We start from the raw sequence: 121,896 nt of genomic DNA, 5'->3' as shown, positions 1-121,896 counted from the left end.
AGTTTGAAACGACATGCGGGTATGTGGACTTGTCCTTGAGTCCGTCCTAAGATCCCGCAACTTTTCTCGTAGCACTTGCACCTGGTATGCTGTAACATAGGAGGTGCAAATGCTACAGGAAAAGTTACGAGATCTTTGGCGTACGCGAGTTTTGTGAAGCGGGCTCCCAGCACTACAAAATGGGGGTCCCAGACACTGAAATATTCTTTATACCATGTTGTAGTATTGTTGCCTTCCTAATTCAGTTACTGTTATTGTATTTTGTGGCAAGATCATCACATTGTTACAGTAATTCAATTGCAAATGATATATAGTACCCCAGTTAGCAGCAAACTCAGTGATATCTTATTGTTACTTGATTGAAATTTTCCAAAAAGTATTCGGACTTTGTCGGCGTTCTGTGGACGCACTATTGAATTTCATCGCGTCTATTGTCAGTTGTTATGTGTATAGGACTCAGGGATTCGCACCTGTAAATCCCAGGGGTATATTTTGTTCACTCGCAAAATGATGACCCATTTACCGATGTATGGATGAGCACAAGGCCATGCACAAAACACGCCTTGTCCATGCAGCATGTCATAATATGGCGACTCTGCTCCAACCTTCCTTGGCGCTTATCAAAGTACGCATAACTAGTCTGGGATACCATATTCATTCCAAGGTGCTATGGATGTAAGCCACTTCTGTATAATTACACATGTAGAACCTATGAATTCTATTATCATAAATGAATATCTCCAGTTATGGGTCACATGCACGCCATGTTGGAAGTCCATCAGCGGCCCGCTCCATTGTGTCCGAACACTACAACTGTTTCACCAGCTATCCCCGAGCAGTTCATCTGTAAATCTATGAAAAAGAGAATTATACTCTTAGGTACTAGACCTTTATGTTTTACGCGCTATGTCAGCAGATATACTTGTAGGTTTATGTGAAAATAATATATACGTTTCGGTAGCCACCATTCTTCATTTGTTTTGCACCAAGTCAACAAAACGGGAGGGGGCAGTTTAGTAGCCCAGAGGTTCAAGCGTTTATTCGTCGCGCCGAAGCCCGGTGCTGATTCCATTCTAAGTCTACGTCTAATGTGTGAAGCCCTTTTCTGGTGTCCCCTCGCCGTGATGTTGCTGGAATATGCCAAAGGTGGCTTAAAACCATACTCACTCACTCACACACTCACTCACTCACTCACTCAGCACAAGGGGTATATAGACGCGGTAGGTCTTTGTTATCGTATGACATTACGAGAGCCGTAGAACTTCATGTTTCGCCATGCAATGCTTTTAGTCGATGTTCATGCCGCAAATCTATATAGTCACAGTTACACACGTGGCATCCCCAGGTAATATATTTGTGTTGAAATCTACACAACGTGTTAAGCATGTTAAATGCACTCTGTGGTTTTGCCGTTTCACGGCAACATCACCTGACATACATTTTTGTGTAGACTGTGTTGTGCTGGATCCTATCGGCGGTGCTGTAGGTGTTTACCTGTATCGGGAACACCTGGTGTTACCGCTGATTACAGTCATTCCTTCATATAACCTTCACTGCTACATTTGGACCCACTGGAATCATCTCAGGTCCAATGTTTCATATTCGATTATCATCAACCAGCTCCCTGTTTCCACGCTTTACCTCGTTTAATTGGTCCTCAGTGTTTCATGTGATGTTCATCTTCACCCAATAGCTTGAACCCGCACCCGTATCACGAGCAGTTCATGTGTTAGCAGTGTCATGTATGAGAGAGCACCCGTATCACGAGCAGTTCATGTGTTAGCAGTGTCATGTATGAGAGAGCACCCGTATCACGAGCAGTTCATGTGTTAGCAGTGTCATGTATGAGAGAGCACCCGTATCACGAGCAGTTCATGTGTTAGCAGTGCCATGTATGAGAGAGCACCCGTATCAGGAGCAGTTCATGTGTTAGCAGTGTCATGTATGAGAGAGCATCCGTATCACGAGCAGTTCATGTGTTAGCAGTGTCATGTATGAGAGAGCACCCGTATCACGAGCAGTTCATGTGTTAGCAGTGTCATGTATGAGAGAGCACCCGTATCACGAGCAGTTCATGTGTTAGCAGTGTCATGTATGAGAGAGCACCCGTATCACGAGCAGTTCATGTGTTAGCAGTGTCATGTATGAGAGAGCACCCGTATCACGAGCAGTTCACGTGTTAGCAGTGTCATGTTTGAGAGAGCACCCGTATCATGAGCAGTTCATGTGTTAACAGTGTCATGTATGAGAGAGATGAAAATTCCAGGTATCACATCTATGTCTGAGCTAGAGCTCCGCTCACCGCGTGCATCTTACTAGAGCTCCGCTCATCTCGTGTATGCCTGTACCAGAGCTCTGCTCACCACCATCTCTGAACAAGAGCTTCGCTCACCTCATATATATCTGAACCAAAGCTCTGCTCACCTTGTATATGTCTGAACTAGAGCTCCGCTCACCTCATGTATGCCAGAGAACTAGAGCTCCGCGCACCCCGTGTATGTCTGAGTTGGAGTTCCGCTCACCTTTGTTCTTGGCACCTCAGTCCAGATATTCCACACATTACGTGCATTTGATTGTATTTTGTAGAATATCCCTTTCATACGATTGTTTCATAACGCGACGTCTGCGTAATCCAGTCGTGTAAATCATAGTCGTGTAAATGCATTATTGGGATTCTACTAAGTATTATTTCCACCCGTTACATCTTCTTTGAGCACACAAAAAAGTCCTTCCCATTTTGTGTTTAGGACAATCATTATTTTTTAAACAGGTATTTATTGGTACAAATATTCAGATATAATATATGAAGATTTGGGTCTGATACAAAAGACGAATGGACAACTATTCGGGTTTTAAACTTCAAAGACAACCATAATTTATTGCAACTGGCAAATCAGTGTTGTTTACAGCCCCAAAACACAAATGAAAATGATGTTCGACATTTCCGGCCTTATGACAAATGCATACAGGACTGGAGGTAAGTGCTATAGAGCTCCTCCGTAGTTTGGGCTGTTGACGGTGTTACAAATAAAAGTTATATTACAGGACTAATGAAAGAACATTCATAAATATGTAACAGGAGCTGGAAAAAGGACATATACATTATATTACTCATTGTTTCATTAATAATTACACTTGCAATGACCGCAACAGCTGGAGACGGACAAAGCTGAACGTTTCTCCCACTTTGAAAATGCATGACAGAACACAAACTTACGGTACATTACATTTCACATTACTGCAGTACAGGTAACATGTGTCCACGTGTATATAGGCGGTTGACGCTCATACGAATTGTTTTCTGCCCTCACGCAACTGCTGTACCATTAAAAAAGTACGTTGAATGTAAAATATGAACTGGGTGATATGGTCAATTATTGAACTGTGTATGATCTGAGTTTCTGTTTTAGCTGAGGTTTACAATAGAAGAAAGGCGTATTGTACTGTTCTCCTCAGCGGTCTTATTTGTCAAGTCCCGCAGACTGCCAGGAGCGTACAAGCCAAATTTTTCATGTAAGCCCGACAGCAAACCAAATTTGTCGTGAAAGCCTGATAGGCAGAAAAGCCCTATGTTTACGCCTTGTTTTAGCAACAATCACGTGTAAGCCCGGGGTTTTCTGTGGTGGTAGCCACTCCCTTGCCCGTGATATTCTGTCAGCAAGACCGTTCTTTTTCATGAAAGCGTAAAGGTTGTAAATCATATCATATTGTATTTGCACAATGAGGCTGATAACTTTTGTATCGTAGATTGTTGTCCCTGTATTGCAACGAACACATTTTTCTGTTTAACATTTGGTTTTGATAACATTTTGTTGAAACATGAATTGCAAAATTATGACAGGTGTATGTAAGTGGTAGCATCTGTGGAAATAATTACAGGCTGTTGAAATGTATTATAACAGTTTGGATTAATAATACGTGTTGACTTTTTGACTCTTTTACGTCGAATCTATATTTCAGATTGAACAAATGGGGATGAAAATACATCGCCGCAGCACTTCTTCAGGTGAAAGAATGCAGGTTGTCCTAAGATGTGACGAAATGGATCTCAGACTCGGTGATCTGGGTTGATGTCATGGCATTGGAACCTCGTGTCGTGAAACCATGGTCATGATGCCGAGGCTCGCCAGCATTGTCAATCGTCACTAGAGACGCGCGACTGAATGTGAACATCACACGACCATGCTCAGACACGTTGTGCACATGCAGCTGTCTGCCACATGAGAGCGCGACCAATAACATGGGTATCCTTTTGCTAGCGTACTTGAAAACATTGAACATTGTCGTGAGATTAATATTTTTCCGATACGACAATTTCCCAATGTTGACTAGTATGTTGACGATGAAGCAGGACGTAAAATAATATGGAACTGGATCCCGTTACTCAAAGCGATCTTTAAGTTTTTAAAGTATGGAAGTTGTTAGTTCAAAATACGAAAGTCGCAGGGGTTTTTATCGCAAAAAGTGATATCAAGGTATACACTATCACTGATACTAAATGGGTCTTTACCCAAAATAAAAGGATATTCGCTAAAATACCGAGCGAGTATTTTCAGTGGGAGGGATTTATTTCAAAACCTACTTGTTCTGAAAAAAGCAATACCTAAATGCTTCAGTGCTGACGCTATGCACCGATGTGCATGGTAGGGCGTGTCTTATATTCACCTGAGTCACATCTGAATATCGAAAACATTTTAAAATATTCATTTTGGCAGAATAGGAAAACATCTGAAGTTTATTCTAGTTTCCGATGGATTGAACTTTGTAACAGTTTCAGCAAGATCACAACTGGAAGCGATGTATAGCGATCGATCGAACTCTTGGTTACATTCAAATTATTGAAATAATGTTTGGCATATTTTATCTGTGAACATGTTTAGAAACGGCTTGAAGTCAACGAGTCAAACGTGAACTAGTTATTGAACACATCAGCATAGTTATATTGACCTGTAATTCCTGCATGGGCGTCCTTGAGATGGGCGCCGCGGAATGGTCTTTGACGTTTATTTGAAACTTCATACACCGTGATCTCATTACATTCTGGAATAACTGTACTCCTATGTAACAGCCGGCCCCAGGTTGCTGTGTTGGCTAGGGCGATGAAGGACATGGGCTTGGGGCGTAAGGGCACATCGATCATCAAGTACGGTACCTAGAAAGTAAGGTGCGTTGGCGACTTGAGATTGAAAAGTACGGGATGCGTGGTTGACGATGGGGTTTTAGAATACGTAGTGCTGATTGGAGAGTAAAGAGTACTTTGTTGTTGTTGGGATTGGAAAGTACGGAGTACGTAGCAGATGTTGGGTTAAAGAGCACGCAGTGCGTTGTTGTTGTTGGGGCTGGAGAGCACGCAGCGCATTGTCGTTGTTGGGACTGGAGAGCACGCAGCGCATTGTCGTTTTTGGGGCTGGAGAGAACGCAGCGCATTGTCGTTGTTGGGGCTGGAGAGCACGCAGCGCATTGTCGTCTTTGGGCGGAGAGTACTTTGTGCTTTGTCAATTTTGGGTGTTGGAGAGTACTTTATGCTTTGTCGATTTCAGGTGTTGGAGAGTGCTTTGTCGACTTTGGGTGTGAGAGATTATGTACTGCGTTGTCGACTTTGGGTGTGAGAGATTATGTACTGCTTTGTCGACTTTGGGTGTGAGAGATTATGTACTGCTTTGTCGACTTTGGGTGTGAGAGATTATGTACTGCTTTGTCGACTTTGGGTGTGAGAGATTATGTACTGCTTTGTCGACTTTGGGTGTGAGAGATTATGTACTGCTTTGTCGACTTTGGGTGTGAGAGATTATGTACTGCTTTGTCGTCTTTGGGGTTGGAGAGTACGGACTAGTCGTTGGGATTGGAATATACGGAGGACGTTGAAGATGTTGGGTTAAGAGCACTCAGTGCTCGATGTTGGGACTGCAGAGTACGTAGCGCATGATTGTCTTTTGGGTTGGAGAGTACAGGGTGCATTGTTGACGTTGAGATTAGAATGTATAGAAGTACTCTGCTGATGTTGCTAGGAGAGTGTTTGATGCTCCGTCGGTTCGGGGTGTTGGAGAGTACTTCGTGTTTTGTCGATGTGGTTGCAGTGTACGGGTATGTTGTCGATGTTGGGGGTGCTGGAGTGTACGGAATGTTTTGTCGATGTGGTGGTCGCAGTGTACGGGTACATGATAGGGTTGGGGTATGGAGAACGGGATACGTTATCCATATTGGATTTGACAGGAACTAAAGCGTTGACGGTGTTTAGGGTGGAAAATGCACACATACTTCAACAATCTTAAACTTAGAACGGAGGTTCATATTGAGTCATTTCGATAAATACACGACACAGTGTAAATATGATGGTATTGTGCCAGGGAATTATCTTAAGGGAGTGAGTTTACTTTTACGCCGTATTCAGCAGTGATCCAGCCATGTGGTGGCGGTCTGTAAATAATCGGTCTTGGTCCAGACAGTCTAGGGATCAACAGCATGAGACACGATCTACGTAACTGGAATGCTATGACATGTGTCAACCCAGTCAGTGAGCCTGACCACCTCATCCTGATAGACGCCTCTTACGACGAGCATGGGTTGATGAAGATCAATTCTAACCCGGATCTTCATGGGTCAGTTACCTTTAGGAATGACCTGCACTGCAAAGAAGCATGTGCCCATTTCCTAGCAGTATTCGAACAAGATCAGAGCAATAAAATTCGGAAATTCTTCTCTATCGTGAGACGCACAAATTCCGACGGACACATTTGTTTTCAGACATCAAATTCCACATAGGAATTCAGGCATTATGGCCTATTACTGATCGTGCTTCGTTCTCTTGCAGTCAGTCACAGGTGGTAATGAAATATTCATGTTTACATGCATCTGCCTTTTTCTAATTGAAAATGGTTTTAAAGGTTGTTCGCAGAATATGAGACTACTGTTTACTGGTATTTCTCTAACCCGTGCATCAGAGATATTTTATAGATTACTCACAATTGTACCCTCAGCCTCTCCAGTGGTGACACACATCATGGTGCACTGCCCTCAAACAATCGATTTAGTTAGGGAGTGAGTTAGTTAAGGTTTACTCCGATTTTAGCAATATTCCAGCAATATCGCAGCGGTGGAAATCAAGATCACACTTAACGAAGGGCTATTTAAATTTTCAGTCCTAAATATAAGCTTAAACATCCTGGCCTAACACACTCTGCTTACCAGCCCCACACCTGGTGTCCCCAAGGTACAGAGATGGAGCTCCAGGATCCTGCTTCAAAGTCGCTAGTAGGGAATCTTCACTGAACCTACATAGTGTGTAAATGTTCAGTCTTTGCCAGAGAGTCACTCTACTTCATATTGTTATTAATGTGAAGGATGATTTGAGCAATAGATCTCTCCCTGAAGAAAGGCAGGAGGGAAATCCGTGTTGTGTGTCATTGTTAGTAGTGCAATGCTGAACCTTGCTTCTCTATCGATTCACGCACAGTATTCTAATGGATGTGCAAAAGGTTTTGTTGCATTTATTTAACCAGTATGTATACATACTATACAATACACATGTCGCACCAATGATTATAGCCTCACGCCTTCCATACAGATATAAATACAAACTAAAGACATAGACACTTGATACACAGTAGCATCTTTGCAGCTGAAGCCGACTTTTATATTGTAACTAATATTGTTACACCCATGTTCTAAATTGTAAATATAAAATATTGTGATGTGAAAAAGTGTGTATAATAATTTCAGAGCGTAATTTTGTGTAATAACGGATTTGTGTATATGAGTAAAGTTGGTTTCATTGAATATCGCTGAAACAATGCTAAAATTTAACTCAGTCACTCATCTTTGCTGCAGGTCTTACACATTTATACTTGGACCGCATTTCCAGGGTAAGATACACTGACGACACTTGCTTACTTTTCAACCTGATTTGAAACATTTGATTCACAGAAATACTTCAAAAGTAAATACTATTCAGCTGATCAGTCTAGTAACTGGGAAAGTACAAACAATTGTGGTTTGGCTTGTATGTTTGTTGTCTAATGCTACACTCAGTAATATTCCAGCTACATTGTGATGGTTTGTAAACAATCAAGTCTGGACAAGACAATCCAGGGATCAACATCATGAACATTGATCTATGCAACTGGGATAAGATGACATGTGTTAACCAAGTCAGTGAGCCTGACCACCGATCCATTACTTGCCTCTTAGGACAAGCATGGGTTGCCTAAGACCGGCTCTACCCTGGATCTTCATGGATAAACAATGGTGAGCGAGTGACTGTGTTTAGCTTTCACCTCTACTCAGCAATATTCCAGCTATGTGGTGGCAGTGTTGTAAATAAATAATCTGGACCAGTACATCCAGTGATTAACAGCATGGGCATCAGTATGCACAATTGGGAACTGATGACATGGGTCAACTAAGTCAGCGAGCCTGACCACCCGATCCCACTAGTTGCCTCTTACGACAAGAATGGGTTATTGAAGGCCAATATTTGAAGTTGGAACATCACAGGTCTAAACAATGGAGAAGTTCCTATGGATCTGTGTATATGAGGTGTACCATTGTGGAATGTGTTTGCTACATATAGATCCGTACAACCATCATCCACCTTCTGATTCTTCCTACTCTGAAGTATGTCTTAAATTTCACAACAGGTGCAGATAGATCTCAACACCAGTTGCAACCAGACATATTTTTTTGAAAGAACATGTTCATGCACATGTTGTACACGAACTGCATGGATGATTTGGGATTCTTGAACGTTCATCCCCTCTCGCAGATGAGCTCTATCACCTGAAACAGTAGAAAGTCATGTTGTTAGGAAACGTTTCTTGTCCAAGGTGTTTAAAACAGGTTAAAGTACACACTCAATAGGCAGAGTGTGTGCAAATATCACAAGCCATGACAGATTAATATATTGGTATCTCCACATACAGATGTATCACATACACTTGTTTTCACACACACACACACACACACCTACAGGTGTATCACATACACGTTTCCACACACACATACAGGTGTATCACATACACGTTTCCACACACACATACAGGTGTATCACATACACGTTTCCACACACACATACAGGTGTATCACATACACGTTTCCACATACACATACAGGTGTATCACATACACGTTTCCACACACACATACAGGTGTATCACATACACGTTTCCACACACACATACAGGTGTATCACATACACGTTTCCACACACACATACAGGTGTATCACATACACGTTTCCACACACACATACAGGTGTATCACATACACGTTTCCACACACACATACAGGTGTATCACATACACATTTCCATATACACATACAGGTGTATCACATACACTTGTTTTCACATACACATACAGGTGTATCACATACACTTGTTTCCACACACACATACAGGTGTATCACATACACTTGTTTCCACATACACATACAGGTGTAGACCCGTGAAGGTTCCGGGGTAGAATAGGCCTTCAGCAACCCATGCTTGCTATTAAGGGCGACTCAGCTTGTCGTAAGAGGCGACTAACGGGATCGGGTGGTCAGGCTAGCTGACTTGGTTGACACATGTCATCGGTTCCCAAGTACGCAGATCGATGCTCATGTTGTTGATCACTGGATTGTCTGGTCCAGACTCGATTATTTACAGACCGCCGCCATATAGCTGTAATATTGCTGAGTGCGGCGTAAAACTAAAACTCACTCACTCACTCACATACAGGTGTATCACATACACTTGTTTCCACATACACATACAGGTGTATCACATACACGTTTCCACACACACATACAGGTGTATCACATACACTTGTTTCCACATACACATACAGGTGTATCACATACACGTTTCCACACACACATACAGGTGTATCACATACACTTGTTTCCACATACACATACAGGTGTATCACATACACGTTTCCACATACACATACAGGTGTATCACATACACTTGTTTCCACACACACATACAGGTGTATCACATACACTTGTTTTCACATACACATACAGGTGTATCACATACACTTGTTTCCACATACACATACAGGTGTATCACATACACTTGTTTCCACATACACATACAGGTGTATCACATACACTTGTTTCCACATACACATACAGGTGTATCACATACACGTTTCCACATACACATACAGGTGTATCACATACACTTGTTTTCACATACACATACAGATGTATCACATACACTTGTTTCCACATACATATACAGGTGTATCACATACGCCTGTTTTCACATACACATACAGGTGTATCACATACACGTTTCCACATACACATACAGGTGTATCACATACACTTGTTTCCACACACACATACAAAAGATATCACCAAGAGATGTCTATCAATACAAGGCTTGGTGTCCTCACATACAAGTATTTTAACATTTACATTTGAAATCACATACAGATATCTCAATATTCAGGTGTTTCTGCATATAGTTGATATCACACACTTGAGTCTCCGACACTGGCCACCTCACATACAGACAGGGGCTGAGGAGTAGCCTATTGGTGAAAGTGTTTGCTCGTCACACCAAGGCCTGGGTTTGATTATCAACATGGGTGAAATGTTTCAAGTCCATTTACAATATTGTTCTAATGTTGCAAAAAGCTGTGTAAAACCATTCTAACTCACTCCCTCTCATTCAGATGTCCCAAGAAATGGTTTACATCACATGCAGGTGGCCTCCCATCCTACCCAACCCATATGCACAGGTGAGTCAATGAGATGAATGATATCTGTCTCCGTCCAGTCTTCACAATGACGGAGACATAAATCACAGGGACATACACACTCAGTTCTCATGTTTCCATGTACAATTGCATGTGGTGGAAAAGATTAGTGTATGTAAGATGGATACTGATGAATATACAGCTGCATAACAGAGTGCATGCACTAATTATGCTTATGAAACATGCAACTTTATGTAAAACATCCTAGCTTGATAATGGTGTAAGAACATACACCCAAACATTGCTCCTGCAATAAACAATAAGTGATGCTATCTTTGGGGTGGAAATAACTTTTAAAATTGCTAGTGTACTACGGTACAATGGCACATAAAAAATCACTTGCCCTGATAACTTTTCCACTATACTGACAGATTATTGAATTTTTTAAAATAAACAACATAATTAACATTGGAAAACCAGCTGGACACTGGTCAAGCGTGACAAACAAATTTCCTTGTCTGACAGAATAAGACACAGGACTAAGACGTCGGGCAATGAGTTATTTCCACCCTGTATCAATAGAGTCTTACGCTACATTATCATAGGCCAACAGATTTCTAGAATCCAGATCAAATTCTAGAATGCTTATAAACAATAACACATGGATGCATAATGGTTGTGCACCTGGATGGAAGCTCAGTAACTGAGACGGTTTATTAGCACTACAACATGTGTCTATTGTTACTGGACTACCACAGCTGACTGCTTGAAGTGGATGAGCGGTGAACGGTGACTGGCAAAAACAACCTATTGGTATTCTTTCAACTGATCACATCATTGACGATTATTCTGTAACAACTGGTATATTGTAAATGTGAAACTGCTGTCAAAAACACAAATCCAATTTTCATATCAATTGAATATTTTCTGTAATATACATTTCTGAATAAATCAAGGTTTTTAAAAAACCACAGATGTGACCAGTCATCAGGCCAAGGTTTTGAGTGGAGCCTGTGTTGAGCTTGGTGTGTGTTGTGTGGAGCTTTGGATGAGCATTAGTTTGTGGTGTGGAGCTTGGGCTGAGCATCCATGTGTTGTAAGAAGTTTAGGTTACGCATTGGTGTGTTGTATGGAACTTGGGTTGAGCATGGGTGTGGGGCTTTTGTTGAGCACTGGTGTATAGTTTGGAGCTTAGGGTGTCAAGTGTAAGTTCTGAGTGTGTGTTCTTGTCATACATTTTTAACAACATACTGATTCTGATTGAAATAGCAAAATGATTCCACACAGCACCTGCAATTTGAGAACATTGTTCCCTCTAAAAACACATGAAAATTCATGTCTAAAAACTACCTCCATGTCAAGCTCCAAAGTTTTCTGTTTTACCTCAGCTAAAATTACCAACAATTAAGAATATCAAGGTATGATTTAATAACATAAATTGAAAAATAAATATTCAATACATTACAGTTAATACAATGTCATATATTTAAAAATAAAAGTCAATTCTGTTAACTATCCTCAGCTGCTACAAATGGCATATCACTTTATCTGTAGCGTCATACAATTACTGACTGTAATATTTCACAAAAAATGTATAATATAACCGACATATGTGACTTACATATTGCCCCAATTTTCTGCAGGCGCTATTTTAGGCTATCACTTTACCATCTGTTCCCCTATACCTATAGTGCAACAATGGAGGTTGTCACATCCCACCTCCTCCCCTATATCTACAGTGCAACAATGGAGATTGTAAACCAAAAGTCACTGTGTTCTGTAATTTGATTGGTTGAAAAACATGATCAAATGGTATTAGATTCCCGGCAACTGCAAGACTATTCACTGCGTATTGACCTCGCAAACAATTGTTTTGTTGAGTCTTCAACAGTGGTGACGTCATTCAAATCATATTGTGACGTAAAGTCAGAATGACGTCACAAACGATCAACTCCAGATGCTACCATGGGAACCAGCTGAAACGGCCTGCTAATGACACTTCACTGCTGTACCCGTACTCGATGTAAACGAGTGCAGACAGTAAAACCCTTTGGTTTACTTTTGTGTTTAAAAAATGTCGATAAACATCATGTGTTGGCCAGTTTCCGGGTGTTATTAATGCATTTGGAACCAACGGTGTTAGCAGGAGGCTTCAAATGAAACATTCCCGTGCTTCAAATACTCAATAACACCCGGAAATTGGCCAACACATGATGTTTATCTCCTAACTGTCACACCCTACCTCCTCCCGTATACCTACTGGAGCAACAATGGAGGCTGTCAAACCTGACCTTTTCCCCTATACCTACAAGGGCACCAGTGGAGGTTGTCACACCCCACCTCTTCCCCTATATCAACAGGGCAAAAAAGGAAACTGTCACAGCCCACCTTTTTCCCTATACCTACAGGTGCAACAATGGAGGCTGTCACATCCCACCCTCTCCGCAATACCTACAGGTGCAACAATGGAGGCTGTCACACCCCACCTCCTCCCCTATACCTACAGGTGCAACAATGGAGGCTGTCACACCCCACCTTCTCCCCTATACCTACAGGTGCAACAATGGAGGCTGTCACACCCCACCACCTCCTCATACAATCATTAATACAACAGCTTTAACAACACAGTGAACACCAACTATTTTCTTGAATGACATGTAGTAGTGTGTATTGACAGATTCAGTGCATGTGGAACCAGATAATGATATAAAGCTTATAACAATGTTACAGTCACCTGACGGCAGGTGGGATCGCGGGGTATTGCAACAGATGACAAACAAACCCCTATGCAAAATAGGCTAACCTAAACAACAGACACCAAACTGTGTACAATGCCGATTTACTGAATGAATATGGCAAGTTCAAAGCAATATGATGGTGTGGGACATCAGACAAGACCAGAACATTTCAAAGGCCGCATCCAAACCTCTCAAACACCCATGGGTTTCCAATTAGTCTCCCATTGGCTAATCCTCAGCAGTGTAGATATTATTTGGCCATGAGTGACAGAGCTTAACTGTTATGGCTGCCTGGCAATTGCCTGGCGATGTCAAAGGTTGACCTTGGAATTCTCTACTAGAATAAACATGTGCCTAAAAGTAAATGTCCAACAACCCTTTCACTGCATATTTTGATGACTAAAGGGATTAATTTGTTTAGCATGTATGAACCATCAAATTTTACTTATTTTCTGAACATAAAATCTTCAGCAAAGAGATGTAATCATCAGATAAGTGTACTCTGCTTGCCCTGTACAGCACGGGTCAGGACAGCTGTTTGACCAAACGCAGCAGAGAAAACAGTGCAGCAAAACGCACCCAAAGACAGCCTCTATGGACAAAAAAACTTTGATTTTCACGTGCACAATGGATGGCACACGTCAGTTTGTGTATGTTTAGTTGTGTTTTATCACAATTAGGGGAGTGTGGGGAGAGGGCATTTTTCCAGCCTGATTAAAACCCTGAATGAAACATTTCCCCAGTCACAGGCTTGTTTCTATGGAAATGTACCTCCTCTTTCCACCTGACTGACACAGGGGGAAATTGAAATCTGATTTGAAAATGAGAAATACATTTTCAAAATGTATGTGTTGTAGACTCTCTGCATGCATACTTTTAGCTGTGAGTCTTCATAACATACGATTTTATAATATAACTTAATATCAGCCTAAATTGGTAAAAAAGTTTTGTGATATTTCATGGAATGTACCTGTATGCTGCATTGCTTTGTATCAAAAGACAGTTGAGACAAGCAATGAGGCCACACCCTATCAGTGTATAGGTTTGGACCCCGGGCCTATCAGCGTGTATGGACTGATGTTCTGGGGTGTATGGACTGATATGCTGGGGAGTATGGAATGATGTCCTTGGGTGTAAGGGCGGATATGCTGGGGTGTATGGACAGATATGCCAGGTGTAAGGACTGATATGCTGGGGTGTATGGACTGATATGCCAGGTGTAAGGACTGATATGCCGGGGTGTATGGACAGATATGCCAGGTGTAAGGACTGATATGCTGGGGTGTATGGACAGATATGCCAGGTGTAAGGACTGATATGCTGGGGTGTATGGACAGATATGACAGGTGTAAGGACTGATATGCTGGTGTGTATGGACAGATATGCCAGGTGTAAGGACTGATATGCCGGGGTGTATGGACAGATATGCCAGGTGTAAGGACTTAACAACAAGTCACACTCACGCTAGGTTCCATGAGGACTGGGTCGAGGCACCGGTGCATGGTGCTGCACACAATCTCATCCAGTAGTACCTGCACCAGGCTGAAACGCACAACATTGATGATCTTCAGTCCTCACTCCATGTAAGGAGATGTACAACAGGATCCAAGGCACTGACTAGCACACATCTATTTACCAACATAACTGACACTGTATGCCGGTGCTATGGTATGAAGGCTTATTACCTGATACATACATACATAGCTGAGTAGCGTATCACACAGGGAGGTTTGTTTCAATATGTTTGTTGTTTAACATCACAGTACAAAACAATATGGCAGTACTCCAACTTAATCATGGTGTCTGTAAATAACACTTCTATTTGGGAGTCAAAGTTTCTTTGTTGAGAAGCAATTCTAGTACTCTAAGGGTTGAGCGCCACCTGGGATTTGAACCCACACCAGGGGTCTGGCAGTGCCCAGAATGTCAGCATTCTGAGTCACGTCTTTCACAGCAGTGAAAATCTAACAACCTTCACTCTACACCATGTAACTTGTGTAGGTCTCTTACAAGTGTAAATGGGCACTGCTCTCATGGGCGAAAGCTATGTTCACACACTTCCTTTCAGAAAGTGTAACCTGAAGTACCAGAAGTACCACAAATTATACTTCACTAAGAAAGAGTACTCCCAAATTTAACATGCTACATTTGACCAAACAGTGTGTATTCATGGTCTTTAAATAATCACGTTTGGGCCAGAAGATCCAGTGACTGAGATTCTGAGCAACAGACGCTGTTGGGATATGATTACACACAGTGAACCAAATCACAAACAGACCACCCAATTAATTTGCTAGTAACCAGCAAAGTCTGCTTGGGGGCCAATGCTAGATAAGGAAAGAGTTGCTGTGTACTGATTTCTCAGTAAAGCAAACCCAGGACTGTCACAAAGGTTTCACATTTCTTCTTCTCTTCCTCACTCAAAACACTATTACCACTTACTTCTCATCAGAGACAAATCTCCACAGGTACAGCTGCAGATAGTGTGTGTCCACCTGGATCTGTTGGAGGCCGTATCGGCCAAATGTTCTCAGTCGTACACACTCCAAGAAGGTCTAAAGAGGAAAATGAGGATCAGATAGGCGAATAATGGACCATGTTAGTAGGTCATGTATTTATAAAGTGACATATGTGTGAGAAAGTCTTTCAAATGTATCTATATTTTGCAAATTTTATTAGTCACAGTATTGATGTTGTCAAACTTGATAACTGATTGAATGTAAGAAACAGTTGCCATATAGCGTTGGACCCACACAACACAACCTCCAAAATAAGAAGAGAGCACCTTTTAACATTACAAGATGAGGGAAACGTTCAGCTTTTCATTAAAAATGACTCTGCTAGATGCATCATATTGTTAGATGCTGATACTTACCTTGAGGCTGATCTTGATGATACCTGTGAGGACCGATACTTTGGAGAACTCAACAGCACTGAATATTTCTATTTTCTCAGAAAACAGCTTCTGGATATTGCTAATGAGGCTGTTGTCCACACTGAAAGTTAGATTTATGGATATCACACTACTGGCCGTAAAGATTCTTGGTGAGGATAAATGTATACTGAACAGCAAGAGGAATTATTGAAAAAATGAAGTGTCATAAAAGTAAGTGTTCATGTTTATGTCTTCTATTCAAAAACTTGACAAAAAGCCAGAGCTGCATTTCTCTTGGTGATCATTATATGTTTGTAAGTGTGATCACATCACAGATGATGACCTGATACCAACCAAGTTAAGGTGCATGATGACCTGATACCAACCATGTTACTGTCCATGATGACCTGATATCAACCATGTTACTGTCCATGGTGACCTGATATCAACCAAGTTACTGTGCATGATGACCTGATATCAACCAAGTTAAGGTGCATGATGACCAGATATCAACCAACTCACTGTCCATGATGACCTGATATCAACCAAGTCAAAGTACATGATGACCTGATATCAACCAAGTTACTGTCCATGATGACCTGATATCAACCAAGTTACTGTCCATGATGACCAAGTCACTGTCACTGTGCATGATGATCTTTTTATCAACCAAGTTACTGTACATAATGACCTGATATCAACAAAGTGTGTGTGCATGACGTAGTTGTTACCATCTCACCTTGGGGAGTATGACCAGGGTGTACGCCTCTGCTGCTGAGACTGGCTGTATGTGTGTGTCCGTCGACTTGAGTCACTGCTACGCTCCTTGCGTACTCCTTCCTCATAGAACTGCCCAACTTGGTTGTCAATGGCTGAGATGTCTTCAACCACACGCTTCATGACAGCACGGACATTGCGAGGCTCAATTGTATTCAGCCAGTCACGAGTTTCAACACTCTTCCTCATCATCTGCAAGGTGAAGGTCAGACTGTCACCATGCCAGACATGTTATCATGATAATACCCTGGTAATGTCTTGAAACTATTTATCCTTCACAAAGAGGCTGAGACGGTGAGCCATGTGTAACCTTCACACAAAGTGAGAAAGGAATGGTCTTTGTCACAGATTTGAGTCCTACTGGTATCTAACTAAAGTGAGTGAGTTAGTGAGTATAGTTTCACGCTGCTTTTAGATTCCAGGAATATAACGGCAGCGACACCAGAAATGGGCTTAACACATTTTACCTATGTGGGGGATCAAACCAGGATCTGCAGTGCGAAGAGAGAGAGCTTTATCCACTAGACTACCTCATCACCCCCTTTGCAAGCCTCATGCATAGTGAGAAAGGTCCAACCTACCTGTGAAATTGTGAGGCCTTGTACTCGGACATAATGGTTCAACAACTTCTGTGCAGTGTCCTTGGCCATTGCCCACAGGTCAGCAACAGGGGTGACCTGACTCTTCTCAGCCAACAGAAACTGTTCTTCTGTGAGTGTTATCTGGAAACAGGCAGAAAGGAGTCAATGTTGCCCAGAACCATGCAGATCACGTGGAGATCAAGCTACAAAGGAACGCTGGACAATGATGTTCAGCGAATGGTAAATTTCACACACGATCATGGTGAACAGGGATCAGGTGAAGTCAGACTTTGAGATGTTTAGTGGAATAATGTCATGTCACGCAGCATGAAAGCATTGAGTGGGATGTCAAAATGTTGAGTGAAATAGTGTCAATTGAAAGAAATGGCATTATGTTGAGAGACATGGAGAGTCATGTTCAGTGGGATGTCAGAATGCTGAGTAGGATAACAACATAAAGTAGGATAACAACATAAAGTGGGATAACAAAATAAATAGGGTTGTGAGAATGTTGAGAGGACGTATGTAGAGTGAGATAACTGCATTGAATGGCATGTCAGAATTCTTGGGTGGGAGAGCAGCATTTGAGTGGGATAACAGTATTGTGTGGGATGTCAGAATGTTGAGTGGGATGTCAGAATGTTGAATGGGATGTCAGAATGTCAAAGGGTATGTCATCATCCCCTTGACATGACTTAATATGTACTGGGTTAAGTCATGTTCAAGGGACATCATGGTGTCCATTTCATGTTATGCTCCTCCCACATAAATATCAATGATTGGCTAAGCACTCTTCTATTATTTTCAATACATCCCACTTACAAGCGAGGTATATTTCAATGTACCCCACTGCCAATGGCAACTCGTTTGATACTTTGAGGTAGCACTTCTTTATCTCGAATAACATTATTTCACGCATGATGCACAGAAATTTATGATGTTTTGTGAATGCAAATTAATGTTCTGTTTTTCTTGTGATGTCTGCAAAATCTACCAATGGCTACGAAGAGATTTGCCTCACATTCCAAGAAATAAATTTTGACAAAACTTCAAATGTAGTCCCTGTGAAAATTAGGGAGAGCAATTACACCACAGCAACTTCACTAAAACAATAAAAACAGTTTGGGAAAATTAGCTAGAAGAAAGATTTCAATGGTTCGTTTCACACAGTTTGGCTGAAGTGTACAATCTAATACCCACACTTGAAACAGTTCATAATTGACAATGAGATGTTTGGCAAGATAAATACATTGTTCACTGGTCCCTTGGGGCCCATTGGTTGATGTACCCTCAATCTTTGTTATTAGTACGACCACAACATCATTTGTTAAACAATCAGTGAGAGTACATCAGCCCATACTCCCCATCGTGATCGGAGAACAATGTATAATTTTGTGACATTACATAGGGTTTTAACAGTGACACATTGTGTGTATGATGGTGATGGGAAACTGGAGCTCTCACCAGGTAGGAGATGGAGGCGTTCTCCAGGTCCAGACAGAATCGAGACAGAACCAGCAGCAAAGCAGGTGGCACGGAACCTCTGTCACTCATGCCCTCACAGAAGTCCTGAAAACCAGCACATCATTCACACAAAAATTCTCACAATCTCATGTAATACAACAAAAGTGTAGACATAAATACTGAATAAGGGAAGATGGGAAACAACATCGTACAATGGATAGTTGGAAGCTTCTTTCAGTATGCTGAGGCATCTGTTTGTCCACATTCAGCAAATATTCACCTGCATGACGATAGACTAAACATTTTGGTCTGCGCCAGACAATACAGTGAGGTACAATGTGAGTTATGATCCAAGAGGAATGAGGACATGTCATCAAACATGACCACCTGATTCTAACCAAAATCCCCTAAAGTGAGAATAAAATAGGCTGCTGGTAAACTGATTGACACAGGTGTCTCCACTAGATGACTAGTGTCAGTTGGTGGAGGTAACCTCTACCTCAAAATCCTTATACTGACAGAATCCATACAAAGAATGTGATCAAGGATGCCACGTTGCCAGTGAATACTTCCATTTCTTCAGAAGCAGCTGTGGTCGAGTGGCTCAGGTTGATGACTTCCCACACTGGAAATTATATGCTTCACTTGGAGAGTCTTGTTTGAAACATGGACGGACGCAACCCAGAAAATGTACAAGAATCTGGTAGAAAATATAACACATATTACAGAGTGCTGAAGTTACAGATGTATTTACTCACACAGCAGGTGCTAGAGATGTGCTTGAGAAAGGCCACAACCAGTCCTTCTCTCACGTCCTGAGTACAGAATGGGCCTCGGAAGTATGGCTTCATTGCGAACGTTATGTCTGTGGCTATGAAGGCCTGTAACAGAAGGGAGATGGATAAAAAGCATTCCTACATGAATGATATTTGCCTGCTGTAATCATGAACCACTGTTACTTCATAATTCGCCTCATACATTACCTACACATTTATACACATGGTGTTTTGAATACTTGCTTGGTTGAAGCATTGGTTGGTCTTCATACTCCAACCAAGTCAGCAAGCCTGACCACCCGATCATGAGTGATATGTGCCTGCTGTAATCATGAAACACTGTTACCTTGTGATTCACCAAATACAATTTTTTTATTTTGACAAACCTGAAGAAACATTGAAACATCTTGCTTAACCCTGAATCTGAATTTCTGAAAAAATATGTTATTTGTTATACAGCATACAACATGCACATAGCATGTCATAAAGTATGTATTGGTGAATGGATGAATAATTTATGGAAATGGCATTTAAAATTTGGCTCCCATGGGACTGGTGCTTAAAATCAGATCAGAATTATGGGATCTGTTCTAAAAGGCATCACAGTTCTGATCATTCCTATGAGGTTTCAGCTCTGTTGGCAGTGTTCGTTGTGATCAGATGTAAAAAAGGCAGTAACACATGAGAAAGATATAAGATTTAATTTTATAGAAATAATAACTTGTAGAGCATGTTATTTTAGCATACCATGTGCTTGCATATCAAAGTTTAGAATGATACCTTCAGAAATGGCTGATTTTTTTAACACAAATGACACTATTGCTGTGTTGTTTTATGCAATGTTTCAGCTTCACAGAGTTTGTAGTTTGGGAGGATATGTAGCCAAAGTGCACAAGAAAATGACATGAGATATTTTCTTTATGTCGACAAGATCTTCAGATGAAATGAAAGCTAACAGTAGGTGATGCACCCTGACATTATATGTAGCATCAAAATGTGTCTGATGTAACAGTTGCAACAGAGTGAGTAAACCTTTTATGCTGCTTTTAGCAATATTTCCATCAAAACCACAGTGGGAAAATGGCAGAGATGGGCTTCACAAAGTGCACCTATGTGGGAAATTGAACCTGGGACTTCAGTCTGATGAGCAAACACTTTAACCACTTGACTACCACTCCATTCCACTGACAATAGAGGGAGACAGAAAACAGAAAATTTAGATTAAGGACTGTTAATTATCTATGGGGGTATCATATCATATGGGGGTAATGATAATACTTATGGAGAGGCATAATTCATTAACATAATTTTTTAATATTCATGATCCTCATTGTGCATGTGTACAAAATTGATGATCTCCCCTACCACCCCAGAATAAAATGGATGACCCCACCCTTCAAAATCATCATCATGATTCTCTCTAGCCATGAATTATGAACAGTCCCTTAGGCAGTGATTGTGGTAGGGTTTGTATGACTGCGTGCAGAAATAAAATTATAAATATGTAGTCCAAATCTTTTGCATGTGATATTTTCAGTACAAACCTGAACAATTGTAAAATTTATTGTTTGTTTATAATGTTGCGGTTTTAAGGTACTTTTTGAAATTATGTAGATCAGAATCTAGGCATCCAAAACATGTGCACAAAATATTTTTTTGCGTGGTTTTCTAATTTTTTTGGCGTGTCCCTAGATAATAAATATACTATGAGAGGGACTTCCTGTGCCCATTACTCTACTTCACTCCTAACACAGTTGACCATAAATTATTTGTATGCGTCCTGCAACATGTCGGTTCAATGTTTACCCATCATCTTCATGATCAGCTGATCATGAGGATAAAGCTGAGTGTATTCTCTGACAACATGAACCAATTCCTCTGACAAAATACCGAGTGTGTAATTGGCTGAGAAGATGGTGAATATGAACTATCAGTACTATAGTAACAGGTGGCATGGCTATTGTGTTAAGGCAATCATGGTACATTGCTTACAAAAAACACATTTCACCTATCTATATATTTCATTATACCAACTTCCACATATGATTAAACCTTGACAGAATGTATAGTATATATAACACAGTGTGGAAACAGATGTAGGACTAGTCATGATCATCTGATTGTATTCTTCCATTACCTTCAACAATAGGTGGGACAGTTGGTGCTGGTATATCGGTAAACGCTGGTCAAAAGATGTTTGGCAATACTGTTTCTGCAGTCTGATATATCAGTTACCTGTGACATACTTGTCAAAAGATGTCTGGCAATACTGTTCTGTGTTCTGATGTATCGGTTAACTATGAAACACTTGTCAAATGATGTTTGGCAATACTGTTCTGTGTTCTGATATATCAGTGAACTGTGATACACTTGTCAAATGATGTTTGGCAATACTGTTTCTGTGTTGACATATCGGTTAGCTGTGATATACTTGTCAAATGATGTTTGGCAATGCTGTTTCTGTAGTCTGATATAATCATTAACAGTAATACATCTGTCAAATGATGTTTGGCAATACTGTTTCTATAGTCTGGTATATTTGTAAACTGCAATACACTTGTGATATGATGTTTGGCAATAACGCTTCCGTGGTCTGGTATATCGGAAAACTGTGATGCAATGGTGACTGCTGGGCAACGGTTGGGAATCAACAAAATAAATATGTAACTGACAAGGTGGTTTTATAGACAGTAGCTCAATGATCTGCCTGGCAAGGTTATATAGATTTTTGTTCAATGCTCTGTCTGGTAAGGTTTTTATACAGATTGTAGCTCACTGCTCCACCTGGCAAGGTTATATAGATTGTAGTTCAATGCTCTGTCTAACAACATTGTTGTATAGATTGTAGCTCAATGCAGGGCCTAGCAAGGTTGTTATACAGATTGTAGCTCAATGCTCCATCTGGCAAGGTTATTATGTAGATTGTAGCTCAATGCTGTGCCTGGCAAGGTGGTTATATAAATTGTAGCTCATTGCTCCATCTGGCAAGGTTGTTAAATACATTGTAGCTCAATGCTGGGCCTTGCAAGGTGATTATATAGATTGTAGCTCAATGCTCTGCAGGGCAATATCTTTATGAAGACTGTGTGGTAATTTCTATTAACACAATGGTTCTTCATCATCTTACCTAACACACTGCTGTGCTTCAGCTGCAGGACAAGGCAACATGACCACAATGACTCAGTCTAGTACAGATGTGACCAGGCAAATATAGATTGTCTGTCAGGCCGCCTTCCACACAGTGTAATTACATTGGTGGTATGGTTTATTGCACACAGTTCATTTCAACCAAATACCATTTAGATAGAATCAACAATCTAAATCCACCTAAATACTATTATAAACTGTTTAAACAATATTCAATTACCATGTTCAAATGAGAATGAGCTCTGAGGCAATTTTAAGACCGTTGTGGTGCTGAGAATCGAAATTCATAAACACCATTGCACATCACTGAAAAACATTAAACAAAATTAGGCCTATTTTTCTCTTTCTCTTCTTTATGGGTTTACAAATAATTTGGCCCTTAATTAAATGTGGTTGAAAAAGAATTTTCATATATTTCAGTCTTTTTGTCTGTCAATTTTGTGATATTAAACGAGGGACAATACATCACAATGGATTTCAAACCAGCAGACCCGACTGCTTGGGTATGGGCTATGTTGGGTATGTTACATGGCCATGAACTTGCTAGAGTGAGTGAGTGAGTTTAGTTTTACGCCGCACTCAGCAATATTCCAGCTATATGGCGGCGGTCTGTAAATAATCGAGTCTGGACCAGACAATCCAGTGATCAACAACATGAGCATCGATCTGCGCAATTGGGAACCGATGACATGTGTCAACCAAGTCAGTAAGCCTGACCACCCGATCCCGTTAGTCGCCTCTTACGACAAGCTGAGTCGCCTTTTATGGCAAGCATGGGTTGCTGAAGGCCTATTCTACCCCGGGACCTTCACGGGTGAACTTGCTAGAAGAGGATGGTATAGCATGAGGCTGCAGAAATACCGATTCAAATGTGTTAGTCATACCATCCAAAACTACCCGGTCAATACCTGTTTAACAAATTTATTACTCCCTATATTTCTTAAGTGCCAAATTTTAGTGTTTTCTGGATCAATTTTCACTTGTTTCTTTAAGTGAAATGGCAATTAAGCATTTTGCCATGACTGAGGTCATGGATGCTCATCATGAATTGATATTCAAAGGGACATAACACTTGCAGACTATGTTTTAAGGTACATGCTATCTCAAATAATATCTTTCAAACCCAACCTATTTCGCATTCACACATAAAAAAACCCACATTTTCTCAAAATGTTTTGATAATAAGAACTTTTCCTGAATTGTCTGACTGGTTGGATTTCAATGTCAAAAGCTTCAAACTGTCAAAGTCGTCTATTCAATGCATATAAGCATGGTTTAAGTGTTTTGACTAGTTAGAAGTTTTCTTGTTTATCCAAAGGGTAATAAAGTGCTGTGCTGCAGAGACAGATATACTGTGGTGTATGAAATGTTCTGCCAGGGCATAAATCACACACATACACCCATATAACATACTAACAGACTGGTGTAAACTATTTCCAGGAAATAACATTAATACTACCATTTCATACCAACAGACACACAAATACCCGTATCTGGTATGTACCAGTGTTAGTAATTAGTTGCAATCTCACAAATGATAACTGGTTCATTGCCAGCGAGCAATTACAAAACGTAATTGGTTAGCGTCAGTTTCAGCTCTTCTTATTCAGGTTGTTACTGCAGATAAGTATGCTTTTTCGTAATATTTAGAAAATGTGCAAACTGCATTTGCAAATTTCACAACCAATATCAAATGATACATCTTGTTGCTTTAAAGTGATGACTAATATATCATGAACATAAATTTTCTAGTCTTAAAGAAAAATTCAGTTATGGTATTTCAGTACGTGAAATGAGTAATCTATGAATTACACACATTTTCAGGCCCTGGCAACTTTTGGATATGTTCCTTTGTCAAGTTTCACACAAGAAAACAGTAGTTCCAAAATTGTTTGTGCTTGACTATGAGAAAATGTTATCGATTTCTTGGTTATTTGGTCACTGTGACCAGTCTTCGATTATTTCAATTCATTGGAACACCACCAGTGTATACATCTCTTATACAAGTACTATATATTACCACACATACATAAACCAAACTGACAAAATTGTAACCCAAAGACACCAAATGTAACTAAACTAAGCCAGGAAACTGATGCTGAAATGCCTGAAGCTGGTGCCACAGCTTTGACTGTATCTTGCTCTGTTTGTCACTCATCTGCCAATCACTGCCACTAGGCAATATTCTAGCTAGAGAATGATAATAATGAAATCAAGACCAAACAATCCAGTGACAGAGAGCATAACCAACAAACAATGCTTATGCGTATATTGACACACAAGACACGGACCACCCAAGCAATAAAACCAGCCTAAACTGTAAGTTTACATGGTAAACTGACAACAAACATCAATATTCCTGATCGCTTACCACACATCCATATATGGAGGTTGGAAAGTACATGTAGCAGCCAAGGATCGTCATCCATGCATAAAGAAATATAATCTCTCCTTGCACTAATACTGTGACTTAATATCCTTCTATATGCACAGAACACATGGCACCAACAGATATTAACTGTTAGCCTATCAATATATCACAAGTATTGATACAATACGAAATTCAGAATTTTTGATACAATTCCAGGTAAGCATTGTGATATCCAGTGCCAAAGTAGACCCATTGTCGGTTTTGTTATGCAACATCTGTATCCATAATGCAGTAACTGATTATGAGAGATTTCATAATACAGTAAACTGTGTCTACAATGTAACTGACAAATATTACAAACTGTTGTATTTTATCTGGTCCACTTTCTTTGAATATCAATTTGGTGAAGCACATCAAAATGTTGGCAGTACACAACCCTATGTGTAATGACAATCACAACGATTGTACTTATACTGCTGTAGCCTGCAAAAATGTTTCTGGAACAATCTATTTTTTCAGCGTCCAATAATCCATTTATTAACTTAGCTACACAAAAAATCTCTTCCATTTAACTAAATCACATATTTTTTATCAATTTATTATTTTCATAAATTTTACAATTAATTCTTTTTACCCTCGTAACAAATTACTCATTTTGGACACATTTCTTAACAAATGATTCATTTAACAAAATCTTCCGTAACCCCCTGCCCCAAGAAATGAAATAAATGTTCCCTGAGACAAAGAACAGGCCTTTTCAACCAGCACATTTCTTCACAGATGTCCTGTGACCTCGACATAGATATGTGGGTACTAGAACCAGTCATTTCAGCAGGGTAGTAAAGGGCCCTCTATCAAAGCCAATGTTACCTACATAAGACTATAAGACACACATTTCTGCTAACAGTATCAGAATGGAAGGCATAAGTGGAACAATGTATACTGATCATCACTCAAATGGAACATGGACAGCTGTACTGCAGGTATCAGCAGTATTTGCATCACCATGACGATGTGACAGGTGTAACTGACAAACCAGTCAGGTGACAGTGATGAAGCATGTTGCAATAACTTGTTGATTAAACATAAACTCAACCGGGCATTTTCAATAATATGTTCTGACAGTATATGTTTGTCTGGTTATTAATTTAGAAATATTTACTTTTACTGCTGAAACTGGAGACTGATGATTGGAATGGCTACAATGTTATACACACATGTTGTCATCAGGTAACACACAGTTAATACAAACTGTCAATATTCTGGTCTTCAGCAACACATGCCCATAATGCAAAATTGTTTTAGCTATTGTGTGACTGGAATATCTAGGTCCTGATGGAATATATTGTTCACTGGAAAACAATTAAAAAGTCAATGAAATATTATTGAATTCTTAAAATGCAAAATTGACGTGAAAAGTCATTAGAAAACTGATGAGCATAAACAAAGATGTGATTCTAATTCGTAATTATGCTGACATGTGGTAAAAACTTTACTCCATCTTTCAGTCTTCAGTGAAAGCGTGAATTAAACAATGGAATGATAGAAGAACCAGCTGTTCCCGTTCTTCCCTGCAAACAAGACTGATGATTCACTCTCATAAAGATAGTTTCACATTTCAGATTCAGCATGACAGCTTGTCTGCTATTCATGGGATCCTCAACTGAGATGGCAAAATAATGACTACTGACATGAGGATGACTTCACTTTCTGAAGTTGTATTAAAGGCGAAACAAACATAATTCAAAAGTGGGTATCTTTTTTCTGAACAGTCTTTCAAAATACGAGAAAAGGGAGTGAGGTGAAATAGGGCTTAATGTCGTACTTGAGAATATTTTGCTCATATAAGGATGTGCATGTGTGTGTATGTGTGACTGCTTGTACTAGCCTCAATATAAACTTGTTTTATTGTGCTAGCTCACTGAGATACCATGCCACAGTTAAGCATGTATACCCCATTCAGACACAGTATACTGACTCTGAGCCAGCCAGTCCTTGTTGAACCAACTAACACAGTAGAGTGAGAGACAGAGTGGCAAAGGAAGAATAAAACCACAAGTGAGTGAAAGAGGTATTCATGAGAATTCATCAATCCACGAAAACAAAATTCATGTGTCGAGTGAAAACAAAATTCATGTGTCGAGTGAAAACAAAATTCATGTGTCGAGTGAAAACAAAATTCATGTGTCGAGTGAAAACAAAATTCATGTGTCGAGTGAAAACAAAATTCATGTGTCGAGTGAAAACAAAATTCATGTGTCGAGTGGAGTATTACACACAGCTACATATTAAATACTTGATAAATGTCAGCCATACCTACTACCATGTCACCTATATGCAGATCAGTCATATAACCTGTGAATCAGGGGCACATCCTATCATGGTCTTCTTTAAACAAGCAATCATTTTCTGATGGAGAGAAACCACACACCATCACCAATACTTCATTTCACAATAACTGTATGGTGTTCCAGATACAAGCAACTGTGGAAGTGTAATGTTTGAGGTGTTTATGACACTGGTATGGAAGTGTGACAAGAAAGAAACAAGCAAGGAAGATCTGGATTCAACGAACAATCATATTTTACTGTTATGTCTAACAGTCAGGCTCAACTCAACTGGTTCTTTCAAGGGGTTGATTTCAAATTTTCTTGTGATGGAACTTTGTTAGCACATTTAGGAAACACCTTATGCCTGTCATTTGGGTCACGTTGGAAGGATATGAATAATCACATATTTAAATATTCACATAACGCAAGTCAAGCATAAAGAATATATGTCTGTAAGTTTCAAAAATAAAAAGAAATAATACAAAAAATTACAAGAAATACAAATAGGGTCAGACAAAAAATTGAGTGAAAACATTTCACTGACTACCAAGACTGATCATAAAGGGGTTGACAACGACAGATTTCGCTTCTGTTGACAGGTAATGTGTCAATCTTGTTGAGGGGTGGTGACCCTAAAACGACTGCCCTGGGGAAGGTCACCTGTGGTCTGTATAGCGTTGTATCGATGCTGAAGATGGTATTTCATGGTTATGTTTACGTAGAAATGATGGGCAACATTTTGACAGAAACCCCAGCCCCCAATCCAAACATCCGATATAAGGCTATAAAAGACGACCCATGCTTGTTGTAAGAGGCAACTAATGGGATCGGGTGGTCAGACTTGCTGACTTGGTTGACATATGTCATCGATTGATGCTCATGCTATTGATCACTGGTTTGTTTGGTTCAGCCTTGATTATTTACAGACCGCTGCCATATGGAATATTGCTAACTGTGGCGTAAAACTCACTCACTCACTCTTCAAACCTCTGACAGTCTGTCAGGCAGTCCAAAGCATACACATAATGTCACAGCACTTATGATGACTGAGGTGGGTGTAACTACTTCAGGACATTGTGTGATGGAATACTGAAGTGATGCAACTCTTCCTTGAAAGAATCAGGTACTGACAAACTCAACATTTGGATGAACTGGAATTGGACTCCATCAGAATCTGCCTGGCCACTCTTTGTGCCTCAGATCAATCTCAGGTGGAAATATTTCAAATGGTTTTATTTCCTGCCATTCAGTTTCAGTCTGCATATATTTGTGGTTAATTGGCTGGTTAACGCCAGACACAGAAACATTAGAGTGATATTGCAGTTGTCTGTAAATAATCTATCACCAGACAATACTGTGATCAACAGCATGAGATATGCAGTCTGTGCAAAGTACCACTACCCCGTATCATATTAAGGTATTTGAAGTCAAGATTCTTGCTGATTAGGTAGATAAATTCATAAGGTAAGCCTACCCATCAGATTTCAAGATGCATTTGAAGCAAGGGGTGGGCATTTGGGCACATAAATTTTATGTCTCATATTAGTCCTAATATGTTTTGAGCAGGAACACCAAATCAAAAGCAACATCACTCTCTGAGTACAATGATCATACAGGTGTGCCTGGCTTAGTACATGTACAGCAAAAAGAAGCCGACCTACCTGTAGATTAGCTAGCACAGACTTCATTTGGTCAACGATTGATGACTGCATGTTTCCAAGCAACTCAGACAGGTTGGTGCTGCCATCTTGCTTCCCCACCAGACGGGGTGCTGCCAGACTCTGGCGAATGTCAGTCAGACAATCTGGAAGGAGACATCACAGGATGACAAGGTGCAACTCTCTACCACTCTGGATCAGGGAATTATTTCAGTTGAGTTGTAGTGTTCCAAAATAGGATATCAACACTAACTCCCTGCAGCCACCATCACTGGTATTCACAGTTTCCCTAATGGATGCTGTAGCCAAATTACTGGTATTCCCAGCTATGCCCTAACACTGGTATTCTTTTTTTCAACAATAGGACTACTATTCCCAAATCAACATTTGGACAGTTTGCCCCAGTTTTAATGATTATTGGTATTGATATTAATGGTGTACCAAACATTAACAATAAGACATTGTATTCCTATCATGAAGGTCTGTACCTGAGAAGTGTTGTTTGAGAGCTTGCAGATAGTGTGCGACCCTGTCCTTGGCAGCCCGAGACACAATCTCCGTCCCTGCCCTGGAGATGACAATACAGAACAGTCATATAACATCGTCCACAGAAGTAATACATCAGAATATATCACCCAGTAACCGTAACATGGGGTCTTGTTGGCTTCTTATCAAGTAGATTATTCACACCATACTGAATTGTCACAATAGGGAGGGATGAACCGACTGTTTTTCAGAAGGTGGGGCATTATGGTATAAGATCTTGTGTAATTTTCTCTGTAATTGTTCTCTGCAACATCAACAGGTGCTAGTTCATGATCTTAAAGGAATAAATAGAAAGGTATTCTTGGAACAGCTTAGTATAATTTGTAAGAAAAAGAAGGGGTGGGGTATATTTAGTCCTTGATGCAAGGCATGTATAACTGTTCTTCAGTAAGAAGGGCTTGATAAGTTTTGCAGATAAAATGCAATGGTCTTAAAGCTATTTATGGTATAAATTAATATACAAATATTGCAAGTGCCTATATTATCAGGAAACATGCATGAAGTCATTGGAAAATAATCTATTGACTATGCCAAGTAGCATCCAGGGACATGGACAAAGGGAGGTAACTCTCACCTTGAGAAGTCAGTGTCTGGCAAAAGCTTGTTCATGGCTTGAAGTCTGCGGTGAAATCGGTCAAGGGCTCGGACGAGGATGGTGTTGTCTCCAGTCTCTTTCTGTATTGATGAAATATGAACATCTGTATAACAGTACATGCACTGTCTCTTCTTGCAGTGTAACATGAACAAGAACAAATAAGCTCACAATGTAACAAGTGGGCTCCAAGTGCAACATCTATATATATGTAAAGTTTGTTACTTAAAGTCACACTGTACAATATTACAGTAATGTGATTGCAAATTATAGACCATATATACAAACCAATATTATGAGCCATAATTCATTGGTGTGATGACACACAATCTATTTAGAACCTTTACTAACTAGCCCACATAAAAGATTTGGTTTGGTTTGATATTTTACAAATCAATCAGCAATATTTCAGCTATATGGTAGCTGTCTGTAAACAATCAAGTCGGAACCAGACAATCCAGTGGTCAACAGCATTAGCATCAATCTATGCAAATGAGATACAATGACATGTCAATTAAGTTAGTGAGCCTGACCCTCCGATTTGGTTAGTTGCCTCTCAAGACTAGCATGGGTTATTGAAGAACCCGGATGTTTGACATAAAGGCATATGTCTCATATTTATTGGCTTAGGCAACATCTATGTAATTGTTACAAAATGCTTAACTTAACGATATCTGAACTAATCACTCAACACATACCTCAAGCTGCACTCTGTTCTGAACATATGCAAAATACTGTTCCATCAGCTCATTGACAAAGTTCACCAGCTTCTTTAGGGCAATTGTGTCGAAGTTCTCACTGTTGGTGACGAAATGTGAACGTTATTAATAACTTCACTGAAGAGTCAACATCATCTGCTAATATTTTACAAACATATTCTTTCATTCTTTCGTACCAAACAGGCATTACAGAGTTCATGTTAATAAATATTTGGCAACAATCTGCATGAGACTACAGGCAGTAAAGCCATGACCCAGGACACCAACAGTGGGTACAAGTATTGACCCCAGGGGACTACTGGTGGGGACAGGTCTTGACCCAAGGGCACTATTGCTCTTGACCCCAGGGACTATTGGCAGAGACAAGTCTTATCCGCCGGCGACCATTGGTAGGGACATGTCTTGACCATTGGGACTATAGGCAGAGACAAGACTTGTCTGCCAGGGACTATTGTTAGGGACATGTCTTGACCCCATGGGACTATAAGCAAATACGGGTCCTGACCCCAGGGCCTTATTGGTAGGGACAAGCCTTGACCACCAGGGACTATTGGTGGGTACAGGTCTTGACCCTAGGGGAATATTGGTAGAGACAGGTCTTGACCTCTGGGGACTATTAGCGGGGACAAGTCTTGACCCCTGGGACTATTATCAGGGACATGTCTTGACCCCCGGGACTACTGGTAGGGACAGGTCTTGACCCTAGGGGACTATTGGTGGGTACAGGTCTTGACCCCAGGTGACTACTGGTGGAGACAGTTCTTGACCCCATGGGACTATTGGTGGGGACAGGACACAATTGGTGGGTACAGGGCTTTACATCAAGGGACTACAGGTGGTTGCAGGTCTGGACCCCAGTATACTTTTGGTATGGACAGGTCTTCACCACAGGAGAGTGAGAGAGTTAGTTCAGTTTTCCACTGCCTTAACCAATATTCCAGCAATATTGCAGCAATAACACGGTGAGGGAAAGAAGACATGGCATTCACACATTGTATTCAAGTGGAGAATCAAACCATGGTCTTCAGGGTTTTGAGTGAATGCTGTAACCATTAGCCTAATATACTGGCCCAGACCACAGTAGACTATAAAAAGGGACAGGTCTTGACTCCAATGCAATACTGGAAGCTAGCAATATAGGGCTTCACCCTTAAAGCATAGGTCTCAAAGGTCAGTCAAACTTAAAGACAACCTATTTCAACAAATGATCGTGTCTTAGTCTCTATAAAAACTTATCATCAACACTGTGCAGCTACCTACTTTTCACCCTGTCTGTTGAGGAACATATCATTGTAGGAAGCTATAACCAGACACATGTTGCTGAGGAAGCCGTTACAGCCTGAGTCCACGAACTCCAGAACATCCTGAATGAACATCAAAGAAAAACACAGTAAATATCACAGGAATCACAGTAAACATCACAGAAAAACAGTGAAGTTCTCAGTCATCCTGTGTTATGAATAACATGAAAACATTCCATCAGATGGGAAGGTAATCTGAACTACAACACATTAAAGCCTCAGTTTAACTTGCAAAGTTACAGCAGACTCTACACCTATGTTGCACAGAAGAGGAAGCGGATCAAGATGAAATGAGACACATTTGTATTCATGAAGCAAACCATTTCATAATATTTTCTAAAATGTCTTTAATCTCTTCCTAATTTTGTGTTAGTACACATTGGTGGATTCTTTTTGGCAATAAGCTAATAATTCAACTAATATCAAAGCTTATTTAAAATGTGATGGGGACATATAAGTTGGTAAGGAACCTGTGTGAACATTAACTGTTCATGTAAGTTATCCAAGTGAAGCATGAACACTCTGCAGGACTATGTAGATGTCACAATCTTTCAGTGAACAAAGGGCACACACAACAATTGTTCTCCAACTGTACCATTTTGAAATTATGAGAGTCTTTGGAAATAACCTTATTATACTTATTGATGACAGTGATGACAATGAACAAAAGCAATGAGACAGAACTAACCATGGGAGTGTTGAGATAAGCCTGGGCTGGTCGCTGATCATCGCTTGGAGTTGTCTCCCCTGCCTGAAGCTTGATTTGGCGATTCAGTTCATTCAAATCTTCATCTATTTTCTGCCTTGCGCTGGAAATTTGGTTACACAGAAACATAAAATGAATACCCTCTGAAATGCAACAAGTTCCATTTCTATACACACAGCTCAAAACTAAAGATAAGTCAGTTTGTAAATGAACTATGGTAAGTCTGTAGTCGGTACAAAACCTATTTTAATCTCTTATCAAATGTCTGGATCAAAAAGTACATGATGATGACATTATGTTGTGTACCAAAACTCTATATAGTCTTCAGGAGAACTTGATTCAGTATCAACAGTTTGGTTTGACTTCTTTTGCCCTTAGACCAAGATTAAAAGTGAGTAAGTTTAGTTTCACATCACAAAAATATTCCAGTTATATGGTGGTGGTCTGAAAACAATAGAGTTTGAACCAGACAATCCGATCAACAGCATGAGCAACAATCAATGACATGTGTCAACCAAGTCAGCGAATCTGACCACTTGATCCTGTCAGTTGCTCCTTATGACAAGCATAGTTGCCTTTAGTGGCAAGCATGGGTTACTGAAGACCTACTCTACCCTGGATCTTCACAGGTCCATGATTAATAGACTTAGCTTTGGGGAGGGTTGGTGACAGCTAAACAGTAGACTCACTGAGACAAGAACTCCTCACACAGCTGTTCAGCTGGCTCCTCCAGCTGCAACAAGAGGTCCACACACTCTGCAAGCTGCTTTGGCGTGGACTGCAACAGCGACAACAACCATGAGGATATACAGCTGTTGTTCAAGGTGAAACAAATATCAACTTGTCTGCCCTACAGGTGTTCAAGTCAACATAGACAAACAACGCTCAAGGTAATATGTTCTGAAAAGGAAACTCCAGCACCTGCTTCAAAGTATCAGCAGGGTCAAATGCAACAACCTTTTCAGTCTCATATCAAAAGAATGTGGTTGTAAATTTAAGCATTTTCAAGCTACTTATACAGATTAAAAACTTGTAAAAAATCAGTATTTCTCTACTTCAGCACTTACATCTTTGTCTTTAAACTGCTCGCGAAGCTTATTGCTGAGCTCCTCGATGATGGCGTTGCAGTCCCTGTTGATGCCCTGGAAGCTGGGCATGTGCTGGTATTGATGCAGCACACGCTTGGCCTTTGTGTAGTACCTGCAACATGGGGATGCCAGCCACTACTCAACTGGGCCTGTCTGTCTCTACTAAGCTAAAAATAAGGGGCATAAGCACTCTCTACCCGCTCCTGTCAGGTGCACAACTGTACTCAACAGGTGATGTCAAGTGCACACCTGTACTCAAAAGGTGATGTCAGGTGCATGCCTGTACTCCACAGGGGAAACGTCAAACTGTGCTCTCTTTTTAACACGGATTGCAATTCTTACCTAACAGCCTGACTGTATGCCTTGAGCTCAATGCACTTCTTCAGACGTGCTGGCAGTTCAAACAGGAACTGAAGCTGAAACCATAAGGACAATTGGAGGCACAAGAATGTATAACATAGTATGTTGTTATCCACGCCAGTCCTCAATCATCAAGTGGGAACTATTTCATATTCACACAAAGTCTTTGTAAATTATGCATGAAAGTCAAACGGTTCCTCAAGGATTTGATGTAAAATGCTATGATAATGACATGCGTATCAGATACACAATATCCTCTCTGTCTGCAATGTGCAAACATGACACTGCTATATAAAGGCAGTCTGTAAATAATCTTGTCCAGACCATATAATGTCATTATTGACAGTAAGAGCATTGATCTACACTGATGGGGAATGATGGCAGTGAGTGTCCATCTTATTAGATGATTTTTTTGACGAGCATGGGTTGCTTAAGACGGGTTTGAACCCAGATCTTCGCATAGCACTTTTGAGTAGGAAACATTACAACTGTACTCAGCTGATGGCACAGCCATCTTAATTACTAAATGGTATTGAAAGAAATGGAAAAGATTCCAAATCATATGCTATAAACTTACCAAGCAGTACAACAACTTACCTTCTTGAGCAGAGAGTGAACTCCTGCCAGTTTGGTGATCTGTTGGCGCCGGTCTTGGAGAGTGTTGCTGATGTTGGCACTGAACTCTGTGATAGCAGACATGTTGGTTGCTAGGTGATCCATCTCATCCTCCATCTTCTTGAAGTCATTTTTCATCTAGAACACCACAATTCACATGAAGCACGGAGTTGAACACACTTAATGTGCTTCTAAAAACACAGTAAGTGGTGTTAACAATGCTAATAACTTCTCTACTACATATATGTTCAGTTTTACTCAGAGAGATTCCACACTCAGAGAGATTCCAGTTATATGGCAGGGGTCTGTAAATAACTGACTCTGGACCAGACAATCCAGTGATCAACAGCATGAGCACTGATTTACGCAATCTGGATATGATGATGTATGTCAACTAAGTCAGCGAGCATGGGTTACTGAAAATCAGTCCTTCTTCTCGGGTTCCAGCAAGAGTCAAGAAATGCAGCACAGAAATGACATATAAACAGCAACATATAAAAGGGTTCTTTACCTATAGTCAGAAAAACAAAATGAATACTTAACTTTAGGCCTTGTATCACCTTGTACCATGTAACTTAGGTCTTTAGGCTACTCCCCAGTTGATTTGATCTACCTGTTCCATGACTGGATGAAACCCTATCCCTTAGATATTTCCAGATTGCAGATCAAAATGCATCTGGGAGATGAAACAGCTGAAGTATCAGCAAAGGCACATTTATGGTATTTCAGTTTTGCAAATGAAATCAATCCATTTTCCCTGATCAAAACCAAAGAACTACATGTATATTCATCTCTAGTTAACTACACTCAGTTAATTGTATCATCTTTCACTGCTGATGATTATGATACACCTTTTCCTATACTGTGCTGGGGAATTCAACTCCTCTTTCACATGCTTCAGATCATCACAACATTAGGTCACTTCTTACTTTGCGAATGGTGTCTGTAGCACTGATGAACTTGTTGTAGTTCTCATACACCAAAGTCTGCATGTCGCTGTCCAGAGCACGGATCTGACGCACCATTTCATTCTCCCTGTCCATCAACTCTGTTAGAGAGCTCTTCTTGATCAGCGTTGACAAGTATATATCAGGCTTGAAGTGGGCTCCATCGATGTCACATGGATCCACAGTTGTTGTTCCTGGCTTCTCCTCATCAATCCCATAATACATTTTAAGTACTCCATGTCTCCGTCGCTTGCTATCAGCCATTTCACCTTCATCATCTGGAAAACAACCACCACTTATCTAGTAATGACTTGTAAGAGATTGTGATATGGGGCAATAGGGTAGCTAATGGTTTAACTTAAAGCTTCTCTTGTGATGCCAAAGACACAGGTTCAATTCCCAACATGGGTACAATGTGTGAAACCTCATCGCTGGTGTCCCCCTGCCATGCTACTGCTGGAAATGAGTGAAATATTGCTAAAAGTGGGGTTAAACCTGTCACTCATTCACTCATCAAACGGTAAAATATTATTAACATCAACTTCTTTGTTATATGCACGACAAAGGTTCAAGGAAAAGCCCTTGAAGAAACATTGTGCATACAACAAAGAAGTTGACATCAATGATATTGTTCTATATTCATCCCAAGAATGTAGTAATGACTCCTTCTCATCACTCAAGCTTTTATCCTCTCAAAAACTTCAGGTGCTTACCTGCACATATCTCTCAGTGGCTTAAACAACATGACACATGCTTGGACATGTATTGTTGTGTTATGATGTGCTTGGACATGTATTGTTGTGTAATGATGTGCTTGGACATGTATTGTTGTGTTATGATGTGCTTGGACATGTATTGTTGTGTTATGATGTGCTTGGACATGTATTGTTGTGTTATGATGTGCTTGGACATGTATTGTTGTGTAATGATGTGCTTGGATATGTATTGTTGTGTTATGATGTGCTTGGACATGTATTGTTGTGTAATGATGTGCTTGGACATGTATTGTTGTGTAATGACGTGCTTGGACATGTATTGTTGTGTTATGATGTGCTTGGACATGTATTGTTGTGATATGATGTGCTTGGACATGTATTGTTGTGTTATGATGTGCTTGGACATGTATTGTTGTGTAATGATGTGCTTGGATATGTATAGTTGTTTTATGATGTGCTTGGACATGTATTGTTGTGTTATGATGTGCTTGGACATGTATTGTTGTTTTATGATGTGTTTGGACATGTATTGTTGTGTAATGATGTGCTTGGATATGTATAGTTGTGTTCTGATGTGCTTGGACTTGTACAGTTGTGGTATGATGTGTTTGGACATGTATGGTTGTGTTATGATGTATTGTACTGTATCGTTTTTCAAACCATTTTCTTACTCTTATTCCAACTGGATGCAAATGTAGCTTGCAGCATTGTATAGGTGTAAGTAATTCATAATGATTGCGCTTTACTCAACCATAATGTGGATGTTCAATAGGTACGAGTTCCTCCTGTTCCCCATCCCAAATATTTTAATATTTAACAAAACTTAACACAACACTTACTAGAAGACTCACAAAAACAACTAAAAGCCCAAAAGTTAAGTACAATAAGCGTTGAACCACTTAATGTTAGCTCTGTTATTCTATGGAAGAAAGAATAAGGAGGAACAGAAGGAACTCTTTCCATTCAATATGTGACATGTTTTTACAAACAAAAACGTCTACTTCTTTCGAGGTCAGACGAAAATATCAGTGAAGCATATGGTGAGGAAGGATGGCAACCCGACCACAGGGGGCAAAGCATGAACATACCTCGACCGCCCAAACTAGTTGATTGTACTGAATGGAAACAAGCATTGTCAGTAAAGTGACATAATCCCCCCATATTATCAAATCCAACATAAAAAGAAATAAAAGTGAAGGTCATACTTTAAGATGAAGTAAAATGTCAACAAAAACAATTACTCTCAAACTCTCTTGATATTTTGCACTTCAGTTGTTCTAACACAAAAATATTTTGAAGAGTCATTTACACCTTGACCAGTGTATGAAACTCCTAAAAAACAGAGTTCCCATGACCTTGAAAATTAATTGAAGGTCACCAAAATCAACTGGGCCGTGCACCTTCCCTAGATAAACTTGGTGTTGAATATGATGAAAATCCAGTGAACGGTTCTTGAGATATAAGGTAAAATGCTAAATATGAAAAGAATCTAGTCAATGGTTCTTAACAAAAGCATATTCCAGTCTGTACGTACAGATGTACGTTTGGACGGATGGACGGAGCCTAATACTATATCAACTGCTTCGTGCTAAATGTGCGGTGAGGGACAAAAATATGTTTAATGATAAGTGTGATGTGTGAAGTTCCACCCTAGGGTAAGATGTCGATGACTGATGATAACACCAGTGACACTTAAACTGTATTAAAAAATGTTCATAGACTACTTGATACAGTTGCCAGAATGTGGTGGCGAGTGGTGCTCAGGTCACAAATTCGTTGAAGTTTAGCACCGTTGAGCTTAGATGGGTGGCCATGTGTTTGGTAGTTTGACTCCTGAGAGTTTCCAGGATATCAGTCCTGCCCCACAACAAAGCACATGTGGTCTCACCCACAAAGTGAGTTTGTCAAAAAAATTGCCTCTGTTCACCCAGCAGAAAAAGGGTACCTGGTGAGATACAGTCATTTGACTATAACCTTCTAGCGCAGCTTGGTTATCTGGGGTAATAATGAAGATCAGTGTGTTAGCACTTTGAGCATGCTTTGTTGCATGGAGATTAGCGCATTATAAGACTTCACATTATTATTAATGTTATTCACTTGGGTGGACGTAATGAGGTATTTGTTTCCAAAATGAAAACGATGAAAACATTGGCCACGACTCTTGCTTAGCAGCCATCTTGTATACAATTATGTCATCTACACTAAACACAAATGTCATAAAAGCGCATTTGCAAAATTTTCTAAAATTTGCAATAAATACGGATTGCATTGGCTTGTATTTACTCCAACACATGTCTTAGTTAGTTGCAAATATGAGTTTAAATGAGTCTTGTTTTATAGATGCACTATGGTGCAGTGACGTCAGAGTAACTTCTGGTTGACAAAGATCAGGCCCGTCTAAGTAATGGTAGGAATTATGGCAAATTTGAAGGAATTGCATCTCAAATGTAAACAAACGCAGTCCACTCGCAAAACAATTGCAGCAATATTGATAGTTTAGCTGTAACAACATAAACACAACACCCCTATTGGAAACAATCGGTAATACATGAAACACACTCGTCCATCGTTGGAGATTTCTCGGCTCCTTTCTGTGATTTGTCAGTCGTGTCCTGAAACTCAAACATCAAAATATGGCATCACTGGAAAGTGCACCCGTCTCAGTGAGTTTTGTTTTTTAGTTTTATAATTATCCATCTTTGACCACCCGTGTTGCATGTGTTTAGGTATGAGGTGTTGTCGGAGCTATAGAATATTTTTTAAGGAATTGATCGTCACTACAAAAGAGTGTCATAAGTCATGTCCCTGGAGGTTGTTTATGTCTGAAGATCGGAAGCATCCGGGGGCATGACTTATGACGCTCTTTTGCAGTGATATCTTTTCCTAAAAAAAAAATAATCTGCGTACTGCTGTTTGCGAACATTAGAAAGTCATAAATGGGTTGAATAACTTTTGACAATCATTTAACATGCTTACATTTAGTGTATTGATAATCAATAACAAAAATACCATTGATGTTTTGGATGAGTTGAATTTCATTAGATTTATTTTCTGGGCCAAAATGCAGTTTACCGAGCACAGCACCCCTTACTGTTACGATTGGCTACAATGAATGATTCCATGTATCCCAGTATTCTTTCAGAACTTTGTGATGGCGGCTGGCACGAATAAACATGGATCTCCCATGCTTTTCTTTCTGTGAAGATGTCTCCACGTTTCTGACAGGAAACGTTACAGAACATGGTGTCAGAAGTGCCTAACTAGTCTTTAAGGTGGAATGACAGATTTTGTCAGAAATCATAATGCCAGAGGCACAAGATGAAAATATCGCTGAAGAATATGGTGAGGAAGGACGGCAACAGGACCGCTGGGGGTGACGCATGAATGTACCTCCACCACCCAAAGTAGAATTAGAACGTAACTTGGCAGCTAACTGGAGAAAATTTCAATGCACGTGGGATGATTATGAAATTGTCACTCAGTTGAAGGAGGAAGATGGCCTGTTTAGAACTGCTACACTCTTGAATTGCACAGGCCCCAATGCACTTGATCTCTACGATGGCTTGCTATTTGAGAATGCAGGAGACGAAACAGATATTGATATAGTGCTACAGAAATTCTCTGAATGAATGAAATTCTCTGAGTGAATGAAACGTATGAATCTTATGTGTTTCATAAACAGGGAAAGGCACCAAATGAGAGTATCGACATTTGCATATCTAACCTAAGAAAGCTGATTAAGACATGCAATTTTTTGTCAGATGGAGGAAGGGTTATTAAAGGATTAGATAATGGTGGGTGTGAAATATTAAAAATTAAGGACAAAATTGTTGGGAGCTAGAGAACTGACACTTAAAATGTGTGTGGATATATGTCGCGCATATGAAGCCAGTCAGTATCAGACTAAGGCAATGCACACTACACAACCTGGAGACATCTCAGGCAACTCAGGGAGTTGATGAGATGTGTGAGTTGATAGAATTAATCCAGTAGGGATGATGGCCAGATGGTCAGACAGCACTGCAACTGAACTTGAAAGTATATCAGACTTTCCGTGAGGAACTGTCTCTTCAGAATGGGCTGATTTACAAGACAGAACAGTTGGTAGTACCTGCCTCAGTCAGACATACGGTCCTTGAGACTGAGAGGCTACACACAGGCCACCCAGGAATACAAGGATGCTTAACCCCCTGGATGCCACAGGGACATATATGTCCTTCCTCTACATACCTCACTTGGAAGTCCAATAAAATTCTAAATATACCACGCATATATAAATACTACACAGTTTTGAATTCTGCGGAAAATTCCCAGTTTATTGATACCATCCACTATCATCTCAGACCAAGCTAAAGTGCTGAAAATCGCCTTTCAAAATAGGCTTCATCGTAAATGTCGCCATTTTTCAAACTGTACAAAATCGAGATTCACAGCGTTATTTTCAATATGTTTTGAAATGTGAAAATCGGATAATTACTGGGAGTAATGAATTTCAAAAATAGCATATTAATGATCACTGATATCAAGTTTTCATGTAACCAGGAATGATAATTCTGAAACGTCACCGATGTACCCAGAATCGGTTGGGATGTTTTCGAAAATACACTTACACGAACGCCGAAGTGCGCTTTCCGCCATATTGGATAGTGTTTACAAAATCACGTTTCGAGAAGGCCGGTATTGAGAAGCCCATTACATCATGTATACTTCATAGTTAGCTGCTACAAATGCATCATTGAATTCCCCATATATCTTAGAATCAAATTACAAATGGTCTTTGTCACCAATACCAACTGTCTAGACAAAACGAAACGAAATATATTTAGCATGAAAACGAACGCTGTGCTCGAAAGACAGCGCTTGACTGAAACGTAAACAAAGAAAAATTCCAATTTTACACTGCGTAGCATTTTCGGAAATTTCCCAACATCCAGCCCTCTAATCATTGCTTACAATGGCTCAATACGCTTAGTATATTCAGGGGAAGAGTATCGTGGCAAAAAATAGCAAATTGAAAATAGATACAATGAAATAATTTGGTAATTCATAAGAAACTGTCAAACTTTCAGTGCAGCGTGACGCCATGACTGACGCAAAATCACGCAGAACGACAACGGTACTTATCGGCATTTCTGGCTTGTTCCGTCATTTACAATGTAAACGATAAGAACATATCACAATACACAAATAGTCAGAATAATTCTGATTACTTACATCTCACATTTATATACAAAAGATCCCTGAATCAAGCAAAAAGTCGTCGCAAAATCCCGTGTACCCTTCTCAGCGAAGCCGCCATTTTGAGAGAAATCGGTCATCGGTAGTGATGTCATACGTCAACATTGTTGCACATATTAGGCAATTTCTTTGAGGTGAAGGTCGGTTGAACAAGAGTAAACACAATGCCCATACCATTCCGATTGCACTTATAGTATTGTGATGTATATTTTGCGCATCGTTCAGATATTTTTTAATGAAACTGATTTCAGTATCTACATATATCCATGTTCAACACCATATCATGTGTGGATATAAGGTATCCGTTTTTATTCTTTGAAAGCTTTTGATTGTTTGAATAATATCTACATGGGAAATTGACTCAGTAAGTGTACTATACCACATTTTAAGCCCCTACACAAGTGTTGGAAGATCACACGTAGCCATTACTGCAACATGTGCTTTAGTTCACGTGATGTGCAATATTCAATACGTTGGGACAAATATTGCAGTTACATATGAACAGGTTAATAAACAGCGATTTAATTCCAACTTAGAAGTAAAACGGATAATATTAATGAAAATGATTTGTACATTTTATCAAATGTAGGGGCACACATACTACTGTTTAAAGGAATTGTCTTGTTCATTGTATTGGTTTGTGTCGTTTTTATAGACAAAACTATTATGAATATTAATTGACCAGGTGCGACTTTGTCAAAACGTTTCATGATTCATTATCATTGTTTTTCGATAATAAAGTCAATTCAAATGCGATTAAAATATATCTGATGGCAGAATGTCTAACTCAAACAATATTTATACGGAAATTGTTAAAAATATATACATCAGGTCAAGTCTTAATTTCGACAAGCATTACGTCCATTTTCTAATACTTCTTTACTGAAAAAGCGATCTCTTTGTACCTTTCATTGCATACTTATGAAGGGAATTGATTTCATAATCATGAGAAGAAAAGTCTTTTTCCTAAATGAATACTCAATGAATATTCAGGTGTTGTGAAATTTTCATTTAAGCTAAATTGATGCTAGGCAGGTGCGCGTGTTGCTCACAATAAGATATGTAGTAAAACCGTGTAATTGTTGATATATTCAGGACACTATTTCAGTGATAAAACCATTCATTTTATATTTTGGCTAAAAAGTGTTGAATTCTGACACAGAAGCCGATATCTTTTACACATTGAATGGAAATTAGGTTAGATATATACTAATCAGCAACCAGAGTAGTCTTTTTCCGACGTCACAAAATGCACAAAACATGCTGTGACGTCAACTAAAATGTCGCATTATTTTCAGTTATTTCATTACGTTTGAAAATGTGGCTGTTACTCTGTTAATAATGATGGAAAATTAATAAAAATACATATACACAAACAGGAGAATATGGGAATCTAAGAACTAAAATATGTATCGGATAGGGACATCCAAATCGCTATTGCCTGATTTTTGATGTAGTACACTTGCATCTTTTCTTACAAATTGTGAAACTACCAAAAGGTATCCTCTCACATTGGGGAAATTTGTATTGGAATAGTTTGGTTCACTGTGAACAAAACATCACGAAAATATACTGTCCATATCCACAGCAAATTCTCTCCATGTGATCGGAGTTACATTGACCTAATGTAAACCATAACTGAGTTATGCCCCCTTATCTTTATACGTGCATGACCTCTCTGTCGACGTTTGACGTCATAGTAGAAAATCGATTTTTGACATTTATTGCAGGTCATTTTTGATTTTGTGAGTATGACGTTATGCATTAACACATACATCCATTTCATATACACTCATGTCGTTCAGATATCAAGCTGTATTTTCTTCGCTCACACTTTCCGTAAAGATGCCAAATTAAAAAAATCGTAGCAGAGTGCTTTTATTGGTGCACGATAAATTTACTGTTTTTGAACACACACAAAAGTTTTGAACAACTTTTAGCAGTGTCTATTTCTCAAACCCCTGAGGTAGCCGCAATTATATTTATACCAACGGATAGGAAATCAAATATTCTACATGTCTGTGCAATTTCATAGCCGTACGCAGAACCTGGGCCACGCGATCGCAAATCTCGCACAACGTTCACTTTTCAAACTTTATGAAAATGTGCGCCTGAAAAAAAACTCGGCATCCAGGGGGTTAAGAAGAGCACATGAAACAGTCTACAATCCAAACATGCATGAAGACATTCAGTCTTACATAGCCAAGTGTGGTGTGTGTAATACTTTCCAAAGAAACCATCCCAAAGAACATATGATCAGTCACGAGCTGCTACGGTTGTCATGGCAGATTATTACATGCAACAAAATGGTCTACCTTATTACAGTAGACTTCTATTCTGACTTTTTTGAGGTGGACAGACTTGAAAACAAGACACTGATGGAAGTAATAAAAAAGATCAAAGCTCACTGTGCAAGGTACGGACTGCCAGGGAAAATCAACGCAGACAGTGGTCCACCATTTAACTCATAAAACTTTAACGACTTCACAGAGGGCTATGGAATGGAACATGTACCAAGTTCCCCAAGATATGCTCAGTCTAAGGGCAAAAGCAGAGAGTGCTGTGAAAATAGCAAAAACTTTGCTCCTGAAGTCGAAGGAAGCCAATGGGAACCCGTATTTAGCTCTGGAATTGAGAAAGATTCTATCTGAAGACATGAATCCTCACCTGTCCAGAGACTCTTTTGGGTCAGAGCAAGGACCTAGATTCCAGTATCAAGAAAACTTCTGAAGCCTGAAATCATACCAGATTCGTACAGAAGATGGATGACAATTTCGACGTAATTGTAGACACTTGCGAGCATGCCCAAGACAATTTGACGCCTCTAACACCATGAGATGTCCCTAACCCTGGTACACACTAAGACAACATCATGCTGATAAGTCGTCGACACATCCACAAATGAAAGAGATCAGTCCAGGGAAACTACACATCAATGACAGAGCACCTCCTGAAACACCTAACTGAGTGAGTGACTTTAGTTTTACGCCGCACTCAGCAATATTCCAGCTATATGATGGCGGTTTGTAAATAATCGAGTCTGGACCAGACAATCCAGTGATTGACAACATGAACATCGGTCTGCACAATTGGGAATCGATGACATGTGTCAACCAAGTCAGTGAGCCTCACCACCCGATCCCGTTAGTCGTCTCTTACGACAAGCATAGTCACCTTTCATGGCAAGCCTGTGTTGCTGAAGGCCTATTCTACCCCAGGACCTTCACGGGTCTGAAACATCTACGAAAACACGGGTAACTGTTCCAGTGTTAGGCAAGTCTCCTGGACCTTAGTTAGTGGCTAATGCCACTCCCGAAAGGGACAATAACAAAGTGCAACCAATTGCAGAGATGCCTGAAAGGCAGACCTCAAGAAGGCGATTGGTGTAGAGACCAAATTATCTGAAAGACTTTGTTCCGTGACTACTCTGAATTACATTCTGAGCAGAGGAACTGCTAAGGTTACTAGCTACAGCTATAGCAGTTATGTCTTTTCTCAAGAAAAGAGGATTTCAGAATTATTCTATTCTATTAAGAACAGAACTAAGATAGTGTTTGGTTACATGACTTGTTCACAAATTTCCATTCGGTAAACAAAGGCAGATTTTACAATTGGCTACAGTAAATGATCCCATGTATCCTAGCATGCTTTGGGGACCTTGTGATGGTGGCTTGCACGAATGCACATTGACCTCCTAAGCTTGTCTTTTTGTGAAGAAGTCACCATGTTTCTGACAGGAAACATTATGAAACAATACCCTTCCCCTTAGGCAATATGTCTTCCTTCCACACTTGGTCTGGGGATGATGCAGCTAGATGAAATACTCAAGTATAAGTCCAGTATGGTGTTCAAGTCCATTTAATTTACAATAATAATTTTTCACACACAAAGGCCCTCAGGTATTGCCTAGTTTTCCTGGTCTACACACAACATTAGTTCACAATTTCCTGGAAGAACTTGTTGGTTTCTTGTACAACTTCACCTAATTGTGGTCAACTGATAATTATGTAGAATCACATCAAACATGACAATTTTCGGAAACTGTTATTCCCCAAGGGAAATGAATCAATTTCTTGGTCATTGCACTGTCTAAATACTTTGACCCTTCCCAATTTGGCTTAAAGTTTTTTAAACAATTGTCAAATGTACTTTAAGGATTTCAGTGTCTATAGTCATTTTAAGGACATCATGGGAGACCAGAAAAAAGTTCGAGCATAGCTTGCTGTCAAAGGTTTCTCTTCTACCTAGTATATTTTCTCTTGTTACAGTTAAGATCACGCCAAATGCCACTCAGATTAAAGTGATCATTTTTTGTGTGTAAAATTACATTTCTAGCATCTGTATTATTAATATGTTTATAATTTTCAAGATCTATACTTGGGGCAAGTATCACATTTTAATCACCATAGAGCACAATATAGATTCATTGTCAAAAGCATCAGTTTGGTCAAGTAACTCTCTGTAAAAGTTGGTTCATATTAATTTGGACCATAAAGATTAGTGGTTAGGATTAGTCTTACTCATTACAATGATAAAATTACCAATCTCATCTTCCTTACATTTATGAACATCAGTCTGCCTGTCATTGTTAAACAATACTGCAACACCTCTAGAGTTTGACCTAAATAGTGCTATGATACATTTTAACGATTTAAACAACATGACATATGAGTTTGGACATGTATCTGTGTATTGTTGTGTTGTGGTGTATTTCTTATTCCACAATTTGCTGTAAATATAGCTGCAGTGCAAAGCTGTACGTTATCACACATTCATATTGGATCGAACACTATTCAACAATGGCGTAAATGTTTCGTGTGTGACATGTATTTACAAACAAACATGTATTCTATTTTCTAGATTTCTGTAATCTAGTTGACTGTACTGAATGGAAAAAAATAATTGTAGGTGTGATGAGTGAAGTTACACCCTACGATGTTTATGACTGACGATAACAACAGAGACACTTAAATTGTACTAAAGAACTGTTGAGAGATTATTTGGCTTAACTGCCAGAATGCTATTCACTAGGATGGACGTAACGAGGCATTTGTTTCCAAAACGAAAACAACAAAAGCAGACGAAAATATTGGCCACGAACCTTGCTGAGCAGCCATCTTGGTTATAATTATGTCACCTACACCAAATTCAAATGTCAGAAAACGTACATTGGCAAGTTTTTCTAATGTTTGAAATGAATAAGGGACATTAGATTGGATATTGTTCAACATATGTCATAGTTAGTTGCAAATATGAGTTTTAATTAGTCCTGTTTTATACATGCACTATGGGGCAATGATGTCAGTGTAACTTCCGGTTGATGAATTCTGCATGAAAATGCAGAGAGAGGATTAGATGAACAAGTTTGTCTTGAGGTACATCATATCGTGTTACATATTGTCTGTACACAGCGACTGTATAACTAAGTGTTCATATATAATTCACAGTCTGTGCTTCTTGAGTTGTTTTGTTGCCAGATCTGTCCTTAGAGTTCTGACAGTGACACTTGCAGACGTACTGATGTAGTGACAATCCGTTTTATTCAACAAATGCTCATTGACATGCGATATTTAATTCCGGTTCCAAACAACATATAGAAACACAAACTCCATGCATATTGCCTACTGCTGTTTGCTTAGGTTAGAAAGTCATAGATGGGTTGAATAACTTTTGACAATCATTTAACATGTTTAGTAGCTAAGATACACAGCGTTCCCTACATGAATGCTATCACGCACCTCCACAGGCCGCAGTGGAGGAAATCCTTTGTCGCACTTTCACACCCTCGTTACGACTATTGCGCTCGAAAAACTTATATGCATGGCTTCTTTGTACTTACGCCTACATGTGCGCCCTAGTTTTGTTATCAAGATGTTCCAAAATAAATAGTTGCAAGCCATCAAACATCTCAGGCTATTTTAAATCATGTGACACGAAGGGATTGCCTCTCTAAAACAGAAACACACGTTCCACACCTTGGTGCTTGTTTATAACAAATTTGCATACATCTTTGGATAATTAAAAGGATTGTGGGGAGACTTTCGTTCCCAATCAAGACTGACCACCCAGCCCTTTCAACAGCTGTTTTGAAAGGAATTGCTCTGGAGTTTTCAATGCTTTCTACAATATTCATTATATTGGATCATTGCTGCCACTTTGACAGTGCATTGGTGTTTCTGTACTACTCCTATAAGTTTGACTACAAAACATAGTTTACTAATGAGACATATTGAATGTAGGAACTAAATAATTGATGAGTTCATGAATTATCTCTAAATTCCATATATGCATAAAAAATAAATAAAACATAAATAAAACTTTAAGATTCCTCAGTTCACATTTCTACTGCCTTGAATATCACTTATAATATTTCCATGTTGTGTTAGATTTCTCTCTCTCACGCACGCGTGCACATGCGCATGCGCGCGCACGAGGTGTGTTTTGTTTCCAGAGCTGAACTCAAAAACCGTTCAGTAATTTTCTGCAAAACTTGTTAGATATATCAATCAGAACCTTAAGTGGTGCCTTTTGCTAATGCTATGTACAGGTTCTTGTGATTTGTTATTTTCTCAGTTTCCATGGAAACGTTTCAGACTTAGTTTCAAAATGGAGGGATGGGCTTCGTTCTCAGAGCACAGCTAGAAAAACATTTCATATCTTTCAACAGATCTTGGCAGATATATGATGCAGATCTTGAAATTGTGACTTTGTTGATTACAGATATATGGCATTTATAATTTTCATGAATTCCATGGAAACAATTCAAACTTAGTCTAAAAAGACAATGAGTAACTGTGAAATGATTTGTCCTTTCAAACATGTGGGGGCCGGGGGGGGGGGATATGTCATCTTCTGATGACTCTTGTTCAATACTGTTTGTAACTGATGACAGTAAACCTTTGATTATGTAAATGGTAGTTTTTCAAAGAAATCTTCTTTGATGCAGATAGTATTAAAACAGAACATGATAAAATAGCATTGTTCTAAATCTCCATGAGGAGCAATGTCTAAATTGTGAGCTATCATTGGTTATCATGGTTATTTATATAATCATTTTGACCCATTCCTGCATTGATTTCACTTTTCCTTGTTTTTGTGGTCTGTTTGCATCAACAACAGATCCAGATTGAATATCCTTTTTCTGCAGTTCTGTCAGTTTGTCAGCCAATTTTGTGTACTTATTGTCCAGTCAACAATTTTTGTGTGAAACATGTATTTACTTGTAATGCATCTTGTACCGTCAGGTGGGACGGAATAATTAAAGATGTCTGAAAAGCCAATAAAGACTGGAACCAGGGTTGAAGTTGTGGGCAAAGGTGTTGTCGGAACAGTTGCATATATTGGAACAACACTGTTTTCAAGCGGTGAGTGCTGCTTCAGAAAATTCATTTTCTTGAACATTTTTTAGAAGAGTTTTTGGACTTATGATCTGTTACCCTGATTTATCCTTGTCTCATAGAAAGAAAACCATTTTGTTATGAACTTTGACATTTCAGGGAAATGGATCGGAGTTGTGCTTGATGAACCTAAGGGCAAGAACAATGGCACTGTGCAGGGCAAGACTTACTTCCAGTCTCCAGAGGGACATGGCATCTTTGTCCGGCAGTCCCAGGTATACACACATCTGGCCTCATGTCACCTTCTTGTCATTGAATGTCTTTGTGTTTCAACATGTTAAGACGACAGTGTATCAACACAATAATTATGTACTATGGAATCTGTCTATTATGGCCATGGACTGACTCATTTGTCTGGAATATGAAGCAGTTCCAATTAGCCAACTTTTGTCCGTTATTGTAGACACTGCCATGATGAGTTACCTTATATAACCGTAAATGTTTCTCATTGCAAGTTTATTGTCTGGACTGTTATTTTAGTCTGTAATCCGTACCTGAGAGAGTCCAAATTATACAGAAGACTTTGGTGATGAATTAAGAACCATTTTGCTGAGACTCAGAGATTAGTCTGCATCTGACAGATTCCTCTGTATGTAAATATTTTCTCATTTAGGATTAACATGACACAGCATACATGCAGTATCCATGCGATCAGGACAGTCAGTGTTTGAAGGGGATGAGTGATTGAGAAAACACACTGTTAGGGATAATAACTTCTAGTTTGTCACACTCAGCCTGATTTCCCAGATTCTGTTATCAAGCTTTAATGTTCAGTGCTCCAGGTCGATAAGGCAGGAAGAATGTATGCAAAGAGCCTATCAGCATGATCACACATATATGTCATCGTTATTTGTGTCAGTTGATTTATGTTACATAAAATATCGTGGAAGATTTGACGTTATTGCTGAGTAGATTATTGACCAGTTTATTGTATCAGATTGTGGCTGTTGATGACCCTGCCTCTGCTCCTGCCCCTGCCACACCCGCAGTGAAGACACGCCCATCCCCTGGTGATGGGAAGACGCCAGCCAGGAAGTCTGGTCTGCGGCCACCTAGCTATGTTGGGAAGAGTAAGTGGATACTTGCTTGGTAGTCCACAACAACAGTTTCTGTGTTGTTGTTTGTATTCAAAATCTGTGAATGGGAAGACACAGAATAACTAAACATGATAAAAGTGAATCTTGTTGCAAACAGAAAATGTGGTATTGTCATAGATTGTCAGGTCTGAACAGAACAAAAACAATTGTCCTTTGAAACTCAAGAAATTGATAACCAGTACAACTGCCTTGGTCGTGGTGGTGTTCTGAAAACAGGAACTCTTTTTGTTAAATATTTTGTGTGATTCTGTGTTTGTTTCCATAACTGTAAAGATATTAGACCATGAGACAGAGTACTGTTTCTATAGTGGCTTATGATAAGAGTCCTGGGTTTGTGTTGTGGGTCTGTGTTGTCACATTGCATGTGTTGACGTCACAGATTTTGTATTGTTGCAAACACTATTTTATGCTTAGTTTATCATGGTGTGCACCAACTATGTTGAAGTCACTCACTGACTCAGTGACTAGCTGTGTATTGCAGGTAGTGAGAGTATACCAGACTCCACAGCAGCAACTGCCTCCCCCAAGAAGGAGGGAAGCGTACCAAAGGACAGTGCCACCCCTGCACAGGGTCGACGAGAGAGTGGCATCCCAACCTCACGACTACCCCGGTCCAGCAAGGAGACAACGCCAGTTGATGACAAGCCAGCTACTGCTCTCCCCACCCCTGCTAGGCAGTCCCCACCTGGGGCCTCCACCCCTGCTCAGCAGTCCCCACCCGAGGAAGAGAAAGCGCCAGCTGTAGTTGAGAAGCCAGCTCCAGTTGAGAAGACAGCTGTAGTTGAGAAGACACCTGTTGTGGAGGCTCCCAGAAAGGTAATTAGTATCTAGTCTGAATTTGCTGTGCAGAGTTGCACCCCTTTGACTCACCTGGAGCCTGATTGTGAGCTTGAATCCTGATTCACCTCTGTCTGTCATGCTTCTTGGCTCATTGTACTCCTGATTTCACACAATAAATCCCTATTGGTTTCAGTATTGTGGTATATATCTAAGTTCTTCATAACATGGGGCTTTTTTTCCACATTAAACTAATGCACCAGATGTAACTGGTGTTGGTGGGTGTAGTTAGTTTATCGCTTCACAAAGACACAGATTTTCATATCCAGCATGAGTAAGCATGGAAAGTTATGAATGTTGCACATGAATTATGCAGTTATGTGATTGACAGAAGCCCTTTTTTCAGTAGGGTGTCTGACAGTGCAAGAAAAAATCTGAAGTAGTGATGTTTGTCCACAAATGCCTGCGGTGTGTTTGTTATTTGCCATGGGGGGAGGGGATATAGGTTTGAGCTCTGTTCATCCATTCCTCCATCTGTTTGAGACGATGGGGACAGATTTTCTCTGAAAACATTATAGACCCAAATTTGGTAGGTGTTTTCAGGACTTGAATGCCTTGATGGAGTTGAAAAAATGGAAACCGTCATGCAATTTGTTACCAAGTTATGGCCTATGGTATGAGTTGCTTGACTTAGTGCATGGCATCCCCAATGGAGACAGATTCTCCCAAAAGATGTTATAGATAGAGAAACCAAATTTGGTTAGTGTTTTCAGGACATGAATGCTTTGATGGAGTTCGAAAATGGAAACTATGTTACATTTTGTTATGTCATGCATTCCTGGACTCAGTGCACAGTATCCCCAATTTGGGGCAGGTTCCCCAGAAACTGTTATAAATAGGGAAACCAAATGTGGTATGTGTTTTCATGTCATGAATGCCATGGTGGAGTTCACATACAGGAACTAAAATAAGAACACAATACTGTGGTGGAAGATATTGATGACCATGTCTTCTCGTTTCCATTGTAATCCATCATGATGGACATATGTTGAAGTCATGTGCTGTGGCTATTCATTTGCACAGGAACTATTGTACAGTGTCATTTTTGTGTGTGTGCTGATGCCAAATGCTTTTCTAATGCAGTCTCCCTCCAAGCCTGATGTAAGTGCCATGACAACGTCAATAGATGACAAGATCTCCAATCTGCAGCAGCAACAGGAGATTGAGGGCCTACAAGCTGAGGTGAAGGACCTCAATGAGAAACTGGAAACACTGCGGATCAAGAGGACCGAGGACAAGGGCAAGCTGAAAGAGTATGAGAAGGCCAAGATACAACTGCAGCAGGTGAGTGAAAGTCCATGCTAGACAACTGTGTCAGATCGGTTATTCAGTCTCCACCATCCTATTGCTGAAATATGCTGAGTGTGGCTTTGAATAACTAACAAACTATGTTAACAAGCACTTCATCAATGCACAGCCAAATCTGTAAATCTGCAGTACAGTCAAGTCTTGTTAATCCGACCTCTGTTTATCCGATAATCAACTTTATCCTACGCTTTTGTCAGTAGCAACTTGAATAAACATGACTTGTCTCATTTATTTAATCCGACATCCTCGTTAATGCGACAATTTGCTGTGTAACGGACGATGTCGGATTAACGAGACTTGACTATATATGCAGCAGTGATAAGTTGTTTTTTTGTGATCTATTTGGAGTCATGCTTATGCAGTAGGTCTGACTGTAGTTAGGGATGATCAACATGGCTCCTGATCAAGTGATTACAGACATGTTTAATGTCCTTGTCAGCTTCAAGAGTACAAGATTAAGATGCAGGAAACATCTGCCGACCTTCAACGGCAACTTCAGGCGTCCAAGAAGGTAAGAGATTGATTTGTTAGGTGGATCATGTTTACGCAATACTTTGTGTGTTTGTTTAGATGTTGTTTTTGTCATTGTATTATCTGTACATCAGGGGAAAAGTTAGGCATAAGAATCTCCCCTTTCATTCAAGCCATGTTTACATTGTCTACAGGGGTGGTGAGGTAGCATAGTAGTCAGAGCATTCATTTGAAACGCTGAAGACCTGGGTCCCACTCCCCATATGGATACAATGTGTGTAGCCCATTCTTGGTGTCTCTCCTCATGAGATTGCGGGAATGTTACTAACAGTATTGTAAAACCAAAGTCACTTGCTCACCCATTGTCTACAGAAGTTGGGGGTCACAAGAAACATGTGGGTCCTGTAGAGTAATGAAATGGTTTCATCAGCTGTACTGGAAGAAGTGGTAATCACTTAGTCACAAGATCTTTATATTTGTTTACGAAGAATATCATTTTGCAAGATATTCTACTTCTTATACGTTCTGGAAGCATATTTCTTCTTGAGTGAAATCTGTTTGTTCTAACTTCTCCCAAAATACTATGTATAGGAAGTGAAGGACATCCAAGAGGCCTTTGAGCGATACAAGGATGAAATGGCAGATGTTTCTGAGACAATTGAGATTGCAACACTTGACAAGGAGATGGCAGAAGAGAAGGCAGAAACTCTGCAGGTAGAGATCGACACCATGAAGGAGAAGGTTGAGGAACTGACCCTTGACCTGGAACTTCTCAGAGGAGAGATCAGTGAGAAAGGTCAGTCAAGCTTGTTTTTCTGGTCTGTTGAAGTAGATTAGTAATTTGTTAAAATCATTAGCATCAAAGTCTTAAAAATTATGTGACACTGTGGCTTCTCTCTTGAAACATTGCATGATTGATGAGGATGAGCCCTCATCTGTTTGTATACATATCAGTTTTATTAGCAAGAGACATCTTGATTTCCAATCTGTATCAAGTAGTTAATATCCATGACAGATTATATGTGTCAGTGTCAACCTTCGCCTGTAGTCATTGTTTAAAATGTTGATGTTAGATGGACATGGGTATCGTGCGTAAAGACATTCCCTGATCGATATTTTAGGCACAGATGGCGTGGCAGCAAGCTATGAACTGAAACAGCTAGAGCAGCAGAATGAGAGGCTGAAAGAGGCACTTGTCAAGTGAGTTGCAGCTCATCACAGTTTGTGTTGATAAAGTAGCAAGATATGTGAAACTTTGAAATGTATGTAAATGTGTATTTGTGTGTGTCTGCATGAGAGAGAGAGAGAGAGGTGTGGAGAATACCTATGTGTATGAAACATGTACATTTGAAACCTCTGTGAGAATGAAGAACATGTTTGTATGTATATGGGGAATCTCAGTATGTGAGGTGTATCCGAGTGCAGATCTCATCTGTTTTCATGAAAGAACTTACTTGCTAAGGGACCGTTCATAATTTCTGGCTAGGGGGATGATGATGATTTTTATGGAGAAGCGTGTATGTATTTGTGTATGTGAATCACCTTTTTTGTTTCCCTGGTTTTGAAATGCATCCAAAACATTGCTGTATGTGAACTACCATTGAATTCAGGATGCGAGACTTGTCCAATCAGGAGAAGCATGATTCCCAGAAGATGGCTAAGCAGAATGAGAAACAAGCTGTAGATATTATCAACCTGAAGAAGGACAAGGAACGTCTCCAGTCTGAGGCCTCAGAGATGCAGGAACAACTCATTGAACTCAAGGAGCAGGTTGGTTGTAATTTTAAGCAGTACTAGACATATACACCAGTAATAACTATGTACCTTACATTGCTGTACAATCAGACTAGATCTGAAGGACAATTTTAACATTGAATAAACTTGTTGAATCCATTCAGAATTAGCTTGACATTTTTGTATTTACCTGGATTCACTTGCAGAATTGTTACAGTTGTATTTTACTGTAACTTCTGTTATCTTCTCATTCTGCTTTGGCTCTGATAACTCTCTGCATATATGTGTTATGTGGGCTAGCAGTCTCTTTTGAGTTGTATCAGTAGAACTGGTGTAGGATTGTAATTCATTTATTCAATTCATTGGTGGAATTCTCAGTGAAAGTGATGTCCAACAATCAAGATCTAAAAGCCTATCTGAGACACTGATCAGTAACTCTGGTTTCCATGGTTACAGGTAGATGCAGCACTTGGTGCTGAGGAGATGGTTGAGAAACTGACAGAGAGGAACCTGGAACAGGAGGAGAAGATTCAACAACTTCTCGAGGAGAATGCAGATCTGGTATGTCATGTGATGTTGGGTAGATATCAACCTTTGTTATGTCATGTGATGAAATATGGTTGATATCAACCTATAGTATGTCATGTGATGATAAATGATAGATATCAACCTGTGGTATGTCATGTGATGATAGATGGTAGGTATCAGCCTATGGTATGTCATGTGATGATAGATGGTAGATATCAACCTGTTGTATGTCATGTGATGATATGTGGTAGATATCAACCTGTGTTATCATGTCATGTGATGATACATGTTAGATATCAACTTGTGATATATCATGTGATGATATGTGGTAGATATCAACCTGTGGTATGTCATGTGATGAAATGTGGTGAAATCAACCTGTGTTATCATGTCATGCGATGATAGATGTCTGATATAAACCTGTGTTGTCATGTCATGCGATGATAGATGTCTGATATAAACCTGTGGTATGTCATGTGATGATATATGTTAGATATCAACCTGTGGTATGTCATGAGATGTATTTTAGGTATCAACCTGTGTATCTCATTATGTTTTGTTGGATATCATGGTATGTCATAAGCCGTATGTCTTTGACAACTGTGTCATGTCATGAGATGTGATATGTCATGCAGTATTTATTGTGGTCTGATGTCATGCCTTCAAATGGCTGTCTGGCGTTGCAGGAAGCACTGCATGAAATGAATGAGGAACTGCAGGAGAACACTAGAGAGACGGAACTGGAGTTGAGGGAGGAACTTGACCTGACACAGGCGAAGGTCACAGAGGTGAGGTCAAGGTCAACTTGTTTGAATGGAAGAAATGAGAAATGGGCAAGAAATAGCTCATTTGATTATGAAATTAACAAAACTGTTTGGACTCAATTTTACGTCTGCATTTCTTCAGGATGATTGAAAGTATCCAGTTACAGGAAAAAATATTGGGTAGCTTTATAACGTAAGTTATGAATGAGTAAAAGTGATCACATGGATTTGGGCTGTTTCAGACGCAAAGGAAATTGGATGCCACTCAGGAAACAATGGCTGACTACGAGGCCACCATCAGCAAGTTCCGTGACTTGGTGTCCCAGTTGCAGGTATGTTGTAAACTTCTCTATATAATGATTTATTTAACCAATACGGATGTCACTGAGTGTGTATGGTTTTATTCTGCCTCTAGCAATATTCCTGCTATGTCATATACTGGGAGACCAGAATTTGGCTTCTGACAATGTACACATGTTGGGAATCAAACCTGGGTACATGGTGTAATGAGCGATTGCTTTTACCACTAGGCTACCCTACTGCCCCAAAGATGTACCTGATTTATCTCTTATGTTTCCTTGTTTCGATGGTTACAGGATGCTAACCGAGAGTTACGCAGCAAACAGCAGGAATCAGAACACAAAGCAGAAACACCAGCCATTGAGATGTTTGACTTCAAGGCCAAGTTTGCTGAATCTAAGGCTTATGCTAAGGTAGACCGACTTGTTGATCCAACAACGCACACTGTATGGATGTCATGTAGTATGAACTTCACTGGCAGTGTAGTTACCCATGCATTGTTGACTGTTGTAGTGTAGGTTTCACCACACCAACCTTTGCTCCATCTCCGCATCTGTAGGTTTACCAAGACAAGGAAGTAAACCGCATCTTCCACTTCCTGTTCGTGTATTACCATGTGGCTTTAAGCTGTAACTCACTCAACACTCCATTCTCAAATAACTAATGCTCTATCTTTATTAGATCTTATATTTATGCCAACTTCACTTTGTACACACAGTTTAAATGTTTGTACCTGTACATACACAGAACGTTACATGGAAATAACTGTATGGAACAAATATCTTGTGTATACATCTTCTTGTTTCCCTTGATGTGATAGACATGAAACACTTACATATGTTTCTGATACACTTAATTTCCAGTGTCGTTGCATGTGTAACAGCTGAATGTTTGTTTTTGTTCAAATTTGATGATAGAAGTTTGTCCAAATCCGCAGCTTTGTTAGTATGTTGACATGTGAGCATGTACCTTGTATTCATGTGTACTAACTGGCATGCGCTGGATTAACAGGGGTGGAAAAATGTTTTTGATTGTTAAGCCCTGTGAGTTGTTTTGAATTTTTAACAAGCCGCCAAACCATATTGCTGGTAATGTTTATGGAAAGCATCCTTTGATCCATGTAGACACAGAATGATAAGGAAATAACGAAACGTTGTCAGAATTGTGGTTCTTAAAGTCTTCAAAAGAAATGTCTTAAGCAACTGAACCTGTTTCCTGTATATACTTATACATTGAAGAAAGATTTGGACTATATTTTAGCGGTATATATTGATGAACGAAAAGGTCTGACTTAAAATGGATAAACCGCATGATTTTACAGAGGAACTATAGCAGACTGAAGGACTTGGTTGACCCTTAACTTTTTGTGAGTAGTACATGTATGTGTCTGCATAAGCCAGACCTTAGTTTCAGAGTCAAGAATGTCGTTTTTCCACCCTTGGTTAAGCTTATATAAACTGCATGCATGTAACGAAGTGTATTAATGTGTCCATCTCACTGTACCATGACAATGTGCACACTGATGTCTGTTTGTATATGTATGGCTGTAGGATGACATGGCCAGGACGTGCCCCAAACGGGACCCATTGTCCTACCAGAAGGTAACAGCTTGTCACGGCAATGGTTGTTCACCTGTCTGCTGCTCTTTCTCTTGTTTGAGTTCAGTTCTTGATGTTACATGTATCGAAGTGAGAACAGTAATCTGACAGTCACACTTATCATGCATAATGGTAAGATTTAGACAGTAATACAGTGTTTCGGGAAAGTGGAAATAACACTTTGTTCTGACTTGACAGTATATAATGGATGAAGGTATTCAAAATCCCAATCAGATCTTGTTCTACTGTTTTTTTCTTATTGGAGTAATTCAAGGAAAAACATACTTTTAGTTCTTTAATTATGTAATGTAACATCATTTGTTTTTGTTACTTTGGCTCAGGGATCAGCTGTGTTTTGTTAATAAGCTTGGGGCTTCCCACTATTCTCTCTCTCTTGCAGAATGTTTTCTTTACAGATTGTCTCCCCTGCCAAATTGTCTTCCCTGGAGATTTCCCCATGTATAATCTGTCAGTTATTAAACTGTCACCTGCTTAACATAAGAAGAATGTTATGTATATATAATTGCTGGTATGTGTTGATACGGGAATGCACTACAATGGGTATTTTTATAATATGCAACTGATGGATGTATTGGCAGGTAAATTAATATAGGGTTTTAGGATGTTTAATGGAAAGAATGTTATCCATAGTGATTCCTGTGCTCATGTGTTGGACAGCATTCCTAGGTCTCATGTTCTTTTAAATTTTGCTGCTCCTTAGATTTATGGCATCCTTTCCTCAAGAAAGATTCACTGAAATTGGTGGTGGCTTATTATCATGTATTATTCATGGTTAGTTAACATTTGCGTGTGGGATTGTGCCTGGATATCAGCTGATATCTTGTAGTGTATAGATATGGTTGATGTGTGTAAAAGTGTTATTGTTGATGTTTTAGACCATTGACATGGAGTTGAGGAAGTTGGAGGTGCACCAGGCCAACTCTCATGTCCAGATGCTGCTGTCATTTATGCCAGATTCCTTCATCAACAGAGGAGGTGGGTACAATGATGTCCTTATGTGAACCACGGTGGTTTTTGAACCACATCTGTTCTGGTATGTGAATATCACTTGATACGGAATCTGAATCTCATCTAATCTGGTATGTGAATCTTATTTGATTTGGTTTTTGAATCTCATCCGATCTGGTATGTGAATCTCAGAAGATACAGTTTGTGAATCTGATCAGATTTGTTTTGTTAACTTCACCCGATCTGGTATGTGAATCTCACCTGATCTGGTATGTGAATTCCCTCTGATTTAATTTATGAACCTCATCTGACCTAGTATGTGAAGGTCACCTGATACAGTTTGTGAATCTCCTCTGATCTGGTATGTGAATCTTATTTGATTTGGTTTGTGAGTCTTATCTGATCTGATATGGTAATCTCATCTGATTTGGCTTTTGAACCTCACCTGATATAATATGTCAACCTCACCTGATTGGTATGTGAACCCCATCTGATCTGATATGTGAATCTCCTGTTATCGGCCATGTGAATTTCCCAAGTCTGGTTTGTGAACCTCATCGATCTGGTATGTGAATTTCACTTGTGTGGTATGTGAATCTGATTCTGATCTTTTATGTGAATCTCAAGTGACCTGTCATGTGAATCTGATGTTCTGACATATGATTTGATGTGTGCACTGCATCTGTTTAAGGGGATCACGATGCAGTCAATGTCCTCCTCATGGTACCACGGATCATCAACAAGACAGAACTACTTGCCTCGCAGGTGAAAGACAAGGTATGTATAGGTTAAAGTGGATATCGTGATGGGAAGTTTACAATATATACATTTATTGTATGCCCTTGTAGGCTAAGGATAATAGTACGGGGTGAAATACGGATGACGTGGTCAAATTCCGTATTGCATGCACTGCTGGTCCATGTATGACTACACTGTGATTTGTTTATTAATTAAGAGATTAATACTAGGTATGAAGGTATTCAATAAATATAGAATGTCATACTTGTGCATTTGGATGTTTTTTATTTAACACAAAGACGTCACCTCCCAACACATCTTCTCATTCAACACAAAACATCCAAATGCTCTAGGATGATTTTCTATATATATGGTATTTATATTATACACATAATACATGATTCATATATAATGTATACATCAAGCTCAGCGACATAATTAACACATGATTATGAGGCGTTAAAGAAACACATGAAACTGAAGGCTGACAAGTGATATGTTGGTTTCAGTTTGAAATTGTTGACGCCATCACCCGTGATGACGTGTTGAAGAGCCACAAGGCTGAGCAGAACAGCTTCGCCCATGAGCTTGTGTTGATGTTGAATACCTTGCAGGGCATCATGAGACAGTATGAGAGGTACGTGGAGAAGCTTGAGTGGACATGATTTGCCTTTTTGTTTGTGATGGGTGTCACCACTGGAGAGAATACAGCTCTTTGCAAACAACTACTAACAGCATTGTTTACTGATTCATAAACACATGCCAGTGGTAAAGTGTGTTGTCGTTCTGTCCATATTTTGAGTATTATCTGCAAGAAGTAATCTGAATTGACAGGTTTGAGCAAGGATATTCAAAAGTTATTGGTGCAAAAACTCCATCTCTTATATATTTCAAGTTTACCCCAGATGGTCAGGCACAGATATGTGGTTGGTTATATGCCATGACACACAGTGTGGATTGATGCTCACATCAGTCACTAGATTGTCTGGTCCAGACTCAGTTAATCATATAGCACCACAAATATACAACCCAAATCAAGTCTGAACATGTGTTCAAGTGGAGCTGTGTGAATGTGTGTCTAGTGGAGCTGTGTGATTGTGTGTTTACAGTGCTCTCAGCACCTGTAGCACTGAACTGTTCACCAAGATTGGGACTTTGCTGCCAGAGATGATGGCTCATGAGAAGGCTGTCGACTATTTCATAGACTTGTTGCGGAAGGACCAGGTGAGTTCCTGCTCAGCCAGGTGATCCTGTCAGTGGGATTCAGGATCAGCTGGGTATTACTGTCAGTGGGATTCAGGATCAGCTGGGTATTACTGTCAGTGGGGTTCAGAATCAACAGGGTATTACTGTGAGTGGGATTCAGGAGCAGCCAGGTATTACTGTCAGTAGGATTCAGGATCAGCTAATTAATGCTGAGAATGGGATTCAGGATCAGTTAGGTATTGCTGTCAGCTGGATTCAGGATCAGATAGGTATTGTTGTGAGTGGTTTTAGGATCAGCTAGGTGTTACTGTCAGTGGGATTCGAGATCAGCAAGGTATTCCTGTCAGTGAGGTTCAGGATCAGCTAGGTATTACTGTCAGTGGGATTCAGTGGGGTTATTTGTGATCAGTTTGATATTCTGGAATCTGGGAGGTATTCCTGGATCAGTGTGTGTTTTGAGGTCATTGGTGCATTTCAGGGTTGGTCATTGTCTATTTCTTGGACCAGCAATGTTATTCTCAGGAGTGTACGTCTGATTTCTATGATCAGTGATGTTTTTCTTGGATCAGTTTTGTATTTCTAGGATCAGTGGTGTCGTTTTAGGATCAGTGGTGTACTACCGGGATCAGTAATATATTTCTAGGGCCAGTGGTGTACTTCTAGGATCAGTGGTGTACTTCTTGGATCAGTGGTGTACTTCTTGGATTATTGGTGTATTTCTGGGATCAGTAGAGTACTTCTGAGATCAGTGGTGTGCTTTTAGGATCAGTGATGTATTTCTAGGATCAGTAGTGTACTCCTGGGATCAGTGATGTATTTCTTGGATCAGTGATGTACTTTTAAGATGAGAGTTGTACTTTTTGGACGAGTGATGTATTTCTGGGATCAGTAGTGTGCTTCTTGGATGAGTGATGTATCTCTAGGATCAGTGGTGCGGTTTTAGGATCAATAGTGTACTTCTGGGATCAGTGATGTGCTTTTAGGTTCATTGATGTATTTCTGAGACCAGTAGTGTATTTCTGGGAACAGTGGTGTTTTTCTGGGATCAGTAGTGTACTTCTTGGCTAGTAGTGTACTTCTGGGATCAGTGGTGTATTTCTAGGATCAGTGGTGTATTTCTAGACCAGTGGTGTATTTCTAGGACCAGCCGTGTAATTTTAGATCAGTGGTGTATTTCTAGGATCAGCAGTGTATTTCTAGGATCAGTGGTGTATTTCTAGGATCAGTGGTGTATATCTTGGATCAATGGTGTATTTCCAGATCAGTGGTGTATTTCTAGGACCAATGGTGTATTTCTAGGATCAGTGGTGTATTTCTAGATCAGTGGTGTATTTCTAGGATCAATGGTGTATTCCTAGATCCGTGGTGTATTTCTAGATCGGTGGTGTATTTCTAGGATCAATGGTGTATTTCTAGATCAGTGGTGTATTTCTAGACCAGGGCCGCGTTTCACAAAACTCTCGTAAGCCTAAGATCTCGTAACTTTTCTCGTAGCATCCGTAGCTCCTATGTTTCAGTATAGGAGGCACAATGGCTACGACAAAACTTACGAGATCTTAGGCTTACGAGAGTTTTGTGAAACGGGGCCCAGTGTCGTATTTCTAGATCAGTGGTGTATTTCTAGGATCAATGTTGTATTTCTAGGACCAGTGGTGTATTTCTAGGACCAGTGGTATATTTCTAGATCGGTGTATTTCTGGGATCAGTGGTGTATTTCTAGGATCAGTGGTGTATTTCTGGGACCAGTGGTGTATTTCTAGATCAGTGGTGCATTTCTAGGACCAGTGATGCCTTTCTAGGACCAGCGGTGTATTTCTAGGACCGATGGGGTATTTCTAGATCATTGGTGTATTTCTAGGACCAGTGGTGTATTTCTAGGATCAATGGTGTATTTCTAGATCAGTGGTGTATTTCTGGGACCAGTGGTGTTTTTCTAGGATCAGTGGTGTATTTCTAGGATCAGTGGGATACTATTGGGAACCAGAACAGTATTGAATGATCTCATTGTAACGACTTCTCTGTTCTTGAATTTGTTGTGGTTGAATGTAACTTTTCAATCAATAGGTCAATATTAAAGAGGAAACATGTTGTAATCACACTGCCACTGATAATAGTGTCTTCCCTTTTTTGCACTACTCTGACTTTTCTGTTCTATCAGCTGGATGAGACGATTTCCCTGGAACTGCTAGAAAAGTCCATCAACTTCTTCCAGGTAAATCTCACTGACCTCTCTTGGTGCTGTGGAATGTAAGTGTCATATGTATGAGTCCATGAGTGTTGGTATTTATACCTTTGAGTGTGTTTCCAGGGCACTTTTCCTCACAGGATGATTAAAATGCCATTCTTTAACATAAGTTTACAGCAGTCACTTTAACAGGGCACCTGGGTGTGTAACTTGTTCATAAGATGCATGTTTTAGAGTCATCCTTGATATATCGATGGTATACATTCCGATTTACCATACCTCACACATGTCACTTTCTGATTGTATTATTTTCAGTGTACCCCGCTTACAGGCGATGTAATACTTTCAATGTACACTGCTGGGATTTCTGAACTTTTCTAGTGCTCCATGGTAGTACTTCTTTGCCTCCAATAACATTGAATCACACATGAAGCACGGAAATTGCTAATGTTTTGCGATGGAAGGGTGATAACTCTAAGTCTGTTTACTTTGTGTTGTCTGCAAAATGGCATTCAACAGAAGTGCTTCAAACAGTTCAAAATTATAATTCAGGTGTTTGGTAAGATAAATATGTTGTTCACTTGTCCCTCGGGGTACATGAGCCCATGGACCCCTCGTGACCAGTGAACAACTTGTAATATCTCCTGGATGCATCTATGGCTCAGCCTGATAAATTTATTGCCTCCCTTGACTGGCTTTTTTTCGAAGCTGGTGTCTACACAGCTCACTTTTGCTTCTTATGTTTTCTATCCCATTACACTTCATGCAGGGGCACTTTTAAGAGGTAGGAGGAATTCTTGTATATATTTTTAAATTTTCGGACCTGTGAATTTGTATGAATCCCCCAAATCTGAGTGGCATGGTGAACAAACCTTTGGAGCTGTGTATCTATCTTCATTGACACTGGCAAGCTTAGTTGTAAGGGCAGCTCAGCCGATCGGCTTCTGTGAGGTTGCAAAGGGAGGTGATAAAATTACCCTCAGGCGGAGGGTATCCAGGGTATAGTGGAGATTAATTAGAATGCGTACCTTGGAGATATCGACGATGGTTTAGAGTCCGAATGCTAGTATTCTGATAATCTCTGATGACCTAGAACCCTATGTTGGTTAGTGTTCAGGTATTTTGGTGTCTGTGAGTGAGACTCAAGGTGTCTGTGATTGTTAAACAAAATGTGTCCCATAGACGGAGAGCCTAGGCATTCTGGAGTTTGTGTTAGGACACATGGATATCTCATGGACTTGGAAACTTGAAACATAATGTGTTGTCTGCTGTGTCTGTTAAAGGGATGTTTCCACGGTTATGTACAGTTTACACACTTGTTGTCTGCAGCAACTGTACAGTGTGCACCTTGTGAATGAGAAGATGGACTGTACGACACTGCTGTCGGACCAGGTGAAGCAGGTGCTGAGTGCCTGTGACTGCATCACCACCGACATCACTCGTCTCAAGATCCTCCTCATGGTAATGCTCCTCTTCTTACTGTTGTTAGCATCTATAGATCGTTTTTATATTGCATTGTCATATATAGTTAAACCCTTTTTGATTTAATTACTAGTTTTAGATTCATATGTGATAATCTAGTTATTTTCCTGTCCTTTGTTGACAGGTTTTTATAATTTACCATTAGTTTCTATGTACAACAATTAATTGTTCTCATCACGATATAGCTGAAATTTAGCTGATGTGCCTTTAAATTTGAACTCACTCACTCCTCTTGTTACTCAGCCTCTTAATGTTTGTGTTGCACCTGTGTAGCATTTCTATTGGGGGTCATCTTTGTACAGAGACTGGCAGACAGTAGTTTTTATTCAAAGAAGTGTTAACTCATTTTACTGAGCATATGATTTACAGAGACAAGATAGCAGCTTGTCTAGGTGCTGATTTAGTATATCTTGTTTCAGCCAGGACAGGAGCAGAGTGAGTTCTCCATCCTACTGCGTGATTTGGAGACGTGCAACAATGATGCTCGCATGTGTGCCAGAAAGGTATGTATAACACAAGCGTCCTATTCCTAGATTGCGGTTTTAAGAAGGCCACAGTTAACCACATAAGAAAAGCAAGATTTCTGGTTGTCCACTTTTTTCTTGTGAATGACATGATGTTTGGAGAGTGTGCTTGATCCTTCACAATAAAGAAATTACCTGACATACATAATCTTGCTTTTCTTATGTATTCCACTTCTAAATGCCCTTCAAAGATTGTGTTAGCCTCATAGCTGCAAAATATCCTATACTCTGAAAAGTGAAACAGTATTCTTGAAAAGTGATATTATAACCATAAATAAGGCCCTTTGAGCATTCTCAGTTCAGTTGTCTTAAGCAGTGTCCCTGCATTATGACACAATGGCCGTGAGTTTAATATGTTAAATCACTGAATATTGAAATGTATGTAAAAGTCGGTGTTATGTATTTTAGATCAAGCGACGACTCCCACAGGAAGGTTCAGCCATCATCACACCACTGATGTTTGGAAAAGAGGTAATGTATGAAAAATGTGTTTGACTTGTTTTGTTAGAATGATTTGACAGTCTAACCTCTTTGTGGAGCAGTCACATAGATGTTGAATGCGATGTCCTTTGTAAAATATGATTATTTAAATGTACTGTAATTGATAAGAATATAAATTATAATTTTAGATTGTGAGGGTTTCTGTGCTGATGTAAATCCTGATCTTCCACTGATTCCTTGATGTCTCATCCTCAGGTCATTGAGCTGTTGCAGTCATGCACAAAGAATGTTTCCCATGTGGCCAAGTCACTGATCCACATTGCTAGTGGGGGCATGCAGCAGGCATCAGTCATGACAGGTAGGTGTCACTTAGACTCAGTCAGGGGCATTAGTTCTGTGTTGTGACAGGTAGTGTCACTGAGGCACTGTAGGAGACATTAGTTGTGTGTCAGGAGAGGTAGGTGTTACTGAGCCTCAGCAGGAGGCATTTGTCTTGTATCGTGGCAGGTAGGTGTCACTGAGACACAGTGGGGGCAATAGTTGTATGTTATGACAGGTAGGTGTCAGTGAGACACAGTGGGGGACATTAGTCATGTGTCATGACAGGTAGGTATCACCTAGACATAGTCAGGGGCATTAGTTGTATGTCATGACAGGTAGTGTCATTGAGACACAGTGGAGACCTTGTGCCATGGCAGGTAGGTGTCGGTGAGGCATTTGTCTTGTGCTGTGGCAGGTATCTGTCACTGAGGGGGCACAGTGGGGACAATAGTTGTATGTCATGACAGGTAGGTGTCACTGAGACACAGCAGGGGGTATTGGTCATGTGTCAGGACAGGTAAGTGTTGACTAGACACAGTGGGGGGCATAGGTTGTGTGTTGTATATGTTAGACACTAAATTCCCTCTGTGTGATCTGCTACTGCACATTTTGTTTGTTGTCATAAGTACTATTGATGTATCATATTTTTTATGACAATTACTACATCAAAAAACATCCTAAGTTGCTCCTTTATGTAATTGTCCAACATTCATGTAAATCTGAGTATACTTTGGGTGACTGTCTATTTTAACTGTTTTCATTTGTGTGTGTTATTTTGCTTTTTTATGTTTGACTATCCTTTGGTTTATTTCCACACTTTATTTCAGGTTCATTATCTAATGTTATCTGACAAAAAAATATAATCCTGATTCAGATGATTGGCTATTTGATTTTTAATTTCTTCTGCACATTTGTTCATCAGATAAGAAATAATTTAATAGCAGGTACTATATTCGGGAGGAGTGGCCAGTTGTCATCAGTCATTTCAGATGCATTCAGCGACAGAGTGGAAATTACTCACGAGTCAAACCTGAATGTGTCGGTACTAGAATGATTAAATCTCAAGACAAATAATGGACCAATGCTGTTGTTGTTTTTGCTGTGATTACATCAGCTTTGTTTACGTTGCTAATGGCTGACATGTCTTGATTCTCAGCCGGGAACCTGGAGGCATATTCGGGTAACTTGCTTACCATGTCCATCTTGCCTGATATCGACAGTTCTCAGATAGCTGCTTGCTTTGTACTGTCTTGATGCAGTCTTCCTTTATTTTACCTTGTTATAGTCATTGAGATTCTACAACTCTGATCTCCCTCAAGTTGTGAAAACACTTTGATTATGTGCCCCAAAACAACCAGTCTTATTTGTTTTGATCATAGTTTTGATCATAGATACTGGGTTAAAGTTGTTGCCAGTAAAAGGTGACTAAATGGTGGCCATACCAGGTGACCTGGTTGATGATTGTGTTATTGTTCTTTAAGATGTGAATAGTTGCTCACAATGTCAACCACTGGATTGTCTCACCTGGAACATATACCTGGATCATTGTTCCAGAAGAGCATTGTTAGTAAATGTACAACAAACGAACAAGTAATATTTTATCTGAGTGAACTAAATTTGACTAATATGCAGCTTGGTTTTTCATTTACTGATTTGTCAATTTACCTGAAGTGAAGTTGTGGATGTTGGGTTTTATGTTTGTGAAAGGAAGCCTTCTGTAATGATCACCATGGAGATTTGATATTCTGTGGGTGTTGACTGGTGTTGACATTCCTAAGCTCAAAGCACTGAAATACCAGGAGGTGAAACTGTAACTTATCGTAACATGATAGACGATAATGGATGATTCCGGATGTTAATAAACAAAATTAGAGAAAACAATTATGTGAAAGATTACAGTTTTTAAAAAAGGCAGATAATTTACTGAAGGCCACAAGGGCTTGCAAATATTTGAAACCGCCAGCCTAATACAGTAACAGCTGGTGCTTGGCCTCCAGGCTGGCGCTAATTTCGAACATGGATCACTCGTGGGTATGCATCCAGACATTACTCTGTATCCTGATTCACTGAAATCTGTTGATGATCAATGGAAACAATATTTGATTGACAGGGTGTCTTAGGTATGTGTCAGGAGTCTCAGGACAAACAAAGACGAGAGATCAGAGTTGTGAATGTCCATGGCTATGCATGATGTGTTGGACCATATTATTAGACCATGTTATGTAGATCCAATATGTTTGTCATATCTTGGTGTATTGTTCATGTTCTGTCATCTCTGAGACATATGCCAGCCTTGTCTACTATATCTCTCTTAGACATGAGTCAGCTATGTCCATGTACATCTTCTATGGTGACGTTTTTGTTTTTCAGATCTGACACTAATAATTCTGAATCAATATTTTTGCTTTGTCTGCACAATATTTCCTGCACACATATTAACTTTGTGAGGTTGTAACAGTCCTAAAGCAGTTACACCTTTTGTCATTTGTATTTTCTCTTTACTGTTTTGTCTCAAATGTTCATTAAGTTTGGACCACATGGAAATTGTTCTGCCAGAAATTTGTTGTCAAATCAGACCAGTATTACACTGAAATTGTATGGACAGTCTTGTAAATAATGGTGAAATAGTGCTTTAGGAGTTGAAACAGGTTTTTATTGTTACTGTAAGTGAGAATGAGCTTTGTGACACTGAACTCCTTTGCAATGAGGAATTTATTGACTCAGAATTGTTCTGTTAGTGCAGACATCCTCAGTATACTAACTGTTCTTGTCCATCAGAGGTCTGACTATGCATACTGCCTGCCGTGAGGACTTTCCATCAAGTCTGATCCTGCACAATGTCAACAACAGCTTGAGAAGCTGGTCCTTGACCTTGATGTTATGTTATTGTAGTGTAGGAGTTACCTCCCTTTATTTCCTTTCCTGTTGCCTCTTACCAACCATGTAACAAAGCAAAATGTGTGCATATCATGAGATGCATCGCACATATAGTGTGTGCCTTAGCTGACTGAGACTCAGTCAATATGGTAATAATATATAATTTTGATAGTAGCAAACAAACCCATTTTAAAGGAAAAGGAGCCCCAAGGGCGACCAGAGATTTAGAACCGGAGGAAATCTAGACTTTCTTCATTTTAGGCTTTAGCACGCAGAGAAGGCTTGGCAGTAGGTAAAATAATGTGGTTCAGGGACTGTGACAGAGACTGTTGAAGCAAGAGTAGAGTAACATTCAGCCTTAGAAGTTTGTATTATTTAGGTGGCGTCCAAATTATTAATGTAAACCTTGTTTGAGAAGGTTGTAACAGTCTATATAATAAATGCTGAAAATGGTTCTGAAGGCAAAATTTCGCTGAGTAGATATTCGTCATGATGTTATGAACTGTGCCTTTCCATATGCTTTTAATTTCACCAATTCTTTCAGTTGAATTATCTGGAAGAGTTGGATTTGTGTTCCATGTTTCAAACACCAAGTTTACAGAGGCAAAGGTTTCAAAAAATCAGGGGAGGTAACTCTGTATCTGGATAGTAGATGTATTTTCGATACATGATCTTGTCCATATATTTGTGTATTTACTAACACTTGGAGCCCTAATCATCATCACAATCATCATTTTCATCAAATGAGGTTTCCTGTTTGCAGCCAGTGATATCCTTTGTTTCTGTTTTCACCTTTGTGTTTTGTATTGATGTGCCACAATCTCCCACTTTACAGAGAGGGAAAAAAAAGGCAAGGATGAGGTATTTCTTTACTAACTGTAGCTGAGCGGGACGCAGGTGGTTGTTGAGCTTCATCATCCATGGGGCATATAGACTATGCAGACTAGTAAATATCTGGCAGACTTGTGTCCATAACACATACATACTTAATACAGCTTACTAAACTTACATTGCTGCTTAGTCCTTGTTTACATATAATTACATTCACCGTGGTGGAAAGTTCCTCTGCCATATCTACAAGACCCAGAAAGTTTCAAGATTTCATAGATTTCTCTTTATTTATTAATATGATGACATGACAAAAGTTATAGAACTAGTTTCAGCAGAATTTGAATTTAGTCTCTTTTAGTCTCACAGCTTTAGCTTCACATATGAGGCAACTAATGGAGTGAGCTGGTCAGACTGATTTGGTTGGTGCAGGTTTTTTTTCTCAGTTTTTTTAAGCTAAGATTGATGGTTATGACTGCATTATCTGGTCTAGTTTGGGATCTTATAGCTTGAATAGTGGGGACTGGGGCATTAGTAAACAAACAAACAAACATGCAGCCTCATGTTTTTGCCTTCAGTGTTCAAGTTCTTGATACTAATGGGTCCCAGCTACTTACGCTGGTCATGAGATCTGACTAATCAAATCACTATGTGTGACTATGAAGACACTGAATGGCTATCACAGTATCAGTACCTACAGGCCTTAGTCACAGCGGTGGGGTAGCTGGAGGCTTAAAGCATCTGCTCATCACACTGAAGACCTGGGTTCGATTCCCCACATGGACACAATGTGAAAGGCCCATTGCTGTTGTCCTGTACTGTAATATTGCTGGCACCAACTGGAATGTAGTATTGTGTCATAAACAAGAAACAGCTGAGTTCAACATATTCCTGGAAGTAGTTGATCACAAGGAGAAACACTTGCTCCTTCTTGTATAGTAGATCTTCCTACAGATACTCCACAAACCTTCACATCTTAATGAAAGGAAAGCTGTACTTTGTTAAAGCGGAAATGGGCAAATTCTGCCACCTGGCTTCACCAATATTTACTTTCCATGTATTGTGAGGCACCAGATTTGCTACATCATATTGACATCACATTCAAGTACAGCTTTAACTTACCCAGGACAGACTAAGTGAATAGAATCATGATATGGTTCCAGAATTTGTATTTGGGAAGATCACATTAAAGCTTCACAGATCAGTTGTGGCGGCCTAATGGCATGCCATGACCTTCTTAAATTGATGACATGGTTGCCTGACAGAGTTCTGGCAATGTGGCAATGAGTGCAAATGCCAGTTGCGGCATTTAGACTGGGCAGATGGTTATCATTGGATCATTATCATGTACTAATGGTATGCATGTTATGAATGCAGAATCCTCTGTGGTGCTACTAACCTGCATGATGGCAGCTACCACGTAGCTTTTGCGCAATTACTGTAACTGGGGCACCATTCTCTTGGACTAGCCAGAGGGCAAGGTGTTGTGCTTTAGGGTATTTAGGGAGCACCACTCCATATATAGTAAGTTTAGAGTACAGGTTAAAATGTAATATTTGTTTTTGAGGAAATGTTAGTAAAGATGACAAAATGTTTAAAATAAGTTTGACTAAATCTCTTCTAGTAATATATCCAGGCATCTTTTCAAGTCTTTGGTGAGTGTAGTGTAATATGTAGTCTTGAAAGTAGCATTTTACACTTTGTCAATTTACAACGTTTTGTTTGGCAAGTGAGTGGAATTAGTGTTAGTGGAGTGGCAGAAGTGAGAAGGCACCCCACCCTTCCTCACCCTCACAGCGCTACAAACTTACTCTCATTTTATAACATCTTAATCGACTCTTAATTCAGTTATATCTTTAATCATTGCTGCATCATTTCCTCAACATTTGTGTCCGTGTTATCATAACTGTGACATCAGTAATCATAACATTTCATACAGTATATGTTAAAGACAGACATTGTGTCTCTTTATCACCCGAGGGGTATAATGTCTCTCTATGTCTGTCCACTACAAGAAGAGCTGGGTAAAATCTGCATTCTCATGACTTAATATCTCATAGGATATGATGTGGTTTTAGTTGTTGTTAGCAAGACAAGATTCTACAGAAGATGGAGTATGAGTATGTTGAGGACAAAAGTAAAAGTGTCTGTTCAGGACATGGTGCATTATTCACCCAGTATGCGCCTATGTCATGATACGGCCAGATATTTACTGGATGATGCGCTAGTGTCATGATACTGCCGAACATGTGCTGGTAGATATTTATTACTTGGCTTGATGTTAACTAGATGATGTACTAACTGACATTCACAATCTGTCCAGATGCTGAAGGTCTCATGCCCAAGAAGCTGGAGGAGCTTGCATACCAGGCAACAGACCGGGTCTACGGCAAGGAAGACAGTGGACCCTATGAGTGTCTGAGGTCAGTCAAGGGTGTAGGGTAGTCCAGTTAAGGCAGCAGACTGGCACACCATGGGTTTGAGAACACTAATTGTTAGTGTTCCCTGGTGTAAATACTGTGAAAGTGGTATGGTATGGACATAAAACCATGGTTTGCGTATTTACAAGCAGCTGTGATATAACTGAGTGTATACTTCAACGTGGAATAACTTGTTACATTTTTGTCTGGAAATGTATGTACTGGCTTCAAGGATTGTCGGAGATGTAGGGTAATGTGTGAAGCCCATTCCTGGTGACTCTGCCATGATATTGCTGAAATGTTGCTGAAAGTAAAACCATAATCACTCACTCATTTCAAGGATTGTCACTTTGATTCTGTATCCTCTTGATGTAATTAGTGGCAGAGTATGATATGTGTCCTGTGATTGCAGACACTCATTTGGTATTGTGGTTGGGACGATGAACAAGCTGGCCAATGCCATGGAGAATGGAGAGTATGACTTTGATGGCACCAGAGACATGACGGTATGTATGGTCTTGTGTGATATCTGTTGATTGTCCACAGGATATCGAGTTCCAGCAGCTGGACAAACATTGCAGGACATTCACACAGAGGTCACGACCTCGAAACGAATTCCAACGTCATCTAAACCTACAGACATGAAGATGTACTTTAAAATTTGATGTTGTGACAATGTATGTTCCAGCTGGGGAGTCCTGTTTGAGCTCTGCATGACAACATGTACTGTCATTGTAATCCAATTATTTACTTATTGTTAGTCTCAGTTGTATTGAGTGAAACACAGCAGAAATATATATGATAGTTGGAATGTTGTGAAAATATATACAACTTTCTAGCAGTGTTTGAAATTAAGGCAAGGGTACTTGTCTTATGCTATTGTTTTAAGTCAAAAACTCAGGTTGAATGAATTACCATGACAACAAATCCCACTAGACCAAAGTTCCCCCTTAATTTCAAACACTGACTGGGAGTGAGATGTTTGTCGACAGTTGATTTCACTCTTAGCTGACAAGATGGAAAGTTAAATTCCTTAACTTTAATTGTAACATGTCTGCACTACAGGATTGGCATTTGTTTAAGTGTGTGATATATTGACCTAGTGATCATAGAACTAAGAAGATCGTAACTCCCATGTTTTAAGATAGACTTACGACAGTTATAGAGCTATGATCGGTTTGTATAGTGGAACTCTAACCTTCAGTGATCCATGTGCCCCTCATATGCATGGTAGTGTTAGACTAGGTACACACGTCTGATGGCCTTGATTTTTTCTGGTGGTGAGAGCATGTCCTGTTAGGTCCATACTCGTATTTAGTTTCCCACACTGTGAGAAAGATTTGTTGGACCAATAATGTGGCCATTCTACGTGATGGTTTTGAGAAGTCATATTTGTAACCCTACCAATATTCCCATGCCATTGTTTTCCAGCCATCAGGATTTATTACTTCGTCCAAACCAGTGGTAACATTCACATGTGTATTGTAATTTGGATAAATATCTTTTCGTTTGTACGCCAAAACACAATAAATAATTGTCAACTATTGCATGTTAACTTTCTCATGCAGTGAAAATAAGAATAGTGTTAATTTCAGTTTGATTGTCTTCCTGGACTTGTTTTAATTGCTTCTTTTCAAGTTTTCCAGTGTAAAACATTTGGTTCATCTTGCATGAGACTTATAAGTGTAATATGTTGATTACAACAGTGTCATGCCAGCTTGAATGTATCTTAATTTCCATGACAACAGTGTGGTATCAGCTTGTAATCAACAGTGTGTCCATGAGTACAGTGTAATGTCCCTATTCAGCATATGACAAAAGTGTGGCTATCTGCTTATCACCATCCATGACTACAGTGTAATTTCAGTCTTTGTTGGCATTGTTTCCATGACAACAGTGTGGCTATCTGCTTCTTATCAACATCCATGAGTACAATGTAATGTCAGTCTTTGTTGGCATTGTTTCCATGACAACAGTGTGGCTATCTGCTTCTTACTAACATCCATGACTACAATGTAATGTCAGTCTTTGTTTGGCATTGTTTCCATGACAAGTAGTGGACAAGTTGATTGTGAGATGTGTGTTTGCATGCAGCTTTAATTGTCAGGTGGTGAGATGGCATTGTAATGGTTGTCTTAAGGTAGGGCTCAACAGGCTCAACATGGCAGATCCAGGCTCGAATAGGTCTTCAGCAACCCATGCCTGCCTCAAAAGGTGACTAATGGGATTGGGTGGTCAGGTTAGCAGACTTGGTTGATACATGACATCAGTTCCTGTTTGCTCAGATTGATGCTCATGATGTTGAACACTTGATTGTCGGGTCCAGACTCAATTATTTACAGACTGCTGCCATATAGCTGGAATATTGCTGAGTGCTGCGTAAAACTAAACTCACTCACTCACTCAACATGGCACCAAGAATTGTTAGTCCCAACCCTTAGATAGTGTGTTAAAGTATAATTAGATAGCAGACATGAGGAATAAATGGCTATTACAAACTGGATGATGAAATCAATGATGTTTTTCAAGTATTATTGTGATTAGAATTTTGGAAAAAAATTTACAGCATTATGTTCCTTAATTCTTGAATGGCAGGCCTTTAAACAACATTAGATTAACTCATTTGTTCATAGGATTACCCTAGATTAAAGTTCTAGACTTATGTACTCATCCAGATAACATTACCTGCACTCACTCACTCTCTCACCCACTGTTGGGGGCGGCAGTGTAGTGTAGTGGTTAAATCATTCGCTCATCATGTTGAAGACCCAGATTCGATTCCCCACATGGGTACAATGTGGGAAGCCCATTTCTGGTGACCCCAAAATATTGCTAAAAGCAGCTTAAAACTAAAGTCACTCACTCACTCGTAGATGATAAACCTTCCGATTACTTTACATTCTCTAACTCTTGTGTAAAAACCCTGGCATTTGACTGGCTTTTGACCTCTCATTTACTCACTCAGTCGAAACCCCAAGATTATCAGATACCATTCTCTACTACTAGCGTGTTTTAGGGTATGATGTCTAGCTGCAATATTTCTTCAGACCACATTAGCTGTTTGTGTCTGGAATGAGTTGTCTCTCTTGACTGTACCTACATTGTCTGTGATTTCTCTCACCAGGTGGTGCCACCAGTCAAGCAGCGTGCTAACACAGTTAGATCCCAGATTGCCGACATTGAGGTCATGAAGTTCAAGATGGATGCCAAAGACGAAGACATGAAGGAACTGAAGAAACAACTGCGACTCAAGGTAAGATGCAGGCCATGACTATTGAAACAGATTCGTCTAGTTCCTAACAGGAAGCACTTACTTCTTTCTACACACAGAGTATTTGTATTTCACATGATTTACATCCTTCTTTGTGTCTAAAGGAGAGATCTTTGTGTTTACCAACTTCTGTATCCTGATGACAGAAAGAGAGAGCTGTGAGCATGTTATTATATGTCCTTTAAAGGATATTATATGAGTGCCCATGTCATACCAGACGAGTGCCTAAATGTTGGTATTTCCCGAGCGAGTTTGAGAGATATACCAATACTTAGGCACGAGTGTCGTAAACATAGTATGTTATGGGCACGAATACAATATTCTGTTTATTACACTGAGGAAAATAAACCCAAATCTATTTTCAAACATGGGTTGACTACCTGCCGACTCTGCATGTAGAACGCAAAGTCACAGAAGAACCATGACATGGCAGATGCAGATGTGGCTGATCGCTCATGACGTCATGTCACTATGACAAGGTGATGCTATATCGTATAAAAACTATGACCCCCCCGATATGTTCGCCCTCATAGGTAATAAACTACTATATGTTAGTTCTCCCACCTCATGACGTTCAAAGTGATATTTAGCCCAAGGGCATTGTATAAAAAATATGAACCCCGTTATGTTCGGGGTATTAAATGTGTATATGCACTTCTCCTTGCATTTTCCCAGCAAGAAGAGCTCAGTGAGCAGCAGGTCCGAGTGGAGCTGGTTGAGAAGAAGTTGGAAAATGCCTCCAAGGATGGTGACAGTCGTGTGGACAAGATACAGAGGAAGCTAGATGAGCTGAACATCAGCATGAAGAAGAAAGAGAAGTAAGTGGTGTCTGATTGAGAAGTGACCCGTGAAGGTCCCGGGGTAGAATAGGCCTTCAGGAACCAATGCTTGCCATAAAAGGTGACTATACTTGTCGTAAGAGGTGACTAATGGGATTGGGTGTTCAGGCTTGGTGACTTGGTTGTCACATGTCATCAGTTCCCAGTTGCACAGATCGATGTGCATGTTGTTGGTCACTGGATTGTCTAGTCCAGACTTGATTATTTACAGACCGCCACCATATAGCTGGAATATTGCTGAGTGTGGCGTAAAACTCACTCACTCACTCACTGGGAAGTAGCTGGTGTCTGAAGATGGAAACTTAGATAGTTGATTACTAGAGGTGCTCTCTTTTCACCTCATATCATAGATCAGCCAGACAGGTAGATATGAGCTGCATTGGATGATGTTTTGGTAGGACTTAGGGAATTTTCACAGTACACAAACTTTGAGCTGACTTGTAAGCATCATGTTATACCTGGACAGCAAGAGCCTCCCTCAGACATTCATGTGTTTGTTTCCTTATTCCATGCCTTAACCAAAGATGTCATTGTTGTAGTTAATCACTCACTCAACCACCAAGAATGGAGTGCAGGGTTTACAGATCTCTGTTATGGACAGGACCCAAACTCTCCTGCTTGCTGTAACAACTGATCCACCTTTGACTTTATGGTGATGGTGTGACTTGACTTGTCAGTATTTGTTGCACACATAAATTGTTAATCATGCCATTGTTTTCACTGACCCACACTGTAAACATTTACAGTCCACAGTCTGTATCGATATTACAGTGATAATGCTGGCTGCAGTAAACTTGATGGAGCAGACTTTACAGGTTCCTCTCTCACTGGAGTTGTTATTTAGTCCTCCAGTGGCACAGTGTCTTACCTGATGTTGATGTTGCAGGGAGTTTGAGGAGACGATGGACACGCTGCAAAGTGACATTGACACCCTGGAGCAGGAGAAGCTGGAGTTGAAAGATAGGTTGAAGGTGTTGTCCAAGAAGACCCTCCTGGAGGGACTGACCAGACAGTCCTCGGGCCAGACAGGTGGGTGATAGGATGGTCAGACAGGTGGGTTGGAAGTGGTTGGACAGGTGGGTGATGGTGTGGTGAGATACGTGGGTTATAGGATGGTAGAACATGTAAGTGATGAGCCGATTGGAAAGGTTGGTTTAAGGGATTGGACAGGTGGGTAAAGGACCTGTTGGACAGGTTAGTTGCAAAGGGTCGGACAGATGGGTGATGGGGAGGTGAGACAGGTGTATGATGGGCTTGTTGGCCAGATGGGTGGCAAGGGGTTGGACAAGTGTGTGATGGGGAGGTCACAGAGGTGTTTGACAAAGGGTTTGACAGGTCATTGATAGGGTGTAGGACAGGTGGGTGATGGGGTTCAAGGGTGTTGGACAGGTTGGCGATGGGGTAGATGGACAGATGGGTGGCAATGGGTTCTTACAGATGAGTGGTAAGGGTGTTTTGCCCTATTGTTTGCACAGACTCCCTGCTATGAAGAAGTCAGGGAGGACTGGATTCCAGTAGTGATTTGTGTTGTGTGTTTCAGGTGCAGCCTCTACAGGCGGTGGAGTGGAGGCACCCATGCAGGACTCTCCGATCCTGCTGCAACAGGTGAGCCTTGCCAGGGGTGTCTCAGGATGTGGCTAAATGGCAAACAGCATTCTTTATTTGCTGAAGAAATTGTCAAAAATGAAACTGTGATAATTGAATTGTGAAGATCTGAAAACAGTTCCATGTTTTCTTGATGGTTAATAGTTAAACAGCTGTTGTCACTGGTTGTTTTAATGGAGAGTGAGATTGGATGATTTCAGGGTGCATGATTCAGCAAGGTACTTGAATCCATTTCATTCACAGTATACTTGTGGGAAATCTGTTTGTGTGAATGTTGCATTGTTTAATGTTTCAGAACAACTGCCTGCGAGAAGCATTGCGCTTTGTGAAGAGTGAAAACCTCCGTCTGAGAGCCTCCAAGATGAGGGTGAGTTAACATCTTCAGAACTGTCATCTGATATACTTTGGAACCACTGTCCATGGATGTGTTCTAAGAATCCTAGGACTCTTTGCAGTTGTGTTCTGTGACAAAAAAACTGTCAGTGATAAGGATACTGACCTGTTCTAAGACCACTAGTCTTCTCTGCTGATTTGTTTTAAGACCATCCCTCTCCTAAAATGTCTTGTGATGTCTTCTAAGACACCCTAGAGGTGTCTAGTGATGTGCTCTACGCCCACTAGAGGTGCCTAGTGGTTGTCTAGTAATGTGCTCTAAGCCCACTAGAGGTGTCTAGTGATGTGCTCTACGCCCACTGGAGGTGTCTAGTGGTTGTCTAGTAATGTGCTCTAAGCCCACTAAAGGTGTCGTCTAGTGATGTGCTCTATGCCCACTGGAGGTGTCTAGTGATGTGCTCTAAGCCCACTAGAGGTGTCTAGTGATGTGCTCTAAGCCCACTAGAGGTGCCTAGTGATGTGCTCTAAGCCCACTGGAGGTGTCTAGTGATGTGTTCTATGCCCACTGGAGGTGTCTAGTGATGTGCTCTAAGCCCACTGGAGGTGTCTAGTGATGTGCTCTATGCCCACTGGAGGTGTCTAGTGATGTGCTCTAAGCCCACTGGAGGTGTCTAGTGATGTGCTCTAAGCCCACTAGAGGTGTCTAGTGAAGTGCTCTAAGCCCACTAGAGGTGTCTAGTGATGTGCTCTAAGCCCACTGGAGGTGTCTAGTGATGTGTTCTATGCCCACTGGAGGTGTCTAGTGATGTGTTCTAAGACCCTCCAGAACTGTCTAGTGATGTGTTCTAAGACCCACCAGAACTGTCTAGTGATGTGTTCTAAGACCCTCCAGAACTGTCTAGTGATGTGTTCTAAGACCCTCCAGAACTGTCTAGTGATGTGTTCTAAGACCCTCCAGAACTGTCTAGTGATGTGTTCTAAGACCCTCCAGAACTGTCTAGTGATGTGTTCTAAGACCCACCAGAACTGTCTAGTGATGTGTTCTAAGACCCTCCAGAACTGTCTAGTGATGTGTTCTAAGACCCACCAGAACTGTCTAGTGATGTGTTCTAAGACCCTCCAGAACTGTCTAGTGATGTGTTCTAAGACCCTCCAGAACTGTCTAGTGATGTGTTCTAAGACCCTCCAGAACTGTCTAGTGATGTGTTCTAAGACCCTCCAGAACTGTCTAGTGATGTGTTCTAAGACCCTCCAGAACTGTCTAGTGATGTGTTCTAAGACCCACCAGAACTGTCTAGTGATGTGTTCTAAGACCCACCAGAACTGTCTTGTGATGTGTTCTAAGACCCTCCAGAACTGTCTAGTGATGTGTTGTAAGACCCTCCAGAACTGTCTAGTGATGTGTTCTAAGACCCACCAGAACTGTCTAGTGATGTGTTCTAAGACCCTCCAGAACTGTCTTGTGATGTGTTCTAAGACCCTCCAGAACTGTCTAGTGATGTGTTCTAAGACCCTCCAGAACTGTCTAGTGATGTGTTCTAAGACCCACCAGAACTGTCTAGTGATGTGTTCTAAGACCCTCCAGAACTGTCTTGTGATGTGTTCTAAGACCCTCCAGAACTGTCTAGTGATGTGTTCTAAGACCCACCAGAACTGTCTTGTGATGTGTTCTAAGACCCTCCAGAACTGTCTAGTGATGTGTTCTAAGACCCTCCAGAACTGTCTAGTGATGTGTTCTAAGACCCACCAGAACTGTCTAGTGATGTGTTCTAAGACCCTCCAGAACTGTCTTGTGATGTGTTCTAAGACCCTCCAAAACTGTCTAGTGATGTGTTCTAAGACCCTCCAGAACTGTCTAGTGATGTGTTCTAAGACCCTCCAGAACTGTCTAGTGATGTGTTCTAAGACCCTCCAGAACTGTCTAGTGATGTGTTCTAAGACCCACCAGAACTGTCTAGTGATGTGTTCTAAGACCCTCCAGAACTGTCTAGTGATGTGTTCTATGACCCACCAGAACTGTCTAGTGATGTGTTCTAAGACCCACCAGAACTGTCTAGTGATGTGTTCTAAGACCCACCAGAACTGTCTAGTGATGTGTTCTAAGACCCACCAGAACTGTCTTGTGATGTGTTCTAAGACCCCCCAGAACTGTCTAGTGATGTGTTTTAAGACCCTCCAGAACTGTCTAGTGATGTGTTCTAAGACCCACCAGAACTGTCTAGTGATGTGTTCTAAGACCCACCAGAACTGTCTTGTGATGTGTTCTAAGACCCTCCAGAACTGTCTAGTGATGTGTTCTAAGACCCTCCAGAACTGTCTAGTGATGTGTTCTAAGACCCACCAGAACTGTCTAGTGATGTGTTCTAAGACCCTCCAGAACTGCCTAGTGATGTGTTCTAAGACCCTCCAGAACTGTCTAGTGATGTGTTCTAAGACCCTCCAGAACTGTCTAGTGATGTGTTCTAAGACCCTCCAGAACTGTCTAGTGATGTGTTCTAAGACCCACCAGAAGTGTCTAGTGATGTGTTCTAAGACCCACCAGAACTGTCTTGTGATGTGTTCTAAGAACCTCCAGAACTGTCTAGTGATGTGTTCTAAGACCCTCCAGAACTGTCTAGTGATGTGTTCTAAGACCCTCCAGAACTGTCTAGTGATGTGTTCTAAGACCCACCAGAACTGTCTAGTGATGTGTTCTAAGACCCTCCAGAACTCCCTAGTGATGTGTTCTAAGACCCTCCAGAACTGTCTAGTGATGTGTTCTAAGACCCACCAGAACTGTCTAGTGATGTGTTCTAAGACCCTCCAGAACTGTCTAGTGATGTGTTCTAAGACCCTCCAGAACTGTCTAGTGATGTGTTCTAAGACCCTCCAGAACTGCCTAGTGATGTGTTCTATGACCCTCCAGAACTGTCTAGTGATGTGTTCTAAGACCCACCAGAACTGTCTAGTGATGTGTTCTAAGACCCTCCAGAACTGCCTAGTGATGTGTTCTAAGACCCACCAGAACTGTCTAGTGATGTGTTCTAAGACCCTCTAGAACTGTCTAGTGATGTGTTCTAAGACCCTCTAGAACTGTCTAGTGATGTGTTCTAAGACCCTCCAGAACTGTCTAGTGATGTGTTCTAAGACCCACCAGAACTGTCTAGTGATGTGTTCTAAGACCCTCCAGAACTGTCTAGTGATGTGTTCTAAGACCCACCAGAACTGCCTAGTGATGTGTTCTAAGACCCTCCAGAACTGTCTAGTGATGTGTTCTAAGACCCTCCAGAAGTGTCTGCTATTGTGTTCTATGGCACCTACAACTGTCATGTGATGTGTTCTAAGTGTTATATGTTTCCTGTCTGTTGATGTATTGTAAGATAAACCCACAGGCACAGGCATGTCACTGATTGAGGAACTTCTATTCTTGCAGAACCAGCTGGCTAGCTTGCCCCCACTCCGGGTCCCCACTAAACCAATGGGAATGGCCAACAAAACTGGTCATGTTGATATTGGTGATCTCCCTGAAAATGTCCCTGGCACAACAGAGCTGTCAAAACTGGCCAGGAAGACAGCTTCCCTTCTTGCAGTATGTTCAGTCCTTAGAATCACTTCTTTGCATGTTAATGGATATATATTTATTTGAATATGCTAGTGTATTTTTTTGCAAGGACAACCAGATTAGATGTAAATGTAAGGAAACTGTTGATATGCTAATGCTGATGTTTCATTCTTTTAAATATGTTAACAGACTCAGTGATAAGTGACATGCATGTATGATGACTGACCAGTTAGTTAGGTGTATTTTATGTTGAGCAATAATGTTTGCAGGAAGCCAACAAGTTGAGCTGCTGCCCGACTGTTGTGGATATCACGAAGAGGAAGCCAGGTGGGTTGCAAATACCTGGCAGATTTCAACAATAGCTTCTGAAGTATGCTAGTAAACTGTAAAATCAACGCTTTCATCATATTTAAGTTTCCAGTCTCTTGCTCTTGTATGGCTGTCACCTACATTAGTAGTATATCGTCACATTCTGACTGAAGGAGCTGATGTTTATACAGAGATTTGGCCGGTTTTGATCTTACAGCATTAAGAATTTGTTTGTTTCATAGTAAATACACTTTACCGTTAAAATACATATGTGATCGATTCTCACCAAGAGGTTTTTCATATGTACAGGGTCACAGCCTGTGACTGAGAGTAGCAACCCTACTCGACAGCTTGTGGAGCAGACGGCTTCCCTCACTTCCATGGAGAGACAGATACAGGAGGTAATGTAGCATGGAGTCTCTTTGTATGCACACCCCTGTCAAATATCTTCATAAAGGTTGAAGTCTCATGATGAATGTGTCCTTACTGCACCTTCCTATGCTTCTCAGGTTCAAGTCCAGGTGACGACACTGCTGGCATCATACAGAACAGGCGGCCAGGTCCGTACAGACTTCTCCACGTTCCCAACGCCGCAGTTTGCTCGGGTATGTACAGAAATTGATCATTATTTCTTTATCTATTCAAATCAACTTCCAATCAACTTCCAGTCAACTCCCTCTGAACTGCTGTTGTACATCGACATGTACTATTTCCCTCTCAACTGTTGTTTTTCATTGGCATGCTTTACTTATCTCTCAACTGCTGTTGTACATCGACATGTACTATTTCCCTCTCAACTGTTGTTTTTCATTGGCATGCTTTACTTCTCTCTCAACTGCTGTTGTACATCGACATGTACTATTTCCCTCTCAACTGTTGTTTTTCATTGGAATGCTTTACTTCTCTCTCAACTGCTGTTGTTACATGAGCATGTACTACTTCCTTCTCAACTGTACTCGGAAGACCTTGGTTAGAATTGATCTTCAGTAACCCGTTTTTGTTGTAAGAGGCGACTAATGGGATTGGGTGGTCAGGCTTGTTGACTTGGTTGACACGTCATCAGTCCCCAGTTGTGGAGATAGATGCTTATACTGTTGATCATTGGATTGTTTGGTCCAGACACGATTATTTACACACCACCACCATATACCAGGAATATTGCCGAGTGCGGTGTAAAACTTAACTCACTCACTCCCTCTGAACTACCATGGTTACATTGGCACGTAATACTTACCCATCAACCACTGTTGTTCTGTGTGCAGGTGCTACATGAGAAGAGTGGTGACTCCCTGAAGCTAGGAGTGATTACAGTACCAGTCAAAGGTGGCAATGGGGAGACAATTCCCATCAACGTGTCTCCCGATCAACTGCGGAGGATTCATGGGAAATTCATTAGCTAGAACAAAGCTTCCACTCAGGCCACAACAAAGCATCAGTACAGAATGAGAACTCATCGAACAGAAAGGGCATTTAATTCGTAAATGTTCTGTGACAACCTTATCCCCCAGAGTGCTGTTTTTTTAATGTAAAAACATGAACTTGAAAGTGACAGGTCTCTGATTTGTTCTACAGAGACCTGATCTTAGATTATTTGGCTTTGCTCGGATGAATTACTGTTGGTAAATACATCTGTTGGTTTGTTGTGGCCTCATTGTGCAATATTGAATATTTCTGAATATTTATTGTCTTTTAATGTGCTATGGTTGGTATTTGCTGGTATCTTTGGTGATCTTTAAGAGCATTATTAGTTATGTATCTTTGACATAATCATGATAACCATTGTTCTGTTATTTCCCAACAAATCAGGCAGTTAAGGTCTATATCCCATTTCACAAAGTGATTGAAGAGCCATGACTGTTGTTTCACACTACTTTAGCACAGACATTTGTCTTCATAGAGGTTTCACAAAGCTGTTGTAGCACAACTAATTTAACTCCTGTACTATAACATAGGATTATGTGAGTCATAGTGCCATGATAACTTTGTAAAACCTAGCCTTGGATCCAGGACCCGTTTGACGATGGTAACTCGTAAAATATAATACTTCATACAAGAACAGTCACAGAGCTATGACCACTTTTGAACTTTCATTCTCCAACACAGGCTTAAGATAGTTGGAGCTCTAAGATCGCTTTGTGCAAGTGGGCTGTGTTCTCAATGTTATCCTTCAGATGCAGACTGTGCCATTGGTCACCTTCAGTGTGTGATACATTCTCCTATAAACTACATCACCTTGGGCCAAAGAAACACAAAACAATGATCAGTGTTTTGCTGTTTAATAGCAATCCATCTGTGTAGCTGTATGATATTCAGGATTAATAATGGCATTGAAAAATGTCCCCAAGACTTTCGAGGAGAATAATCATCCCTTTGTTGGCAGGTGATTAATGATTTTCGACAAGATTAAGACCAACGTAAGTTGTGCTTAGATGTCTGTAGCTGACCAGCAACTCTGACATCTGTATTATCATCCAAACACCCTCTGGCATGTCATTCTGCATGTGTTGCAGGAGAGGGAGGTTGTGTCTATCTCTGAAGACATGGTAATGGTTTATCTTGCAGTGGCATTTAGAACCTGTTGTATCCATGGCGACAGGGTGAAATTTTGTATTGCAACTTCTTACCTGTTTACGTTTATCTGTTTATCTTGCAAACTATGCTTACCAGCCTCATTCTATTTGAAAAGTTCCTACAACTTTCATTATAAGTTGTAACTTGCAGATGCCATTCAAAGATTCAGTGATTGTGCTAGAGCTATGCCACCTTCCTGTACCTCTGCTGCCATGTTGTAGATTGTTGTCATTGTACTTTAAGACTGCCAGTAAAGCTCTTGCCTTCTGTCTTTTGTTGTTGTTGGACACAGTGAGAGTGAGTCTTTAGTAGGAATATTATAACACCCCGCTAAGATGGCTGGTGATGAATATTTTTGTTGTTTAGCGCTACATTCATCAGTAGAGGTGTGATGATAAAATTCATGATATGTACCACGATATTTTGGAACGATTCAGTTCCATGCCCATCACGATATGCTTCTTTTAGTTTTTTTCTTGAAAAACGTATATTTTGATATCAAGTAACAGTGTCAATATCTAACGAATATTATCCATTTTAAGGTAAATGATATGTATCAAAATAGTGAGTTTAGTTTTATGCTGCACTCAGCAATATTCCAGCTATATGGCGGCGGTCTGTAAATAATCGAGTCTGGACCAGACAATCCATTGTTCAACAACATGAGCATCGATCTGCGCAATTGAGAACCGATGACATGTCAACCAAGTCAGCGAGCATGACCACCCGTTAGTCGCCTCTTATTACGAGCATAGTCACCTTTTATGGCAAGCATGGGCTGCTGAAGGCCTATTCTACCCCGGGACCTTCTCAGGTTACGTATTAAAATAAAAAAACAATAGTATCGAAATATTTATCGTCCATTGAAACATCAAGATCATCGATACTACAACATATCGTCACAGCTCTATTCATCAGTATCACAGTTGGGATCAACATCATCAGATTACATGTGACTGAGGGAGGATGAGGAGTGGAAATAGTAACCCAGTAGTCACATTGCCATGTCAGTTGTTGCACGTCATAGGTTTGAACCCCATGTTGATCCTGATTACAGACCTCAGTCAGCTTGCAGGTTTCTGCTTGACCTGAGTGAGTTTTGACTTGTCCATGCCAATACATTGTACCATAAAAGATACACAAATACCCATATACAAGCCAATATACCAAGCTCATTCACTCAAGTAGCAGTGTAGTAGTTGTTGCGAAGCCACAGCGAGGTCTGTTGGTAACAACTGCATTCTACAGTATGAAAATGACTTGTAAACAACTGAGTTTAATTTTATGCCACTTTTAGCAATCAGTGGGGGACACCAGAAATGGGCTTCACACATCCACGTGGGAATGGAACCCAGGCCTTCAGGGTGATGAGTGAATGCTGTAACCACAAGTTATCGAAGTTGAGCAAGTGGTTGATATTGTAAACAATTGTCCATTGAGAGGCAGTGACAATCATGTCAGTCAACCTGACACATCAACTTGGTCACATGTTATCTTCACCACATGTTGCTACAGCTTACTCTTACCCACAATCCTTTGAGAAGAAGTATTCTGACAAAGTCTAAAAAAATACAATAAAAAAGGTTGTGGTTCCGATTACCCAACTGACCCTTGAATTCTGGTGCCAACCATTCTTTTTTTCCCCCTCATCGATGGACATTGGTCATTCTGATAGAGAGACTTGACGTGATGGTGTGTAATCTGAACCACAGTATTTTTTTTTATTTGGCTGAATGAATGTCACTGAGACAATTTGGGAATAATAATAGATTTTGGTTTGAGGCAAGTAACTGTTGGGCTACCATTCTGCTCCTTTGAGACTACTATATGTTCTTGAACATTTCTGTAGCATAGGTGAATTTACCGGCTTAGTAAGATTACTGCTCACTGGTGACTTCTGAGGGGCTGCTACTCTGTATATACTTGCTGACAAGATGGTGGATATCTCCTTAGTTCCACTGATAGAATTTCCATTCTGTGGCGCCTCAAGCACATATGATATCACATGTTGCCAGATACACAGCAGATCTGAGCCTGTTGAGTTTCCATATGATACACAAGATTTCTCTTCTGATACAAAATGATTCGCTTGATGAATTTATTTCTTAGAAGCATATTTATTTGAATAAATCAAACAAATCATAAACAAGGTCACATGACTGATAAACTGTTGAGTACAGAACTACTTCTGATGAATTTTGCTAAATGCTAACAAACAAAATGAGCAAGTCATCATAAGTATGACTTATCCCCCCAGCCCCCACATATTTGAAAGGACAAATCATCTCACAGAGACTTGATGTTTTTTATCCCCTGGAATGTAATGTCCGTACGTAATCATTTTGTTTCCGGAGCATAACTCAAAAACTGTTTAATATTCTTTTGCAAAACTTGGTAGATCACAACCTAAAGTGGTGCCTTTTGCTATTTACAGTTTTTTGTGATTTATTATATTCTCTGTTTCCATGGAAATGTTTGACTTAGTCTCAAAGTGATTGCTATGTTTTGTTTCCGGTGAATGAGTGAGATGTCATGTGATATTGGCCATCAGGAACATGTGGATTTAACTGGGACATTTCTGACACTATGCACACAATATGCTTTCAACATCATCCTGTGCCACATATGTCCAAACAAGGAAGTTTTGTTTTATTGTCATTCTGAACAATATTCCAGTTATATCATGGCCATTTGATATCGGAGGAGGACGTGTTGCATGTCTAAGACATTTACACAAAACCAACAAGCTGGTGAATGGTACAGACAAACCTGAGGCAACATTGGGTAGAATTTTGAATCTATGATCATATGCATATGTGTCTCACCATGGGATGCAGATCTGCAGAGACTTGGCGCCATAAGTCTACTGGACCCCTGGTGTTCCCACATACAAAAGATTTGACATATCCTAAAGACACCAACAAGATTCATCATAAATTGAAGTCCTCTTTTGGGTAACCATCAACTTAGGAAAGAATTATGTTTCTCACATAGGGCTTCAGGAATTCACTTCAGGAATTAAACAGACATTTTGCTCCCAATGTTATATCTCATTGCTTGAAAATCAGTTTGTGTTTAAATCACAAATCAATACAAGTCTTAGTATGATGTGTTACTTTTGTGTGATTATGATTAGCGACAGAAATGATCAGGTTAGCAGCACTTGTCTGTCGTTGACACGCAGCAGGCAGGAGAAAGTAACTCTCCCTTGGAGTCCAACTGCGCCATGTACACAAATGGGTCAATTTTCTGGAAAACATAATGAAAGTATACATGTATCTTATGACAAATAACTCACAGTACAAACTTCGTGCTGTGCCGGAAGAATGCTTTCAGTATCATTGCCTGTCACAAGGAGACACCAAGAATGTTCCTAACACTGACAAAACGGAAATACTGAGCCGGAGACTGTTGTAAATTTGTGCGAGTGAGTGAGTTTAGTTTTACACTGGTTTTAGCAATTTTCCTGCAACGTCTTAGGCAGGGGACATTAGTTTGTTAGCTTCATAAACTGCTCATTTGGGAATGGAACCTGGATCCTTGGCATGAAGAATGAACACGTTAACCACTAGGCTACCCCACAGCCCCTGTAGATATGACATAAATCTGATTCATCAGGAACAAAAATGCTTATAAAGCCACATGTCATTCTCCAATCAACTAGCACTATCAGAAATCTGTGGATTTTGTGCTCAACTGCTGTTTGCAATCGTGACAGTACCAGTCCCTCTTCTGAATCATAAATACTAATTAACACAAACTTCAAGAAAATTCAGGAGATAAATGTCAGTCACACAAAAGCCTTTAGAACATGTCTATGTGTAATGAAGGGCATGATTAGAAGCTAAATGAATGGAACAAAATAACGAAATATACAATATACAAGGGAGGCTTTCATATTATAACTTTCTTTAATCTGGTATTTGCTTCTCTTGTACCACACACCATGGTCCAACTACTCTCAGAGGTCTTATTGTGCTTATACGATAACTTAAAGACTCCTCCAGAATTTGGTGGAGGGCGCTTATTGGTATGGGTGATCAGTATGTTACGTACGACTTCCACTGCAGGGACACAGCAGGAACTTCCTGATGACACTGGTTGGAAGTCGAACTCGTCCTTGAACCGTGACACAGACAAGATGGTGGACATTTCCTTGTCTACACTGACTGCTTCTCCATTCTGTGACACACAGACAGGCATCATGATGTTTACATGTGTCCTAACTAGGTTTTATAATGTCAATGGAAACTCATGCAGCATCAAATTATTGTACTATCAAAACAATTCACCTAGATGTGGCGAAAAAATGTGCCAATGTCTGGTAATGACAACCGTCAAATATTTATAAGGCTGATAGGGCTGAAAAATAAAAATGCCAAAAATCTGTAAATAGCAAAAGGCACAACCTTAGTCTTACACAGACAAGGCAATGACTATATCCCCCTGCATTACATGCCATTACATGCCAGGGGGATAACAATGCTATAACCTTGCTTGTCATGGTGACAATGTTCGACAATATAGGGCAATCTTAACAAAATTAAAACTGGTTGGTGCAACAGCTCATTTACGTGAGACAAAATCAGTCCATTCCCCAGAAGCAACGTGGCCTATTGTTTGAAAATTTACAGATGTCCACAATATCATTTTTACAAAAAGTTACACTTTGATTTTTGAGTTGCTGCACACTTTCACAGGTTAGAAAATGTAGCTAATGTCAACGACAGTGTCCCACACCTACCTTGAATGTTTGCTGGTGATCAAACTTGAGCTCTCCCTCATAGCCAGGAATCTCCCCATTGTAGATAACCTGTCTAGTAGGTTGCAGGGCCGATGGTAACTTGAACAGTCGGTATGTCACTGACACAAAGCGGGCATCACCTGATGAAGACACTTAACTTAGTATGCAATTCACAGTCATATGCATTCATGTCACACCAGAAGAAACATGTTCCTTAGTCAGTAGGATGGGTCAATGCCAAAAGTATTCCTTCATGTTCAATGAAGGAAATCCAAAGTGATACAGGCTTCTGACTTTTCACACTAGAAGTAAAATCTATAACACTAGAAGTTAAATGGGATTCAGACACACCATTATTGGTGTCTGGCATGCCCAAGGGAAGCAATTGGACACTGCAAACTGTAGCATCCTTGAGTACTGGGCTTAACATGCCCCCCTGTAAGGGTTGATTTATTTACCCCAGTAGGAGAATAGACATATCTTTAACAATGACATGAATCATTTTCAAATAACATTTGCTGGAAAACTAATTGTTCACTAACGATTGGACAAATTCTCACCTAACACCTGTTTGAAATCTGCTCTCTCCACAGGAACTGGAGTTGCGGTCACAAGCCGTGGCTGGCTGAACCCTACCTCCTTGGCCAGTGATAACAGGTCTTCCCACCAGAGGGCACCACTGATACACTCGCCTGTAATAAGATCAGGAATATTCACCAAGTGGTTCCATCTACATGGTTCTATCTACAGTAGATTGATTACAAATATACCCAGACATTTTGTCTGATTCTACCTATCCTGGATACTTCATTTGGCTAAAAACATTGACACAGATCACTATTTGTTACAAGGGATGAGTGCAGAGAAAGGGACAGCCAGGGGTTCAAGAAGCATGTACATAAATGCAGATAATGTGATTGAGTCATCTACATGCACTGTGCCGTCTCGTCTCCATTCTCCCTTTGCATCCCTCCCTCGTAACAAATAGTGAATTCAATGATTGTTTGTAAAACAACTTTTTTGACAAAAAAAAATTACAGAGTTGGTCTGATGTTTTAATCATGCATTTCACTGAGTATTATATGTTTATTAGCTTTGGGGATTGAAATTCATCGGTCCACTATTGAGCCTAATGGACTATAATTCCTACCTCAGAATACCTGGTGTTTTGACTGGGACACGTGGTTCTTGACCACCTACCCAACAGCATCTTGTGTCTCTAGCCAAGAGAACTTGGTGTCAACAGGAAAACATGGTTCTTGACCACCTACCCAACAGCATCTTGTGTCTTGACTAGGGCACATGGTGTCTGACTACCTATGCCAGTGCACCCGATGTCTTGACTGTAGCACCTGGTGTCTTGACTGGGACATCTACTGCCTGACTACATACCCAGTGCACCAGGTGTCTTGACTGGGACACCTGGTGCCTGACTACCTACCCTAGTGATCCTGATGCCTTGACTGGAACACCTGGTGTCTGACTACCAAACCATTTAACATGTTTCTTGAGTGGGACACATGGTGCCTGACTACCTACCCCAGAGCACCTCATGCTTCCTGGCTGAGTCTGGCAGATCCCTGTCACAGTAGACATCACTGAAGTACAGTTCTCCGCCCTCCTACCAATCAAATTGTTCGAAGCAATGAACCAAAACCGTTTCATTACACAGAAATCAGATTAAATTAGTGACTCTTCTGCTTTAAATACAAGTAGTATATGTCTAACATACAGTATGCATTCTGCTCCTTCTCTGGTATCATTTCTTTCCTTTTCTCACATAGTTGTGGTTATATAGAGGATACTAAACGACCTTCTGTGTAATACCATTTTTATTAAACGAGTTAATGATTTGGTTTTAAACGAGCAAAAGCGAGTTTGATACTAAATCTTTAACGAGTTTAATAAAATAAATTCTGTTTATTACTCGCCGGCATAAATTGACAGAAACTGCTGCAAAATTACCTACAGTGTGAAGACTCTCAGCTTTCAAGTCAAGCAAGGTCTAATAAAATTGAGACAACGACATTAGCATTGTGACGTCACAACTTTAAACCATTTTTCGTCATACGTCAAGCGGTATTACACTAGTGTAATATTACCATAAAGATATTACACTGCAGTATCTTCAATGGGCGAGTAATAAGATGTCACACTACGGGGAATATGTAGGAATGACGGTGCCTCAGGTATGACACAGAATTTTAAATAAAGTAAAGGAAAACAAATACTTTTTAGCTAAAAATGGTCTGTGACATTGAGGTAACTTCCTCTTTAATCTGTTAACATGTATGTTGTGAAGAATTATCATTTTTGATTAGGAATTTTACTGACATTTGTTGCCTATTTTGGGGCAAATACTGGCATCTGACCAAATGTAGATAAATCCCTTACCATATTCAGCCACTGGGGTACAGTTGTGACAAGGCAGAGCAAGGCAAAGCAGTAGGGAAAAGGGTGGATGCTAATAGCCTTCAGCTCTAATCAGAGTGAAGCAGAGTCCTACTGGTGGCCAGACCTACCTTGAGAACCTTGTACGCCTCCCTCAGTACTGCCTTCTTGTCAGGAGACAAGTTGATGACACAGTTGGAGCTGTAGGGACATCACAAGAGCTTCAATACCACCAATCACAAAATCACTATGTGCAAAGGCTCTAAGATCAAATCTACTCTACTAGTGCCTAGGTTCTATGCCAAATGTACGGACTGTGTCAAGGCTCTAAGATGTTACCTACATTATTTCTGTTAAGACTATCCCAACCACACTATTTGTGTCCAGGCTCTAAGATGATACCCACACTATATGAGTCAAGGCTCTAAGATGATACCTGCACTATTTGTGTCAAGGCTCTAAGCTGATATCAACACTATTTGTCAAGGCTCTAAGATGATACCTGCACTGTTTGTGTCAAGGCTCTAAGTTGATATCAACACTATTTATCAAGGCTCTAAGATGATACCCACACTATATGTGTCAAGGCTCTAAGATGATACCTGCACTATTTGTGTCAAGGCTCTAAGCTGATATCAACACTATTTGTCAAGGCTCTAAGATGATACCCACACTATATGTGTCAAGGCTCTAAGATGATACCTGCACTATTTGTGTCAAGGCTCTAAGTTGATATCAACATTATTTGAACCAAGGCTCTAAGATGATACCAGCACTATTTGTGTCAAGGCTCTAAGATGATATCAACACTGTTTGAATCAAGGCTCTGAAATCATACCTACAGTACTTGTTTAAAGGCTTTAAGGTGATACCTGCACTATTTGTGTCAAGATTGTGTGCAAACATAATGCTATCTACACAATTTGTGCCAAGTCTCTAAGATTACACCTACACTGTTGGACTGAGTCAAGGTTCGGTCCAATATGCACTCTCTGTGTTAAGGCTGTATGCCTACATGATGATATCTACAAAGTGTGTGCCAAGGCTCTGAGATGATATCTTCACTATTTGTGTTAAGGCTTTCTGCCATCTGCACTATCCTTGTCAAGGCTCCATGCAATCTACACTATTGATGTCAAGGCTCTATACATACATGATGTTATCTACACTATTGATGTCAAGGCTCTATACACACATGATGACATCTACACTATCAATCTCAAGGCTCTATATATACGTGAGGTTATCTACACTATTGATGTCAAGGCTCTATACATACACGAAGATATCTACACTATTGATGTCAAGGATCTATACACACATGATGCCATCTACACTATTGAGGTGAAGGCTCTATACGTACATGATGATATCGATGCTGTTTTCCTTCACTCCAGCTTCAGTGATTTTCTCAATGTAGCCCTTGACAAATTCCACATTGGGTACAGAATAGCCAAACTTCTGGGTGTGGTAGTCAATGTACTTCCTTGCTACTTCCAGCTGTTGGCAGGAGATAAACAATGATACCACATGCATTTATATTGCTAAACACACTTTAGTGCAGTCTGTTGTGTATAAATAATCAGTATATATGGACATAGATCAACCAACAAGTATATATTGGTATATATCCACCAATGAGTAAATATAGGTATATATACAAAAGTGTTAGTCCAATTAATTGAAGTGAGTGAGTGAGTGAGTGAGTGAGTGAGTGACTTAAATTCTATGCCACACTCAGCAATATACCAGCGATATAGTGGTAGTCTGTAATTTAAGTGTAAATAATCAGTATTTTGACCTCACCTACACAGTATGATTAACGTTTTCTCACACAATCAAACACAAACAATTTTGGAACGCTTGTTTGCATTAACAATAGTTTTCACAAGGTTGATTTTGTCTGTTATTCAGTTAAATTTCAAAACCACTACAAGCTTGTTCCAAGTCATGAGAAAAGTGGACTTAAAGAGTTCAGGAAACTTGTGTTCTCAACATACAAGTCATCCTTCAAATATGTGCTCATGGTCCCTTGTTTGGTGATAAGCCTTCAGCTGCTGGTGATATACAGTCCTTTTTATGTTGTAATGTTGTTTTGAATGGCAAATTTTTATGATACCATACAAGTTTTAGCTGTGAGTGAGTGAATTTAGTTTTACGCTGCACTCAGCAATATTACAGCTATACGGCGGCGGTCTGCAAATAATCGAGTCTGGACCAGACAATCCAGTGATCAACAACATCAGCATTGATTTGCACAATTGGGAACGGATGACATGTGTCAACCAAGTCGGCGAACCTGACCACACGATCCCATTAGTCGCCTCTTATGACAAGCACAGTCGCCTTTTATGGCAAGCATTGGTTGCTGAATTCCACCCCGGGACTTTCACAGGTTTTGATGCTCTACATACTTTCTGTGGAGATTTGTCATTGTCTCAGATGTCACTCAGTCCTCTCATATTAGTGTAATATTCTGCATAAACAACAACATACATGTTTAGTTACTGACAAGGAAAGTGTAGCTTCTTTAATATATAGTTCGTGAAATAAAAAACAGAAAAGAAACATGCACATTGAATTAGATGGAAAATTATACAGGGTGTTGTAAAACTATAACGTTTATGACCAAAGAGGTTAATCTTGTCAGCTAGCAGACAAGGTAACAGTATCATCCATGGGATGCCTCAATACCCTGGTACATGTGCAACTCAAAATTAGTCACTAACGGTAATATATTTTGTGTATTTCATGTAAATATGCATTTTCTCTGGACTGCTGGTCATCAGTGTCTTATCTTACAAGCATATGGACATCTCACCTGTTCATCTGTCATGTCAAGGCCGATTACTGACCCTTCTTGTCCCACGAGCTTACTAAGGGCATAGCAGTCACGTCCACTTCCACTACCAAGGTCAAGGACACATGCTCTTTCCACCTTCTCTGGTATGACCAACCCACAGCCATAGTATCTGTGTACAGAGAGACAAGGGTACAAGTTTACAGTATTTCATACTATCATTAAAACCTTAGAATACGGTTTCATACCAATGACCCTTCCCACACATTTGAATGTTTTCAAGTGCAAAATTGGTGACAAACTCTCCCCTAGAACAAAATGGGTCCCAAATCATCATAAGTAACCCCCACCCCCCTGCACATCACGAGTGATGTGTTTGCCCACCCATTACATACACCTGTTTACTAGTTTTAGACAAAAGCATGGGGAGATTACTGTAGCAAGAATCTGATCAACAAAAACAGATGTATTGCAAAGATTTACACATACAATATAACTTATGATAATTTCTGTGACACCATGACAATGTAAACTCACTCAAAACACAAACAATAATTCTCTTAAATGTGAATATTTTCCTGATTACAGTTAAAACAAACAAAAAAACAACACATTAATTGTCTGAATGTTTCAGATCACTTATGTATACATGTCACCTTAATGCAACCAAGATCCTTGAATCAACGAAAATCGCCTTCCTAATATCTCGCTAACCAATGTAAGTGAACAGGCCATTTTCTGAAAGTTGCTTATCGATATTGATGTCCTATACATATCACCATTGGTATACATAGTTGATATTTTCACTTGAGGTTTGCGAATGAAAATACACTCTATTAATCAACCCTGCTGCTTATAGTTTTGACTGTAATGCATTGTTCCTATTTATTCCATACTTCTTCATGAGATTAATTCTATACTCATCTATATCTAGAAATACTTTGAAAGTACTTCATCATGCACTGCAGTTTTGACTTACATCTACCCTTACCCTCAGAGTACTTTATCATGCACTGCATGGTCTTGATTTATGTTTACACTTACTTTGAGAGTACTTCATCATAAATGGCACTGTCTTGACTTACATCTACATTTATCTACAGAGTACTTCATCATGCACTGCACAGTCTAGAGTCACTTTTACACTTACTTTGAGAGTACTTCATCATGCACTGCACAGTCTAGAGTTACTCTTACACTTACTTTGAGATTACTTCATCATGCGCTGCACGGTCTAGAGTTACTCTTACACTTACTTTGAGAATACTTCATCATGCGCTGCAGTCTAGAGTTACTCTTACACTTACTTTGAGAGTACTTCATCATGCGCTGCACAGTCTAGAGTTACTCTTACACTTACTTTGAGAGTACTTCATCATGCGCTGCACAGTCTAGAGTTACTCTTACACTTACTTTGAGAGTACTTCATCATGAACTGCACAGTCTAGAGTTACTCTTACACTTACTTTGAGAGTACTTCATCATGTGCTGCAGTCTAGAGTTACTCTTACACTTACTTTGAGAGTACTTCATCATGCGCTGCACAGTCTAGAGTTACTCTTACACTTACTTTGAGAGTACTTCATCATGCGCTGCAGTCTAGAGTTACTCTTACACTTACTTTGAGAGTACTTCATCATGCGCTGCAGTCTAGAGTTACTCTTACACTTACTTTGAGAGTACTTCATCATGCGCTGCACAGTCTAGAGTTACTCTTACACTTACTTTGAGAGTACTTCATCATGAACTGCACAGTCTAGAGTTCCTCTTACACTTACTTTGAGAGTACTTCATCATGTGCTGCAGTCTAGAGTTACTCTTACACTTACTTTGAGAGTACTTCATCATGCGCTGCACAGTCTAGAGTTACTCTTACACTTACTTTGAGAGTACTTCATCATGCACGGCACTAAGCGCCTCCTTCATGGGTTTTGTCATCTGCTTGGATGGGGTCATGCAGGCTCCTGTCTTCAGGTCATCACTGGTTTGCAGTTTCTTCCCATAATACTCCTTCACAGACTCGATGATGTTAGTGCTGTCACTCATGATGAGACTAAAGAGAGACAATTACAGTCATTGTTGAACATCACTGCTAGATCAAGGATGCTTCATACACATTATGCCACAGTATACCAGTTTTGTTTCATCCCCAATTGACTCGCTTCTAATAACCCCACCTCAAATTACGTATTTGCACTTATGTATGCACAGATGAAAATGATTACAATGTTAGTTCAAACTATTCCTCTTTTCATGAACTCATGCAGCTGAAATGTGTTGAAAGTCAGATGTTTCAAATTCACAATCTGTTTCTGGCCAACTCTTAACTCATGTATTCCTTTTTTCGCCTAGATTTGTACTAGAATCGATGAATTCCAATTTCCATCAAATTTGAGTTTGCAGTTTTCGGCAACTGTGTTTGTGAATGTTAAGTGAATAAAATATACTGTGCATGGAAATTATCAGGCAGCCTCGTCAGCTTCAAGATTCCTTTCTTGTGTAAACAGTTTGAGATCTTATGTTCATTAAATGTTATATTTAGTCAGTTATCATTATTTAAAGTCAAAACTGATCCTAACCCTCCAGTAAGTAAGACTGTATTTATGTTATATTTTGAAAAAAGTTGAATTTGACTTAGTCGGAATTGTGGAACTGACAAGCATTTTAGGATGAGTCAGATAAATTTTGGAGGGTTGGCATCTCTGCTGTAAAGGTAGTAAAACAAAACACATATGCATCCATCAGTCACATCTGTTACTGAAATAAATATTCCATTTTCGGTTCCTGGAAGTGATCCAATATTTTGATGCAACTATTCCATATTTTGTACTCAACCACCAAGGTACAAGGTCTCAGTTTTAATGGGTGCAACATTGTTTTATTCAACAATAGAATACAACAAACTCCACCCAACAATGACATATTATACCTAATACAGCTTTATCCAAATGTGCTGAAAGAAATAATATGTACCTTACTCTAAATCCATATTGGTGTAAAACAAGAAACAAAGATGGCTATAAGATGATACACTTCACTATAATTGTGATCCATACTTTCAAAACCATAGTGTTGTTTCAGTTCCCCACCATGAATAGTTAATGTTACAAGCTCATTAAAAATATCAGTGGCGATTGACTCTGATTGTGAAACACTGTACTTGTCTATTCATGCATCTAACAGTCCTCTAATAAAGTTGTTTTCTGTTTGTAAAGAGTAAAAAACTAGATAGTTTATTTTGAGCATGTGAAAGCTTTTAATCAGACTTACTAACCATTATGAATTTGTTTACAGAAAGAAAACAGCTATTTGAGCCGCAATTTACAGATGGGCAAATCAGTGAAAGGTTGATAAACTCTATTTCTGTCTGTTTCAGAATGTACTTGTGGTTAGAATTAGTGAGACTTTTTTCAGTCACAACGATTTAGAGGTGTAAAGACCATGTACGACTAGCTTGAATTGATATGATACACAACATGACTTTGATTTATTGGGTAAATGCGCATTGTTATTTTAGTGGAAACGTAAATACGTAGTGTTTTGTCAAATGCTGGCATTTATTTTTATTGCATATTTCAACTTTTCTACAGCGTATTTTACGCAAATACACAGCTTATCTGGAGCTCTGTTTCATGAAGTCAGATATGCTTTCAGTGCCTAACATTTCATCTTTTCATGTGTTCTTGTCATCTCAATGCTTAGTGAATAAAAGTCATGGTAATAATCTAAAGTCCTAGTGTTAACGAGGTGAGATGTTTGTGAGAGATAATATTCTTCTAAAATCTCTTGTCTGTAAGTAAGCAATCAATTTGTGTTTGAGTTTACTGTGAAATATTTCTCATATTTCAAACACTAATTAAATTTAACATGAGAGTATCTGATCTCCAAGTTCATATTCAGCTTGAAACTATAACTAACCTTGTTTCTGCTTTCTGTTTTCTAGACTGTTTATGGTGGACTAGCACCTGCCAGCATTTTGAACACTTCCTGATTGCAGATCATTGCCTGAGAAACATCTTACGATCAATTAAAACTTTTTAGAGAAATGGAACAGTTGTGAAATGTTCTTGTTAACAGCACTGGGGTCTTGAAGCAAAGGGAAAGTAACTGACAGTTGTTCTCCAAAAACATCAACAATCTAATAGTGGCTTACTGTTAGACGATATGTTTATATTATCATACTGTTTATCACAAGACCAAGATCCATACATCTGAAAATCCTGTCTTGATCAAAGTTTCTTTAATATCAGAAGTCCAGTTTCTTTTTCCTATATTATCAAGAGATTTAAGCATTCGGTAACTCTGATCAGTTGTCATTCATAGAACTTTTACCCAGTATTTGATGGTCTTTACTTGTCTTGATACAAAAATCAAATGTCTTGCAGTGCCACCATGGCTTGCCTCATTTGAAGCAAATTTTCCAACTTGAGAAAATGTTTTAAGTAGTTTGTCTGAACTTTTTCAATTGAAGCTGAGTACTTGCGACGCCACACTTCTGCTTCATTGAGGAGCACTGGTAAAACATGCAGTTGAAAATGTCATTACATTATTTTTCTGTAGGAATCTGTATACTGCAAGGCTTGCCTTATTAGCTTGCTTTACAAGAGTGTCACATGCTTTTGTCCATACCCGTCCATGAGAAGATAAGTCCAAGGTATTTGTAATAGGTGATTCTGACAGGTAGTCCTTTATAAGTCCATTTTTCATTCTGTGCAAGTTTTCCATCATTTCTATAATCTTTGAAGTATTAAAATCCAGTTGTAGTCCTGATTCTGAGCAGTAGTATTCCAGTATGTTAAGCTGTCTCTGTATATTGATGGTATTTTAAGCTGTCTCTGTATATCAGTGGTATGTTACGCTGTCTCTGTATATCGATGGTATGGTAAGCTGTCTCTGTATATCGATGGTATGTTACGCTGTCTCTGTATATCGATGGTGGTAACAAAAATTAAAAACGGTCATCCCCAAAAGGTAGAAGCATCTAGCGTTCAATATCTTGGTGAAGAATATTTCATTTGTACACGATCTATACATGGCTGAACCCCCCACCCCCATCCTCCCCTTTCAATATTCTTCGCTTCGCCCATGTATGGGTCCAAAATGTATACTTGAATCTTCGTTCGTTCTTCAGATAATTCACTTTCTTCATGAGAGCTTGTCACCCCCGTTTGACAACAGATGATCACACGTCACCAATGTTTTGCATAATAATGGTAGCTCAGGATAGTTCTCCACACCTCAATTCATTCCCCATAAAACTTAGGTGAGGAAAATTCCTTGATGTTATGACTATTGCAAAGAAAATGAAAATGATGTTTTAAAATTTTTCACCATAATTCAACGACACTGACGTTGACCGGGATGAAAAAAGGTGGGCGTGCCTGGTTGACGTAAAGAAATGGCTGTATTTTCCATTTCACGAAAGTTATTGCCAAAAAGTGATTTACTTTTCTGAAGCACATATGAACAGTATAATACAGAAATAAATATTAATTTAATAATTTTAGCAAATGGCCTTGACATGCTATCCCCAGCACCTTCCAGAATGTGCATTGTGCAAATTCGACTGAAGTTATCTTTGGGATTTTTTTGACGTTTCCGCACTCCTGCTGGTGGAAAACATGTTTTACAGTACACTGCAAGTAAACCTAGGCAACTCACTCAACTCATGAACCAGTGTAACGTTTAATGTAACTAATGTCGTTCTATCTAATACTTACACAACCAGTGGAGGTACCCGTATCCAACCCTTGCTCAATGACAATGCAGTATATCAGTCCTTCGTGTGTCGCTATCGCCCTCAAACTCCTTGCAGCATAAGTTAGCTCCCCTTACACATGAACATAGTAACTCAGCATGTAGTATGCGCTGATATGGAGTTTTTAGTACATAGCCTATTCGTGAGATGTCTGTGTACGCGGGCAGGTGACCGTGACCTGGGTGACCTGCATTATCTTTTGTGTTATATATGTTACAGGTCGTGTGTAGAATGACAATGCATTTGAATGTTCCAGAAATATGTCAGAAAATAATCGCGTCACGGACAGACAATCCCGTGAATTAGTCATATGCATCGAATAGATATTATGGTCTCTGATCTAATCCATCTCCAATGACTGAAAACATAAACATTATAAACGGATTTTACATCACAAATGTATTCCAGACATGCCTGAAGGAATGAAAGAGTGAATGGGGTTCGGAAGACACTAACTGAATGACTAAAAGCAGTCTGGGGAGTTTGTACCTCCAGTGTCAACTATCAACGGATTAGCAACACTGAAACTCTGCACAGAAACTGAAAACAGAGACTATATATATTCAAATGATAAGGAAATCACGTTTTTGATGTTAATGTGAAATTGTTGAAACTTTTCTACACACCCTTTGTACAAAGCGTCCTTTTTTTGGGCTCGCGATGTTGTCACAAGTCACACATTCAAAACCAGATAAAACCTATCAAAGATTGTGAATAAACTTTGAAAATTACCTCAACACTTTTAGACCACCTTGCGTCCATAAATGACGACAAAACTTTATCACATCATGCTCCAAAAGTCATTTCAGATCAATCGCATGTGTGAAACTCTGAAGATTCACTTTTGTATTTGGGAAGACGTTTCACTGTGCTTTAAAGTTTTGTAGGTCAAACAGAACACGGAAACCTTTTATCCCTTACATCAATTAATGGACGTCTATGTACAAAACTGTTAATGAGATTAAAGTAATGTTTTAAAATATATTGAGGAGAAAAAGAAACGCAAATCTGACTTTTTGCCATGTTTTTTAATAGAAGACCAAAAGTATATGACATCATTTATTCTATAGAAAACAATGTTAACTGAACAGCTTAAAGTTGCTGTTGACGTTGACTTGCAGTAAGTTCAAATTGATTGCAGTCCGTCAAGAGGAGACAGTCTTGAACGCGAAATTGGCAGTCTCTTGAGTGGCACCTTGAGCTTGCACACAGACAGTGCACCCGTCGCCTCCTTGACTTCGCTACTGTCTAAAACAATGCCAGACAAGTGGTTCCCCTCAAACACCAATCTCTGTTTCGGCTGTGCAAGTGTGAGTGGCTGTCTACCTGCAACAATCCTACGCCAGTTTCGTCCCAGAATGTTCAATGGGAGCCCTATCCTGGGAAAGAGACGGCCACGGAAGAACGTTAAAGGGGCACTGATGCGGAGCGAATAATGTTTCTCGCCAAGGGTATAATTACGAAACCAAACCGCAAATTGGTCAGCGCAAGCTCCTTCGACCGTGACGGACAAAGGAACTGGGCTCCTGTCCATAATAGCAGAATTTCTTCACCTAAACAGTCAGGAGGCCGGATGCCCATCATATGCCATTTGTTTAAAAATATCCATGGTATTCCTTGTCTGATCGTAACCAAATATCCCAGCAGTGTAGTTCTTTTCGGATGCTTTGATGGTATAGTTACTGATCCAATTTGATCCTATTTCTGTGTTTTTAACCTCGATATTTAATCATGTTACATGAAAATATGATGTCTACAAGCACATAGCAAGCCATTTGTTTCAGCACGGAAGATTGCAAAGCTTTATATATAGGTAGTTTTGAGTGTTGGTTCAGCTGTGATAGCAAATATCATACGTAAGTTTTGGTAGCTATGGTGGCTACAATGGTTTATTATTTATGATAATAAAAACACACAGTTGATTTATTTGAATTCGTAAACGAAAAACGATGACTTTGAATTTGGTAGAGAAATCTGAAAATTTTCTTACGTTAAAAAACCCTTATTTCACCTATTTACCCAAGTACACAGCAAAGGCATGTGTGTATTCCTTATGTAACGAAATTCCGTTGGTATCCTCAAAACAGTTTCGTCCCATAAGTATTTTCAGGCTGCGTGCGACACAGATATTACATCTTCCTTGCTGTAACTCGCGTTTGATGGTGTAAACCTACACGCGTTATTTGTCATCATTCTCTGGACGGTCAATTAGTGAATTTATAACAGGTATAATTAGTAGTAACACCACTTCGGTTACACAACAAAGGTTCAAATTTGGCATTTCTCCTGTCTGGAGTAAATACTCAGCATTATAAATTAAGGTCTGTAATGGCAAATGTATTTGCATGTTATGTAATATGTGCATGTAAGTGATGCAAGAGGGTTTATCAGCTGAGTTACAAAAACAAACATCGATCAAAGGATTAACCGATAACACACTGATTGATTAATTACTTGTATCTTCTAGCGGATTTGTCAAAAGGCAGTGTGTGTAGATGACTACACCCTGTCGTAAAGAGTGAGTGCAAAAACAACATCCTCCCTTCAAAGAATTAACCACCCTTGCGTTGATTGATTGCTCATTATTGGTTAACTAAATTACTTAGAATAGTGGACATCATACAATTAGTTGCCAGGTGTGCTATCTTGGGAGACCAATGAGAGGTTTATCTGTTTTTCACCATCGAAAGACGTGAAACGATGTGTTACTTTTTCGCAAACTAGACAGTTGTAAGACACGCGACACAGAGCATGATTATTTACCAGCTGCAGATGAATGGAATACGATTTCTTTTATGTGGATATTGATGGATACATTCCTGAACAAGGTAGTAGCCTGACATTGTTGCTATAAAATTAGTCTGTTTTACATTCATTATTTGCATTTTGTTTTAATTTATTTGTTGTAGCATTCAGCAGAATCTGTATGACAGAAAACACACACTAGATCGCGTATGTGTGTGAAATAGGATCCACATTGGCAATCTATACAATGTATAAATGTTGCTTTTGTGTTAGAAATTTACTATGAGTATAAGCAGATCGTGTGTTCTTTTATTAATTTTCAGAATCATACAACTATGATATAATAATATCATATATACAATAAACTAATTAGGTTTATCAGACAAAATATAGAGAGGTACATTGGCTTCGTTATTTTTCTGTCCTGATAGTTTTTTACCATTTCTACCACTGGCAGATGATTAACCTTCAAAGTATTTCATTTGTTTTCATAATACATTTGTAATGAAGTAAAAATGACCTCACCTAAGTTGATCTGTCTATAACTAAACTATCAATTGCGCTTATGGAATGCGCAGCAGAGGTCACGAACCAGTCATGAATTCTGGGATATCATCCGGGTACTCACGGGAGAAAAACAATAACAAAAGTTTACACCAGTCCACGGAAATTGCTCCGCATCAGTGCCCCTTTAATGTTCCGAGCCACACAGTCCATCGACACCCTCGCTGTGGGAGGGCTGTAAGCGTACGTCCTTGGTGTTGTTGACTGTCAGAACCGGTCACACATATGACCGTTGGCAGTGGATTCCATCAGCCCGAAGACGATGCCTAATCGTATCGCTGGACACCGTCCATGAACTAAGGATGCTGTTACTGTTTCTGCTTGAGTTGGGTTCGTTAGACGAGTGACCAGCATGGACCAGTTTTGAGCATGAGTTGTCTTTCGTGGTCGTACGCGAACGATCAGCAGCTCTGTCGATGCACGTACTGAAGCTCTGGTTTTGCTTCACTGTTGGTGTGTTTGAGCGAATGTTTCGTATGGACGTCAAACCGCATGATATCATCTCATCTGGGATCATTACGTCACTTTACCATGAACGTTCCATAAACATGAACGCTTTCTTTTATGGGACTTCATTTTTTCAAAAACTTTTTCAGTATACCAGAGACCATATCTATTATATGGTCTCAGAGTATACATAGGCTATTATACACTTTTTTATAACAGTATTAAAGGTAAGTATAGATTATCACACATTTATAGTTTGATAAAAATAAAATCTGGCTGTAGATCGCCAGCAACTGAAGGTAAATTACCATGCTTGGGATCAAGGGGATTTTCAGTCAGCGTGCACCTTAGAACAGCTGCCAGCTGCCCAGAGTCCTGGTACGAAATGAAATGGCATCTTCGTTTTGCTCTGCCTTTTTTGAAAATATCCATTGTGCACTTAGACCTTTCTGTGCAGTTAAGGTCAGCTATTGCTGTCATACGTACTGATTGCTGTGATTGTACGAACCACCAGTGGCTACCACAGCAGTACCTAATGTAACCACCCCTTGTATAGACATCTTGTCATTTTTTTCCTAACACTGGCAACCAGTCATCAAATCAGCAGGGTCAAAAGTGCTTCCTGGCATGTTTTCTAATAACGTAGTTGTAACTGTGTGGCAAATGTTCAAGTCAACAAGGTGGCACTAATAGGTCTTCCAGCAGGACATGTCATGCATGCCAGCTGGCTCCGTTGCCATATTTCACCATTGATCACATACATAAGTGAACTCTGTGCAAATTGTTTTTATACATTATAAAAATAATACATATCTTTTTGTACTTCAGAGCAGTAAGAGGTGTATTTTCGGGTATAAGAATCGATTGCTTGCATTCTGATGGATGTGAGGAAAACAATAATGAAGTGGTTAACCAGAATGCAAATGAACAGAATTTGATGCCAACCAATTTCTAGGAACAGGTGTCCACATCACTGTACATGACAAGTGATGGCGGTTACTTTGATGGACTACATTTATGATTTGAGAGAGGCTGATGTTTTGTTGTTAGTGTATGCTGCATGTACTAAACATTGGCATAGTAAAGTTATGCCATATTTCATGAACTTGACTATTATGTCTCTTATTAATTAATTACTTAACTAAGGCTGCACATAACTGCAACCATGTGTTGTCTGCGTGTCTACTAGGAAAGCATGTTGAACTGCTTCCCTTTGCCAGAACTAAGAAAGTTGTGAAAAATGAAATTTATGATATGTACTTATATATGTCTTATATATGTATATCACATGTGGTGCTACATCTTACTACATAGAAACTATGCTGTAAGTTTTAGAAAAAAAGAAAATGATCCCTTCTTAAAATAATCGCCTGAGTTTTATTGGCTGCAGATCTTTCCATATTTTGCTTCTGGTGGCCACTTTGTGAAGTGTAGCTTCCTATCATGAGTTGAAAGCACTAACTTTAAGCATTATCTTTTCACAAATCATGTTTATCGTGTGGTTGATAATCAATTACAAGTGGTGTGTTTATTGATTTTGTTCATGACATGCCTGGGGGTCACTTACTCTGGTGTCATAAAATTCATCATCACCTCACCCCAGCGATAAATTGTCCACGGTCCCTTACATAATTACGATCGAATTTTCAACAAACATTTGTATATTTCTATGTTTTGCTTAATATTTAAATGGTAGTTGGGGGGAAATACACTCTCACTGCACGCTTTTCAACTTTATACGAGTCAGCAGAAATAAATGCACTTCCGTGTTCAGTTGAGAAGTTGTGCGTACGAAACACGCATGACATGGTCACATAAGCTCCGCCCACTCATTTATATTTATGATTTCTGTGCACTTAAGACCACTGTGCAGTAAAGGGCACAACGTGCGTGTTCTACTGGTGGGGCTAGGTAACCTCGTCTTTGTGAACTGCTCAACATTAGAGATGAAAACACTGCATTTCTAAGCAGACTTATTGTGGCGATCCACTACGGATGGGTCACCAAAAAGCAACGCAAACATTACACAAATTGAATGTCTTATGGTTTCGAGTCACATAATAAATAACAAAATGTTGAGAGGTAGGTCTATGCCGTTTTGATATAAGATATTAAATTACATTTGTGACGTCATTCCATTGTATAATCGCTCCAATCATGAAAAGTACTGTACATGTATACCAATTTCTTCATTTTTCACTTCATTTTGTTATTTTGGCATTTACTTTTGATAACAGAAATATTCTCAGTACTTTGAATGTAGTTTAAGTAGGATAATGTCCTCGTAACTCTCCATCCTTCAAAATAATGGACTTCGGCTCAGAGAGTTACTGGGGCGTTGCACTCTACGACATTGTGTAGTTAACCTGTCGTGGTAACCTGACCATGTTGACACAGCCGTCTTCAGACGTCTTAAATACACTGAATATAGAAGCGGAACTATTGTGGCGATACATTACCGTTCAACCCCATGAGCAAAAAGACACACGTTACCCAAATCTTTTGCCTCAAATGTCTCATGTTTGCAACTGCATAAACGTGCATGTATTTTTATGAGCTAGGATGTTTACAGTAAGTGTTCTTTTTTGTTCGCCGTCCTCGATGATTAACAAGGAGTGAGTGAGTGAGTGAGTTAGCGTTTAATGTCACATCTTCAGTATTTCAGCCATATCTTGACTAAGGCAGCGGTACATTTATAAATGAATGTAAAACATATTTAGAGAATACACTTATCTGTCTGTGAAGGAATGTAAAGCAACTAGATTATCACAGATATAAATCTAATATACATCTAAATTTAAAGTATTTTGACTATAAATGACAATACAGTATACATCAGGCTGTAGATTGGTAACAACTGAAGGTAGACCTCCTTACTAGGGACCATGTAGAAGACAGTACATTTGCTTCCTGCATGGATCCTAGCTAGGATCACGCCATCCCTTCAGATGTTATTAATTTTGGGCATTCAAGCCATAACTCAAAACTACGTATATACTGGCAGTAAAAAGTTTAAAATTTAAGTTTTAGTTTACGTAAAACGTTTTGAGACTTACGTACCCTCAGAAGAGGGCAATATTTTACAATACTTTAAGTCGATTTGAAGATACAGTTTTGAACAATCCCAGCTGATAATCTAAACTGTTAATTAATTATGTAGAATAAAAATTTACACAAGAAAAACTATCCTTAATAGTTTTTACATTGAAATAGTTATCCCTTGTCAGGGAAAAATCCATACAGTCAAGCAGGACTTGACCGTGATTCTTTCATCACAAGGGATACAAAACGAAGCATCTTCACCTTGGAATACGTATTGTGTGATTATCGCGTATGACCAGTCCGACACCGTTGCACAATGACCTCCTTAAATCTGGACTGACAACCCAAGTAGGCTGGAGCGAAGATGGTTTCACTTGATGTAATTTAATGATACTTACCTGGGTGTCCCACTTTTTCTGCCTCAGATCACGGAGATTTGATGATAGCTTTATAATGAGACTATGGAATTAGGAGTGGTGTCACAGATGTTTTGAGTTCTGCCTTAGCAGCAAGTTCGGTTCATGTATTATAAGAAGTTCCCACATGACTGGGTAACCATGTCGTATTGGTCAGTTGCAAGATAATTATATAATTCAATAATTTCTATTGAAAGTCGAAGTTGAGAAGACACATTTTTAATAAACCAAAGGCACAAAAGAGAGAGAATGTGTATTGTTTATGTGTTTATTAATACATTCTAATGCGGTAAATATGACATTTGCCTCAACTGTAAAGAGAGAGTTTATCGGATAGTCGAGAAGATATTGTTGTGGATCCTATACAGTGAAAAAAGCAGCCGCACCAACGTCCTTGGATCCATCTGTTAATAAGGATTTACCAGTTTTGTATTTATTTCTTAATTGATTATATTCTTGTCTGTATTGTAGCCTCATTTCTTTCAGATTTTTGATGATTCTAACTCACTAAGTGATCAATGGTACTTCAGTTTTTACGTAAACCACATTGAATGTCAGTTATTGAGTCTCAAAATGTGCAAGAAACATTTTGTATGTTTGACATTGGTAGAAGTCAGGTAGAATCAAAGTCCGATATTTAAGTGCCACTGCCCGCTCCCATTTCATGTCGTAAGGATATGGAAGTAACTTACTCTAATGTTTTCATTTATTCATACATGATGGCAAGTGTTCAACTAAATACTGAATGGTCATATAAGTGTCAACTCTCAATATATTGTACATCTGGACAGATTAATCAGGCGCCAGCGATACATGATATCCTTAGCAAATTCTCTCTCATAAAAAATCACAAAATACAGTAATATGAAGTAATATGTAAATAATACGAACCAGGTTAAATTAAAGTGTGACAGCGCAATATTTGAATGTATGATCGAAACGTATGATCAAGACATCAAATTAACTTCAAATACTTCAACATTTAAAATAATTCCAAATGAAGAATAATAAGCCTACTTTTTAAAGCGTAAACAAGCAATATCCTGTTATTTCTGTATATACCATGACGAACCTCAGATCTAATTAACATTAAAATACTGAAAAAGACTACTCGTAAAATATTTAGTTGTGTCAACAGTGAAAATCATCCCATAATGAAAAACAGTCAACTTTAATAATCAAAAGAAACACAAATAATCTTTGGTAGTTTTAAGACGTGTAGAACTAACACGAAAGTATAAAAACCAATAACTAACACAATTTTGAAAATCCGTAATATAAAGGTCTTCATCACAAACAATCCTATTGCTTCCTCCATATCTGAATATCACAATAATCATCTGTGCGACCCTGCAGATTATTTATACATTACCGAAACTGTCATCGGATGTGAGATGTGTCATATTAAGGTTACACTTTCTTAGAAAAGTACAAATTCTAGTATCTTTTTGGTTGAGTCCCATTCTGGATTCGCACCCGCACCCGCACCCGCACCCGCACAGTCAGGCATCTAATCGCCGACACACAAAGTCAGCCGCCTAGCTCGCTCAGCTACCACGACGTCCACACGCGTCAAAACTGTTATTACAATTTTCGTAATATTTGTTTCATTTTACAGCAACTAAGATTATTAAAACTTACGTAAATGTATAGTACAATTTCCGTTTGTATTACAATTTGCTGCAAGTATTACAATTCACGTCCTATTAAGGTAAAAACTGTCATTCAGAATATCAAATCTACATGCTATTATTTATTTTCATTTCCTTCAAATGCATTAAAATTGAATACTACGAAAAGGTCTGACATGGTTTGAACAGTAAAATGAACAGCGAAAAATCCACACATTCCATTATAAAGTGTTTGACAGTCAAAGGAGTTATGTCACTTGTCTAGATCAATATATCCAACGTGACTGACCGTTGTAAGGTCTTTATATGATGCAGACTTGATAGACAATCTAGGGGTGTGTATGCAGTGTACAGACGAGATACATCTTTTAGAAAGGTGCATGCATGCCTGTAATATATTTCCCAGGGATAGCGTATCTGTTCCGTAAGATCGCGGAGTAGAAATGAAGCATTCATAAAATCATCAAGAGCCCATCAATCTGAAGTGTATTTAACCATGCTCAGAGATGCGGTGCTAAATGCTCTAGATCTTTAGAGTGTGCTTTCTGTAATTTGCATTATCATTGATTAAGTGATAGTCTGCCTGACCACTGACTTTGTAAACACGCTTCTTTTAGTTAATCAGGTTTCTTTCACAGTCAAATGCCAAATACCCGTGAAGGTCCCGGGGTAGAATAGGCCTTCAGCAATCCATGCTGGCCATAAAAGGCGACTATGCTTGTCGTAAAAGGCGACTATCGGGATCGGATGGTCAGGCTTGCTGACTTGGTTGGCATATGTCATCGGTTGCCAATTGCGGAGATCGATGCTCATCTTGTTGATCAGTGGATTGTCTGGTCCAGACTCGATTATTTACAGACCGCCGCTATGTAGCTGTAATATTGCTGAGTGCGGCGTAAAACTAGACTCACTCACTCACTCAAATGCCAAGATTCTGGTGAGTTGATATTTTATATCTGTGACCCATTAGACTGTCGCCTCAAACCCGCAGTATTCAGTGTTTTAAACGTTTCGTTATACAGACCGACTTTTAAGTGAGTGTGATTAATTTTACGCCGCTTTTTGCATTATTCCAGCAATATCACGGCAAGGGACACCATAAATGGGCTTCACACATGGTACCTCTCTGGGGAATCGAACCAGTCTTTGGCGTGGAGAACGCTTCAATCGCTGGCCCACAGCTCCTCCCATTCTTAAGATCTGTGTTACTTGTTGTAATAATACTACATGCTTTAAGCGGCGAGAAGCAAGTGCAGGGGTCTGGTGCTGAAACAATCCAGGGCGACCATGGGCCCTGGCTTGCCAAAGTGAAGGAACTCTGTACAGTAGGCCAATCCTTTGTACTTTGAGTCAAATGCTGACACCAAGGCAGAGAAACAAAAACTACCATATTATACCGCCTTAAAAATATTTGTGAGTTTAACACAGATACCACTTCCATATACACAAATATCCTAAGGCTTTGTTCTTGTACATAATACCTAGCTTCTGCCACGGAAACAACAAGTATCATAATATATCGTCTTTTTGTATGACACGCCGCGAGGGGACAGATCCACCGTTCTGTGCAAATGTTCGAGTAAGCACCGGAGGTGGTTCAATAAAGGCTGAACGGGGAATCTATACATATCGCTGACAAACTGACATTGACGGATTGCCAGGCAGAGTACCGGTAGGAAGTCGACTTACACCAATACTCCCGCCAGCAGGAAACAAAGTTAATTAAAATGTTGATAATGCCCGCGTCCTTCTACAGAACATAACTAAAGTACATGTCATGTCATTCAGACAGTCCATCCTCGTGGTGTTGGAATCATTTGTTGACAATAACTAAACAATTCGGCTAACTGAATCTGCGCTGACACTAGCTGAGATTAGTGTATTACAAACACAGTGGGGGTCCAACCTCCATTAAACTTCTAAGCGGTGCTAGCAGACATGGAATTTGCTATCCATGTATTTACTTTGATCATGGACATTTGAGCGATGGCCATCGGCCCGGCCATTTCGAGTAGATGATTGGATGGGAGGTACATTGGGGCATGGAGGGAAGGGGAGGGCGTTTTATTTTGTTTTTAAACCCCCCAAATGAACTTATAAACATGAGAACTTAAAATAAGTCTTGAAACTCCCTTCAGAATGTCACACTTGTCAGTCAATATCATGTACGCTAACCTCGGGTATCAATGCAAAATGTCAGACGTCTAATCATCAGAAATGGGATATGACGCCACTGGTTCCGGGCAGCAGTCAGATTGTGTCAAGTGATCCTTTTCACAGGGGAGTAGTCTGTCTCACAGTTCCGGAACCATATTATTTTCCCTCTCTGCACTGCTAAAGCTCTAATCGAAGCAAGTCTAGATTTCCCCAGGTTCAGGACCTCTCGTCTGCCTTGTACTCCTTTTAAGTGAAACATGTTTGTTTATTGCTATCAAAATTGAAATATGTATTGTGATACCAAGCGTTAGTGTAGCCAGGGAGATGTGGCCGAGGTGCCATAGGATGCTTAAGGTAATCCCAAACTGTACTGTAGATGATTGGTCCAGTGAATGTGAACGCCAGATATTGATATGAGACATGTTAACGACCTGAAGCACGGTTCCAGAACATACATCAACTGATGTTTGACCCAGCTAGATGAAACGGATGGCCCATTATACCACAGAGTTATGGAGAACATATTGATATTGAAGGACTGTTGTTTCCTGATCTTTTGTTTCAGAGGAAGTCATTACGTTGCCCTTCATGCAGGGTTCGTAAATCTTCCCATATCTGTTTGATATGAGGATTAATACGGGTCTGTGTGATAATTATCACTTTCTGTGTGGCCTGGCTAAATGAGAAAACGGCGAAGCTGTACATTAAGAACATACCTCAGACAAGAGCAATCTGAAGTACATCCAGTAAATCCTCATTCAGCTTCCTCCTTGTGCATGAGATGAAAACACTGTAACTATGACCAGAGATCAGTTATTGTTCACAGGGAACGGAACATATTTAGAACCATTATTTCGACATTGAAACATGTTCTCGGCTATACGAGTATTCTCGGGACATAGTATACTGAACAGCAAAAGAAAATAAACTTTTGTCAAGATTTGAAAGAGAAGACATAAGTATCGACGCTTACTTTTATGAGATTTCATTTTTTCGAAACTAGTGTTACTTTTGTTGTTAATTATACTACATTATTACCATAGCGATGTCAACAGAACGTTTCGTAACTGCATGATCATGCCAGTGCTTCCTGAACATTAACACGGCTCTTGCAATTCAGCAATAATTTCTAAACATTATTAATGTCCCTTAACTGCAAACAGTCATTTACCTTGATCATCTTGATACTGGGAAAAACAATCAGTTTGCATATTACAATTATTCTCTAAAACGAGAATCGAGTCTAACCATAAGAATGATTTTCCCAGAACAACACTCTGTTCTAAACATAATGGAAACTCTCTCTGTACAACAGCCATTGGCAACATTACAAGGCTCTTCTAAACATAATCCCCACAATACATCAAACATTTATATAGAGTACAAAGGCCTTCTCAATACTACACTATTATGTAAATATTACGTCGATCCAGTCTCTCCAAACAATCAGATATTATATACTTTACGAGCCCGTACACCAGTTCTTATTACGATTATTATCTCAATTCTAAACTGAAGTCTAAACAATAAAACGGTCACTTAAACGTGTAATTAAACATAGCAATGACCCTCTACATACAACAATCAAATCTAAACAGTACGTTGATTCATCGTCGCAAGAAAACTATGGTTTTTAAACATTGCGATGACCCTCTCAATAAACACCTGCCGCCAATGCTCAAATCCACCTGTCACCTGTTTCTCAAGGTATTTCTCCCTGGCAACCTGAGCATTTTGTTGTTTGTTTGCTGTTTACCGCCGCATCCGGCAACGTTACAGCGAAATGATGTAAACAACCCGATGACTGGCGTCATGCGCATCGCCACAGACATCTGTGATCAGTGAACACCATGCGTCATACTAAATCAGCGAGCCTGCCCAGGTTACTCTCCACTTACGACAAGCATGGGTTGCCGGGGATAAATAACTACATGTATACGTCTTGTGTGACCAGACAGCTGAATGTACCAAAGAAACACGACTGAAAAGTTGAAAAGTTTACTGACAAGGACAATGACGTAATTGTTAATATTGTTTGCAATGTTTGACAGTTATTGTTTAAACCATGTTACCAGTGGAAAATGTCAGACACAGCGGATTTCTGTATTAATAATCTAACTTGTCCATCTTTGTTAAGAACTGAAAGCTTTCTGCTAAGTAACTATATCGTTGACAAGATGATGTAGAAAAAATATCTGTTTTGTCGTGTAATTTCTACCCATGCCCACATGGAGCGATCTTTGGTGTCTTTCACAATATATGCTCTGGTGTTTTAAAAATTGAAAATTGCAAAAAGTGTTTTTTTCCTGTAGAAATGTGCAATTACCTAAGAACACCCTTTGCAGCTGTCTCGACATTTACGTCATTTAGATACCTGTCTCCCTGTCGCAGACGCTTAGCCCATGGTAGTCCTAGCAACGATGACGTCAGATTCCAAGCCGCACCATTGATAGATTCACATCGTCTACACATCGTCTTATATTGATTAGATTTCTTGATATCTCCTCTATATTTGTTTTTTTTTAAAAAAAGTATTCAAATACGGTTTCACAGGTTAAATGATTGACGAATCAGATTGACGAATCAGAACACAGCTTACCAAATCGCGAAAGTGCACATTCGCACATACCTTTTGAACTTTTTATCTCGGAAAGGTTCGTACCCGAACGATTCCGAATGCTATTTAGCGTACGATCGCTTCCGGGTGATGCACACGGCGTACGTACAACCATGACAACGGTGAGTAAACAGTCGCTGAAATTAGTGCTTTTGGCAATATTCAAGGATGCTACCTTCGGAAACATTTGCTAGTTGTAACCATGTCAACAGAAACCCCAAAGCGTATATACTGCAGGTCACTTAACTGTCTTATATGTGGATTTTTGTTTGTGTCAGTGACCTGAATATTTTAGAAAGTCCCTCTGATCCCTAAACAGTAGCCGTTGTCTGGTTGGTTAAATCTATTTAACCGTCTCGCGTTTGATTGGACGGTCACTGTTCGCTGAAAGGTTACCTGACGCGACCTTCTACTATGTTTTGTTAGACTCAGTGGTGGAGTGTAACGAAATACACTGTGACTAAGTTTACTTAGGCTGTCATTATCCTTGACTTGACCACGTGATTTGGAACCTTTACAGTATTTTTCGCAAGATCTTAAAACGTAGGGATACGTGTTTGTGAATTAGTATTGGGAACATAGTGCAAAACACAGGTGTTGTTCTGTCCGAGTAAAGGACGAGCCGTTTGATTTTTGTCTAAAGAAGGTATGGATAGTTGGCAGTCGGAGGAAATATGTTTCTGTCAATTTCCTGACTTAGACTGACTTGTTTCCAAACGGTTCAGCATTCAGATAGGCACTTACCTGTCAGGAAAACTGCTACTTGTAAAAACATGCTTACGACTTGGTGTCATCATCCCACTGTTTGTCAGTTGGTAATAGTTCATTCCAACAATTGTGTAAATGGCGGGTGGTATCGGTGTGGCAGGATCTCATTACACGTTTTGTCATCACTGCGTATCAGCTGCCCATTCACACAATTTTCTCAGCTGCTTTGCCCTTTAGACCTTGCTGTCCGAACGTATCGGTTTTGGAGGCTAGGAATACCGTAAGTCGAGATCGCGAGAATGTCCCTTACAGTATTCCATTACTTACGTGTTGACGTATTACAATTCCTTTATATTTACCATGTGTGGAGCTGTGGAGGAAGGACATCGGTGCGCTATCATCAGCAATTTCACTGAATTCACCCCGCCGCAATACCCCAAGAAAAGAAACTACCCTACAAACAGAAACCAGAAAGTTGAAAGTTTCTCAAGCCATGTTATTGGTGAATTAATGCTATAATCGGCGTGAAGCCAAAAATTGAAAAATCAGTTACAATCTAAATAAAACAATAAGTGAGTAGCTTAATACGTGAATTTATTGGGTTGCGTTCCAAATAGTCAATTTAGACAGACCATTCACTCTTGATGTGTTGTTGAGACAATTCTAAAATGCCAGTTGCAAGAAACTGGTATGTGTTAAAATCATCGTTAAATACATACAGACAATTTGTCAGAGGTTTGTAAACGATGGACAGCACAGAAACTAGTAACATATAGTTTTAGAGCAAGTACAAGATGACAGGTTATTTTGCAGACTGTATATAATACAGAAAAACAACATAAAAACGGGTCACCGGAAACCATACACAGGATTTATGGTATCGCTGTTCCAGCTTCGCAAGGTGGCACCTATTGCCTGCAATTAGAATTAACGAATAGGCTGCAGATTAAAAGGTGGTGGTCCTCTAAACACCCAGGAAACTACTGATGTTTTTCAATGCCAGACTAACATATCATATTCTTTAAAACCAGTGTTTAGTCTTTGTACTCGGTATTTAGCCGTTACTTTCCCCCAGGGCGACAAGCTGTGATGGAGGATTTGCAACACATCCCTTTCTTCAATCCTGCCGAAATATTGATTGCATAACCCTCATGTGGTTAGGTCGCTTACATACATTTCAAGGTATTTCTTTTAGGTTTTTATGAGTTTTTCATATGTAATTCAGATTACGGTCGTCGATGTGACTGAGATATTTTTTTCCTGAGAATAATAAGGTATAATAAAGTACCTTCCCCAGGCAAGATCATCCTATAGAGTATTTAAGATAATCCTGTTCTCCCAAATAGGCTTTGGTGTGTGCTAGTGGACACGATTTCCCCGGTAATTTGGCGACAAAGAACTCTGACAAGATGAGTATGAGAATGGTAGACTTCGTGTTTGAGGAAGTGATTCTACAGTTTGAGGGGCTGTTGAGGTTGAAGGGGGTGGAGGTAGGATGTCAGTTTTCATGCTATGTCTGCTACTGACAAGGTGATTACTTTTAGAGGATGCTGTGGCAATTAGCATGGCTTGGATAATTATTATCCCCAGGCAAAACAATTGTTTCTTGTAAATGATAAATTTAATAAGTCACTATTATTCAATAAATTATTATTATATATATGTAGCGCCTAGGCCCCTCTTACGCTGCTCACAGCCGTTCTGTTTTTGCCTCTATCACAGGATGTCAGTCTCTACGGCACATCGTATTGTCTGTCTCAACTTTATAAGGATCATACAACATGGACAGCCACTAGTGGCACCAAATTAATGTGACTTTCCCATCCTTACGAGGTACCCATTCAAAGCTATCTGGTCTCACACAGTCACAGTACTTTGTCCGTGACAGAACTTTGTCAGCACGTTGTACCCACAACAAGGCGTTAGTAATCACGTGGCTACCATCTGGTCATTTATCGACGAATTAGTGACTTCCTGAGTCGTTGATGAAGTTTCAAAAGAAGTGTCAATCCTCAGTGTATTCTGATGACATGAGACGTACCCAGCATGACCGTAGTTTTGGCATTTGAAACCTTTCAAAAAGGTTTGAATTGAAGACTTCAGGACTGTGCAACTTGTTTTGATTGACTTAAGGGGACTGGCGAAGGCGAAATACTCGTACTTTTCATTCGCGAGTTGTGAAGGCACGTTTAGTCATATCTGAAAACAATCGATGCCCATCTTCCTGAACCAAGGGTCCACCAAAAACACAAGTTGACATGGGACTGCGGTTTCCTGTAACATTCTTTTAATACAAAGCCTGCACGGAACCATTTGCTATATCTCACCACACCTGCCATGTAAGCACACACGCTGTTGGAGACTGTAAACACATTCAGTCTGATACGTATCTTGTCTCCTGTCTCAATAATGAACTAACGGGGCGCGTATTGAATCAGTTTTGAAGGCCTCTTATCATTCTCAACCCAGTCAATGTCTCAGAGGAGATGGGATCTATGTTGGTCTGTACAATCTATTATGTTCAACTTTGCCCAACTACCGAGACAATGCTTTAAGGAGTGGGTCAATAACTTGTATAATTTTTCAAGAGTTGAAATATTTTTCCGAATGACAGACCTCCATCGTCTCGCTAGGTCTCCGTAGAGGAAGAGTTACCTTGTTACATGTGACTGCGTTAGGTCGGTTCAACATCTTTAGCATCGCCCATCACGCTACACTACGAGTCATATGATTCGTATACCTCGGTGGGAGATGAGGTGGTGTAAATACAGATGCTACCTTGCCTAAGCTCCCACACAGAAAACGCTGGAACAATGTGAATCTTAGAACTGCGTCCGTTTGGCCGTTTCGGATTAACCAGTCGTGTATCACATTAAACCTAACGGCAAAAGAATTTGAAATTGCCCAATTCATGTAATGTCTTACCCTCAAACGTTTGTTGTTATGAGTTCTTTTTTATTTAGAATCATTGCAGTGTGGTGCAAGATTTCTCTTGCCGTTTAGTTTGTGTTCGAGGCCCTTTTCTTGAAAACAGTTAAATTTTCATTAAAACACGTCGTTTCTCCACATTTGCTATCGATTTTACAAAAGTCAGGAATTTGAATTGCGCCGGAGCGTATTACCTTAGTAGCACACAGGAGTTAAATGTGTCCTACTGATCGACAAAAATATGATTTGTACATTTATTTGTGAACCCATCGGTACATTCATCGATTCGTTCATATGTATATTTATATGTACATTTCCATGTTTTACATGTACATTCATCGGTATATTCATCTGCACATACATCTATACATCCATCTGTACATTCATATACAATTCAGATGTACATTCATCTGTTTCCAAATAAATCTGTTGACAGATCGACATGCAACTTCTTTCAGTTTAACAGTTGTGCCAGCCAAATGAAAAGGAGAGCATGAAAAGGTGAGTGAGTGAGTTTAGTTTTACGCCGCACCCAGCAATATTCCAGCTATATGGCGGCGGTCTGTATATATTCGAGTCTGGACCAGACAATCCAGTGATCAACAACATGAGCATCGATCTGCGTAATTGGGAACCGATGATATGTGTCAACCAAGTCAGCGAGCCTGACCACCCGATCCAGTTAGTCGCCTTTTTATGGCAAGCGTGGGTTGCTGAAGGCCTATTCTTCCCCTGGGCCTTGACGGGTCGAGCATGAAAAGGAACGCCATTAATATTAACATGTTTACTGTATGTATTAGTTTCAGGGCTGCCATGGAGCTATAAGGTACATCTGAATCCGGTTGTGAACGTATTCAAGTCAGTACAATATGAATTACGGTTGCGTTGATACAGTTTGATTGACGTATGTCAAGGGTTAATAATTTGCTGCTGAGTGTGTATACAGGGAAAGTTATGTACCAGCCACTGGGGAGGAAATTCCTGATGTTGTAGTGAGCGAGGGAGTGAACTGAGTTTTACGCCGCACTCAGCAATATTCCATCTATTTAGCGGCGGTCTATAAATACAGAAAAGGAATCGAGTCAGGACCAGACAATGCAATGATCAACAGTGTGAGCATCGATCTGCTCAAATGGGAACCGATGACATATGTCAACCAAATCGGTAAGCCTGACCACCCGATCCCGTTAGTCGCCTTTTACGACAAGTATGGGTTACTGAAGTCCGGTATTCTAACCTGCCTGACGTTGTAGCTTCTGAGCCTTGGGTTTTCTTTAGTATTATTGTTTACGCAAGAGAGTCCGGTGTGTTGCTAAGGTAGGATGAAAGTGGTACTGTTGATGTTGTGATCTATTACAGCTTTTCCTAGGCCTGCTTTCCTTGAAAAATGAGTTTCTCACAAATTAGGAAAAATGTGTGCATTCTGGTTGTCGAAATAGATACAGTGTATAATGTTAAGAGCCGAAAAACCCACCCACATCGAATTTAGTTGCTCGTTTCGACTCTTTTGTGCAAATTGTAAACTGGGCACATTCTCTTTATATCACAAGACATGCCAGCTGAAAACGTAGCGTTCTGACGTGCATTCTGACGTCATCGTAACCATGGTTACACGATAGAAGGCACATCTGCCTCTCAGTTATGAACGATTACGAAGAAATAAGCGCTTTCAGACACTTGAAAAGTTTGGACATTAAATCCGCTATGCCAGTCATCTCCGAGGTACAGACGATTGATTCCATCCAGGAAACAGATAGTCTATGGATGGTTCGCCTTGTTTCCCGGTAACTAGGCATTAAAGGTAGAGAATAAATAATAGCCAGTTCTGAGTATAACATTCCTTAGCTTGGAATCTATGTTAAGCTGGATAGTTTATCACGGCACCTCAATGTAAATACGAAGACTTGTGCAGGTTCCTCAGAACGATAGTGCCCTAATAATCGGAAAACAACGTTTGCCTGGTAAATTAATTTAGTCTAGTCCTGGCAGATATCCAAACAGTGATGATGTGTACACTGACACAGTACGCATTAATTAGCCTTATTACCGTATTTCCCCGCTGTAGTTGCCAATTACCTCTGCCGAGAGCCAGGGGAATTGACACTACCATCATTATTTAGAGCAAATCTGATCTACTGATTTGCTGCCATTGTACGGAAAGACCGCCTGTCTAATGATAATCTTGGCGTTGCCTAGATGTAATGCTTGTCATTTGTTGTCAAATTCGTGTATGCTATATTGATTTTGCCGAACAGGTTAATTTGGTACAGGTGGTTTTGAGTGTATGGTTGATGACGTTCTATGACCCGTGGTGTACTCTATGTAGGTCATCTAGTCGGTGCGGACGGACGGGTGCTTCATACACGCATTTCCGTTGTACTTTCATTATTTAAATAACACCTATCGGAACTATCGTATCCTTCAACAAGCGCTCGGTAGGCTATCATATAATGCCTCAATTTCAGCAGCAGAGCAAGGCTTATGTTTACTACCATAACGACATGTAGAAGGTAGTGAACAGTTGCATCAACGGGTGGAAGAACAAGGTAGTGGACAGGTAAGCAGACAGTAACACCATGGGTAGGAGGTAAAAGGTAGAGAACAGGTAACCAGACAGACATAGCCAATTGTAGAAGGTACCAGGTAGTGAAGAGATAAACAGACAGACATAGCCAATTGTAGAAGGTACCAGGTAGTGGACAGGCAAACAGACAGAAATAGTCAATTGTAGAAGGTACCGGGTAGTGGACAGGTAAACAGACAGAAATAACCAATTGTAGAAGGTACCGGGTAGTGGACAGGTAAACAGACAGAAATAACCAATTGTAGAAGGTACCGGGTAGTGGACAGGTAAACAGACAGAAATAACCAATTGTAGAAGGTACCAGGTAGTGGACAGGTAAACAGATAGAAATAGCCAATTGTAGAAGGTACCAGAGAGTGGACAGGTAAACAGACAGAAATAGCCATATGTGGGAGGTAATAGGTAGTGGACAGGTAAACAGACAGAAATAGCCAATTGTAGGAAGTTATAGGTACTGAATAGTTACATCAACGGATGGATGAAACCAGGTAGTGGACAGGTAAGCAGACTGTAACAGCCAGTAATAGACAGTAATAAGTAGGAGATACCAGGCAGTGGGCACAATCGTAGTTTATTAGCTGGTTATTAACAAACACTACCCCTAAATTTCTTACTATATGCCGTAATTCTTCAAGGACAACCGACGTTCCACAGATTCCAGAAACTTTCACTTTATATAGAATGCGAGACCTATCATTGTCTTCTGTGTGACAGTATCCCATTCATCAGTGCTGGATAACCCACTGATTTAACTGATGGATAAGGTTATCATCTGTCACTGCCAAACAGTGGGGATTTCTTCACGGGGGTTGTCGGTGTGTCTAATACATGCCACTCTGCATACATACATAACAGGCGAAACCATGTTGACTATGACGCTGACCCTGTCAGAGAGCGATGTCGGTGTTGTGCAGCGTGCTCCATTGTTCTGGCGATTAATAAGAATACATGATCGTCGTACAAACAGATCTCATTGCAGTCTTGTCGATAAAATGAACTGAACATAGGACTTAACTGGCTCAGCACTGCAACGGCTCTTTAATAGTTACATAATAAGACCAGTAGTTACTGTGTAAGTTTTAAATTTTACGCTTCTTTTAGCAATATTCCCGACTTGGAACACCAGAAATGGGCTTCACATTTTGTACCCGGGCCTTCGGCGTGAAGAACACACGGTTTAATGGTTTCCAGCATCAGCGTTAAGATATTTGTTGAAAGCGTTACACCTAATTAAAGATCGATGCAAAATTTCCAATGACGTGGATATAATTTTTCCTTTTTTCATCTCCGTTCCACAAAAACGAATCAACAAACATGCATTACAGGGTTTTCATTACAGGGTTTTCATTAATGGGGTTTCGAGTTACTTAAGGACTTTCACAATGAAGACGACGCCTAATTGTAAAGAAATATGCTGACAAACAGCTGCACATAATGGAGCTGGGAAAACTGGTAAATGTGTTTGTCATGAGGCATTCAGAAGTCTGAACTGAGCTATTCCTGGCCCCTTCGTCAGGTGAATGCTGACTAACAGTTAAGCAGGATATTTTTACTAGTAATCTACATGAATCCAGAGTGATGAGTTTAAGAATGTACATACAATAAAAACAGCAGATGAAAGAAATCTACTGTAGCGCTG

At 39.8% G+C, this 121,896-nt stretch overlaps 3 protein-coding genes across 4 annotated transcripts; 1 reads left to right on the top strand and 2 right to left on the bottom strand.

The window, feature by feature from the left end:
* Nucleotides 1–7,461: 7,461 nt before the first annotated feature.
* On the bottom strand, nucleotides 7,462–47,366 carry LOC137265162 (vacuolar protein sorting-associated protein 51 homolog). The gene is made up of 20 exons (XM_067800487.1): nucleotides 47,333–47,366; nucleotides 36,260–36,555; nucleotides 35,313–35,468; nucleotides 34,698–34,771; nucleotides 34,335–34,467; nucleotides 33,957–34,045; nucleotides 33,250–33,370; nucleotides 32,521–32,624; nucleotides 31,240–31,339; nucleotides 30,524–30,624; nucleotides 29,892–29,971; nucleotides 29,407–29,549; nucleotides 19,880–20,002; nucleotides 19,122–19,226; nucleotides 17,658–17,798; nucleotides 17,039–17,268; nucleotides 16,300–16,420; nucleotides 15,867–15,979; nucleotides 14,888–14,966; nucleotides 7,462–8,775 (listed from the first exon to the last, which is right to left on the bottom strand). Exons 1-20 carry the CDS (start codon nucleotides 47,346–47,348, stop codon nucleotides 8,746–8,748), a joined length of 2,355 nt encoding a protein of 784 aa, XP_067656588.1. The 5' UTR covers nucleotides 47,349–47,366; the 3' UTR covers nucleotides 7,462–8,745.
* A 130-nt stretch (nucleotides 47,367–47,496) lies between these two features.
* On the top strand, nucleotides 47,497–84,993 carry LOC137265161 (dynactin subunit 1-like). Of its 2 annotated transcripts, XM_067800485.1 has the most exons (36): nucleotides 47,526–47,606; nucleotides 49,476–49,595; nucleotides 49,728–49,843; nucleotides 50,566–50,698; nucleotides 51,207–51,541; nucleotides 52,646–52,846; nucleotides 53,310–53,381; nucleotides 53,933–54,137; nucleotides 54,463–54,541; nucleotides 54,952–55,111; nucleotides 55,532–55,636; nucleotides 56,290–56,391; nucleotides 56,610–56,699; nucleotides 56,964–57,080; nucleotides 59,162–59,261; nucleotides 59,926–60,011; nucleotides 60,482–60,609; nucleotides 61,082–61,196; nucleotides 63,337–63,390; nucleotides 64,693–64,824; nucleotides 65,265–65,348; nucleotides 65,778–65,840; nucleotides 66,066–66,168; nucleotides 67,288–67,311; nucleotides 72,160–72,259; nucleotides 72,669–72,762; nucleotides 75,381–75,509; nucleotides 76,203–76,345; nucleotides 77,253–77,395; nucleotides 77,907–77,971; nucleotides 78,267–78,338; nucleotides 81,717–81,872; nucleotides 82,115–82,172; nucleotides 82,464–82,555; nucleotides 82,664–82,759; nucleotides 83,417–84,993. In XM_067800485.1, the coding sequence occupies exons 2-36, from the start codon at nucleotides 49,496–49,498 to the stop codon at nucleotides 83,552–83,554; spliced, it is 3,990 nt and encodes a 1,329-aa protein (XP_067656586.1). In that variant the 5' UTR covers nucleotides 47,526–47,606; nucleotides 49,476–49,495; the 3' UTR covers nucleotides 83,555–84,993. The 2 variants fall into 2 exon arrangements, with proteins under 2 accessions (XP_067656587.1, XP_067656586.1); XM_067800486.1 differs by lacking the exon at nucleotides 67,288–67,311 and having other exon boundaries at nucleotides 47,497–47,606.
* Nucleotides 84,994–86,822: 1,829 nt separating this feature from the next.
* On the bottom strand, nucleotides 86,823–100,619 carry LOC137265160 (arsenite methyltransferase-like). Its single transcript, XM_067800484.1, has 10 exons — nucleotides 100,381–100,619; nucleotides 96,543–96,713; nucleotides 94,682–94,832; nucleotides 93,224–93,360; nucleotides 91,992–92,061; nucleotides 91,009–91,090; nucleotides 90,030–90,161; nucleotides 89,470–89,609; nucleotides 88,782–88,907; nucleotides 86,823–87,974 (listed from the first exon to the last, which is right to left on the bottom strand). The coding sequence occupies exons 2-10, from the start codon at nucleotides 96,704–96,706 to the stop codon at nucleotides 87,879–87,881; spliced, it is 1,098 nt and encodes a 365-aa protein (XP_067656585.1). The 5' UTR covers nucleotides 96,707–96,713; nucleotides 100,381–100,619; the 3' UTR covers nucleotides 86,823–87,878.
* Between the last annotated feature and the right edge of the window lie 21,277 nt (nucleotides 100,620–121,896).

This window comes from Haliotis asinina, chromosome 15 (assembly GCF_037392515.1).
Source record: "Haliotis asinina isolate JCU_RB_2024 chromosome 15, JCU_Hal_asi_v2, whole genome shotgun sequence".
Lineage (NCBI taxonomy): Eukaryota > Metazoa > Mollusca > Gastropoda > Lepetellida > Haliotidae > Haliotis > Haliotis asinina.
This window is presented reverse-complemented; position numbering and strand designations above follow the sequence as displayed.

What these genes read in the sequence shown, in the direction of transcription:
- LOC137265162 (XM_067800487.1), bottom strand. An exon ending in TCTCAAACAACACTTCTCAG is followed by an intron (nt 29,550 to 29,891) that starts GTACAGACCTTC and finishes GTCTCCTTCCAG; the next exon opens with ATTGTCTGACTGACATTCGC. An exon ending in TCATCAAGATCAGCCTCAAG is followed by an intron (nt 15,980 to 16,299) that starts GTAAGTATCAGC and finishes TTTCCTCTTTAG; the next exon opens with ACCTTCTTGGAGTGTGTACG.
- LOC137265161 (XM_067800485.1), top strand. Translation starts at nt 49,496, where the DNA reads ATGTCTGAAAAGCCAATAAAGACTGGAACCAGGGTTGAAGTTGTGGGC. An exon ending in ACCTAGCTATGTTGGGAAGA is followed by an intron (nt 50,699 to 51,206) that starts GTAAGTGGATAC and finishes TGTGTATTGCAG; the next exon opens with GTAGTGAGAGTATACCAGAC. An exon ending in ACAGTCCTCGGGCCAGACAG is followed by an intron (nt 77,396 to 77,906) that starts GTGGGTGATAGG and finishes TGTGTGTTTCAG; the next exon opens with GTGCAGCCTCTACAGGCGGT.
- LOC137265160 (XM_067800484.1), bottom strand. Translation starts at nt 96,706, where the DNA reads ATGAGTGACAGCACTAACATCATCGAGTCTGTGAAGGAGTATTATGGG. An exon ending in CATGATGAAGTACTCTCAAA is followed by an intron (nt 94,833 to 96,542) that starts GTAAGTGTAAGA and finishes CTCTGTACACAG; the next exon opens with ATACTATGGCTGTGGGTTGG. An exon ending in ATCACCAGCAAACATTCAAG is followed by an intron (nt 88,908 to 89,469) that starts GTAGGTGTGGGA and finishes TGTGTGTCACAG; the next exon opens with AATGGAGAAGCAGTCAGTGT.